Here is a 121896-nt window from a genome sequence, read left to right as displayed (position 1 = left end):
GTCATCCGTGGAGGACCTTCCCTCCCCCATCAGGGACGAGGTGGCTTCTACATACCCGGGCATCCCCCTCCACCAATGCTGGTGGCCTTGGCATCCTACTCCTTTTTTGTTTTTGTTTTGATTTGGCGGGAGCTCTTGGACCTACCCAGGCACACTTGGGCCCCTATCCCTATCCTCTTTTGGGACATATGGAAATTAGTTGGCTTTCCCTGTTACAAATCTTCTGCATTCCGTGATAAGGAGGTTATTGGCAAAGCCTGGGGCTACCCCAGGATAGCAGGATGCAGAGTAGAACAGCAGGACCACAGCCAAGGTGGAAGGAACCTCCACGCGAGGGTGAGCCAGGGTCGGAGCCAAGTGGGCATTTTCCAAGGTACACGTAGGCGGGCTTTGCCAGAAAGCGCGAAATGTAACTTTGCCCCTGCTAGAGTTGCAAGTTTCTTTCTCTCACTTCCCGAAAAGCCAACCAACTACCGTGGGAGAAATCGCCCTAATTAAACATGGCGACATTCACCGTTATTTAAACGCAAGTGAAGCCAAGTCGCAAAACCCGGATATTGTCAGGTTCGTAGTTGATGGCTCTGCCAGCTTCCATGATGGTGGATCTATTGTGCCAATAGACCAGAAGCCCACAAGGAGGCGCGCAGGAGTCACTTCCGCCCGGTTCTCCTTCCCGCAGTCCACAACAGGGTAAGATGGCGGCGCTGAGGGCCCTATGCAGCCTCCGGGGTGTCGGGACCCAGGCGCTGCGGCCCGGGGCTGGCGTCCGTCTGCCGATTCAGCCCAGCAGGTGAGACAGAGGGCAGTCCTCGATATGTTCTCCTCAAGGATAGGGTTTCTGAAAGATGAGGACATTCCATGGGTCCAGTGACCCCCCCTAGGAAAGAATGACCCAGGCCTGTGATCCCCTTGCCCGGACCTGATTTTTCAGGCTCCGAAATGTAGTGGCTCCCGCTGTGGCTGAGGAAGGGGCTTGAGTTCGTTGTGCCAGCGGTGAAAACAGTGGTGTGGGAGACAACTTGAGTGCATCTCTCCTGTCATACCTAAGCAGAGCACAGCCACGGAACCAGAATACCGCCTCACTTACCGCTTCCCCCACCCCCTTATATTACGTTGACTTTGAATAAACCCATCCAAGGGAATGTGAATGTGATGAAAATATGAAGGAGCCAGGGTCCCCAACATTGCATGCACTGGGTGGAATGAGCCCAGAAATAAGTCTTAGTAGGAGCGTAACCTCTAAAGTTCTACCTTATTTTGCCAAAGCTACACTGTCTCTGTCAGTAATTAGGGCATTGTAGAATCCAGGACACCCTACCTAGGGCCTACTTGAGAGTGAATGGGAACAGAGGAGCCAATCATGGGTCACTTTGTCTAAAATGTGTCTTTAACTTCCAGAGGTGCTCGGCAATGGCAGCCAGATGTGGAATGGGCTGAGCAGTTTGGGGGAGCTGTCATGTACCCCACCAAGGAAACAGCACACTGGAAGCCTCCACCTTGGAATGGTGAGTATCCAGAACCACTGGTTCAAGCCACACCCATCCCTGCCCCATGCTGACCTCTTAAATGCTCTTGAGCCCTCTATCTCAGACAAGTTTAGTCTCTACTTACTTGCTTCTTTCACTACCCAAATCAACAAACATATTAGTGATAATAACAGGTATTTGTCAGGTAGAGAAGAGAAAGAAAGATATTCCAGAAGAAAAGAAAGAGTAGGTCTTAGTTATTACCCAAAGGTTCCTACCAAATTTCAATATTTAGTGTCATTTCTTTCCAGGTTTAATACATTTCCATCTGGACAAGTTAGTTTCCCCACTGGCACTCAAATGTAACCTACTTGAATACAAACCATATTTTTCCCCATCGAAACTCGTTCTTTTCTTTATTTTTAAATTTCTGATCAGTGATACCCTCATTTCTCCTAGTCCTTCAGAATTGAAACTTTTTAGTCATCTTGGACTTTTCTCTCTCTTGCCTTTTACATCTTTGTCTAATAAGTCATCAAATTACATAGGTTCTTTCATAATATTTCATATCAGGTCATTTCTCTCTTTTAATTTTCATTGCTATCACTCTGTTTCATATTTATCTTGTATTAGACCTTAATTGTCTTAGGAATCTACTTATTGGGTTTCTGCCACTGATGGTGTCCTCTATCCAGTTATCCTCTAAGATTGGCCTCTAACTTGAAATTCTCCTGCCTCAGCCTCTCTAGTACCTGGGATTACAGGCATGCACCCCATACCCAGCTGTGAAGCATTTTTGTATATCTATTTCATTTAATCCTGACAACAGTCCTTTGAGAGTATTATCCCAAATGTGAGGAAACTATGGTGTAGGGAGATCAAAACCAGATCAAGGCTGGGGGCCGTGGCACACACCTGTAATCCAGAGAGTTGGGAGGCTGAGGCAGGAGGATCTCAAGTTCAAGACCAGTCTCAGCAATTTAGTGAGGCCCTAAGCAACTTAGTGAGACCCTGTCTCAAAATAAAAAATAAAAAGTGCTGAGGATGTAGTTCAGTGGTAGAATACCCTTGGGTTCAATCCCCAGTACCAGGGGGAAAAAAAGATGAAGAAGTAGAAAAGGGTTATGTAACTATTTTCTATACTTGTTAAATATGTGTTCTAGGAGACATGAGATTCATTGTTTGTTTGTTTTATATTAGGGATTTAACCCAGGGGCAGGGGCACTTTACTCTGAGCTACATCCCTTCCCTTTTTATTTTGAGATAGGGTCTTGCTAAGTTGCTTAGGGCCTCTCTAAATTGCTGAGGCTGGCCTTGAACTTGTGATCCTCCTGTCTTAGCCTCCCAAGTTGCTGGGATTACAAGCATACTCTATCATACCCAGTGTGATTCATGATCCTTCTTGTTGGAAAGTTTAGATCTCCCTTTTTCCCCTTCTAATGGTCCTTTTCCTAGTCCTGTTGGTGATTAGTAAATTAACAAGGTATGGAACAGTGTGATGGAAGATCTATAGGGAAAGAGTAAGTCCTTGTTGTCTGTTGGAGGTTCCCAAGGGAATTATCATTTGTTTCTGAACCATTTGCCACTTCTCAGATGTGGACCCTCCAAAGGACAAAATGGTGTCCAACCTGACCCTGAACTTTGGGCCACAGCACCCAGCAGCCCATGGAGTACTGCGACTAGTGATGGAACTGAGTGGCGAGATGGTGCGGAAGTGTGATCCTCATATTGGGCTCCTACATCGAGGCACTGAGAAGCTCATTGAATACAAGACCTATCTACAGGTGTGGAGGCGGGAGCAGGGGTCTGTTGATGGGATCTGGGTTCTAGCCTGGGACCTTGCAGGGTTTGCTGCCCCAAAACTTCAGAGAAGGAAGGTGTTGAGGAAGGTAATGCGTTGAGGAAGGTAATGCATTGAGGTGTTTTTTTTTTTTTTTTTTTTTTTTTTTTTTTGTGTTGCTGAGGATTGAACCCAGGGCCTTGTTGCTTGCAAGGCAAGCACTCTACCGACTGAGCTATTTCCCCAGCCCTGCATTGAGGTTTTTAGGATAGTCTTGGTTGGGAAGATGGAGGATGATGTTAGGGAATGCTTGAGTCATTTGGATTTGACTTGTCCAGCAGCAGTGCTTTGGGCCTGGAGCCACAGTCTCAATTTTTCTATAGGTAGCTTGGTTCACCCCTTGACCATTAGTACCCTAATGCCTCAGTTTCCCTGATCTTATACTAGTGCGTCAAAGCTAGTGTCCCAGAGGGCAGAGAAAGAGGAGAAAGACGTCAGCTCTCTAGGATTAACAGGTGATTCTTGTATCTTCCAGCTGTCTAAGTTTGTTTTAGAAACACTGAGTGAGTCACTGGGAGGGGATTTGTGACAGTTTGCCATTTTTAGGAGAACCGTGTGACCTAAGTGGTGAAGGTCAAATTTGAAGGAGTTGGATCTGGGAATCTGAAGTTTTTTTCTTACTGTCATGAAGAAAGGTCCTGAAAACATAAGGGTGGGGTTAGGATTTAGACTCAGCCCTGTGTTGGGATGAACAGTGACTAGAACATGATTCCTCCAGAGAATCATAGGCAGCGATGGATTCTGGTTACAGCATCCATGGGTTAACCCCTGTACCGTTATCCCACGTCACAGTGACATCAGGATAAGAACAGGCTGTCCCAACAAGAGATACTTTAGCTCCACCTCTTTCCTGGAAGCTGAAGATGGTTCAGTAGACAGTTAGGACTTAGTTTCTTGGCCTTCTGGGGGAAGGACTATTTCTAACTGGTGCTCTGTTTTTCTTAAATCTCTTGCTCCCAGATATTCCTAAAACTGATTATCTTTCTCCTTCAACATCTCAGTTTTTCTTTTTTCTTTTTTTTGTACTGGGGATTGAACTCTAGAACGCTCTACCTCTGTACTACATCCCTTGCCCATGTCTCTCTCTCTCTTTTTATTTTTTTTAATTTTATTTTGAGACAGGTCTCACTAAGTTGCCCAGGCTGGCCTGGGACTTGGAATCTTCCTGCCTCAGCTTCCCAAGTATCTGGGATTACAGGCATGTGCCACTGTGCCCAGCTCAGTTTTAAGAGACTTAAGAGAAAACAGAGAGTTAGTAGTCTAGGCCATTCTTTGGCAGAGTGTCACTTGGGCCAGAGGACTGTTGACAATGGTGCACTGGTGCCAGCTAATATTGACTAGCAAGAGAGTGATTGTTAAATTTTCAGGGAATTTTGTGAGCCAGTTATTGAACACAGACATTATTAAAAATTAAATTACATGATTTTTAAAAAAAGTTTAATCTTATGATAATTTATTAATTAAAGAGATAAATACTTAAAACTCTACACGTATGGAAATATTATATTATACCTTATTAATGTATGTGATTTTTATGTTTTTGTGTATTAGTTAAAAAATACATTAAACCAGACATGGTGGTGCACTAAAGTCCCAGGGACTCAGGAGGCTGAAGCAGGAGGATTTGAAGTTTGAGACTGATCTCATCAACTTAGACCTTCAGCAACTTAGTGAGACTCTGTCTCAAAATAAAAAAATACAACGAACTGGGAATGTAGCTCAGTGATAAAGCACCCCTAGGTTCGATCCCCAATGCCAAAAGTAAATAAATAAAATACGTTAAAAATTAAAAAGAGGGCTGAGATTGTGGCTCAGTGGAAGAGTGCTTGCCTGGCATGTGTGAGGCACTGGGTTTGATCCTCAGCACCACATACAAATAAATACAACAAAGATATTTTTTTTGGGGGTGCTGGGGATCGAACCCAGGGCCTTGTGCTTACAAGGCAAGCACTTTACCGACTGAGCTATCTCCCCAGCCCCCAAAGATATTTTTTAAAAAGTACTAATTTAAAAAAAATTAAAAAGAAAAATACTCAAAATTCATTATTTCTTTATTACTACATTTTACTGGACTGCCTTTGAAGTACTATTGGGTTTCTATATTAGAAATGCCATATACTGGTCTTCCCAATGCTGCATTCAGTTACATAATGTTGATATCTTAAAAGTGGAAGTATTTTCACTCTGGAAATTGACAAACATGGCAAATCAGGGTCCTCCCCTCACGTTGGAAAGCCATTTTGAAACATTTGCCAGCATACTACTAGCTTTTGGGTTATCTCATCCTGCCTTGCTGGGGCTCCTGTCCACTGGAAGGAAGGCTTCTGGCAGCCATACTATGGGTTCCTGGGCTTGTTAGATATGACCTAGATTACTCCCTCTGCCTAGGCCCTTCCATACTTTGACCGACTAGACTACGTGTCCATGATGTGTAACGAACAGGCCTATTCGCTAGCTGTGGAGAAGTTACTAAACATCCAGCCTCCTCCCCGGGCACAGTGGATCCGAGGTATGCTCTGCCACTTACTCTTGCTGCCCACTATGAGAAGGCACATGCCTTCTCCACCCTATCCCTTCTCTGCCTTAGGAACATTGAACCCAAGCTCCGTATTCAGTATTCAGACCCCAGGCTCTGCCCAGACTGCTTTCAGGATGAATCCTTGGCTGCTCTATCCTTCTGTTCTCCTTGTCTTTGCCTCTCCACAGTGCTGTTTGGAGAAATCACACGACTTTTGAACCACATTATGGCTGTAACCACACATGCCCTGGACATTGGGGCCATGACCCCTTTCTTCTGGATGTTTGAAGAAAGGGAGAAGGTATGAGGGAGGTGAGGACAGGAATAGGGGAGGAAGAGCAGAAAGTAGGGAGGGCATGAAGGAAACAAGATATTCAAAGGAGAAGAGAGAACATTTAGAGGGAAAAGGTATATTTACGTGAGTTATATTCTTAGGAACTCTGTATAAAAAGGCAGAAAATGGGGGTAGTAGGTGCTGGGGAATGTGACTTTGGTAGAGCATTTACCTGGCATGTGGGAGGCCCTAAATTCCATCCCCAGCACTGAAAAAAAGAAAAAAAGAAAAAAAAAAAAAAAAGAAGGTGGTGGTATAGTGGGCCATCATGTTGTTAGACTTAGGGGTCACTAATTCCCAGTGTGTCCTTTCAAGATGTTTGAATTCTATGAGCGAGTGTCTGGAGCCCGAATGCATGCTGCTTATATCCGCCCAGGAGGAGTGCACCAGGTAAGTGAGTGGGCTTCCCTGCCTCCCAGACCTCCAGTATAGGCCTCTTCCCTCTGTGACCGCTGGAGGGCAGTGCTGGTTGATGGAACCTAATCCTGGGGGAGAGTTGCTGATCTGGTTCTCCTTAATGGAGACTGTACTCTTCAGTATTGCCTTCATTTGGCTTCTAGGACCTACCCCTTGGACTTATGGATGACATTTATGAGTTTTCTAAGAATTTCTCTCTTCGGATTGATGAGGTAGAGGAGGTAAGATAGAAATCAATGGGGAAAAAATCTTTTTCCCTCTTAAAGGACATGTGGGATTTTAGTTTCCAATTGTAAAGAAAATAAGATTGTTATAAAGAGCATTAATGCATCAGTTTTCTTGATCAATAGATGCTGACCAACAATAGGATCTGGCGAAATCGAACTATTGACATTGGGGTTGTGACAGCAGAAGACGCACTTAACTATGGTTTTAGGTGGGATAATACTATTTCTTTCCTTAGGGGTGGAGATGGGAGTGGGGAGTTCAAGTATGTGGCTTGAAAGAATGTTTGGCACCCTCCTTGCCATTTTCTGAATTTGTATCCCACACCCAGAATGTGAGGGAGGGAAGGAGGAGACTAAGGAATAATGTGCCTCCTTTCTTGGTTTGTGAAGAGTAGTACTTAAGCTCTTTATTTTATAGTGGAGTGATGCTCCGGGGCTCAGGCATCCAGTGGGACCTGCGGAAGACTCAGCCCTATGATGTTTATGACCAGGTTGAGTTTGATGTTCCTATTGGTTCTCGAGGAGACTGCTATGATAGGTAAGGCCCCAATCCTTTCTCAGTTTCTTGTCCAGCTCGTTGTCCCTGCTTAACTTTTCTCTTTGCTACTTTCTTCTTTACTCTACCTCCAGTACCTGTAGGAGCTCCTCTGTCAAATTAGGTTGCTTGAGCTGGGAGTGTAATTCAGGGAGAGAGCACTTGCTCAACATTTCCAAGACCCTGGTTTCTGTCCCCAGTGCCTAAAACAAAAACAAAAAAAATCCCCAAACTAGATTACACATACATGGCACCTTATCTTACCCTTATACTTCCTGTCTTAGATAGAACTAGTTTGGGCTGCATTTTATGACTGAGACATCTAAGGCATTAAAGTTACAGATTAGCTTGGGATTATTCTGTTAGTAGTGGTTAAGACTAGAATCTGCCTGATCCCGTTCTCTTTCCACTAGATTCTAAGCTTCAAATTCCACTCCTCTTCACTGACCCTGAGTAAGATTTGCTGCTATTGTTTTTCTGTTTTGTTTGCTTGTTTTTCCATTTGATTCCCCCATTTTTTTTTTTTTTTTTTCTTTTTTTGGTAATGGGATTTGAATCCAAGGGAACTTTACCACTGAACTATATCCCCAACCCTTTTTATTTTATTTTATTTTATTTATTTATTTATTTATTTTAAAAAATATTTTTAGTTGTAGATGGATATGATACCTTTATTTATTTATATGTGGTGCTGAGGATTGAACCCAGTGCCTCACACATGCTAGGCAAGTGCTCTACCTCTGAGCTACAGCCCCAGCCCCCTTTTTATTTTTTATTTTGATACAGGGCCTACCCAGGTTGCTTAGGGCCTCGCTAAATTGTAAAAGCTGGCCTCAAACTTGCAAGGCTCTAGCCTCAAGTTGCTGGTATTATAGGCATTTGCCCTTGTGCCCATCTCCTCCATTCTTTAGTCTAAGAAAGTGTTTAAGAGGATAAAGAGGGAAACACTACAGCCTATCATCTGAGAAAATAAAGAGGATTTGGGGAAAGACTCTAGTAGAATCAAAATACTACAGGATTTATATGAATAACCACTCTAAGCAGAGATACTGTATTAGAAGAAAAGAGGGGGGACCTTTTATCTGACTATCTTGAGGTCAACCAGAGGTCATCTTTCCAGCCCCATATCTGTTCCTCAACCTGTTCCTGTCTTGTTCTGAGTCTGTCTCACTTACTTCAGGTACTTGTGTCGGGTGGAGGAGATGCGCCAGTCCCTTCGAATCATCTTACAGTGTTTGAACAAGATGCCTTCTGGGGAGATCAAGGTTGATGATGCTAAAGTGTCTCCACCTAAGCGAGCAGAGATGAAGGTTGGCTGCAGGGAAAGGGAGAGTGGGGAATCAGTGGCCTGGGAGGAATAGCCTTAGATTCAATTCTATTTTTACTTTTTCAAAGAATTCACTGTTCAAGGTTTTTTTGCTTTGTTTTAAGTACTGGGGGTCAGGGTTTGAATCCAGGAGTGCTCTACCACTGAGCTACTCCCCTGTTCTTTTTATTTTTTATTTGGAGACAAAGGCCTGACCTTGAACTTGTGTTCCTCCTGCCTCAGACTCCTGAGTTGCTAGGATTATAGACATGTACCACCAGGCCTGGCACATTGTATAAGATTCTGAGCCTCTTTTGGCTCTTTTGTTCTGTTTTCTCTGCTTCCATGTTGGTTTTTAGACTCCCTGAGGGCAGATTATTTTCTGTGCCAGGGGAAGACTCAAGAGACAGAATTTGTGTCCGATTTACTGATGGTGTGTTTTTCCTCCCTTTAGACTTCCATGGAGTCACTGATTCATCACTTCAAGTTGTATACTGAGGGCTACCAAGTTCCTCCAGGAGCCACGTATACTGCTATTGAGGCTCCCAAGGTGAGGAGAAGGGAGGGGAAAGACCAAATGTAGGGTGAGTAGCCAGAGATCAACATACAACAGAATGCTCACTCATCAGCAAGAAGATGTGAGGATGAACAAAGAAATTTTGTTGACAGGAAAGAATGTTCTTCCTATTAACAGAGGCACCCAACCTTCTTCCTTGCACAGGGTGAGTTTGGGGTATACCTGGTGTCTGATGGCAGTAGCCGCCCTTATCGGTGCAAGATCAAGGCTCCTGGTTTTGCCCACCTGGTAAGAACCAATTCCAGTGATTCTAATGTTAATAAATTAATCCGTAATTTATTGACCTTGGCTGAGATTTTATGAAATCTCCTTCCATCTCCTCCTACTCTTGCTCACACTGTTGCTCTCTCCATCTCTCCAGGCTGGTTTGGACAAGATGTCTAAGGGACACATGTTGGCAGATGTCGTTGCCATCATAGGTATGAGGCATCTTATTGTGTATTGGAGGTATCTTAGATAAGGGGTTTCAGGCTCTGGTTGGGAAACCAAACACTCCCTGTTCAGCATAGACTATGGTATGGACTTGAGGCCTCCATCTCTTAGACTTAGTAATGAGTTCTGACTGTTTGGTAACACCACTTCTCTCTATCCTCTGACCTAGGTACTCAAGATATTGTGTTTGGAGAAGTAGATCGGTGAGCGGGAAACAGCATTGATCTGCCCTGCTTATCAGCTTCCTCTGTGGAGCCTGTCCCTCATTGAAAATGGGGCTGTGTGAGTGTGTGTGTGTGTGTGTGTGTGTGTATACACACACATATATTTCTGTACAGACTTTATGCATGTACTAAAAAGGAAAAATTATAATAAATTAGCTGCCTTGCGGCCCCTATGCCCCTGGTATGTCTTTTTGGTATCTTACTGTCTTTCACTTTGTTTTTCTGTTACACTTAGGTCTTAGCAATTTTTCCTGCTCATCTCCACCCCTTTGCTGACTCTTGCCCTTTCCACTTCTCTATTCCTCATTTCCTCTTTTTCCCTCAGTTCCCTCTGCCTTAACCTCAATGTCCACACAAAATGGTAAGCCCCTTAAGTCAAGATTGGGTATAAAGTTTCAAGTGGGAAGGAAAGGGTATAGAGGGAAGCTTGAAGGACAGTTTATCATGTCAGATACAGATGTGTCTCTGAACAGGGGCGGAGTGAAAGGTGGAAGTGTAGACAGCCTTTCCTAAGCATGAGAGTGCCCTTATTCCGTGGGCTAAGAGGTTGATCATCGAAGGGCTGAGGCTTAGTCCAGATCTCCCAGCTCCCCTAGTTGGCCCTTCCGGGAGCCGCCCAGTCTAGTGCAGGAAGGGGAAGGGGCCAAAGCATGGGGGAAGGCGTGGCAGGAAGGGGGGAACTCTGTGGTCAGGGAACTGTTCGCAGAGCACAGCTGCGCAGTGCTGTCAGTGTCTGATCCCAGCTCTTGGCCCCTCAGACTCCGGCCCAAGATGATTCCAGCAGTGATCTTGCTTTTGTTCCTTTTGGTTGAACAAGCAGGTGAGAGTGTGGTGAGGGTCACTGAGCTGGGCCTCAGTATGAGAATCATGGGCATGTATGGGACCGCTAGAGTCGGGGACGGGAGGAGGGAGATCCGTGGTAGGCATGCGGACACAAGGCTGAGATACAGAGACCCTGAGGCTGGTCCTGTCCAGGTGCCATCCAGGGTACTCCTTCATTTTAGTACCTTTCCTATCTCATTCCAGACTGACTTCAGGATTGCTTTGAAACTGTCAGTTTGGTAGGAAAAGCAGGTATTTGTGTGGCTTGATGAGTTGGTCTGGGAAAAAGCTCCATTATCCCTGATCGGCATTACCTTTGTGGTGTCATTAGTTTTGTTCTCTGGGAGTTGGTTTCTAGTAGTTATAAATATACAAAGCTCCCTCTTAGAGAGCAGAGGCCTGTCCTTGAGTTTGGGAACAAGGCAAGGGGTATTCAAGATAAACAGGCATAATTGCTGTTTTGGTGGATCATCACTGCAGCACCAGCTGATAGGAAGGTGGACTGTATGAAAGGCCTGTTTATAGAGACCTGAGCATCAGCTGAGAAATACAGGCACAAATGACAAGGTTCTAGCTCTAAGGCTCTAGTTGACTGAAGAACTCTCACTTTTTGTTTACTTTGGGGTGTCTATGCTGGGAAGGTGTCTCTGTTCTGAACAGAGCTTGTGTCAGCTGGGTGTTGGGCAGGAGGGAGTTGGTTAATTTCTCCAAAGAGAGGGCCCTGAGGAGTCCCACTAGCCCTGCTGAGGTGAAGAAGAGGATGGAGTGAGCTGTTTATCTGCTGTCATGGGATGAAGAGGGATGCCAGACCCCCAGGGCATAAAGAAAAGCTTTGGAGGCAGAAAATCATAGATCTTAGTTCCAGTCTCTTGCTTAACTGTGACCCTGAATGAGTTACTTAGCTTTTCCAAAAGCCTGGGTTTCATCATAAAATGGTGATGATGTTTCCTTCACAAGGTAGTTTTGAGATTTATGCAATATTGTTACAGAATAAAAAGTACTGATGTCAGTACTGGCCCATATTAATCATATGTATGGTATCAGTTCTGATACGGGCTGGGAACAGCCTTAGAAGCCCAGACCCTATGTGATTTTTTAAACTCATACAAAACTTCCCCTCTGAGAGGCCCACAGTGAGTAACAGAACTGAGTAGCAGGAGGAGGAATTGATATTTTGCATTTAGTTTGTGATCATTCCCTTAAGCCTGTGGTCATTTCCCCAGCTCCATGTGCAGGGCCAGTGGTAGGCATAGCAAAGTGGACACTTTGTTTTTTGCATATTTAAGTGTCTTGTGGGATAGAAAGCAATGAGGCTGAGCCTGGGAGATGACCAATAATAGAGTAATTGCCTTCCCTCCCTTCCCCAGCTCACATCCTTCCTGTCCAGCTCTCAGCCACAGGTCACAGGACTTAGTGGAGACTGTGGTTTCTTAAGCTGAAATTTGCCACTGCCTCTCCCTCCCCTTCCCCCTCTGGGCTGAGGTTTTTGTCTCAGCCCAGTGAACTCAGACAGGTCCTTGAGGTAGATGAAGTGCTCAATGGTGCCCAAAGAACCACAGTGCTGAAGAGTGTTGGGGTTGAGGGGGAAATCTTCAACTCTTGGTGCATGTAAGTCCTACTGCAATAGAACACTTCATGCTTTCTATCCTATCCCTAGTCTATGGTAAGGGAAAAATAAGAGAAATAGGAGTCCAGAGAGGAACATAGATTTCTTTCCTAAAAGGGATCCCCTCTAAGTCTGTCCTACTTCCCAGAGCACTTTCCCTTCTTTCCTCTGAGCACCAGATCCTACCACCGTGTCCCTGACCCCCTGGCACCCTCTATCCCCTCAGCGGCCCTGGGAGAGCCTCAGCTCTGCTATATACTGGATGCCATCTTGTTCTTGTATGGTATTGTCCTCACCCTGCTCTATTGTCGACTCAAGGTAAGGCAAAGCGGGGTGAGGGCTAGAAGGAGAAGTGGGAGGGTGGCAGCAGTATGAATTGGAGGAAGGGGAACCCAAGGGGTTCTCCCACAAAGCTTGGAGGGAAGGGGTGGGCCTCTAATTTCCTCTTTACTGATTACTTTCCCTCCACTTCAGATCCAGGTGCGAAAGGCAGCTATAGCCAGCTACGAGGTATGGACCCTTCCACACCTGGGTGTTAAAATTTTTTCAAACTCTCCCCTTCTGGAGTTAGGGTCTGAGTCCTTTGGGAGGGCATGCATCTCCTGTACTGATCTGTATACACCTGAGTACCTTACACTACCTACCCTGCCAGTTAGCCAAGCCACAAGTAAAATATCTGACAGGTGACAGGGAAGAATCAAGCACAGGGTGATAATGAATGCGTGAGAGAGTTGTGTGTTATGTTGTGTTTGTATTCTTGTTGGCAAATGTGCATTCATGTCCCAAACCTCTAGCCTTAGGCAGCAAACCCTGACTCTGACCCTGACCCAGATATCTCCCTATGTGGGAAAGAAGATGCTGAGGGGTCCTCAAAGAGATATGAGTCTGTAATCCCTTGCCCCTTTCCTCTCTACAGAAATCAGAGGCTGTTTACACGGTGAGTGAACCTGATTTCCCCATCTCAGTATCTGCAGAATAGAGTGGGGTTTGGGGTGACCTTGGAGAGGGACCAGGTCTGTGGGGTGGGTGGGGTTCCTGGGGTGAGATCAACCCCCGACAATCCTTTGACTCTCACCTTCAGGGCCTGAGCACCCGGAACCAGGAGACATATGAGACACTGAAGCACGAGAAACCACCCCAATAGCTTTAGAAATCCTTGGTCACATTCTTCTGTGGCTTTCAGTTCATCTCCCAGCCCTCATTGTCAGCATTGCATATGCCTCCACACTCCTAATGTCAACTGACCTTTTACCCCTAAAATGATGCTAGTCCCCATGTTAATATACACCAGCGGTTCCTCCTCCCTCTTAAAGACTTATGCTCAGATGCTCTTCATTGGTGTTTATTTTTTAGTCTCACTCCCTTGCCCCACCCTTTTTCCCTTCCCCATCCCCAACTCCTGTTAAACAATGGGAAGGGAGATCCTCAATAAAGCTGCCACAGACTATACTCTATTTGTTCATTTGTTTATCTTATATTTATTCAGCCTCTACTAGGCACTAGGCAAGATACTGAAGATAACAGTTTTGAGTAAAGCAAATTCAGTTCTTGACCTTATAGAACTCACAGTTTAATGAACTTAAAATTACTTTTCTCAAACGAGGGATGAATGTTGACTGTAGGTGGGTGAGGGGTGAGACCTCTGACCCCAGATGCTCTGAGATAGAACTGGAGCAGGGAATACACTCCCTATATACCAACTCTGTGTTGGGAATGTAGGCATGTTTGGAGACATTAGAACTTAAGAAATGGCTTCTGTACACAACATGGCTTTCTGTGTCTGACAATTGACAATTGTTGGGTGCGGGGCGGGGGGTGCCTGTCTGTCTAATCTCAGATTGTCACCAATCAAGATAGTACCAATCCAGTATATGCCTATGGGAAGTAGCACATCTGAAAAGTCAGACATGCAGAAAGAATAGAATAACCAGGGTTATGTGAAGCTCCTAATAGAAGGTTTTATAGAAACTGAGTTTTGGGGGGACTCCAAGGCTAAAGGAAACTTTGAGAGTCAGATGCAGTGGTGTACTACTGTAATCCCAGTGACTCAGGAAGCTGAGGCAGGAGCATCAAAAGTTTGGGGCCAGCCTGGGTAACTTAGTAGTAAGATCAAAAGATCTGGGAATGTAGCACATACACATAACAAGGGACCTTAGAGAAAGGGCCAAATAGGGATTGGAGATGGGTTAAGGCAAAGGGAAACAAACTGGGTCCAGATGAGAGGTCATCTCCCCTAAGCACATGGGTGGGTGACTAAGGAATCCCTGTTTGTGCCTGTTCTGTTTCCAGAACTGCCTGGAAACTGCCTGGAAGTATTTAAACTTCCTGAGATGCTGCCAGTTCTACCTTTAATGCAGCAGTCATTCTTGAATGGGTCTAGGGTCTCCAAGCTTCCAGTAACCCCTTGTCCTGAGCAGTACTTTGTACTGGGTAGTAACTTATACTTCACAAACTTGCAAGTGATAGACTAAGAAATCTTTGGCCATATGAGAAAAGGTAGATATTTTGAAAAAAAAAAAAGAGTAGAGGAACCATTACAAATGATGAGAATCTTGAAGGACAGATTAAGGAGGTTAGTCAATATATAGAATAAACTGGAGCCATTTCCATTCTCCAGGGGAAAGATGACTTCAGATGGTCTATGTGAAATGAGACAGGGTAGGGAAGTAACTGTTTTAATTAATTAATTAATTTGATACTGGATATTGAACCTCGAGTACTGTACCACTGAGCTACAACCCTAGTCCTTTTTATTTTTTATTTTGAGACAGAGTCTCGCTAAGTTGGTGAGGCGGACCTCAAACTTGTGATCCTACTTCAGCCTTCTGAGTAGCTGGAAATAGAGAAAATAACTGTTTTAAAGTAGGAGGCTGAGGTTGTAGCTCAGTGATAGACTACTTGTCTAGTATGTGTGACAAGTTTGGGTTTGGTTCCTTGTACTGTAAATAAATAAAGTGGGAATACATTTTTACTGGAAAATACCTCATTTCCCCGGACCCTCCATTTTAGGATTGTATATCTCCCCCTGTCAACCTAGTCTGATATCCATTCCATTTTGATTTAATCCAGCTATCACAGTTCCTCTAGTCTACTATGTACACCAAGTTAGATAACTGTCAGGCCTTTAAATAGCTACTAACGGCTACTAGTCCAGGCTCTAAGATGGCTACTAGGGCAGTTCTTTAGTGCCTGGATAATGGTAGGGGAAGGACTTGGAATGGGTCCAGATCAGAGGTTTTGAATGGAGGGAGGAAATAGAACATTTTTGGGGAAAGGAGTGAAACTAGGTTTCTCATTTATTGTGAGATAGGGGAAACAGAATATTCCCCTAACTCATAAGGAAAGAAAGGGCCTTGGGTTACACCACTGGACTCAATTTTGGGAAGAAATTTTTCTCTTCATAGAAGAATTAAGGGGAAATTCTGAAGGGTGCTCTCATTTCCTATAAACTTCAGAAATCTAGGGATTGAGTTTATAAATACTTCTTTTCTTTCACAGTTTCATGTCTATACAGTGGCACTGTAACTCCACAATAGAACCATGACTGGGTCTGTGGGAGATTTTCTGGGTTTGGGGAAGAATCACAGGCACACCATACACCACTGCTCTGTCATTTCAATCATTTGTCTCTTCAACCCTTTCTCCATCCTTCCATTCCCAAACCCTTCTCCTTTTAGAATCAGATTTATCTTTTCCTTCCTCCTACTCCTCCCCAACTCTTTTTTTCCAGGCACCCAAATACATGAGGCTCACAATTCAACTCCTTCCACGTTTATTGTAGAAAATGGGGAATAGGTAGGGAGAGGGACACTAGGCCTGGTCCCTGGGCTGGAAGAAATGGCGGGGTCACCTCACTGCGCAGCAGGCTGTGTTTTCTTGAGGTCCATGAAATTACTCAAGAAGTTAATCAGATCAGTTCCAGCCTTCTTGACCAGTGGTGTCAGCTGCTCCTGCGTCTTTTCAAAGTAAGCCCTGGATAGGGGAGGGATTAGAGGTCAATGTGAAGAAACCTAATGACTGGCAGGGAGGGGCCTTGGTGGTGGTAGAAAGTCAGAGCAAAATGACCTAGGTCTCTATACTTAGATGCTGGTCAATCCTGGTATGGTAAAGCACCTAGGAGGAGAATCAAGCCCTCCACTGAACAGAACTATAGACCCTAGAGATTGAAATACAGGGATCACTTCCTGTTGCCCCTATCTGTCTAAGATGTACACGGGATCTATGAGCAATGGAAGAATTTTTCTCTCCAGTTTAAGCCTAATCCTTCTTACCTCCCACCCTTGAGCTCAGTCTCCTGCGAGACCTCCCACCTTCTCTTCCTTCTTTCCATGATCTCACCCTTACCCCTGATACTTACTTGGCCTGGGCTTGAAGTTCTGGGCCCTTGGCTTTCTCCACCAGGTCCTTCCCGTAGTCTGTCACAGTCTGGAGGTACTGAGAGACCAGGCTCTGCAGACTTGGCTCCTCGGCCTGTCTCCGAACCAAAGCCCCTAGATACACAGGCACACTCTTCTCAGCTGGGTCCCCAGCAATGAGTCCTGGTCTCCCACCACACCTCTGCCATTCCCCACCCCAGCTCACAGCCCCCTTTCCAAATAGGTATCTAGAGAAATCTTTGGATGGTTTTTCTGGACTTCAGAGAGAAAATAATCTTCCTTTTGAGTCCTGTGGTTGCCAGACTGTGTGACAGAAACACAGACAATGGGTAGCCAGGACCACCACCTCCTGTTCTTCTTTGCCCCCCTCCCTCCATATCATACCTTCAAGGCTACAGATGGTAAGGAGCAGCACAGTCATTGCAAGCAGCTTCATAGTGGTGACAATAGAAAGGTGGCCTAAAATATAGTGCTGGTGGTGAGGAAGGATACTGAAGCCAAATAGGCTTCATCCCCTCCCCAGGGATCTCACATCCAGATGCCCACTCCACCTGGTTCCCTCCCTTTCTATCATCAAAGCCCAGTTCTCTTCACATGCTGCCCACACCTGTTTTTCTCTCACCATACCTAGTCAACGTCTCTGTCTTTGGTGTCTGTTCCTGGCCTGCCTGGAAAGGCAGGGGCTATATACCTGTCCATCTCACCACCCCCTGTCAGGTGATAGAGACTCTGGGGAGATCTGGAGTAGGGGAGGGACCACTGGGAGTAAACAGATTGGAGAAATGGGGGAGGAGAGGACAAGCAATGAGGAATTCATGGTGATGGAATGAGAAGCAGAGGATACAGACTTTAGCAAATGTCAAAGTGTACATGTAAATCTGTTTAAGATTTACTCTTTTGGGATCGGGGCTACTAATCTTTGGATTTGTATGCATCAGGGAAGCAAGATTCCTAATCATTTCTCTGAAAAGCTCTGACATCAAGCCCTTGGTCCTTGATCTTTTTATCTCTTTTCTGAGTAGATTTCATCTTCCCAACCCTACTTGTCTTCACTGCAACTTTGAACATAAGTATTGTGGAAAAGAAAAAGCAAAAAGGAATTGAAATTAGGGGCAGCAGTGAAGGGAATGGGGGTTAGGGAAATAAGATTCAGGGTCAGAGGGCAGGCAGGATTGACTCTGTCCTTTTTTCAGTTAATGTGTAATGAGACGGGAGGAGAAAACAACCTGGAGCCCAGAATGACCTCCTGGTTGTTGATCAATGAGCATACCCTTCCCCCAATAAAAACAGATTCAGAAAACAGCCTCTGCCCTTCCCCTCTCAACTGGAGAGCTCTGGCAGGAAAAGAGGTAAGAGGCCCCTGCTAGGATAAAGGTTGAGTGGTTATTTGACAGCCTTATCAGTTCAAGGTAGTGGTCAGCCAATATTGAATCAGCAGGGGCAATAGCATACCCTTGGCCAAGGTCCTGGCCCTTGTCCCAGCCCTAATTAAGGGGCGGGGGTTACATTCCCATGCCCAAAGCATTTCAGTGGAATTAGCTAACTAGATACCCGAAGCATTTGTATCTTTTACCCTATCGCCCTCAATTTTACTCCCTATGTTTGTGGAACATTCCTGAAAGATGGGGGTTAGAGGGGTGGGAGCTAGTGAGGAAGGTAAACAAAGGCTAAAAAAATTTACTCCATTTTCAACTATTCCCCAGTAGAGCTCATAGTTTTTGAGGGTTACTCTGTTGCTTGCCCCTGGAGTCCATTTGTGGGCTAGAATCTTAATCCTAAATTTTATTTGTCTACTGTGCCTGAAAACTCCAGGAAAGAAGCGTTAACTATAGATGATACCTGTTTTAGGGAATAGCTCTGCTCAGACCCTGATCCTCTACTACAAACTATCACACACCTATTTCCTTTCCACTGAGAAGGTGAACTCTTGAGAGGTGTAGACCTCCAGAAACTGCTGTTTGTGAATAGGAGTCATTTAGAGGTGGGCTGTGGAGGGCTGTGAGGATTCTATGAGTGAGTGGGGGCACGATACGAACTAGGATTCGTAAGAAGTCTTCATAGTCATCCCTCCCATCATTCTATACAAAACAAATCCGAGTTGGGTGTGGTGGCTCACAATTGTAATCACAGTTACTTCAGAAACTAAGGCAAGGAGGTTCAGCTTCGGCAATTTATCGAGTCCTGTCTCGAAAAAAAAAAAAAAATGTTGGGGATGTAGTTCAGTGGTAGAGAGCCCCTGGGTTCAATCACCAATACCAAAAATAAAACAGCCTCCAGACTGTTTCACTTTTTTCATGGGCGGTGCAAGGAGTTTCCGTGGCCCAAGCGACAAGATACTCCCTCTAGTGGCTTGAACGTTCAGAGGTTTATCCCGACCTTGGAGAGGCAGGGCGATCTAAGGCCTTCTACAGAAGTCTAAGGAACCACCAATCAAGTCCCGCTTGCCTCTGCAGCGCCAGGGTGAAGTTCTCGGGTCGCTAGACCTGCCACTCTTTTGCTTCCTTCTTTCCCATTGGCGACTGGGAGATGGAGGTGCCTTTTTTCCTATCTATTGGGCGGGACCCAGTCAGGAGAAGGTTGGATCTTTGATAGTTTCCTTTGCCCGGTTCCAATATGGCGCTCATGGGCACGCTGCAAATGCAGCGTGAAGCCGTAATTCTGCCATTAATCAAGATGGCTGCCCCCATCAAGATGACCGGGGAGTGCCGGGGGGAAAGAAGCAGCAGGATGGTCTGAGATGGTAAGGGCTGCTGTTCTCTTGCGGACCTGGCCTCGGGGCGTGGGAATGAAGATTAGAGAGAGTAGGAATCCAGGTGAGGTCTGTCGTGGGGAATAGGATTAGAAAATGGGAGTGAGGACAGGGGTGACAGGTGGGGGTGAGGGATCAAAGATGGGGTGGGAGTGTGCCTAGGGTTCCATCTCCCATCGGTGCTCTCTCTCCCCACTCTTCCTGTTTCAGGTCTAGCATTCGATCATGTGGAAGTTTCTGAAACTGGGGAGCCTGATGATGGGGGGTGGGGCCCGTGGGGGGTAGAGGAAGCCAGAATCCTTTCCCAGGCTAACTCCGGCCCCTCCCTGCCCTCTGAACTAAAATGGGTAATACATTGGGCCTGGCACCGATGGGGACTTTGCCCCGCCGGAGCCCCCGCCGAGAGGAACCTCTGCCCAACCCCGGGAGCTTCGATGAGCTGCACCGGCTATGCAAAGGTAAGAACTCTGGCATTTGGGACTCAAGTTGAAGGGGTAAAGGAAGGGAGGGTCTTGAAAGCTGATGTCCAGTGATGGGAACAGAAAAGGGGAGATCACAGCTGGGGCATTCAGTTCAGGGAGAATCCAGTGCCCAAATGAAGTGGAGCATTTCCATGCAGGAGTTGAAAGGAGGTCAATTCCTCCAGTGCTTCAAATGGGATTGAAAGGGGAGACTAACTCTTTGGATAGGGATTTGTGCTTATTCCTTCCCTTCCCCTCCACCCGCTTCAGATGTATTCCCAGCACAGATGGAGGGAGTGAAGCTCGTTGTCAACAAGGTTCTGAGCAGCCATTTCCAGGTGCCCCAACTTCTCTGTCCCATCCTTACCATTCCCTGCCTCTCCCTGGATCCTCTTTTCCTTTGTACTCCGGCCTTAGATAGGCTATGTGGGACAAATGAGGGAGGATGTGGGGTTCTCTTTACCTCCCTTGCCAGTGGGACTTATTGCTTTAAATCTGTTAACCCACTACATATGTTGGAATATTTGGGATTCTTAAAAGGCTCCCTGGATGGGGAGAAGATGAAGGCTGGGATGAGGGACTGAAATGAAGCAAGGATGCTCTCTCCTCCATTGACTCCTCTTTCCACAGGTGGCTCACACTGTGCACATGAGTGCCCTGGGTTTACCTGGCTATCACCTCCATGCAGCCTATGCAGGGGATTGGCAGCTTAGTCCCACAGAGGTGAGGGCTCCACACACCTGGGTTTGCTCCCTAAAAGTCCACCTGGGACCTAGGTCTGGAGGAGGAGGAAACGTGTGTGTTATGGGAAAGAATTGTTAGTGACCAGATTCTGTGTCTCTTCTGAATGGCAAAGGGTAAAGAAGCCAATTGTCTATGTAAAGATGCCAGAGTTTTTCTTTTTGTCTCCACCAGGGGGCGCTGAGTAACATTAATGAAATCCCAGTGTTTGGGTTTAGGTTGAGTAGTGTTACCCACTGAGCCTCACCGTCTGCACTCCTCGCCAGGTGTTCCCCACTGTGGTAGGGGATATGGATAGCAGTGGAAGTCTCAACGCCCAGGTCCTACTTCTGTTGGCAGAGCGTCTCCGAGCTAAGGCTGTCTTCCAGGTGACCCACAGTTCCTGCCTCCATCCACCGAGGCACTTCTCTTTCTCCTCTATGGGTATCCTGCCCTGGGGAAGCCAGGGGGAGGATCAGAGGCAATAGTGATTATAAAAAGAGGGATAGAGGTTTTACTTCCCGCTCTCTCCACACAGACACAGCAGGCCAAGTTCCTGACATGGCAGTTTGATGGCGAGTATCGAGGCGATGACTACACAGCCACTCTGACCCTAGGAAATCCTGACCTGATTGGGGAATCGGGTGAGAAGTTGTGACAGGGTTCTCTTGAACCTCAAACAGGGTTCTGTTTGCTAATGTTGGACATGCCTCCTCAACTTCTGTACAGTTTGGGGTTAGAAAAGGAATTTCTTGGGCAGGTTGTAGAAGGGAACTGGGGGTGAAGGAGTAGGCCTGACTGTTGTTTCTAAGACTGATTCCATGTCTCCTCACTCCCCCACAGTGATCATGGTTGCTCACTTCCTGCAGAGCCTCACTCATCGACTGGTGCTGGGAGGAGAGCTAGTTTATCACCGGCGACCAGGCGAAGAGGGGGCCATCTTGACTCTGGCTGGGAAGTACTCCGGTATGGGGTAAAGTGGAGTGGCAATTCCAGACTTTGCTGGGGTCCCTGGCCTGTTTCTTACTATAGTAATGCTCTTTTCCTCTTGTATTTTTTTTTACAGCTGTACACTGGGTAGCTACATTGAATGTTGGATCTGGAGGGGCCCATGCAAGTTATTACCACAGGGCAAATGAACAGGTGAGACTACTGATCTCATTTCCTATGCTAGCAAGTCAGTCATAAACTTTTGCCTCTGTAGACCTCCCCAGGCTCTGCTGGCTTAGTATTCTTCCTATCCATACCAGGTATACATTTTCATGGATGCCTTCATTCTGCTGATCCCCTGTCAGGACCCCTCTGGTCTTCACTAAGTCTGATTCCCCCTCTCATCCTTGCCCTTGTCTTTTAGGTTCAGGTTGGAGTGGAGTTTGAGGCAAACACAAGGCTACAAGACACAACCTTCTCCTTTGGTTACCACCTGACTCTGCCCCAGGCCAACATGGTGTTTAGAGGTAAGTGTTATTGTGGCAGCATTCAGAAGTGCTGAAGGATCAGGGGATACAGAGGGTGGGAAGTTCTACCTTATTTCTGCCAGCTCTTTTCTCCAAGTCCTGTTCAATAACCTAGTTGATGTTCTCTTTCCCAATAGGCTTGGTGGATAGTAACTGGTGTGTAGGTGCTGTGCTGGAGAAGAAGATGCCCCCACTGCCTGTCACCCTGGCCCTTGGAGCCTTCCTTAATCACTGGCGCAACAGATTCCATTGTGGCTTCAGCATCACTGTGGGCTGAGATTGTCCTAGAGCCAGCCCCCACAGCTGGAACCTCTGAGTCAGGTGCCCTAGGGCCAGAGACTAGGCTCCTCTCCAGAGTGCACCTCGCTGGGTGCCCTCTAGATCCCAGGATCAAGTGGGGGACAGGACCATGGCCTTCTCAAAACTGGCGTTGCCACTGGGTCAGCTGATAAGGCAGTGGTTTGAGGCTTCCACTTCTACCACTAGCCCCAGTATCATCTTCCCCACACTCTTGTGGCTCTGGACTAAGGGAGGATTAAGGAATATGTCTGGTTGAACTTCCCCCTTTACTTCCATCTTTGTTTTCCTCTGGATTAAAGCCCCTGGCTCCTTCCTCTCCAGAGCAGAAAAGTCTGCATGGGATTAGCTTCCCCATCCTGTTTTCCCATTCCAGAGTCTCCCAAGGCTGAGAAAGTAGGGCTGAAGGGCTAAATTTGGGGCATCAAAAAGTAGGACCTACACTTTCCCAGAAGTTTTACCTCTTAGCCTTGAGGCTTCCTCTTCTTCATCTTCTGTGCATCCAGAGGACAACATTATCCCCGTGGTCACCCCCGAGTACCCCAATGATTGCATGAAGAGGCAGTTATTGCTTTAGTCTTTCATTACAATCACTGAGCTCCCTTTCTCCTGGTCCCAGCAATTTCCCCTTTCTAGTCCAGTGTGTCCCAAGTGGGCCGGGGAACCAGGCCAGTCTGGGCCTCAGCTGCAGATCTCCTGGAGCAGTGGCATCATAGCAGATAGTCCCTGGATGCGCTGGATTTGGTACCAGTATGCGTCATTAATGCTCCGGAGTTCAACCAACAGGCCCAGCAACTTTGCATATAGAAACCTTTGAAGGAAGTAGTGGGGTTACCAGGGAAGAGGAAGGAAATAAGACAGCTAGAAGTCTTGTCCTGAGGCCCTGACCCCCTGAATTGACCCTCAGTGAAGCCAAGTCTGAAATTTAGAGAAAATCATGCTCTGGTATGAAAATTTGTCAAAAGTTCAAAAGTCTCCAAAGGGGTGTCTATATGATACTATCTTCTTTCACAATGCTCAGTTTTTCCTGAACTCTGAGGGCCAAGTGTGAAGGAAGCACCCAGATTTGGCCAGAACTTCAACTGTGTTGAATCTGAGGGTTTGGCCTTCTAGAGCAAGTTCTAGAAGGTGGGTGTGTTCTGTGATACAAAGTGTCCCCTTTCTGGCAAACTGACTTAATAAGGAATGAGCAAGAAGAGAAGTGACACATACCTCAGAGCCCAGATAGATCATGAACTATTGAGCTAGGGACATAAAACTGTGAGTGACCATAATTTCAAGGGAAATGAAAAATTCAAGGAATTGGTTAAGTGGAGAGGAGAGAAAGGGTCAAGGAACAAGAGTGAGCAAGCCTCTTAATGGTCTGCTTTAGTCTGGAGAAGCTGGAGTGCTAAGGTGATGAATGTCATCAATCTCAGGAATGCTATTATAAGAGCCTGTGAGCTACTACTTTGCATCTCTACTGAATAAAAAAAAAAAAAATCTTGAAAAAGTGAGATTAAATATCAGTAAGAGCAATTTGGATGTTGGAACTATGTGCAACTGGAATGGCCAGAGGAAAGGACCAGCCCCACAAGGGACCAGGTTGCCAAAAGAAAAGACAGTAAAAGCATTCATCCAGAGTTGAGTGTTTTCCCTAACCCCTTCCTTCTCCAGTGCAGCCTCCAAGCTCCCAGGCTCCCACCTACCGATTTCGGGGCCTTGGCTCCTGTTCCTTGATATAACTGTCCAGAGTCAGTGCCATCTCCTCTTGCAACTGATCAATCTCTTCTCTCTGGGTAACTCCAGGTCGATCTGTAAGATTGGGAGCTGGGAAGGACAAGTGGGGGAAGGGGAAGGCCTGCACAGTGTCCCAGGGGCTGAAGATGATATAGACTCATTCCAAAGGATTGAAGGCTAGATGGCCAGGGATGGATGGATTCAAGGACCAAGTTTGGTCAGAGGTGGTAGGACCAAATTTCTGGGCTTTGGGAAATGCTCACCAGGAGAGAAGAGGGCCATGGCAGCCATGAGCACATACTCAGGCTCCTGGAGCTGTAGTCGTTTCAGTGTCCCATGGAAGCGAAATATCAACTCCAAAAATTCTTCCTGGAACCCTGCTGTAGGAGATATGAGGCTTAGTAACCACTAGGTCACCTCACCTCATCCCATACCACAAGGACACATGCCTCTACTACTCTAGCATCTTCTTACCATGGGCTACATCTTCCATTGTATAGCGAAGAGGTCCACAGAGGAAGTTTTGTGTTTGGAGACAGAAAGTGGTATTGAGTGCGATGTGAGAGATCTCCACAGCTGCTCCCTTGAGAAGGGAGATTTGGTCCTCCATGGGCAGGGATCTGGGGAACAGGAAACAAGGACAATCAGACAAGTCTGAACTTCACAGAAGGAGAGGAATTCCCAGTCTGATTGACACACTTAAAAGCAAATCTGGTTTGAGACCTGGTTTGGAAAGGCTTAAGGGGTGTAGTAATTTGTTCAGTGACTTTTTTATTTTGGGATTGAACCCAGGGGTACTGAAACACTGAGCTAATATCCCAACCCCTTTTTTTGAAACAGGGTCTCACTAAGTTGCCTAGGGTTGTGGCAGGCATCAAATTGGCAATCCTGTGTCAGCCTCTTGAGTATCTAGGATCACAGGCATGAACCACCATGCCCCCTGATCAGTGACTTTTGGGGGTGGGGTGAGATTAAGATGATATTCAATTTATGAAGCCCTTGATTCCTGAAAGATGAGGGAAGATCACTCACCGGAAAAGGGGCAGATCCTTGGTGAACTTGATAATTTGCTGCATCATGAAAGTGTTGATGTCTGCGATGTGTGTGAGCAGAGGCAGCACAGGGGTCAGGGTAGGCAAGGGCTGATGTTGAATGAACAGGTAGGCTGGAGGCTACAGAGATCAGAATGTGAGCTAGAGTCCCTGGCTCCCAGGACTTATGTTTAGGCCTCACCAGTCTTATCTTGGAAAGATTCTTTGGAGGAACTTGCCCAGGCTGGAGTTCTGGAGAAAATCTATCCTGCGTTGGTACATGGTACACAGCCCTCTCCCTTAAACCACCTCTTAGATACACTTTTGGTTACTTTTTAGCCCAAATTCTGCAAGTGCTCACCCTGAACTGCACAAACTGGTCAAACATTGTGCCAACATGTCGAGTATGGGCCCCCAGAAGGGTCTGGACCAACTTTTTCTGCTCCTGACTCAGCTGGGTAGGAGTTTGCTGTGCTCGCCGCTGTGCCTGTTTTGCTCGTCGTAATGCCAGGGCTTCTGCTGACAGTATCACTGTACCAGATGAGATATAACAAAGCTATTTAGACCAGTAGAAAGCATCTTTCAGCCAGTCCCTGATCTGGGACTCCTCAACCATCCTGTACAAGGAAGACCTAGGGAAGGGAGGAGAGTTCCTGAGGCTTTCTTGAATTAAACTAGAGTTATGTTAGCTTTTCATTGCTATGAACAAAATACTTGACCTGACTTAGAGGAGGAAAGATTTCTTTTGACTCAATTTTAATCTATGGTTGGCTGGCTCTCTTGCTTTGGGACTGAGGTGACAAAGAACATTATGGCAGTAGAAAGCAGAGAGAGAGAGAGGGAAGAAGGGTATGAGGAAGATAAACCCTTTTAGGGCATGTTCCTAGTAACCTACTTACTCCAACTAGGTCCCAGCTCCTACAGTTCCTATCACCTCCCAATAATCCATTCAGATTATTAGTTCCTATCACCTCCCAATAATCCATTCAGATTATTAGTCCATCAAATGGATTAATTCACTGATAAGGTTATATCCTTCATGATATAACCAATCATTTCCTAAAAGCCCTACCTCTAAACATTAGTGCACTGGGGACCAAGACTTCAACACATGAGACTTTGGGGGACATTCCAGATCTAAACCATGACAGCATTACAGTTTCAAAAGTTCTGAGGTTAGATTTCACTAGATGAAACAACATTGTGGTAGACAGGGTAGGTATTATTCATATTTTTCAGAAATGTAAATAGGCTTAGATTCCAGAAACAGGTCCAGGGGTCATAAATGATGCAGACTGAATTCAAACCAAAATCTTTTGGTTTCTAAACAATTTTCTTTCCATTATATTGAAAAGTACTGCAATAGTATGGAAAAAGCAAGAGTTTAGTAGACAACAGACTTGAATTTGAATACTGACTGTACAATTTTGATTGATCTTGGGTAAGTTAACTTCTGTGAGTCTCAGTTACGTCGTCTGTTGGGAGCATACCATAGTTACCTGGCACAGAGAAATCATTAATTAATTAAATACTTACTGAGCATTCACTAGGTGATAGGCACTGTACTCAAGAGGTAAAAAGAAAAAAGCAAGTCATATAAATACCAAGGGAAGGACTTTTCAGGTGGTGGGAATGGGAGTGCAAAAGTCCTGGGGATGTGTGTGCTTGATGGGTTCAAGAAGGCCACTGAAGTCAATGTGACTGGAATGGATTGAACAAGAGGGAAAGAGTTAGAAAATGAAGTCTGAAAGATGGTGTGCAGGAACCAGATCATGAGATCTTGTACTTTAAGAAAGATGGGGAGCCACTGAAAGTATTCAGTAAGAATAGTGATATAATCTGACTAGTTTTAAAAAAAAATCTTACTCTGCCAGTTAGTGGAAAATGTACAATGGGAAACAAAGATAAAGCAGAAGACAAAGTCAATGGATGATTGGGAGGGTAGGGAACCAACTCACTGTCTTTCCTCATGCCAACTTTTAGACATTTCTGCAACCTGCAGGCTGGGCAGTGGCGCCTCAGGGCCTTGCTGACCTCACAGCTTCCAGCAAAGGGGCAGGTGAGACTGGTGCTTTTACTGACTGTTCGTCTGTGAGGGACAGAGACATTTTTTTGTTGTAGTATATGGACATAATACCTTTATTTTTTTTATTTTTGTTTGGTGCTGAGGATGCAACCCAGTGCCTCACGTACTAGGCAAGTGCCCTGCCACTGAGCCACAACCCCAGTCCAATGAAGACCTTTTTTTTTTTAAATTTTTTTTTTGTGATACATGGGATCAAACAAGGGGGGCTTTACCACTGTGACACATCCCTTTTCCTTTTCCTTTTTTAATTTTGAGACGGTCTTGCTAAGTTGCCCATGCTGGCCAGGAACTTGCCATCCTCCTGTGTCAGCCTCTCTAGTAGCTGGGACTATAGATGTCCTCCACCCCCACCTAGCAAGAGACATTTTTAGAGTCTGAGATGGTAGTGAACAGAAGGAGGGTATGTGAGGGACTGAGAGGACATGGTCTAAAAGACTTGAGAATCTGGAAATGTGGGCTAATCTGAGCTATGTCCACAGGACTTCAGGAGTGAATAGGGCACAACACATCTCAGCATTTGCATGGGAACACAGGATCACTGGGGCAAGCCTAGTCAATATAATAAGTACTACAGAGAGAGAAAGAGAGAGAAAACATGGACTGTGTGCATGGGACAAACAAAACATTTGGTCCTCTTTTATCATGCCGTCAGTTTATACAGTGGTGTGCTTGGCAAGATGTAGAGTGGTAGCCACAGGGTAGTGAGACTCAAATACAGGAATAATGTAGCTGAACAAGCCTGGGCATGTGCCAGGGTTTAAAGGCTGACTGATAGGAGTTGGAAACAGGGTTGTTTCTATGGAGGAGGAGAGTCTTACCTGAAGAAACCTTTGCAGCCCTCACAAGTCAGGGCATGGAAATGATAGCCTGTGGCTCGGTCCCCACACACCACACAGTTCTTTGGCTCATCTTCCCCACTAGCCATGGTTCCAGGTGTTGGGGTGGCTGTCATGGACCCCTGAATGTGGAAAGATTTAGTAGTCAGCTCTGAGCCACAGCTGTGAGCCACTCATGACCTTCTTCTCTCCCTTCTGCAGAGCCTCTGGCCCTGAACAGATTTTGGTATTTTTTTTTTGTTTGTTTGTTTTTTTTTGTTTTGGTGCTGGGGATTCTGGGGATTAAGCCCAGGAGCCAGGAGTATTTACTAATATTTACTATTGAGCTACATCCTCAGCTCTTTTTTATTTTTCATTTTGAGGCAGAATTTTGCTAAATTGCTGAGACTGATTTCAAATTGCAATCTTCCTAACTCATCCTCCTAAACTGCTGGGTTTACAGGTGTGCACCACCACACCTGACCCCCAAAGATTTCTTACCTGCTTCTCTTAGGCAACACAGCACACACAGGCCACAGAATTTTGTGCAGGATGCCTCTTGCCAAGTTCCCACGCTGATCCTTCTTTCCTTGTGATCTCAGGAGTTAGCAGTTTTGGTACTTTTCACTACCTGGAAAACAAGGGATGTCTATAGTATGCAGTCTCTGGGTGCTCTCAGAGCCCTAGGTAGGTAGGGCACATACTCTGGACCTAGGGCAAAGGCCTGGGTGGGAGGTTTACCAACATGCCCAAGGTGCTGGTTGGTAGCACATGGGGAGGGATCCTGGTGGGCGGGGACCTCATGACTCATTAGAAGTTGCTTCTTATCAGACTAATGGAGGTTTTCTCTATTTTTGAGCTCCAGGGTAGATGTGTAGCCTCCTCCGTACACGGATCCTGGACAAGTTATGAAGAGAAAGAAAGGGAGAGACAGTGCAAACTTTCCACATGCAGTATGTCAGTAGTAAAAGAATAGATCTAACAATTATACCAGACTCAGAAAAGTAAGTTCTTTAAAGAAGACTTAAAAATTGGGTTCAAGAAAGAAAGAAAGAAGAAAGAAAGAAAGAAAGAAAGAAAGAAAGAAAGAAAGAAAGAAAGAAAGGAAGGAAGGAAGGAAGGAGGGAAGGAAGAAAGGGAAAGGAAAGAAAGAAAAGAAAGAAAGAAAAGAAAGAAAGAAAGAAAATGGAAGGATGTAATAAAAAAAAAAAATTAAGAGCCAGGCACCAGCTGGGGTTTGGCTCAGTGGTAGAGCACTTGCCTTGCACAGGTGAGGGACTGAATTCATTCCTCAGCACCACATTAAAAAAATAAATAAAGTTATTATGTTCATTTACAAAACAACAACATCAACAACAAAAGAGCCAGGCACAGTGGCACTTGCCTGTAAACCCCAGAGACTTGGGAGGCCAAGGCAGAGGGATCACAGGTTTAAGTCCAGTTTCCACGACTTAGGCCCTGTCTCAAAATAAAAGACGAAAGGGCTGTAACTATAGCTCACTGATAGCGCTTGTCTAGCTTCCTTGGGTTCAATCTCCAACCTACATTAAAAGAAAAAAAAAATGTCAAGAATGTAGTTCAATGGTAAAGTGCCTTTGGGTTCAATCTCCTGTATGGGGAAAAAAAAAAAATTAAAAGAAAAATTGAGGGTCTAATTAAGAGCCTAGAAGAGGGTCCTGTTTCCTTACTATGAATGACTGAGACTTAAATCAGAGTAAACTCTAGTCAATTAGAGGTACCTGGAATTAATTTGGGAACTCCTGTTCCAGAGCTGTATTCAGGTGTGATCCATGCAGTTGCACTAGGCCCTACATTCAGAAGAGTCTATTACTTGGATCAATGCTCTGTTCTGCAGTACTGAAATAATGATTTAAAAAAAAAAAAACAAGGGGCCCTGTGTTTTCATTTTTCAGTGGGTCTCCAAAATTATGTACATAGCATGTGTGGAGTCAAGATGAAGGAATTCTATTTAATACATTTAAGAATCAGAAGTAGGGGGACTGGGTTTGTGGCTCAGTGGTAGAGCATTTGCCTAGCATGTGTGAGAGACTGGGTTCAATTCTCAGCACGACATAATAAAAATAGATAATTTTTTTCCTTCTTCCTTTTTCTGTCATGTCTTCTGTTTCTTCAGTTAAACTGTAATTAAATGTTTCTTTAGAGATGGGTTAAAAAACCATAAACACACACACATACACACACACATGTGAAAATTGAGTTGAATAAAAAGCCTCGCTTAGGTTCCCAGAATGAGTTGGTAGAACCCTTAATCTTAAGTGGTACAATATCCATCTATGCATAACTTGGCATTTTAAAATAAGCTGAAGGCTGGAGTTGTGGCTCAGTGGTAGAGCGCTTGCCTAGCATGTGTGAAGCACTGGGTTCGATTCTCAGCACCACATATAAATAAAAATAAATAAAATATAAAGGTTCATCAACAACTAAAAAATGTTTTTTAAAAAATAAAATAAAATAAGCTGAGTTCAGAGAGCACAGTGTTTGGATCTGTTCTTTGGGCAATGGTGAGTGTATCTATGTGTATATATATTCATTGTTGACTTTGCTCAAGTGTAACTGAGATTTCATACTAATTTGTTCACTCAACAAATATTAATTGAGAATCTAGTATGTGTTAGATACTTGGGACAAAAAGATGAATAAGATGCTCTCTTGACCTCCTGGCATTTAAACACTGGTAGGGAGATAGACCTTTAAAGACGCATAAAGAAATACATTCAGACCAACAGTGGTGCTATATGCAGAGCATTATGGGACAATAAGTATCAGACTAGACAGTATGAGTATGTAAGGAAGCTTTGAAAGGGTAAGCTGGGAAATGACATGGCCAGATCTGTATTCTATGTAGTTTGCTGACTCTTTGGAAGATGGATTTGAGGAGGCAGAACTGCAATCAAAGAGACCAGTTAAAAAACTATTGCCATAATGGAGGTGAGAGACCAGGTGCTTTAAGATAGTGGTAGGGAGAGAACAAAGTTTTGAGATATGCAGGGGAAGTAAAAACACTGGAATTTAGTGACTACTAATGTCTGAGTTGAGAGAGAGGGAGAGTTAAATATGACTCCAGGTTTCTAGCAATAAGTTGTCAAGTCCCCATCTGTGGTTAGAAAACATAAGGAATAACAAAAGAGGGCATCCCTATTACAAAGAAATTTATAGTCTAACTATGGAGACAAAATAAGCAAATTGAATTACTAAATCTTAAAAGAAAATAATCCCATTCTAAATTGTGCAGTAATGAATATGTATATTAAAAGTCTTAGTGCTTTATTCATTTATTCTTGTGTGTGTTCATGTGTGTGTGTGTGTGCACGCATGTGTGTTTGGTTTAGGGGATTGAACCCAAAAACACTATACCTCTGAAGTACATCCCCAGATCCCCTTCTTTTTACAAAAAAAAAATTTGAGACTGTGTCTCACTAAGTTGCCCAGGCTGGATTTGAGCTTACAATCCTCTTGCCTCAGTCTCTGGAGTTGCTGGGATCACAGGCATGTGTTGCCATGCCCTACCACACCTAGCTACATTTATTCTTATTGATTGCCTAATACGAGCAGAGTACTATGTAAGAACCTCATCTATGTTAACCCTTTAAGGTAGGTAATATTACCATTTTATAGATGAAAAAACTGAGGCTCAGAGAACTTATTATTTTTTTCAACAACTCAGACACTTTAAATAATTTATGCGAGTGAACAGTATATCCAACAATTTACTAGATGACTTCACTTGAATGTAAGAGAGGCATTTCCCCACAGACTAACTACTCTAACTACTCGGTGACTATTCCAACTTGAGAAAATGAAAAAAAGTATGGACCTTGGAGTCAGTCATACAGACTTAGGTTCAATTGTGACTCTGGTCCTTGATAACTGAATTCATTTTTTTGTTCCTTCCTAAATCATTTGTCATGACTGACCCAGCTCCAGGGGGCCTGGGATTCAGATATCATCATGCTGGGTCAACTGGTACACTTCCTCTTCTTAGGTCAATATTAAATGCTTAGGGAGAGGCTAGGTAGAGAAAGATTTTCTGGCCCACAGTTGTCCCTTTACTGGGGGTCTGGGAATTATGGTAAGCTTTGTTCGTGGAGAAGTTCACCTTACAGTTAGTTCTTTGAGATAAGATTGCCTTGGGGACAGACCTCCCTGAGCTTGCTCTTTTATATCTAGAAATGTCTCTCAGCTTTAGGGTCTCTTCTGTGGATCAGACTGAGACTGACATCTGCTGCAGGAGGCACCTGGAATCCAAATAGACTCTCAGGGTTAACTGATGTCCCCACCCTCTTCCAACATATCTCTCCCAGGCCAGAGTCTGAAAAATACCTGTGTTGGCCATAACCTGGTGAATTGAACTCTCTCAATTTTAGATTTTTGTTTTTATTTTTTAATCTGGAAGAAAGGGTTAATAACACCCATTACCTGGGTTCATTGTGAAGGCTAAATAAAGCAATACATGTAAAATTCCTCAAATAGTGCTTGGAACATGGAATGAAATAGATACATATTCATTCTCTTCCCCTATTCCTTTCCTTCTCCTGTACTGCCACTCTCCCAGATGCCAAGCCAGAAGATGTGGGGATGGGGGTCACCTAGCCTCCTTGCTCTCTAAAAATGATCAGAAGCCATGACCTGTCATTTCTATCTTTTGACTTCTAACCACCTGCTACCTCTTAGGTGAGTTCAGGCCCTCATCATTTTTCACTTATCATTGCAGTAGCCTATTAAATTATTCTCCCTACTCCCAGCCTCATCTCCTTCCAACCCATCCTCCATGCTATTGCTATTTCTAAAATGCAAATTTGATCATGTCTCTTCCCTGCTTAAAATTCTTCTTTTGCTTTCCATCACCTTCAGGAAAAAAAAAATCCAATCTCTTTAGTATGTCACACAAAGTCCTTTGTGATCTGGTGCCTATTTATCACTCTGTCCTCATCTATTCTAACCTCACTGCCCTCCCTTGACCTAGCACAAAACACTTTGGCTCTAGATGTTCTTAAACATTTGGAATTCCCTGAACAAGCTGTGCTCGCTCACCTCTGAGCATCTTTTCTTGTTGTTCTGTCTGATTGGAATCAACTCAAACACTCCCACTTTTAACCCTCCATTCCTGGTTTTCCTGGATCCTCTTGACCTTTCTGGCCTGAATGTAGCAGATCACTTCTGAGAACCTGTGTGTTACAGAGGTTAGAACTGTACCTCTGCACGTAAATATGTCACAGCACTTAATCACATTGCTGGACAATTGTCTGTTTCTTTCTGACTCTGTCAATCACCTGAGTTGCTGAAGCCAAGGATCACATCTTTTTATTACTCCAGGTACATACAATGAAAGTTTATGGATGAGTAAATGGGCTAGAGTATGAATTAAGGTCTGATTCCAAACTCATGCTCTTTCCATGTGGCATTTTATGCTTGTTTTTGTGGCATTCATTTGTTCAATAAATATTTAAGGGGCACCTATTTTGTGCCAGATATTTTGCTAGCACTATAGTTTCCAAGGGTCATCTGAATACATTCCTATTTTCCTTTTAGTTACTTTCTTTCATAGCTGGTTATCCTTTGCTGTTCTGATTCTCTGGCAGGATTTTCATTAATGTGTATGTGTGTGTGTGTGTGAGAGAGAGTGTGCGTGGAGCTGGGGATTGAACCTAGGGCTTCCTATAAGTTAGGCAAGTACTCTATCAGATAGCTACATCCCCAGCTCTCCATTAGTCTTCCGTTCTGATTCTTAACTGGTTTGTGATTTCTTTCTTTCCTTTTTTTTGTTTCTGACTTCTGAACCACTGCTACATGCTATTCCTACCTGCTATGTTTGTAGTTGATATCGGGCCAACCTCACTCAGGTGTCCATTGAGCCAAATTTCGAATTTGGGCCTGCTCTATCCTGTTTGGCACTCCAGGTGCTAGCACAAACACTTCTTTGAACAGGAAGGATTCCTTTGAGTGGAGCCTTGTAATCTAATTTTAATCTTGTTTCGTCAAATTCATCAATGATTTTCCATGGTCTGTTGAATTTACTGGACTTTCTCTCATATTTCTCCCAAATAACAGTCAACCTCCCTACTGCTTTTTTTTTTTTTTTTTTTTTTTTGGTGGTACTGGGGATTGAACTCAGGGCCTTGTGCTTGCGAGGCAAGCACTCTACCAACTGAGCTATATCCCCAGCCGCTCCCTACTGCTTTTGAACCCCTGAAAATTATATCCTCTCTCTCTCCATCCCCAACTCTTGCACCAATATACTAATAGCTATTTTTTCTTTCTCCTCTAATGGATTCTTCTTTTTCCTAAGTCCTCATCATAACCTTGCTATCCTTCTTTTATGTTTCTCCCTAATGATTCCTCTATATAAAAGACTTCAGTAAAAAAATAAAGTAGCTTCTGGGTGCAGTGGTGCATGCCTGTAATCCCAATGGCTTGGGGAACTGAGGTAAGAGAATTGCAAATTCAAGGCCAACATCAGCAATTTAGCAAGGGCCTAAGCAACTTAGCAAGACCCTGTCTCAAAATAAAAAAATTAAAAAGGGCTAGGGATGTGACTCAGTGGTTAAGCAACCCTGAGTTCAATCCCTAGTACCAAGAAAAAGGAAAAAAAGTAAAATAACTAACATCTTATGTTTGTATGTGTGTGTGTGTGTGAGACTAGGAATTGAACCCAGGGGTGTACTCTACCATTGAGTTACACCTCAACCTTTTTGTTTTGAGTCAGGGTCTCACTTAGTTGCTAAGGCTGACCTCAAACTTATGATCTTCCTGCCTCAACCTTCTGATTAACTGGGATTACAGGCCTGTGCCACCTGTAATCCCAGCAATTTAGTAGTCACTTCTGATGCTTCCTCAAGTTATGAGTCATTCTATTGCTTTCCCTGAACTCTTACCACACTTTCTCAGGCTGCTATCACAGCATCTGCAACAATACCACACTTTTATGTTCACATAACTGTCTTCCCCCTACTAGATTGTAAGGTCTGTGTTGCATGTAGATTTTTCCATTCTGACACCCACATTGGTCCTGGCCATAATATGTGCTTAATAGTCAATGGATGATTTATAATTGTAGGCTCAATGCTCTTTTCCCTACAAGAATAATATAGAATTGCTATTTGTATGAAAGTTACATTTAAGTTCCTTATTCTAATATCCAGGACCCTTACATATCTCCTGCATCAACTTCATCATAAACCTGTCTTCTTTCATTCTTTTTCTTATTATTACTCAGATGCCGGGAAGACACATCTTTTCTTCCTTCCTCTTTCCTCCATTTGTCTATATTTTGCTCTTTCTTTAAGTTTAACCTAACTATCACTTTCCCCAGGAAACTTTTGACTCTTTTGATCTATCTGTTGTCTTTCTTCTTTGAACTATTACTATCATACAATTTAGTATTGTAGCATACTTAACATTTAATCGTGTATAGCAGGGATTGGCAATTTGTGGTCTATGAGCCAAATCTGATTTGCTGTATGTAAACTAAGAATGGCTTTACACTAAAATTTAAAAAGAAGAATATTTTGTAGCACATGCAAATTATATAAAATTCAAACTTTAGTGTCCACAAAAAAAGTTTTATTAGAACATAGCCACACCTATTTGTTTATATGTTGTTCAGGCTGCTTTCAAGCTATAATAGGAGACTTGAGTAGGCTCCACAGAACATATACTGCCTGGAAAACCTAAAATAATTATCTGATTGTTACAGAGAAAACTTGCTGATCCTTAATCTAAGATCTTGAATTCTCTTTATAATATTTTCATAACTGTTTAAGAACTTCAGGGAGGTCTGTTTCACTAAAGACAATCTTTTCAATGCTAATTAGCTGTTCATTAGTAAGATGGGGGAAGTCAGAGGAGTAGGTTGGTTAGAAATTTAGTAACTCAGGCAACGGGATTCCCATTGGAAGGTGAGAGTCAAAGGATCTAAGTGGATGAGGAAAAAGAGGTCATCTTTTTCAATCTCTTCTGTTTCCAACCTGGCAGAGGAAGTGTAAAAGCACAGAGGGTCTAACTAGAGAAAGGGCTATTTGAGGTCTGAATCTGGTCTGAAAGTGGTTGTTGACTGAGACAAATTCAGCTAATAATGACTGTTAAAATAGGCCATGAAAGACACCATCAGTTGGTTGTAGTGGCACACACTTACAATTGCAGCAACTGGGGAGGCTGAGGCAGTTGCATGTCCCAGGTCAGCCTGGGCCATTTAGCAAGACTATGTCTCAAAGTAAAAAAATAAAAAGAGCTAGGGATGTAGCTCAGTGGTAGAGCACCCCTGGGTTCCATTCCCAGAACTGCAACAAACCAACCCCCACCAAAAGGGTGTAACTGATAAAGATGAAAATATTCAATCTTGACTGACTAAAGCTGTAAGTAAAGGTTTTACGATGTCCAGAATTATCACAGGCATGAGAATTTAAAGGATTTTTAAAAAGGAGAAATGAAAGCTACATAGATAAACAGGAATAATAACCGAAGTTATTGGAAAGTTCATGGCTTTTACCTAGGTATTCTATTTCTTTTTTTCCCTAATCATCTTTTTCTTAAAAATTATACAGCATAGTAATTATTTAGTATAGTTCCATATTATTGGGAAATAATCTATATAGATTGGATTGTGGGCTTCATCTTTCATATCTGTTCCTTATACCCTGGCAGAGTCTACTCTGTTAGATTTGGTACTCAAATATCTACCATCAAATGGTGGGTTGCTACCTGAATTGCAGGAGAAACAAGTTAGCCTGTAGGAGACAGGACTTGAATGTTTTAGTGGCAACAATAGGTTCAAGGTGTGTCTTGGGTTTTTTGTTTGTTTTTTTTTAAATTTTGTTTTTGGTGCTGGGTATTGACCCCAGAGGTGCTCTACCACTAAGCTACATCCTCAGCCCTTTGTACTTTTTGTTTTTCCTCCTCCTCCTCCTCCTCCTTCTTCATTTTCTCCTTCTCCTCCTGCTCCTCCTCCTTCTTCTTTTTAAGAGGAAAAGTTTAATTGGGACTCACAGTTTCAGAGGTCTCAGTCCATTGAAAGGCCAACTCCATTCCTCAGGGCTCAAGATGAGGCACAACATCATGGCAGAAGAGTGTGGTGGAGGAAAGCAACTGGGAACATGGCACCAGGAAGCAAAGAGAGCTTATTCTTTATTTTGACACAGGGTCTCACTAAATTTTGGAAGCTGGCCTCGAATTTGAGATCCTCTTGCCTCAGCTGTCTTAGTCACTGGGATTACAGGTGTGCACCATCACCACTGGCAGTGTTTTTCTTTTGTTTGTTTGTTTTTTAAACAGCCTCGAAAAAGGCCTTCATAGCCAAATAGAGGGCACCATGTTAGATTGAGCTGAAAATAAATAAATAAACAAACAAACAAACAAATAAATAAATAAAGTGCAGTTGTAAATCAATTTTGAGGAAGAGCTCATTATCTATTCATGTGAACCTGGAAGACCAACATTCTGTTGGAGAGATTTTGCTTTGTTTGACCTCATGTGGGAGGTAGGATTTGATGAATCTAAAATGTCTTCCAACTCTTGAGATCTATGATCTTGCACATCAAATAGGTACTTTCCAATTTTCCTGTTCTTAGCCTCAGAGCATTGAGCATTGTTCATTTGCTCCAGTCTGGTTCTGGCGCTCTCTTCTTTCTCTCTCTTCAGATTGCCACCTCACTACTCAATCTTAACCTGCCACATCTTGGTTTTACCTCTTTAATTCACTGGTTCCTGCTTCCCTCATGCTGTCTTGATTTTCTCCCAGCTCTTCTTTCATTTCTTGAACTCACACACTTTTTCTTCCCTCTCCCTTCTTCCTTTCTCTCTCCTTCCTTTCATCCTACCTCTCCTTTATTGCTCTCCGTACTTCATTTTCTGTGTTTTCATCCCCCGACGGCCTCCCCCTCCTTCCCGCTCACTGTCTGTCCTACCCTAGTTTGGAAATGCAGCAAACCTCTGATTCTGCCACCATTGGATGCAAGGGGCTGTCACTCTTCCTCAGGAGGACCTCCTATTGGTCGGGCTGGAGGCGGGTACCGAAGCTGACTATAAAAAGTGGAGTCGGTGGAGGCGCGCTGAGAGGTTTTGACAGGACAGGGTCGAAGGGGGATCCCTGGCGGGAAGCTGAACGCCGAGAACAAGGGGTGCAGGCACTGAAACAACGGCTCTTCGCACTAACTCTTTCCTCCTGTTTAGCCGGAGCCTCTGCCGTAGAGCCCGGCAATTCGCGGCCGCCGTCCACACATCCCCGAGGGCCCTTCGCCTCACCTGTGCGTGCAGCGCCCCGCGCTCCTTGTCCCCCAGCCGCGATGAGCGAGGTGAGCGGCGCGGCCAGGCCCACAGCGCTCGGGGAGCGGGCTGCAGCGGGGAGGAGACTGCGGCTTGGGGTCCCAGGGAGGTGAAGGGAGAGTGTGACACCTCGGAGATTCTTTGGGGTTTCCACTGCCCCTCTGGGAAAGCCCCCACCTCTGGGCGCTGTGAAGTAATTGGATAAGCGGATACTTTAAATCTGCCCACTGTGAATGCCGCTTTTGAGGTGACTGGAATTGACTGTAGGGTGGGGGACCCTGCTCTCAGGTTATAATCCATCTCCTCCGGGTGCTACCCTCTACATCTGTGTTACTGTTCTGAGGTTATTCAGGCTCCTGCTGCGCCCTTTACTTTACCTATATCCTTCCCCCTCGGGTTGTATTACTCCTATATTCCTTAAGTAGCAACCAACTCCAGGCCCCCTGGGATGGTCACTTTCCCCTTTCACTCATTGTCAGAAATGTTGGCGGGACCATTTCTGACATTCACAAGCCTTGTAGTGGAGGCTTGTCCAGCTCCAGGGGAGATGTTCCCTTCAAGAGTGGACCTCCTTCTGCAGAGTTTGTTACATCTAAGTCTTCGGATGGGCTCCATGATGTTCATTGGAGCCAGGCCCAGTCCTTTAACTGATGTACTCTTTTTAAATAACACTGTCCATGAAGGCGGTCAAAGCAGAGATTTTGGAAAGACCTCTCCCATTGTCTGACTGTATTTGTAATCTCTTATCCAAGCAGTATCAAATCCTGAAAAAAGGATTGTCTTTTTCAAGCAAAGTTGGTCAGGATAGTGACATCACAAGCTTGCTTTCTGAAGCCCTCTTCCTAGTACACAGATCCTAGGGTTCAATCCAGCTTCTCAACTATCTACCAACCCTAGCTCTACTACTTAGCTATGTGGCCTTAGTCAAATTACAAAAATTTTCTGAGCTTTGACTTTTTGTTTGTAAAATGGGGATAATACAGGTTGTTCTACTGATCAAATGAGATTAAATGAGATCAAAATATCCAAAGTATTTTGAACATTACTTGACACAGAGTAGGCACTCAAACTGTTAGCTATTATCTGTGTGTGTGTGTGTGTGTGTGTGTGTGTGTGTGACTATTTATTTGTCTGTTTCCAGTTACAGTATTATAGAAAACTAGCACAAGAATTCCCAAGGACATCATCTTAGTGAAGGACTCTGGAACCCAGGTCCCAGTTTAGATACAAAGATGAAGATTTTCAGTAGGAGCTTTGCTGGCTCCTACTAAAATTTGTCACCTAGGGAGCCAATTAGTGCCAACAGCTATGTTGTCTTGGTTGCCATGTACACTAAGTTTATCCTGGAAAATTCAGCTGATCTGCACGGGGGGCTGCAGAAGAAACAAAGTGGTTTCTAGTCCCTTAGCTGGTTGTGACTGTGACCATGACAGTCTTTCAGAAAGAAAAGAAAAAAAAAAAAAAAATGGATCAACATCCTCTTCCCTTAATTTTTTTCAGCTTTAATATGAGGAGATTTTCTTTGCTCTATTTTCACTGAGGTCTAAGGTTCCAACCCCTTCTCCCCACCCACTGTTTCTAAATCTGAGAGTTTTAATCCAAGCCATCCCCTGGGAGTTTATCCAAAGGCTATGCCAACTTGAAGACTTGTATTTGTTTGTGCTTTGGGGAAAAGTGTATGGCCCTTCTGTAGGACATACTGTAAGGGACATACTGCATTTAGAGTGGCATTTGGTGAAGTGACAAAGCTGTTTTGTGGCAAGAAAACAATTTGGCTCTTGCTAGGGGAAAGTCTTGGGGCCTTGGCTAGCCTCAGTGAGGGGCTCCCAAAGTAATGAGAGTAGGATCCTTGAATGGGAACTAATTCAGTGTATGCAAGACTGGCTAACCTCCTAAACTGTCAGAGTAAACTGGTTCTAACTAGCAAGTTAGCCACACAAGCTTGCCTCCTAACACAGAGCTAAGCCTGGCTATAGGGATGAGTATTTATAATATCTTGAAGCAGTCACCTCGGTGTACTCAGAGACCAGTTGTCTCTGAACCAGATCCCCTAGGAGTTTCTGCTTCCCTAGAGGCCAAGACCCAGCCTGTCGTCTTCCTTTTATAAAATCTGTGATGAAAAGCGGAAGTGTTGCCCAGAGCTCGGAGCCCCAGGGAGACTCCAAACTGCTTCATTTCTATCAACCCAGTCCCATGAGTCTCCTCTTTCAGGCTGACGTGCTCAGGCCAGGAAAGTCCTATGTATCCTGAGTATTATGTAAGGTTCACCTCCCCCATCTGCTTATTTTCTTGCTTCAGGGAAACTGCATGATATGAGAGAATTTGGGATATCTTCAAGAGATTTCCAACTAAAGAACAAAAACTGGGGAGGCCAGACTTAGAGCAACTAACTGTGTAGGGGTTCTGGTGGGGTTACTGGATCTCTAGCTCTGCTTTGCCTTGGTGGCTTTTTGCTGTCACTCAGTACTGCAGCAGAGCATTTCCCTGTTAGTGTGTGTGCACTCGTGCGCAGAGGAGCTGCAGGGACTCATCTCCAGCTTGTCTGCATTCACAGCTGCACGCAGGACTTGATTGCTGTGAATCACAGTCTGTCTTTCATAGTTTAATAACTTCACCCTAGTTTCAGTGAAGGATAAGAATGGGAGATGCTTTTGGTCCTAGAGGGCTCTTTTCTATAATCCCTTTAAAAGCAGAATTGCAGGTCCCTCTGTGATCCTGTTGCATTTCTCATCTGTGAGAAGCCTCGAGAAAAGAATTTCTTGGTCCAGCAATCATTCTGCTGAAAAAGGACTCATGGATTTCTGGTGACAATCCTCTGGGTGTCTGTCCTATGTTTTGGCTGGCAGGAGCTGGAACAAGGGTCAGATCAACTATATCATTAGGAAAAGGCTTATACTTCCTCATTTATTTTCTTCTTGCTGTTTTCTTAATGGGAATGTAATGTTACACTTTGGGATCGTATTCTTTTTCCTTTGCACATCTGTCTGTATGTACAACCTCTCCCACAATGGAAGTTAGGTCAGAGTGACAATTCTGTTATATCTTCTGTGAGCCAGTTGTTAGGAAACCTGGTAGAGATTTGGACTATTGTGCAGGCCATATAGCCCATCTCATAGAGTGCCTGCCTCTCATGCTGGAGGCCCGGGTTCGAGTCCTCAGCACTCTGGGATTGTGGAGATTTGGACTAGATTCAGGTTTCTCTCTCTCATTTACTTTATTATTATTATATTTATAGTGGTATTTGACATATAACAGAAGAGCTACTTGTTATTGATATGACTTTTATCTCTGGAAATATCTGTCTTCCAAAGTAAGGAAACTGAACTTTGTTCTCAAGCTTGCTTATCTTTCTTGGCCACCCATTTAGGTTGTGCTTTAGCTGATCTAGCTGCTTGAGTAGGAGCTTCTACTTGGTAGTAGTGGATGGCTGTCATCCTGTGATCTGGAATATAGAAGAGTTTCTCTCAAGTGTCAGCTGTGATCAATTATTCTTTAGCATGTAAACATAGCCCCCACCCTTTTTTTCCTTGGTACTGGGGATTTAACTGAACTATATCCCCAGGTCTTTTTAATTTATATTTTGAGCCAGGGTCTCACTAAGTTGCTGAGGGCCTTGCTAAATTGCTGAGGCTGGCCTTAACTTGCCATCCTCCTGTTTCAGCCTCCTGAGCTGTTGGAATTACAGGTGTGTACCACTGTGCCCAGTGATGTTTCCAGCCCTGTTATTTTCAGACAGGATCTTGTTAAGTTGCTCAGTCCGGTCTTGAACTTGCAATTCTATCAATCTCCCAAGTCACTAGGATTATAGGAGTGTACCACTGTGCCTGGTGCAGAATGTCAAGTTTCTATAGGGCAGACAACCCTCAATAATATGACTGGAGTCCAAAAACACATACCTGATATATCTTTCATGTCTAAATTGATGAAAGTGATGGAGATCAGGTTACTGGTGCAGAAGAAGATAGATCAATAATTGTCTCTTCAAGGTAGTGCTTCCCTCTTTTTTTTTTTTTTTTCAACTTTTCTCTAAATGGTCTTTTATAAATCTGTTTTATTATGGAAAAAGAGAAACTGAGTTTTTAAAAAATTTAAAGATAAAACATTAAATATATCTTCCACCAAGATAACCTCAAATAAAATATCAAAAAAATTTAGTGATATAATTTAAATTTGTTAAGGAGAGATCATTTGGTCCATTCTTCTCATTTAACAGAAACTGATGTCCAAACTTATCTAAGTTTACATGGGACTAGAACCAAAACTAGGGTATAGTATGACTGATTTCTCCTCCCAAAAGAACTTTCCTTTGGACCCCTTTAACTTGTTACCCCAGTGAATATAGAATCATTTAATTTACATGAAGCTTTTAAGGAATGTGTTAAAGATGCTTTCTATAAGAAATACAAGCAATGTGGTTTAATAAACACTGAGAAAGAGGATGAAGACAGATGAGAGACCAATAAGAAATAACATTTATCAGCTGGACACATTTTGATAGAGTTCTAGACAGGGAAAGTACTGTTCATCCTTAGGATGCCTAGTCACTTTAAAAATGGATGCATTGAGGGGCTGGAGATGTAGCTTAGTGGTAGTGCTTGTCTAGCCCTGGGTTCAATTCCTAGAACTGAAAGAAAAAATAAAAGGTATTGAGTATGCTGGAGTGAAGTAGCTAAACTGGTAGGGATGAATGAAAAAGAAAACTTGGAAGCCATCTTTTCATAGCTTTTAAATTTCTTTCTTTCTCTATTTTGGGGATTGAACATAGGGATCCCTTATCACTGAGCTACATCCCCTATCCTTTTTATTTTTTATTTTCAGACAGAGTCTCACTAAGTTACTGAGAACCTCACTAAATTGCTGAAACTGACTTTGAACTTGTGATCCTCTTACCTCAGACTTGAAGCTGCTGGGAGTATGGTTGTGCGCCACCATGCCCAACCAAATGTTCTTAGTTTTTGATGTTCATTGTTGATTCATTTAATTTTAGGGCATCAAGACCCAGAAGGAGAGGTTTTCTTTTTAAAATCTAGCACATTATTATGAAAGCATTAAAAGCAGTTCTCTTAATTATGTGTTTGTTTGTTGTGCTGGGGATCAAACCCAGGGCTTCATATGTGCTAGGCAAACATTTTACCACTGAGCTATAGCCTACTTTAATTTGACTTGGAGGACCCAGTACAGAAAAGAAGGTATCTAAGTAAAATTGGTGCACCTGACAACCAAAAAGACTCTATACTCTGTGTACTTTGTTTTCCTTTATTTGGCCAACTGACTTCCAAGAAAGGGGTACAAAGTCTTCTGGAGGGAGAATGTAAGAAGAGGGGGAGGAAAGATTGTATTAGATTGCAGGTGATGTACATAATGAAAACCTATTGGGATTCCAAAATCCTAAGTGCATAACTTTCTAAATTCATACTCCAAACCTGTAGCTCAAAGTGGTTTGACTTGCCCCCAAAACATTTTAGCTGGAAGAGTAAGCTCAGTCATAAGCAGATTCAAAGTACTTTTTGCAAAAGATTTGCATCCCTTAAAGGTGCTTATATACAAGTGTTTAGAAACCTAGACCTTGTCCACTTTCTCCATACTGATCAGGCTCATTGAATCCTGATTTCTATGTTCCTTCAGGCTGACTCCTGAAGGCATGCCCACCTAGGTTTCCCAAACCCCCCTTGGGGAAAAGAGGTGCCATTCACTGTACTGTTGTCCTTGGTGCTGCCTTCCTCCCACACAACCCTCCAGCTGAATGTTTGCTTCATAGGCTGGGGCGGGGGGATTAATATGTTTATTTTAGGACATTAACACCAGGGGTGGAATGCACATTGAAGATTATAGTAATAAATGATGCTTTGGCACTACACTCTCCCCCACCTCTTGTCCCCCAGTATGGGGTAAAGGCTCAGCTCCAAGTTGTGTGCAGAGTATCACAAATAACCACTCATTAAACTGTGGCAGCCCATGCTGGGGGGAATGGGCTGGGGTTGTTGACTCATTGCATACCATTAGCTGGCATGGATAAGGAATTCTGCCTCTGACTCCAGTGGGGGTACTGCTATTCCAGGAAACAGGGGTGGGGAGGTTAAAGGAAGAGAGACAAACCAGGGGGCTTGGGAGCTAGGACTGCTTCAGTTCTATTTTCTTAGGAAGTCTCTGAGATGTAGAGCATCTGGGTTATATTCCATATATTAGGAGAGGAATGTGTATATGTGGAACCTGGAGTAAGGATTCCTAGTTCTTTTCCTGTTATTATATTGAGGGTGACCTTGAGCAAATTTTTCTGACGCTGTTTGAGGACTGCAGCTGGTTGCTGCACTGAAAGAATTGAAACAGTTCCAACAGTGCTCCAAAAACAGCAGTCTAGGGTCATCCAGGGGCACAGGGGATTCCAGAGGCCTCTATAAGTTCCTTTAGCAGTGACTTTCATTTAACATTGTAGAATAATATGTCAACAGGGATAAAAGAGTACCTCGGAGGCAGTGTTGTAGAAAACCTCGTTGTAATCACTTGGAAGTATATCCATCCACTAAATCTTGTTCTGCTTCACTTCTTGCATCTCTAGAGCAAGCAGGGAGTTTATGAAGCTTAGGATTTAAATCAATAGAAAAGGTAAGAAAAGGGCCTTTTTAAGGCTTACATTTAGAATTTTTAGGATTCAAACTCTTTTAAAGTTCTCTGCCCTGGCCTGTAGGACAGTAGGATTCTGAGTACCTGTACCTAATTGTAACTGCCAGTCTGGTCCAGGGACCTTGCCTAGATACTGGCTGACTGGATTTGGCTACCCACCAGCATAAGAAATAGGCAAAAAGTAGAAAAAGGAAAAATGCATTTTATGCAGTTTGATCAAATTGGGGAAATGCTTCAAAACTGACTTAGAATAAAAACTTATTTTCCTGTCAGTTTGACTCAGGTTATTTTTGGCACAATGAGCGTGTAGCCTAACCTCTTCCCCTGAGTGGCAACAGTACCACCCAGTAAAATATTTGTCTAAACTTCCAGTGATCATGGCAGTATTAGTAGTGTTCATCATGTGTTTTAATTTGCACAGCATCCAAACTATGTCATGCAAGTACAGGGTATATTTGATCTAGGTACAATGAAGTGAACCTTGTTCCTGTTTATTGCTGCTCTTATCAACCTGTGATCCCTCTTTAAAGAGCCCAATGACTTGAAGTGTATGGGGAAAGCTGGGTAGTTTACCCTTTCCAAGATTAATTTTAACCTATTGCTTGGAGCAGGGGTGGGGGTAACATTATCTTCCCTCTTCTGGTGACAATGGTTGCTGTGGTAACACCATTAAAGAGGAAGGCAACAAAGGAAGAAAGAAACACAGCAGGAGGAAGCAGGGTGCATCAGGTCTACAGTTATAGGGTGCCTGTTTCCCATTAGTGGCAGCAGGGAAATAGCACCTGAGATGCTACTTTGACTATCTTTAGAAGCTTTGCCATGACAATACTACCTTGTAGGGCAAGGAACAGACTTACATAATTATCTTTGTGATACTAAGGAGGACAAAAGTACTTGATCAAGGAGATATGATTTATTTGCTCCTACGCATTAATCTCTTTCTGTCTTTTATAACTGGAAAAAAAAGAGGAGAAAGAGAGGAGGAGATAAGGTGTTTATGAGCTCCCAAATGTTTAGAGCCATTCTCAGCAATTTGGGGGACCGAAAAAACACTGGGAAGATAGCAGATTGTTTGTCCAGGATTAGTTTAGAGTGAAAGATCATTTAGGAAGGTTCTATGGTTGTGGAATAAACCCCAAGGGCCCTTAGAACAATCCCAGCTATTTGGTGCCATTTAGTAAAAAGTCTACTCTGTGATCACTCTCCTTTTTTCTGTTGTTGTTTTTCCCCAGGATTGTTCCCAGATGTGTTCTACCACTGAGTTACACTTCCAGCCCTTTTTATTTATTATCTCTAACATATTAGAGGAAAAAAGGATGTTGCTGTGTCATGTCCCTTTCTATAGTCTTAAAACCTAACAGGGGGGAAAAAAAAGGCCCCTAAACCATCAGACTTCACCTCCTCCTTTCTCATGAGAAAGGCGAGTCTGTAACTTTGAACTGCAGAAGATACAAAAGCATACTCATGGAGAATTAGCAACTACTGCCAAGATGATGGAATGGAACATTGGTATACATCAGATCCCCAGGTGAGGAGGAAAGGGATACAGGAAGGTAGGCAAGGAAAGAAACTAAGGCCCTCTAGGGAAAGGCAAGTGTTGATGGGCCTCACTGTTGCTAATTAGTGTTTGGTATGTATTAAGAAGTGAGAAACATTTAGTCCTATGTGGGCAATGAGGCTGAACTGAACCAAGCTCCAAGCTCACTAGAAGCTTGTAATAATAGGTTTTGAATGTAAGCAAAGGAGTCATTTGAAATGGAAAGCAATGGGATGAACCTATATGTTGAGTTCTCAGATGCTGAAAGGCTAGGACTGTCCCCCTGGGGTCAAGCCTTGGTGTGTGTCAGGAGGCCCACAGAGCAAGCATCAGGGTTAGATCAACCAGCAGAGCAGTAATCTGTCAGTAGGCATGGTGTGGGATCAAGTTTTCACATAACACGTAAGATTGCTCCTTAATGGGAGAATAGGACTCAGTTCTTTATGTTCTCTGTGTCATGTATATGAAGAAAGTGTTGGGAACTGGGGATTGAGAGGCCAGGCCTTGGGTTCAGCTGCCTGACTGTGGGAATGGAATGAAACCATGATTCTTAAGACTCCTTTCTATCTGGGAATTGCTGTGCTGAGTGGGAGAATTTGTGTAGTCAGACCAATCTCACATGGGACATCCTCCCATTGACCCATGCTTTTCGTTGGAGAGCTACAGAAAGAACATAGCATAATGTCAAGAGCCTGGATTCTGAAGTCAAACTGCCTGGCTTCAAATCTTGCTTTTGTAACCCTCTTAGCTCTATGACCTTAGGCAAGAAAATTAACATCTCTTGATCTCAGTTTCCTAATCAGTGAAATGAGAATAATAACAATATCTATTTTATGAGACTGTTAAAATGAGTCAATGTGTTTTAAAATCGCATAGAAAATGATGAGCACCAAGTATTATATAAGTGATCATTAATAAAATAAGGTGAGCTAATATTCTAAACTCCTTGATTTCTTCCAGTTTCTCTACTTGGATTCTATAAAGAGAAGGAAGAATTTGCTAAACTATTTCACTGTTGTTATTTCTGATCAGAAAAGCCCATTATTGGAAGAAGTGGAATAGCACTGAGAAGTTTATAATTTATATCTGCCTGGAATGAGGGGCTCAGAGGATGAGAAATACTGATCTGTTACAGCTTTTATGAGTTAGCTTCACTCCTCCAGAGGTGTGAGGGGTTTTTGTTTTGTTTGTTTGTTTTTTTGTTTTGTTTTGTTTTGTTTTTTAAAGGTACTCTTATAGACAGTGTGGTTTCTGTTTCATCCAGAGTGCACTCCCTTGCCTCCTTGGTTTACCTGAAGTATGGTTAGTCTGATGGTATGTGATTGGACATATCAGAGGATCTCCATTTATCTAAAAATTGCAGAATTTCTGGAAAATGAACAGGAAGGTTGAGGCAGAGTCCAGGAACTAGTGAAGGACTGAGTACCATATAGAGGATGGGAGACAACTTGCAACCTATGTGTCTCTACCCCCAACCTCAGTAAGTCGAAAACAACTGAAACCAGAAATCTAGTATCCACAGTGACTATTTTGAGAAATGGCTAGAGAGAATGGAGGGAGGAGGGGCAGGAGGTAGAAATTCTAGCACACTGCTTTTCAACAGAAGGTGGAATTGGCATCCTGAGTATTAGGAGTTTTCTTCTTACAACACGCTTTTCTGTCCTCCCCAGTCATGACCCTTGCTCTTTCATACATTTAATCCAAATGGATCTGGGACTCCTGGAAAGCCAGATGGCAACTGAGCCACTGCTCCACTCCAGGGACAGAAATCTCGGGAGAGGCTCAGGAAGGGGGGCAGCTGGCAGAGCAGAGGGAAAGTGGCAACCTGGAGGGTTCAGTTCTGAAACATATTCTTGCTTAGAGGATTCTCAAGGTCAATCAATACAAGAAAATTTAAGGAAACAGCCACCTGAGGAGAGAGATTTAGAATGGGAATCCAGATTTTTCCTTTAAAGAGGAGGGGCTGGTAAGAGGGAGAAGAGTTGATGGATTAAGGGACCAGGCTTAGAGTCAGATAGAGGGATAATGGTTAAAGCAATGATCAGAGTGAGGGATTTTCTGACAATAGAGAAAGGAGGATTTGAAGTAGGAGATCATGAGACTATAGGACTTTTGCCTCTTGACCCTGGACCCTTTTGTCTGGACAATTGGCTGTTATCCTATTACTGCACACCCCATCTATGTCATACTTTTGCAGTGTGGACCAAACTTTTTTTTTTTTTTTTTTTAATTTTTATTCTTTGTAGTTATACATGACAGTAGAACGTGTTTTTTTTTTTTTTTTTTTTTTTGGTACCAGGGATTGAACTCAGAGGCACTCAACCACTGAGCCATATCCCCAGTCTTATTTTGTATTTTATTTGGAAACAGGTTTTATTTATTTTATTTTGAAACAGGTTTTATTTTGAAACAGTTGATTAGTACCTCCCAGTTGCTGAGGCTGGCTTTGAACTCCTGATCCTCCTGCCTTAGCCCACCAAGTTGCTGGGATTACAGGTGTGTACCATCTCACCCTGCCAGTAGAATGTATTTTGACATATTGTATGTATGTAGAGTATAAATTCCCATTTTTGTAGTTGTACATGATGTAGAGTTACACTGGTAAGCATAGGAAAGTTTTGTCCGATTCATTCTACGGTCTTTCTCATTCCCATCCTCCATCCCTTCTCCACCATCCCCAATCTGGTGAACCTCCATTCCCCCACCCCCATGCCTATTGTGAGTCAGCATTCAAATATCAGAGAGAACATTTGGCCTTTAGTTTTTTTTGGGCAAACCTCTTTTGATGACAACTATACCATAGTGGAAGGTGCTACCTCAATAACTACTGAGCCACTATATTGATCATTTGCAAAAAATAAAAAGCAACTGGCCACAGGAGATCACAGGGAGAGAAAGAATAAAAACTGGACCAGTCTTCCAAGAGTCTCAGAAGTAACCTTTCCTCCCATGGAAGTTTCTTTAGTTTTGCAGTGCTGAGGATTGAGCCCAGGACCTTGAGCATGAAAAGTGAACATTCTACCAACTGAGCTACATTCTGTCTCCAGTCCTAGAAGTTTTCTTTTGGTCTAAGGAAGACTATCAGGAATTCATCGGGTTTCAGGAATACATTTTGTTAATGTTCTTCCAGATTTTTTTTTGTTACTAGAGATTGAACTCAGAGGTGCTTTACCATTGAGCTGTATCCCAGACCTTTTTATTTTTTATCTTGAGACTGGGTCTCACTGAGTTGCTGAGGGCCACGCCAAGTTGCTGAGGCTGACCTCAAACTTGGAATCCTCCTGCCTCAACCTTTGTCCTCCTGCCTCAGCCTAAGACAAGCTCTTTTATACAGCTCTCTGTGCTCAAGAAACCCATCAACAGAACTAGCTCATTTTGCCATGAAATTTCTCTGAAGTCTGAATACCTTCTGTCACTTCTGTCACTATCATGCTCCCATCAACTTTTTGTAGCACTGCAAGACCCTCTTAATTGTTCCTTTTGATTACTCTTGTCCTTACTGCTATACTCTCAATGCCTAGAATAATGTATTAGGCCCTGACATATTTGTTGCTTGAATATTTTGTTCCTTCTATTTCCATTTGATATAAAGAAGTGTGTTGAACACAGTAAGTCCTTGATAAGCAGTTATCAAAATGGAGTAGAAACAGCATTAAGCTATAGAACATAAACTGGATTCCATCAGCTTCTTAAAGTAGAACCTGTACATGTAGCAGTCATTCAAATAAGGTTTGCATATGTCAAGCAGAGGATAGTACTATATATTCAATTGAGTTGTTCCATTTGATGAGAAACCATTGTATTCTCTGCCTTCCCTACAGTTATGCTTATGATCTGTTCTAGTTCCTGTAGAACTACCTATATTTATGCACTAGACCTTACAACCTCTCTCTTACTCCAGTAAATATCCACTTTCTCTCCTACAATTTTTCTTTCTCTACAGGGTCTTTTCCATAAAAATGCAAACATTCTATAATTTCTGTCATCTTAAGTAAAATCTGTGACCCCATGTCCTCTGAAAGCTTCATCACTTTTCTTTGAAACGTCTGTTGCTTTAATTCCCCCCGCCCCCACCTCTCTCTCTTTCAGTACTGGGGATTGAATGAAGCAAGGAGTGCTCTAACACTGAGCTATATCTACATCCCTTTATTAAAATGTTGATTTGAGACACTGAGTTGCCCATGTTGATCTTAAACTTGTGATCCTCCTGCCTCATCCTCTGGAGCAGCTGGGGTTACAGGTGTGTGCCACTGTGCTTAGCTTCCTTTTCTCTCTGAAATTTCTCTTGTCAATGTCAGTTATCTCCACATAGAAAGACTCAATGGTCAATCTCAGTCTTCATCTTATTTGGTTTACTGAGAATTTGGCATAGTTAAGCACTCTCTTCCTGAAATATTTTCTTCACATGGTTTCTACATTACTATAATCTCTCTTGGCTTCTTTCCTACTTGACTTCTTCTCAGTTCTCTTTGTTGATTTTTGTTCATTTCTGCAACTCTAATCACTGGAATGCCCCAGGATTTGATCCTTTATCTTCTCTAACTGAACTCACTCCCTTAGTGGTCTCATTCAGTCTTGTGACTTTAAATCCGTCCACATGTTGATCACTCTCAAGCTGATATCTCCAGCCCAGACCCTACACTTAAACTCATCTTGAGCGTACAATTGCTTATAAAAACATTTCCTGGGTAATTAATAGACATCTCAAACTTGTTCAAAAACAAACTGGTGATCCTCTCACCTGTTCATTCTGCTGTCTTCTCCATCTCAGGAAATGGCAACTCCATTTTTTTCAGTTCCTCAGGCCAATACTTTGGAGTTATCCCTAACTCTTCTCGATTACAATACCACTTAATCAACAATTCAGATTGGTTATAAGTTGAAAATACATTCAAGACCCAACCACTTGCTACCTCTACAGTCACCATGCTGATTCAGGCTACCATCATCTCTTGCTTGGTTTTCTGCAATAACCCCCAAATAGGCATGTCTGCTTCCTCCCTCATGCCCATTTTATGTCAATTGAAGGTCTCCAATGGCTTCCCATCTCACTGTGGTAAAAGTCAAACTCCCTAAAAAGACTCCCGATGCCCTATATCATCTGCTCCCAGCTCCAGTTAGCTCTGATTTTATCTTCATCTATTTCTCTCCTTCTCTCTTCTCCAGCTACACTGGCTCTTGCTATTTCTCAGACAGGCTAAACACACTTCCACCTCAGCACCCTTGTAAACTCCTGCCACTGATAAATACAACCTTTATTCCCTTGTTTCCTTCAGCCCTTTACTCAAATGCCATCTATCAGAGAGACTTTTCTTTCTTGATGACTCTAGGTACTGTTCTCTGTTCTCCCACAACACTCATTACGTCTCTTCCTTGCCTTTTCCCTATAAATCTTACCACAAGCTAACATCATCATCATTTGTTTATTCATTGGAGTATATCCTAGAACAAACTCCATGAGGGCAGGGTCTTTGTTGTGTCCTCTATGATTTCTGTAGCACCAGTAAATATTCATTTAATAAATTTTTTAAAAATGTATTTGTTCTAATTAGTTGTAAATGACAGCAGAATGCATTTCAACTCATTGTACACAAGTGGACATTTAATAAATTTTGATGATTTTTCTTCTGTTCTTGATCTTACAAGCTACTTTTTCCAGAGTAAGAGAATGCAGCAGAGCTTGGACATACCTAATTGGTCCAAGAGGATGGTACCTTAATACTTCCATGAATATCTGATATCCTGATTTTTTTCCAGCTTAACACCAAAACATCCCCAGCAACCAATCAGGTGTCTGGCCCAGAAGAGAAAGGTAAGTGGGGTTGGGCTAGGCAGTTTGTAGGTCAGAAGTTGTTGGGGAGGCAGGAGAAATACTTATCACTGTCTCCACTGAAAATTGAGGAAAAGTTGGGGAAAGTGAGTGCATTTTGGGTCTTGAACTGTAGGACTGAGGAATAAGTGATGATAGAAGACATTTGTCATTTGATTCAAAAACAGCAAAGCTTCCCAAAATTACTATTACTAACTCCCAGACTAGGTACCTTGACTCAAACTTCTAGGAGAATTATCAGGCATTCATAGTCCTAGAAAAGACTGGGGCCTACCCCAAAGAGAGTAGCACAAAATGGAGTTTAATCACCGTATTTGGAGCTTGGAAAAAAGGGCTAGAATAAGCAAGTTAGTTCGTTAATGTATCTCCCAACTATCCACAGGGAAAGCTGGAAGTGTCAAGAAGTCTGAGGAGGAAGAGGAGATTGACATTGATCTGACGGCACCAGAAACAGAGAAGGCTGCCCTTGCCATTCAGGGCAAGTTCCGACGATTCCAGAAGAGGAAAAAGGATCCCAGCTCCTGAATGACTAGCCTAGGCCTTCACCCTGCTACCTTCTTGCCCTTTCTCTGTAGCCCTGACTCCCATGTATCTTGTCTCTCTATACCTCTGGCCTCTCATTGAGGCAAGTTCAACTTTTAAATATTCTTTTCTCTGACCCTCTCAAGACATCACAGCAGTAGAGGTACAAGGGACACAGAGAAGATGAAGATTTCAGTTGGCAGCCTCTTGCTGGAGGGTGGATCAGTTTTTCCTTGGCCTCAGGCTCTCTCATTAGTATACACTCTTGCCCTGTGGGGTTGGAGAACAAGAGATTTTGAGGTTGCGAGGACCCCCCAACAATGTGGGAAGGAGGAGAAAGCCTTCAGAGTAAGGTGCCCAAGGGTGGAGCATAGGCACTGTTCTGCCAGTTGTAACATTCTCGTACTTAAGGTAACATTTCTTTCCCATTCAAATTCTTCTGCACCAACACTTCCACCCTCCCGTCCATGATCAAAGCCACAACAGTGACCTGAGCCACCCTTTTCCCCCAGGCGGGCCTAAATTAAACAGCTTACCCCATTAGTGCATGCTGAGTAGATTAGTTCCAAGGAAGGGAGACTGGGACTGGTAGAGACAGGGAAAGCTTTCCTTCATCTTCCAGTCTAAGACCACAAAAGGCACAGACAATAGAGGTCCCAGGAGCCATGGGCAGAGGAATGAAGAGTAGGGTAGATCAAGGGAGAAAATAAAAGTGAAGAAGGGGAAATCTCTGAAGACACAAGTTATTGCCAGTAAAAGTGTACTACATGAAGGATTCTTGGGGCTTTGCTAACCTGCCTACCTCTAACCCCCCAACTCTAGCCATTCTCAGAAGCCACAAGAGCTATGTGATCCCTATACTTCCCACCTGCCCCACTGTGGAGTCAGGGCAGAAATGAAATAGCCACTCCATGTGATTTTAGCATGTTTAATAATTGTAACAACAACAATAATAATAAAAAGGCCTCAAGTGGGGCCATTTAACTCTACTAGTGTTTTTGTCTTAGGAGGAATGTGAATATAAGCCTGAGCTGACCCCAGGGAGAATGGCAGAGCAACTCTATGGAATATATGGGAATATATGGTGGCACAGAAACAAACACTGCCTGAACAGTTTTCAAGTTGAAGCCAGTCCTACCTTCTCTTGACCTTGCCCTCACCTTGATGTGCCTCCCACATTGTGTCTGCTGCTTTTACCACCCTCAGTGTGCACCTGCAGGGAGTTCATCTTTCCTGCCAGCTAAAAGCACACTTGGTACATATGCCTCTGAAAACAAAACTAGTTTTCCTTGCTCCCTATCCCCAAATGACCTATCCTGCTTGTTCTTCCTCCTTACCAGTTCCCCTGCCTTACCAGTGTTTATCAGACTTAAGGGAAGGTAGCAATGACTCTGGTCACTAGGAAGCACCAGTGGTACACCGAAAAGTTTAAATCACAAATGACAGCCTTCAAGGAGCTTACACTACTGAGAAATTACTCTATAAATTGAAACCAGAAAGCAAATGATTTGAGATTAAGCAAAAAAAAAAAAAAAAAAAAGATAAGAGATCTATCCTTGCCTTTTCTCTCACTTTTTAAAAAAAATTTCATGGTGGTAAAATATTCATAACATAAAATTTACTCCCCCCCCCAACACTAGGAATTAAACCCCAGCCCTTTAGCCCTTTATATTTCTTGTTTTGAGACAGGGTTTTGTTAAGTTGCCCAGGCTGACCTGGAACTTGTGATCTTCCTGCCTCAGTCTTCTAAGTGGCTGACATTTACAGGCTTGCATTACTGTGCTTATTTCATCTTAACTTATTTTAGCTATCCAGTTCAGTGGTATTAAATACATTCACAATGTTGTACAGCCTTCACTACTATCTCCATAATACAATTCATCTTGTAATACTGAAATGTTATAACCTTTCAACAATAACTTCCTATTTCTTCTTTTCCTAGCCTCTAGAAAACACTGTTCCATTCTCTGTCCTTAAGTTTTCTCTTACTTCTTAGTATTTATACTTCCCTTTTTGATTCATGAATATAGAAGCCAAAACTATATACTAAGCCAGGCATAGTGGCACATGCCTGAAATGCCAGTGACTTGGGAGACTGAGGCAGGAAGATTGCAAGTTTCAGGTCAACCTGGACAACTTAGACCCTGTCTCAAAAAATAAAAAGGTCTGGGGATGTAACTCAGTGGTAGAGCACCCTGGGTTTAATCCCCAGAACTGCAGAACAACAATATATAGCAGGTATGAATAAAAAACAAAGGCACTGGAAGACAACCTTTATCCCAAAGTTTATCCATGCCTAGCAAGCCTATGGCATATTAGAAGAATTGAACAGTGATTCAAGGGAATGCCTTATGTAAAAGGAGGTACTTTCTCCCTATGTTAAGAAAAAAGAAGTTTTACTGTTATATTTGTGCTATGTTCTGAGTACCGTATAGTAATGATGGCAGCCTTTAGTCCCAGCCTCATAAGCAAATATGAGAATAACTTTATTGCTACATCTGGTGTGTGTCCAGCATATCCTAGTAAAACAGGAGTGTTTCCTGTTCCCTCATCCCATGAATGAGATGAGAATTGACTGGTGCTGTACCTTAGTCTTTCCCTATGTTCAGACTAAAGTGCTCCCTGTTCTTAGAGACATGTATGGGCTCTTGAGAGTTGGCTGGTGCTAAGGCAAGGGTGGAGTTCTTTGTCACCAGCCCCTTTCCTATAGTCTCTTCTGCTTGCAGGATCTCCACTGATTTGTTCCTTCCCACACTAATCTGCAGTATATTGCTGAAATGATTTTTTCCCTTCACCATCTCTTGCTCCAAAAATGTTGTTTGTCGTCATACATATGTTTAATAAAGTTCATAGTGATCAACACAGTTATTACTTTGGGAAAGATAGTTTTGATAAAAAGAGATTCTTGGGTATTGTTTGGATATGAGGTGTCCTCCAAAAGCTCCTGTGTTAATGCAGGAATATTCAGAGGTGAAATGATGGGGTTATGAGAGCTGTAACCTAATCAGTTCATTCTAGTTTTGAATGAACTAACTAGGTGTTAACTGTAGGCATGAGGAGCATGACTGGAGGAGGTGGGTCGCTGGGGATGTGCCCTGGAAGGGTGTATTTTCCCTTTGGCCTCTTCCCCTTCTTCTCTCACTCTCTCTCCCTGCTTCCTGGCCACCATAATATGAGTAGCACCCTTTTGCCATGATATCCTGCCTCATTTTGGACCCAGAGCAAGGGGGTAGGCCTACCATGGACTACACTTTTAAAACTGGGAACCTAAAATAAACTTTTCTTCCTCAAAGTTGTTCTTGTTTGGTATTTTGGTCAAAGAGATGAAAAACTAACTTACATCGGTATCTTTTACTGAACTAATGATAGCTCTCAATAAAGGTTCTAAAAGTTGATTTCTCTCTGCCAGGCTGCTTGTTCTTACCATTGTTATGGGGCGCAACTTAAGAACAGACCAATCACCACTGAGAAGTCCAAATTTGAGAGTCTTTATTAAGCCAGCTGGCTGACTGTCTCACACAATGCCCCCAAAAATGGATATTGGGAGAACAGCCTTGACCATAGGGTTGTAGGAATTCTTATACCAAAAATAACATCAATCATAAGTGTCTGTTGCTATGATTCAAAATTACAAACTAACATCATGAGATCATCAACAGAGGGGAAGTGGGTCAAAATGACCCTTTCCTAGGTACGAACTAAAGAATGGTTATTAACATCCACACAATCACTGTTCACATGGTACATTGTTTAGGAGCACTAGGGATCAAAAGAGAGCAATTTTTCATTACATAAGAATTGTCATTTTGTATTGTTAAACATGTCACGCTAAGTAACTGAGGATGGGTACAGAGGTGGGGTGTTCCCATGGGAGAAATTTATTTCCTACATAACATGGAGTCTTAGAGCAAAATGGAGTCTGTTTATTCATTTCCCTTATAGTCTGGCCTGTAACATTCTCATGGAGCCAGATCTGTCAGCCCATCACCCCATGGGCACTCAAATTGAGCCTCTTCTCTCTGACGTGCCTCTAACTCCTACTTGGGGCCTTAGGCCTAGGCTGGGATCTCATTCTTGGGTCTCTAGATTCCTGCTTCTCTTCCCTCTAGTACATACTGCTAAATAAATGATCCTTGGGTACTAATCACTGAGGGTTTTTTCCTTGGGTGCTTTATTTTGTGGAATAAAAATGACAAGTCTTTGGGGAATTGTTGATTACTGTTATAAGTGGCTTAGCAGATGAGATATAGGGGAAGAAAAAAACAAGGAAGAAAACTAAAAAGAAAAAAGTCTTAGAGTCTACACTTCTGACACCAAATGTGTGTTTTCCACTCATGTTAAACAATTCAACTCTCTAGACACCAGTTGCATATCCTACAATTCAATTATGACAACAACTACGTGGAGTTCATACCAATTTCAAGTCTCAGGTTGTGACCTGTATTTCCAACCAACCAGCTATAAATCAGGGGGTCACAGGACTCCTTGCCCCTATTGGATAATTTGCTAGAATGGCTCCCAGAACTCAGGGTTAGGGTTAGGGTTAGGGTGAGGGTTAGGGTTAGGGTCAGGAAAATGTATTACTATTACCGATTTATTGTAGGGGAAAAAGCTGAATGGAAGAAATACATAGATCAAAGTGTAGGGAGGTTGATACTTGAAACTTTTATGCCATCTCTGGGGACACCACTCTGTCAGCACATACGTATGTTCACCAACTTGTAAGTTATCTGAAACCTGAAGTTTATTGTTTATGATTTTTATAAAGGCTTCATTATGTAAACATGGTTGATTAAATCACTGGTCATTTGTGATTGATTGATTTAATCAATCCCCAGTCCTTCTCCCCTTCCTGGAGATGGGGGAGTGACCGAAAGTTCAATTTTCTAATTATAAGGTTTGTTTTTCTGGCAGTAAACCCTCCATCCTTCAAGCATATATGTATGCTTCTAGCATATATGTAGTGTGGTCGAAAGTGGTTTATCATGAATAACAAAGGATATTTCCCTTATAGTTATCACTCAGGAAATTCCAAGCCTTTAGGAGCTCTGTGCCAGGACCTGAGGATGAAGATTTCTATCCTAGTATCACATCCAAATAACTGATTTCTCTTTTGTTGCCTTTTCAACTGTGCAGGTATAGAAGAACTGGGATTATAGTCCTGACAAAGGCAGTGGAGGTCTGCAGGTCTAAGTAAGGGATGTATTTTTAAATATATTTCCAAAGTCCAAACTTGAAGATGAAGATCTTGGGAGGAAAATTCAGATAGTGAAAGGGACAAGGATTCTGCTTCCTAGACAACCTTTCACATGCTACTTTCAGACACTTGGTGTTGTTGCTGAGTGGGACTCTTGACCTCACCTCCATCTGGCCCCTGGCTTCTTCTACTTCTTCCCCTTCTGTCTTTTCCATTCTTCTTGCAATGAAATCCTGCCTTAATATCTTTTTTTTTGTGGGGGGGAGTTGCCAGTTGCCCTTTCTGCCCATCTTTTTGCCTCTTTACCTCTTTCTCCACTCTTCTTGCCCTTGATGAGTTTCTGAAATGTTTGCAGTTGGGAGTAGCTTCTGGCAGCGACTCTGCCCCTGTTATCCTCAGTCTCTGAGAACCAACACTGATTGGAAATTGGAATCACTCTCCAGTGAGCTGTTGTTTTCTTCTTGTTTTTTTTTTTTTTTTTTTTTTTTTTTTGGCACTGGAGATTAAACCCTGGATCTCACACATGCTAAGCAAACCCTCTGCCACTGAGTTACACACCCAACCCTGTCTTCCTGTTCTTAAATCTTCTCCCCAAAGAGGCTCCTCTGCTGTCTGCGCCTCTGAAAACTGAGGGTTTGGGGCAGGGGCAGTTAGAAAGTTTCCTTTTCTTCCCCCAGTACTGGGGATTGAACCTAGGGGTGATGTGCCACTGAGCTATAGCCTCAGCCCTTTTTAGTTTGAGAGAGGGTCTTGCTAAATTGCTGAGGCTGTCCTCAAACTTGTGATCCTCCAGCCCAATGTAAAAGAACTTTATTTGGGGATTTATTTGGAGTTACAATTAGGGAAACAGATAGCACTGAATGGGCATTCCAAAGGAGGCAAGGAAAGAGGAAACTTATATAGAGAAGTAGTACTAATTTACTGCAAAGCAGTAAAAATTCCTTTGTAGAAAATTTCTATTAAATGTTGAGAAAAAACAGGGTTTATGTGGCAGGAGCTATGAGACGAATCTTATAAAGAAAATAATGTATACATGTAGTAAAATGTCTGTAAAACATCTGATAATCTCTTGACACACATGTTGAGTCTCTAGTTACAGTGTAATTATCTGTTCATTCCAGATACCTGCAATTAAGGGGTCAAAGTGGCCAAAAGTTTGCATTCCTAGGCAACTACTTGTTAAGTGCATAGTGCCTGCTGATTCCCTTACTGGGGATTGAGCCCAAGCGCACTTAACCACTGAGCTACATCCCCAGCCCTTTTTATTTTTTATTTTGAGATAGCATCTCCCTAAATTACTTAGGGCCTTGCTAAATTGCTGAGTTTGGCTTTGAACTTGTGCTCCTCCTGCTTCAGCCTCCTGAGCTGCTGGGATTACAGGTGTATGTGACAAGGGTCTGGCTTTTTTTTTTTTTTTGGTACTGGGGATTGAACCCAGGGGTGCTGTACCACTGAGTTAGCTCTTCAGCCTTTTTTATTTTTTCTTTTGAGACAGGGTCCTGATGATAAGTTGCTAAGACTAACCTTGATTTTGTGATCCTTCTCCTGAGTAGGTGAGATGACAGGCCTGTGCCACCATGCCTGGCTTCTGACTCCATTTTTAAAAGCTTTCTCAATGTTTCTTTTATCATGATTTTTCTTTTATTTTCTCATGATGGTGTGTTCTTTATTCACCACATCACCTGGATTTTCAAGAACGAAGTGAAAAAAGTCATTTTCAGTACTTGAGCGTATTCTTACTCATATATAAGGCCCTGTCAACTTAGACTTCTTCATAGGCAGAGTCCAAGGAATGTTCGTTCTCCAAGTTTTGGTGATTCTCTAGCCTCATGTTGACAATAGTAATATCTGAAGTTTGTAAAGTGCTATGTGTGAGATCCTGTTCTAAGCACTTTACATATATTAACTCATTTAATTACAAGCCTATGACATAGATACATTACTATTTACTATTACAGCCTCATTTTACAAACGTAGATGCACAGAGATATTAAATAACCTTCCAAAAACAAATGAGTGGTTGATCTAGCCCCAGAACTCAGGCAGTCTGAGTTCTGTGCTTTTTATATTACATAAAGGGTTGGATAAATGAAAGGTAGCCAGACTGGTTATTAAGGATGTTGTCCAACTTAGAGGGCATAGAGCAAAGTTCCCCTTAGCTAAGCTCAGGTATACCTGCTTTGGTCCCTCATAACTTTGACAGGTAAAGCCTGAAACCTCTCTTATCCTTCCAGGGGAGGAACAAATGCTGGCTTTATCTGATTGGTTGAGAAGACTCCTGCCAGAATTGTATCAGTGCCTTGATCCAACTGCCTCCCCTATTACTCCAAGGAACATGTAGCCAACCTTTCTTAAAATTAAAAGTAGTTGACTGGGCACAGTGATGCACATGTCTGTAATCCCAGTGACTTGGGAGCCTGAGGCAGGGGGATTCTGAATTTGAGGCCAGCTTTAGCGACTTAGCAAGACCTTGCCTCAAAATAAAAAAAAAAAAAAAAAAAAAAAAAAAAAAGGACTGGGGATGCAGCTCAATGATAAAGTGCTCCTGGATTTGATCTCCAGTACCAAAAGAAAGAAAAGAGAAAAAGAAAGATGGCCAGCAGTAGCCTTTTATCTCTCTCTTGTCTCCAACTCTCTTCTAAAAACGGTCCCCTAAACCTTGCTGACAAGCTGAAACTCTTTGCCATGGGCTGGATACTCAAGATGGTACTACAGGATAGATTGTGTGGACTTAGCTAGGAGCTACACTTAATGCTTAGAAGTAAAAGTCTTTGCAGGACAAAAGGATAGTGCCTCAGTTGCGATGGAGTCTGAATTGTGAGGCAGACAGCGATAGACTAGACCCCTGAATGGTGAGTCAGGTCCTACTCTCTGATGTTTGTTGGGGGAGACTCCCCCACTTCCTTCAGCTGAACAGAGGGAGAAAGGGTAAGTAGAGAATGACTAGGAATTTGCATGGTTGATGCTTCTACTCTTTGCCAAACGCTCAGTGACGGTGGTTTGTATATTTTTATATATTCTCCCATTTGTTTTCTTAAATATACCATCAGATATTAACTTCACAAAATTCAAGTTTCGGTAGTCAGGTGATTTGTCCTAGTTCACACAGAGCTACAGCAGGAACTTTAACTAGGTGTGGTTTGATCTCATTTTAGGTCTGGCCAAAAACAGGTATCTAGACCATCCCTAATTTTGATTCCTTTAGAATAAGCAAAGTGATTAAGGCAAAACAGAGATTCTGTTGAATCTTTATTCTATACTTAAAGTAATATTAAATAATGTTCATGTACTACACATGCTAAAATCAACCCGTGTGTGTGCACATATGTGCACGTGTGTGAACATCTGCTCAATTCCAGACACGCTACTTCTGCTGAGGAAGCACACACATTTGATTTTGCTTATACTGGGTGAAAGTGTTGTGATACCTTTTATGTCCTGAGCATCAATAACTGGGTGTGAGGAAATCCAGTGAAAATTCTGAGTGGACCCCAGCTCAGGAATAGACACATTCTGAATATGAATTTTCCTTCCTTGCCCATAAAGCTTTTGTCAGCACCACTATTTGTGGACTTATAGAATACATTATCTGTAGTCATGGCATTACCCACATCATTGTGTTTAATCAGGAATTTATTTCACAACAAAGGAGATGCACTAATGAGCTTATGCTCATGGAATTAAATGGTCTTAACACATTTCTCATTACTTGAAAGTAGATGCCTGTATAAAACTTGGAATGGTTTACTGAAGACTCAGAAGACAATACCCTGAAAAAAATGGAGATCCATCTTAAAAGCAGTATATGCTTTGGATGAGAGAACATTATAGGGTATTGCTTCTCCCACAGCCAGAATATGTGAATTTAGGAGTTAGGGGGTAGAAGTGGGAGTGGCTCTTTCACTATCACACCTAATAAACTACTCACAGAATTTTCATTTCCCAACAACCTCAAGTTCTGTTGGTTTGAAGGACTTAGTCCCCAGGAGATTTCTTCTACTGGTGAATACAGCAATAGCTTCACTGCTTTGGAAGACGGGACTGCTGCATGGCCATTTAAGGTTTATATGCTGTGGGTTGCAGTGGCACACACCTGTAATCCCAGCAACTCAGGAGACTGGGACAGGAGGAGCACAAGTTTAAGGCCAGCCCCCAACATTTTAGTGAACCCCTAAGCAACTTTGTGAGACCCTGTCTCAAAATAAGGGGAAAAAAAAAATACAAAACAAAAGGGCTGGGAATGTAGCTAAGTGGTAAAGCACCACTGGGTTCAAGGCCACTAAGGCTGTATGTGGTTGATCCTGAATACATGGAGAAAACTGAGTTGCTGCTACCCAGTTGGGGCAGGGGATTTTCTAGAAGTACAGCTTAATAGTTCAGTGACTAATAATAAAGATTAATGGGCCAGAAGCAGTGGCATATGCCTGTAATCCCAGCAATATATGAGGTTGAGGCAAGAGCAGAGCAAGTTCAAAGCCAGTTTAGGGAGACCCCATCTCAAAATAAAAAATAAAACAGGGCTGAGGGCTGGAGTTGTGGCTCAGTGGTAGAGCGCTCAACTAGCATGTGTGAGGCCCTGGGTTTGATCCTCAGCACTTCATAAAAATAAAATAAAGGTATTATATCCACCCATGACTAAAAAAATGTATATTAAAAAAAAAACCCCAAATAAAAAACAGGCTGAAGATGTGGCTTAATTGTTAAGCACTTGTTTCAATCCCTGGTATCAATAAGTAAATAAATAAATAAAGATTAATGGGATATAGCAACCAGAAAAAGTTAGGACAACCAGGCATGGTGTCGCGTGCCTGTAATCCCAGCAGTTTGGGAGGTTGAGACAGGAGGATCGGGAGTTCAAAGTCAGCCTCAGCAACATCGAGGCACTAAGCAATTCAATGAGACCTTGTCTCTAAATAAAAAATACAGAGTAGGGCTGAGGATGAGGCTCAGTGGTGGAAAGCACCTGAGTTCAATCCCCACTCTCCGCCCCCCCGCCCGCTGCAAAAAAAAAAAAAGTGGAAAAGAAAAAGGTGGGACAATTGAGAACTCAGACCTTGAGTCAGAAATGGAAGTTCCCAGGGATCCAAGATGGCAGACTAGAGGGAGGCTGCACTCTTTGTCGATTTCAAGCAGAGGAAATGATACCACCGTTTACCAGTGAGGAGTTCTGCTCCTTCTAATGTTGAAGATTGAACACTAGAGAAGCATGCCAAGGCAAGCATATTAAGCAGGTTTTATTTAAAGGTAATGATACAGACTTCTCCCAGCAGGAAGAAGGGGGCCATGGCTGATGTTCTAAAGTCCCAAGAAGTGACACCCTACATCTTTTATAGGTTAAAGTCTCTTTTGTTCTCCAGTTCTCTCCCCCCTTATCTCTCCTTCCTGCCTACGTGACTAGGCCTGGTTTTGCATTAACTGAGAAACCATGGGCAGGGGGAGGGCCAGGGTGATTCAGGCAGGTAAGGGCCCAGGGGGCATTAATTAGCAGCTCCTTGCTTGCAGTCCTTGATAAAGGCAGGTAAATTTGGTAATCAATGGGCTCCGGAGATCCTTGACATTCCATTTTTCCAGGGGCAGTCTCCAACTTCCAGAGGCAGATGGCTTCATGGCTTCATTTCCTCGAATTGACCTGATTCCCTATTTCTACACTAACTACCTGTCCTTAATTCTGGCTTCAGAAATAACCATTTCCCTGGTAGGTAGTCATCGCTGCCCACTGATCCTCTGCTGTTTATCCCATTCGTCCAATGTGATCACCCACCATCTGCCAGCATATTGCCTGCTTTTTGAGTGCAGACTGCGGCCTATTACCTGTCATTGGCCCGTCTGTCTGTCTCCTGCCTGCCCATTACCTGATTTTCACCTATCCATTGCCCACTGCCAAATGTCCACCCACCAATTGTCTGCCATTAGCCTGCAAACCTCTGGCAGACTGCCAGCAGATTGCCTACTGCCCACCGTTGCCTGGAAGTTCATTGTCACAGTATCTGCAGGTTTGGTTACATGTGGCTGCCGCCATTTTGGAACAGCAGCAGGGACCTGTAGATTTGTTGCTGCAGTGGCTGCCATCTCAGGGCATGTCCATCTTGGTCTGGGGACTCGCCCAGGGCCTGAATATATATTGAGGCACCTGAGGTCTTTCTGCTTGGTGTGGTAGTGGCTGCCATCTGGCTACCTCTTTGCAGGGTCATTCCTTTGTGTGAGCACATGCCTGGTAGTATCTTTTAGGTCCAAGGCTTAGCATCTATGCAGCTATTTTAAATTCTTACCATAAGTTGCTTTCTACCCTAGAGGGGTACTTACAGAGAAAACAAGAGTTAAAATGTAACTTCCCCTTCCCACCTCTCTTTAACCACCCTCTGGAACATCCCCTTACTTGTCCTGTCAGCCCGTCGTAGGTTCTTATGCAAGCAGCTCATATAAGCTCATGCTACCTTATGCAAGCCGTCCAAACCACCTCATAAAATACCCCAGAGCTAAGTTTTTCCTGCATCTCTCGCTGTTCCTGAGTGATGGCTTTGTCAGACCCTGTAGGCAAATAAAACTTTCTAGGTGTGAATCTCCTCATCTGGTTCCTATGTTGCTCATTTGTGTCTCATTTACCTTTCAGTCTCTCTGCAAGTTGAAAGGGCATTGACATCTTGGGATTGCTGCAAGACAGGGTCTGGGGAAGATGAAGCCCAGGTTCATCAGATTGCAGCTGGGTTTGTGTGGGCCAGTGTGGATCTGGCAAGCCTGTGAAAAGCTGGAGACAGGGACAGTTTGGTGGTGGCTGGGGTGAGGGGGAGGCGGGGTGGAGGCGGTGGGAAGCACAGGTTGAAGAAACTGGAGAAAACTGGGCTCTCTCCAGTTCAGTGAGTCCTGAAGTGCGCAGGGATGGAAGGGACCAGCTACAACTGGTGGGAAGACTGTAAGAGGGTGTGCTATCAGCTCACGTACCCAACCAGTCTAGCACCCACTGTACTGGAGCTAACATCAAACTTCAGACAACCCCACCTTATCAGTGGAGAAGGGAAGCTGAGGAAATTTTTGAAAGCTAATGGAAGCAATCATTCAATTTTCCATTGAGACTTTACTCCTTTTTTTTTTAACCCTCTGTCTCACACCTCTACCATTTTAAAAAAAAAAATGTTTTTTTAGTTGTGGATGGACCTTTATTTTATTTAATTATTTATTTGCAGTGCTGAGTATCGAACCCAGTGCCTCACACATGCCAGGCAAGTGCTCTAATATTGAGCCAGAACCCCAACCCCTCTACCATCTTTGAATCCAAATATTTTTCAAGCATCAATTTATTGAGGAATGGGATGTCTGAAAAGTGTATGACAGTTTTGTTTTGTATTCCTGTATTCTACTTTTTAAAAAAAATCTACATTTTTTTCCCTCTCACCTACCGTTCTCCCTAGATTCTCTTTCTCACTTCTCTCATACTAACAGCCAAACTTTATTAATTCCTTCCTCACTCTTACTATACATTTTTTCCTTTATCTTCTCTCCCTCTCCCTCATAAACATCACATCTTACTGTACTTCTGTTCCCTCATTGTCCATCATTTGAAATGGTAAACCCTTTTAGCAAACTTACTGTTTATATTGTAGACAATAATTGAACACTTCATTTCTGTCTATTGTGACAAAACTGTAAATGGCTCTTAATAGAAGCCATTTGGTTTAAGGTGGCATATTGTTTTCATTGGGTGCTATTAATATTGGTCTCCCCCTTAAAAATGAGGTAATGGAAGCCTTCAGGGACACTAAAAGACTACAGGGTAGAATCTGTACTGCCTCAGCTCCATACTGCTAGATGAGAAGACACAAAAATGACACACACACACACACACACACAAAAAAAAAAAAAAAAAAAAAAACAAGGGAAAAAGTGCCTCAAACAAACCAAGATGTGCTAACAATAGAATCCACAGAAAACACAGCAGAAGAAATGTCAGAGATGGAGTTTAGAAAATACATAGTTAGATTGATTTTCAAAATAAAGGATGATATTGGAGAGAAAATACAGGAAGTGGAAGATCACTTCAATAAGGAGGTAGAGATTATAAAAAGGAATCAAGCAGAAATATTTAAAATGAAGGAAACAATAAACCAAATTAAAAATTAAATGGAAAGTTTCACCAACAGACTAGACCACTTGGAAGACAGAACCTCAGACAATGAAGACAAAATATATACTCTTGAAAATAAAGTTGACTGCATAGAGAACATGGTAAGAAACATGAACAGAACTTCCAAGAAATATGGGATAACATGAAAAAACAAATTTAAGATGTATTGGAATAGATGAAGGTGTGGAGAAACAAGCCAAAGGAATGCACAATCTTTTCAATGACATAATATCAGAAAATTTCCCAAATCTAAAGAATTAAATGGAAAATCAACTACAACAGGCTTACAGGACCTCAAATGTACAAAATTACAGCAGACCCACACCAAGGCACATTATATACATAATGGAGTTCTTTGTTTTTGTGGTGCTAGGGATTAAACCCAGGTTCTTGTGCACATAAGGCAAGCAGTCTACTAACTGAGCTATATCCCCAGCCCCACCAAGGAACGTTATGATGAGAATGACTAACATACAGAATAAGCATAGACCTTTAAAGGTTGTGAGAGAAAAAATCAAATTACATATTTGATTTAGGGGGAAACCAGTTTGGATCTCAGCTGATTTCTCAACCCAGACTCTTAACACCAGGAGTTGCTAGAATAACATATATCAAGCTCTGAAAGAAAATGAATGCCAATTGAGAATTTTACATCCAGCAAAATTAATTTGAAGATGAAATAAAAACCCTCCATGATAAACAAAAGTTAAAAGAATTCACAACTAAAAGCCTACACTACAGAACATTCTCAGCAAAATATTCCATGAGGAGGAAATGGAAAACAACAACAACAAAAACAAAGGGAGGAACTACACTAAAGGAAAGGCCAATCAAAGGAAAAACTAAGTCATGTTAAAAACCAAAAACCTCAAAATGGCTGGAAACACAAATCATATCTCAATAATAACCCTGAATGTTAATGGCCTAAACTCATCAAAAAAAGACATAGACTTGGGATGGGGGTTGTGGCTTAGTGGTGAAGTGCTTGCCTAGCACATGTGAGGCACTGGATTCAATCCTCAGCACCGCATAAAAAAATATAAAATTATTTTAAAAAGACATAGACTGGCAGATTGGATTTTAAAAAAGATGCAACAATAATATGCTGTCTTCAAGAGACTTACCTCCTAGGAAAAGACATTCACAGACTGAAGGTGAAAGGTTGGGAAAAAACATATCACTCACATGGACTGCATAAACAAGTCCTCATATCAGACAAAGTGGAATTCAAATCAAAGTCGGAAGGGATAAAAAACATTTCATACTGCTTAAGGGAATCATAGGCCAACAAGACATAATAATCATAACTATATATGCCCCAAATAATGGGGCATCTATGCATATCAAACAAATCTTTCTCAATTTCAAGAATCAAATAAACCACAACACAATAATACTGGGTGACTTTGACACACCTCTCTCATCACTGAATAGATCTTTCAAACAAAAACTAAACAAAGAAACTATACAATTAAATCAATGATTAAGACTTAACAGACATATATAGAGTATTTCATCCATCATCAAGCAAAAACACTTATCAGCATCACACGGATCCATCTCTAAATTAGACCATATGTTAGGCCACAAAGCAACTCTCAGCAAATACAGAAAAACTAGAAATACTATCCTTAATTCTATCAGATAATAATGGAATGAAACTAGAAATCAACAATAAAATAAAAAATAGAAGCTATTCCAACACTTGGAGATTAAATGGCATGCTATTGAATGGTGAATTAATAAAAGAAGAAATCAAGGAATAAATAAAAAAATACTTAGGGGTAAATAAGAACACTGATTCAACATAACAAAATCTCTGGGATGCTATGAAGGCAGTGCTAAGAGGAAAGTTCATTGCATTGAGCTCATACATTAAAAGAATAAAAAGTCAACAAATAAATGATCTAACATTACATCTCAAAGCCCTAGAAAAAAAAGAACAAATCAACACCAAAAACAGCATAAGATAGGAAACAATTAAAATCAGAGCTGAAATGAATGAAATTGAAAAAAAGAAACAATTCAAAAAAATGACAAAACAAAAAGTTGGTTCTTCGAAAAAATAAATAAAATTGATAAACCCTTAGTCACACTAACAAATAGAGAGAGAAAAATTACTAAAATTCGTGTTGAAAAAGGAAATGTAACGACAGATGCTACTGAAATACAGAAGATAATTAGAAACTATTTTGAAAATTTATACTCAAATAAAAGAGAAAAACTCGAAGACATCGACAAATTTCTAGAGACACATGATCTGCCCAAACTGAACTAGGAGGACATACACAATTTAAACAGATCAATTTCAAGCAATGAAATAGAAGATGCCATCAAAAGCCTACCAACCAAGAAAAACCCAGGACCAAACGAATTCTCAGCTAAGTTCTACAAGACCTTCAAAGAAGAATTAACATCAATACTCTTCAAATTATTCCATGAAATAGAAGAGAACCCATCCAAACTCATTCTATGAGGCTAATATCACTCTGATACCAAAACCAGACAAAGACACATTAAGGAAAAAAACTTCAGACCGATATCCCTGATGAACATAGATGCAAAAATTATCAATAAGATTCTGGAAAATCACATATAAAAACATATTACAATGATAGTGTGCCTCAATCAGGTGAGTTTCATCCCTGGGATGCAAAGTTGGTTCAACATAAGAAAATCAGTAAACATAATACATCACATCAGTAGACTTAACGACAAGAATCATATGATTATGTCAATAGATGCAGAAAAAGCATTTGACAAAATACAGCACCTCTTCATGTTGAAAACACTAGTAAAACTAGGGATAGTAGGAACATACCTCAACACTGTAAAAGCTATCTATGCTAAGCCCATGACCAATATCATTCTAAATGGAGAAAAATTGAAAGCATTCCCACTAAAAACTGGAACAAGTCAGGAATGCCCTCTTTCACCACTTCTATTCAACATTGTCCTTGAAATCCTAGCCAGAGCAATTAGACAATCCAAAGAAATTAAATGGATACAAATAGGAAAAGAAGAACTCAAACTATCACTATTTGTCAATGACATGAGTCTATATTTAAGAGTCCAAAAAATTCCACCAGGGCTGGGGTTGTGTAGAACACATGAATAGCATGTGTGAGGCACTGGGCTCAATTCTCAGCACTACATATAAATAAATAAAATAAATGTCCATTGAAAACTAAAAAAAAAAAACCTTTAAAAAATTCCACCAGAAAACTTCTAGAACTCATAAATGAATTCAGCAAAGTAGCAGTATATAAGATCAATACCCATAAATCAAATGCATTTCTATACATAAGTGATGAATCCATTGCAAGAGAAGTTAGGAAAACTACCCCATTCACAGTAGCCTCAACAAAAATAAAATACTTGGGAATCAATCTAACAAAAGAGGTGAAAGACCTCTACAATGAAAACTACAGAACCACTAAAGAAAGAAATTGAAGACCTTAGAACATGGAAAAATCTCCCATGCTATTGGATAGGCAGAATTAATATTGTCAAAATGGCCATACTACCAAAAGTTTTATACAGATTCAATGAAATTCCTATTAAAATTCCAATGACATTATTCTTACAAATAGAAAAAAAAATCATGAAATTTATTTGGAAAAATAAGAGACCCAGAATAGCCAAAGCAATCTTTAGCAAGAAGAGTGAAGCAGGAGGCATCACACTACCAGATCTTAAACTATACTACAGAGCAATAGTAACAAAAACAGCATGGCATTGCCACCAAAATAGACATGTAGACCAATGGTACAAAATAGAAGACACAGAGGCAAACCACATAAATACAGTTATCTCATATTAGACAAAGGTGCCAAAATATACATGGGAGAAAAGATAGCCTATTCAACAAATGGTGCTGGGAAAACTGGAAATCCATATATAGCAAAATGAAATTAAACCTCTATCTCTCACCCTGCACAAAAATCAACTCAAAGTAGATCAAAGACTTAGGCACTAAAACAGAGACCCTGAGCCTAATAGAAGAAAAGTGGGTCCAAATCTTCATCATGTTGGCTTAGGACCTGACTTCCTTACAAGACTCCTAAAGCACAAGAAGTAAAATTAAAAATCAATAAATGAGATGGATTCAAACTAAAAAGCTTCTTCTCAGCAAAGGAAACAATCAGTAACATAAACAGAGAGCCTACAAAATTGGAAAAAATCTTTACCACATGCACCTCAGATAGAGCACTAATTTCCAAGATATATAAAGAACTCAAAACACTTAATACCAAAAATAGAAAAAAAAAAAAAAAACCCCAACCAATAAATGGGCTAAGGAACTGAACAGACACTTCACAGAAGAGATACAATCAATCAACAAACATATGAGAAATGTTCATCATCTCTTGCAATTAGAGAAATGCAAATCAAACTGCTCTAAGAGTTCATCTCACTCCCGTCAGAATGGCAATTATCAAAAGTACAAGCAATAATAAGTGTTGGTGAGGATGTGTGGGAAAAGGTACACTCATACATTGCTGGTGGGACTGCAGATTGGTGAAATCACTTTAGAAAGCAGTATGGAGATTCCTAAGAAGACTTGGAATGAAACCACAATTTGATCCAGCTATCCCACTCCTCAATTCATATCCAAAGAACTTAAAATCAGCATACTACAGTGTCACAGCCACATTAATGTTTGTAGCAGCTCAATTTACAATAGCAAAACTATGGAACCAACCTAGATGCCCTTCAACAGATGAATGGATAAAGAAAATGTGGTATATATACAGAATGGAATATTACTCAGCCTTAAAGAAGAATGAAATTGAACAACTGTCTCTGCTAGCTGATAGTAGAGTGAAACAGACATTATTTCCTCATGTACATATATGACTCTATGACCAATGTGATACTACAATATGTATAATCAGAAAAATGAGAGATGACATTCCATTTCTGTATGATCTATCAAAATGTATAAATATATTCTACTATCATGTACAACAAATTAGAACAAATAAAATTAATTAAAAAATAAAAAAGAATGAAATTATGACATTTGCAGGTAAATGAATGGAACTGTAGACTACAATGCTAAGTGAAATAAGTCAATCCCAAAAAGACAAAGGCCAAATGTTTTCTCTGATAAGCGAATGCTGATCCATAGTTGGGGGTGGGTAGGGAAGAATGAAGGAACTTTGGATTGTACAGAGAAGAGTGAGGGGAGGGATGGGGCAAGTGGGGATGGGAAGGCTGGTAGATTGAGACAGACGTTATTACCCTATATACATGTATGAAAAAAATTTTATCACTGTAAAAAAGTTAATCAAATAAATAAATAAATAATAAAATAAAAAGAAATGGAAATTCCCTCTCTATAGGTAAAGGACCCTTTAGGTTCTGGCTGACAGCTGGGGTGGGTGGGGTTAGGAATAAAAAGGGGTGGTGTCAGAAGTCCATTGTCCAATATGGCCTCTTGACTAGTTGCAGAAATGAAAACAGTAGTAACTTGGTGTATTTTTCTTTCTTTTTTATATTTTTTGGCACTGGGAATTGAACCCAGAGGCATTTTAGCACTGAACTAAAGCACCAGTCCTTTTTATTTTGAGTCAAGGTCTTGCTATATTGCTGAAGTTAGCCTTGAACTTGTGATCCTCCTGCCTCAGCCTCCCAAGTTGGTGGGATTTACAGGGGTGGGCCGTGCGCTTTTCGTGTCCAACAATTTCTTGAACATTTTAAGGCAGTGTAGAAAATTCATATGTTGAGAGTGGTTAGGCAGATAAGAAAGTGAGAGAAGTGTGGATGCCAGCTCTATCTAAAGGAGTAAAATGATATTCAGCTCCAGATGATTGTAACCTACTGACAATTTTGGCACTAATTTGAATAAACAAGCACATTGTGTGGGACAAACAAAAGATGTCTTCTGGGTTGTTGCAACTCTGCTTTAAACAAAATTTATGCATTTCTGAAATAGGAGAAAAGTAGGATAGTGTGTTTCAAGGAAGCAAAGAGATAGTGTTACTAGAAAGAAGTGGCTAAAATTGTTGAATACTGCTGAGAGGAAGAGAAAGACTCAAAAGTGAACTTTGAGCCTGGTGTGGCAGCGGAGCCTGTAGTCCCAGAGATTTGGGGGGCTGAGGCAGGAGGATCACAAGTTCAAGGTCACCCTTGGTGACTTAGGGGGACCCTGTCTCAAAATAAAAATAAAAAGGGCTGGAGGTATAGCTCAGTGGTAGAGTGTCCCTAGGTTCAATCCCCAGTTCTGAAGGAGGAGGGGAATGACACTTGAGTTTGGTAAAAAGGACATTATTAGTACCTATTGTTATGGCTTAGATATAAGATGTCCTCCCAACGTACCTGTTAATGCAGGAATATTCAGAGGTGAAATGATTGGATTGTGAGAGCTGTAACCTAATCTGTCCATTCTGGTTTGAATGGACTGACTGGGTGTTAACTGGGTAACTGTAGGCTGGTGGGGTGTGACTGAAGAAGGTGGGTCACTGGGCGCTTGCCCTGGAAGGATGCATCCTCCCTGTGGCCCCTTCTGCCACTCCCTCTCTGCTTCCTGATACTTCCCCTCAAATCAGCCTCCCAACTCCTGGCATCATGAACTGAGTGGGGGCCCTTTCCCCACGATGTGCTGCCTTATCTTGGCCCCAGAGCCATGGAGTCAGCTGTCTATGGACTGAGACCTCTGGAACCACGAGCTCCAAATAAACTTTTCCTCTAAGTTGTTCTTGTCGGGTATTTTGGTCACAGCGATGTGAAAGCAGGCTAAATATCTTTTGACAAGAGAAGTTTTAGTGGAGTGATAGGGATAGAGGCATGATTGGACTGGGTTGAAGGGGAAATAGAAGATATTGGAGACAGTACCTTAAAGCTGTTCAAGAAGTTTTGCTATACAGGCAAGCAGAGAACTTGGGTAGTACCGTGAGGTGGTATGTGGGAGATAGTAGAATATATATGTAGGAAGATATTTCAGAATATGTTGCAACTTATCTTTTGGTTTTGTTTATAATAATTCCGCCTTAAAAGAGGTTAAAGATTTTTACTATTTCCTTTGTAATTTCTAGATTTCTGGTTGTTCTTTCTACATTTATTTCTATTTTTTGCTGTACTGGGCATTAAACCCAGGGTTGCTCTACCATTCCCAGCTCTTTTTATTTTTAATTTTGAGACAGAGTTCTGCAAAATTTCCCATTCTGACCTTGAACATGTGAGCCTCTTCCTTCAGCCTCTAGAGAGATTGGGATTACAGGCATGGTACTGTGTCCAGCTGATTTCCTATCTTTCTTAAAGGCCTTCCCCAGTTGGAAATTAAATAAATATTCTTATTTCTTTTAAATGTTAGTAATTTTTTAAAAAACATTTAGGTTTTATTTTTGTATAGAATGTGAGATAAAAATCTTACTTTGTTTTCTTCCAGACATATAAATCAATTTTGTTGGTATCTTTTATTAAATAATCCATTTGAGCTCAGTGTGGTGTCTTGCCCTTATAGTCTTGGCTGCTTGGGGGGTTGAAGCAAGAGAAATTGCTTGAGTGCAGGAATTCAAGAATAATCTCACTGAACTCTAATGATATTTTTATAATATGCTCCACATTTATTTGTCTGTTTCTAGATGCTGTATTCTGTTTGTATCAGGGTAGATTTATGGCACTTTTTAACATGTGTTAGGGCATGCTTCTCATAATTTTTCTTGTTCAGAATGTTCCCAGAAATTCTTGCATATTTATTAATTCATATGGAATCTAAAGCACTTAGTTACATTTCTAAAATTATTTTATTGGGATTCCCAGTGAAATATTCTATATTATTGGTGGAAGACAGTTTTATTCTATTAAGTCTTCCTTAGTAGAATGAAACATTTTTTAGTTTATTCAGATCCCAAGTCCTTTTATAAATGTTATAATTTTCTTCATACAAGTTATATACCTTGCAAGTTTTTGTATTTGTTCTTTTTACTGTTAATAATGGGCTTCCCCCTCATTTCTGTCTCTATCCAGATTTCTCATTATAGATTGCAATAAATTTATCTTATAATTACATTACCAAATTGACTTATTAGTTCAATAACTTTCTAGTTGTCTTCTGGATTTCCTAGGAATACAATTATATTATCTGCAAAGAAAGATAGTTTCTTCTTTCTTCTAATACATAGAGAGCTTTCTTATTCTTGATTTATTACATCAACTAAATTCTTCAAAAATGGTCTTGAGTACTTTTAGAGATAATGAATAAACTGTCTTGTTTTTTATTTTAATGACAATGGCTACAGTGTTTCATATGATATTTTCTTTTTTCTTTCTTTCTTTTCAGTGCTGGGAATTGAACCCAGGAACATTCTATCACTGAGCTACATCACCGGGTCTTTTCATTCTATTTTTTTTATTTTGAGACAGGGTCCCACCAAGTTGCCCAGGCTGGACTTGAACTTGCAATTCTCCCGCCTCAGTCTCCTGAATAGCTGGCATTACAGGCATGTACCACTGCACCTGGCCCACATATTGTCTTATGCAGTTTTTATTTTTAAGTGCTGGGGATCAGACTCAGCCTGTGAATACTAAGCAAGCACTCTACCACTGAACTTTACCCTGCCATCTTATACAGACACATTCTTTCATTCCCAGAATTAATTCTTCATGGTCATAACTTAGGATTCTATTTGTTAATGTTTTATTAAAATGTTTTTATGTATATTCATAAATTGGGTTATAATTTTTGTTTTTATTTTGAGTTTATATTAAAAAGGCTTTAAATTATTCTCAAAAGGCTCAAATATCTGGTCAAAATTTATGTTATTATTATTATTGATTTATTTTATTTGGTACTGGGGGTTGAACCCAGGGCACTTCACCACTGAGTTACATCTTCAGTCCTTTTTATTTTTTATTTTGGGACAGGTCCTTGCTAAGGTGCTGAGACTGGGATCCTCCTATCATTGCCTCCAGAGTTACTAGGATTTCAGGTGTGTACCATCAGGCCTAGCTAAATTTTATTATTTAAAAAGGAGGATTATGAATGATTTAAAGTAGCATTTTGATGGAATTCAAAGTATCCCATATGATATTGCTATATTCCTTTGTGCGACTCATTATTCTAGGCTCTATTTAATGCTTTATTGCAGAAGAGAGAGAGATGTGGTTTACATTGGTGAGACTGTGGAAAATGAGAATAATCCTGCATAAACCCATAGAAGTGTGGAATGGTTGTGAAAATACATAGTGGAAAGTTTGCAAAATACTGTTCCAGGGTACCAGAAATCCTGATGGAATCAGAAATTGGGTAAACCGAGCTGGTAAAATGCAGGTGTTGACAATTTTTAGAACAAAAGGATAATGAAATAAGATACTTTGGGCTATGGTATATCTCAGAACTGACATAAAGTCTCATTTGACTTATAACAGCCCAGGAAGTTTAAACAGGGTACTCAGCTGCAACTATCTGATGAATAATGAGCACTTCAACATCTTCACTAATAAAGAATCTTTAATTTAGATATTCCCAACTTTAATGAGTTGTGACTAAGTTTCCTCTCCCTCCCCCCAAAAGTTCTACAGAATCCATTAACTTTTATATTAAAATTAATTCAGATAAATGCTTCTTTTAAAAGCAGTGAAAAGGCTGGGTGCAGAGGCCAGTAATCCCAGCTGTTTGGGAGGCTGAGGCAGGAAGATGCTGAGTTCAAAGCCTCAGCAATTTAATGAGGCCCTGAACAACTTAGTGAGACCCTGTCTCAATATAAAATTAAGACTGACTGGGGATGTGGCTCAGTGGTCAAGCAACTCTGGGTTCAATTCCCAATATAAAAAAAAAATTAAATTAAAAATAAAATAAAAGTAGTGAAAGATTCCTCTGAAAAAACAGTAGCACTCTGGGTTTTGGCAAAGCTGGTATTAATCACATCTTTTGCATCTTTAACAAGGAGAATAAATGACTTGTGTGGAGCCCTGGTTTTTGACCCCAGGCAAAGATGATACATTATGTTTTTCACAATTGTTTAAAGATTCAAGGATATTAATGATGCACCTAAATTGACATACCAACAAACTAGCTAACGAGATATTAATAGCATAGCTAAAATAGTTTACTAACAAAACAAAGTCACATGTGGGTGTTTATAGAGAGGTGAATGAAATTTGTGCTAGTTTATGAAATGTACTTCTTTAAGCAAGAGCTAGAAACATCTTTAAGGGATTCACCCTTAATATCTTAGTTGTATATCAACTTATAATTTACTAAGACTTCCATATTCAGGATGGATTCCCACAACATCCTTGAGCATTAAGCAGGGTAGATATCCTGGTTGTTGACAAGTGCATAAACAAGCTTACCAGAGTTAGGCAACAATCCTGGATCACACAGCGAGAGTGGTTGGAATGTTCTAGAATTCAGATCTTGTGTAAGTGTGTTTTCACTCATGTAAAAACAAAGCCTGACACAGCTTAGCACATAGTACAAGTTTGTTGGGCATTTGTTCAATGTCCCAACATGTCTTGTGAACTTTTTCAGAATTCTTCCCACTATATATATAAATAAGCCCATACCACATGACCAAACTCAGCAACTAACCGGTTGACGAGAAGGAATCACAGAATGTTGGGGAGGAGAGAAGGGGCAGGGATTATTCTCCGGAGAACTAGGAAATGCAAGATGGAGCCAGAAACTTCTGGAAATGTCAGTGTTTATTAAACATTTAAGGACATTTGGCACTTTGAAAAGCAATATACAGAACGTAGAAAATTCCTAAGAATTCCCTATGGTTGGGAGAGCAGCCTCTTCCTTTTCCACCTACTTCCCATTTGTTTTTTCCTGCTTTCTGTTTGATTGTTTAAAGCCATTTCTTAAGGCTTATTTGCCCCCTCCTCTACCCCTGACCTTCAAGGATCCATTCTCCCTCCCCTCACCCCCCTCTCTCTTTCTTACTCCAAGTTTTTGAGTCCCAGAACAGTGCTCCAAAGTGATCAGGGAGTATCAATCCTGCAGTTGAGGTCTGAGGATCAGGGGCCCCTCTCTTTAATGGGGTTGGGGACCTGCAAAAGCCACATGACGTCATTGGTCCTCAGTCATGGGGGTAAGGGCAGAGCATGGGCACAGGTAAACAAACAAACAAAGAAAGGATTAAAAAATACAAAATAATCAACAACCTAAATAAACCCTGAAGAAGAGTCTGATCTGGGTGATCTGAGTGTTAACAGGAGGACAGATAATGGAGCTGGGTCACTTGATGGAGGGGGAGGGGAGGCAGGAAAGGAAAGAGCCAGGAGGGTCAGGCTAGAGTACAAGGGATAGAAGAACAGGTGACCTGGAGTTGAGGCAGGGGCTGTCAAGGTCCATTTCTTCTCGGTGCCTGAGGGACAGGCACCAAACACACAGCCCTTGGGGCAGGTGAGGGGTAGGATTAACCCCTGGGCTCCCAGAAAGTGAGGGGGTGCGAATGGGGGAAAATACAAGTGTTCGGGAATGAATTTTAGAATGAAACTTACATCTCAAAGATAGGTGAGGGCAGGGCAGGGCTGGGGAGCAAGGGAGGAAAGCACCTAGACATGGGGTAAGAGGAGCCTAGGTCCCCCTGCTCTGGCAGGGTCTGGGGGTTGTGTTCACTTGTCCGAGTCCAGGCCCATCATATTCTTGAGGGCGTTCTTGAGGCTGGTTCTGCTGGGGGACTTGACAGCAGGTCGGAGCTCCGAGCTCTGCTCATCCTTTCGTAGCTCCATCTCGATGACCACCACCTGAGAACCTTTAGAGGACTCGGCCCCTGACCCCCGATCCCCCGCCCGGCCCGCTAACCGCTATTTCTTATCCTTGCGAGACTCCCCCAGCCCTTTAGACTTCTTTTCACTGGCAGCTTTGGTGCTTCGGCTGTGGTCCAGCATGGCATACAGCACTGGCGTCTGGGAGGAGGGATGCACACATCAGTCACAAGTCCCGTGGGACTTGACTGTTCCCATCCCACCCCTCACTGCTGCCCTCCCACTCCCAGGTTTCTCCTCCCCGGCTTGTCCAGGTTCCAAGTCCCGCTAACCTGCCGCCCGCGCTTGGACGAGTCCTTGGAAGGCTTGTGCAATTTCCCCTTCTCCATGGCACTGCAGGAAAAGGGCTTGCTGTGGATTTGGCCACGCCAAAAACCTTTGCAGAGCGGGTCGCAGCTTCCTCTTTCCTTTGGCACTCCTACCCACTGAAGTGGTCTCCCCCCAGATGGGGAATCGTGGGTTAAGGGTGGGGAGTCGGGTTCCGCCCCTTACCTGAGCCTCCTCTGCAGGGCCGCCTGTCTGCGTAGCCAACAGTACCGAACCAGGTAGAAAAGCAGCAGCAGCAACAGCACCACCCCGAGGACGCCACCAATCACCGCTCCTAGCACTACTCCGTATCTAGTCGGCACTAGGAAGAGACGGGAGAAGTTGGGAAATTAAACGCGACTTCTATCTCGGGTTCCTCGCCCCACATTTATTCCCAGCCGTTAGGAATATAGGACTCCTAACCAAGGCTGCCTCCTGCCCTCCCTCCCAGAGCCTAAACATCATCGGGCAGGGCTTTTTGTCTCTTTCCCCAGTCTACCAATCCTCCCCATGCCCTCCAGAACTGCCTCTCATACTCCCTCGCACCTTTTTCAAAGACATAGAGTGTGACCTGAGAAGTCTTGCCCACTATGTCCGGTGGGTTTTTGACATCACAAGTGAAAGTGCCGTTGTCACTGTAGTCAAGATTGTGTATGACAATGGAGCCATCCTTCCAGCGAGGGTCCCCTACCCACTGGATGCGCTCTTTGAAGGTCCCCACTTCATCGATGTAGGGTTGTCCCTTGGCATAGTGGAAGATCTATGAGGAATGAGGGGAAGCATGTAAGAGGACCCTAATGAGAACAAAGCTCTCAAAGCTTGGCTCCAGCGGTAGGGTGAAGGATCCTGGCCTGGAAAGGGTAGTGCTGTGGGAGGAAAGACAATGCAGACAGGTCCTAGTCAGGGTGACAAAAATGCCACTTACTGGCCAAAGTTGGAGTTATGGCTAAAAAAGGATTTCCCCTTCCTTAGCCCAAGTTCTCTTTTCTGTTGATTTTTTGAGGCACCCTTTCTATTATCTAACCCCTAGGACCCCGCCCCCCAGGCACTCACCGAAATGGCATCTCGGCCCCCTTCAGGCTGGTAGCGCCAAGTGAAAGAGATGTCATCTGAGACCCACTCACTGGACCAGAAGGAGCAGTGCAGGGTCACCCGGGAACCCACAGCACCATAGACCTCCCTGTCCGTGTAAACCACAATGGCCTGGACAGGGGACAGCACTGCAAGCAAGAGGAGAAATCAGAAACACATGTGACACATTAAAAGATATGGAGGATGTGAGATCAATGTGCAATCAAGGAATGAATCAAAGAAACAAAAAAATTTTGAGGCCTGAATCTCTCTGAACTAACTGAATTGATGAGTGTAAATATTATGTCTGTTCAAGTTCTTAGTATGTCTGTAGAGGAAATGAAATCAGCAGTAACAATCTTCTTGAGGACTTCCAGAAGATGGGTTGTTTCCAAGTCTCATTTTCCCTTTGAGACAGTCTTTCTCTCTTTCTCTCTTTCTCTCTCCCCCTCTCTGTACTGACCTAGGGATGCTTTAACACCTAGCTACATCCTGGTTTTTTTAATTAATTAATTTTTTGAGACAAGATCTCACTAAGTTGCTGGGGCTGACCTGGAACTTGCAATCCTCACACCTCATCCTCCTGAGTCGCTGGAATTACAGGAGTGCACCACTATGCCTGGTAGTAGCCAACTCTTTTTTTTTTTTTTTTCTTTTTTTTTGCGGTGCTGGGGATTGAACCCAGGGCCTTGTGCTTGCAAGGCAAGCACTTTACCAACTGAGCTATATCCCCAGCCCTATAGCCAACTCTTAAGCTATCCCAGATGCAAAGTTTTAAAGTTTTTATAAATTATACAGGTAATACATATTGCATTCTTCTTATAAACTATCGAAGCAATAAAGTTAGTTTCTTTTGACACCCACACCAATTCTTGTAGTCCCCTCTCAGAACAACTGTTATCAATTTAATGTGAATGCTTTTCTTATGTATCAAACTCAATAAACTCAAGATATATGTGTACTTATAAGAAATGGATAATTTTCTTGGTGGAGGTTTTTTATATACATTGTATAACAGTCTCTCTCTTCTCTCTTTTTTCTCTCTCTTCTCTCTCTCTCTCTCTCTTTCTCTCTCTCTCTTTCTGTCTTTGTGGTACTTGGAATTGAACCCTAGGGTGCTCTACCACTGAGCTACATCCCTAGCCCTTTTTATTTTTTACTTTGAAAAAGGATTTTGCTAGGTTGACCAGGCTGGCCTCTAACTTGCAGTTCTCCTGCCTCAGCCTCCCAAGTTGCTGGGATTGCAGACATGCACCACCACACTCATCTTGATATCAATCTTATTTTTAATAGCTGCATGGTATTTCACACTCAGATTTATTGACTCCCTCCCCACAATGAAGACAACTAGAGAATATAGGTCTTTCGCAGCACAGCAGTCCTCATACTGAATCCCTGGTTGCCATACAAGTTACTTTTGATAGGGGAGTCAGGGAGGGAAGGACTCATACTCTTCTCAGGGGAAGTTGGATACAGAGCAAGATCCCAAGTTCAGAGTTCAAAATGACATTGCATGTGAACCTCTGTGGTTCAATCATCCTCACTCCTCTTTGGCGGCTTGGCCTAGTGCCACCGCAAGCCTCACCCACACAAGAAAGGCCATTCCAGGGAGACTATGTGTGGGGGCTGGCCCTAGATGGGGGCAACTGTAGAACCTTTTGTTCTATGGAAGGAGGAGGAGGTAACCAAACAAAGACCCATTGTCTGGCCAATATTGGGGATTCTACCACCCTACTCCCACCCCATTATCCTGAATTTCCCACCTCAGCATCAATATTATTTACTCACCTCCTGGGACTTCCTTTTGACAGCCTTCTTGGGAATCCCAAGGTAACAAGGGAGGTTATTCTTTGGATCTAACTTCTATTCCTTCTGTTATAATGTCAACCATTGCCCTTCTCAGTTCAGCTCAATGGTTCTATGAGTGGGACAGATGTTGGAACTGAACTTTTTCTCCCTTGTATACTCTCTTCCCATTTCCCTCACCATTTCCTTCTCTAACTCCTTATCCTTAACATTTTCTCAGGATTCCCAGAATAGTACAATATAGCCCCAAAGAGTCTAGGTTCTGGGTTTAGGATTCAAGGACCGGACAGCAGAGAATCTTGGACTTTCTGACCTATTTTCCTCCCCTGCTACTTCTCCCTCATCCTCATCCCAGTTTACCTACTGCTCACCCGTGGCACTAGGATTCAGGGCAGTTTGGAGAAGGGAAGGATCCATTCAGTTCACTCTGTTTTGACTTTCTCTTGCTTATCCAACATTTGTCAGAGGGCAAGGAATGGATGGACCAACTAATGAAGGAAGACAGATTTAGAGGGACAAGATCCTGGGATCTCATAGAACCTTCCTTCTATTCCATCCATTCATGTAATAGATGAGGAGCCACAGAGAGAAAGTGAGGCACCAAGAAATAAAGAATCTAAGGAGCTAAGGCCACAAATCTTGGGCTTCCTTCTTAGTTTACACTCCCTAACTTTTTTCTTCTGGAAAACTAAGGTTGGGTACCTCTTGCCCTACTAGGGGATGAATGGGGACCAGAATACAGTGTTTGATCCTGCTCCTTCCCACACTCTAACAATTCCTACCAGGTTCACAGCATGGCTCTGGGGGCATGTTACTGGTTTCCAACCTGGGTCCACTCTCCAAACTTTCATTTACCATCTTCCTTCACAGAATATCTTTTCTTCCTCCCTCCAAATGATATATATTTTTTTCTCTGAATACAATACCACCTTCCTGCTTTTGCTCACTGGTTCTTGGCAGTAAGGACTACAACAAAGGCATTGGGGGGATGCTGAGACCACCTGAGTCACAAGGCACCCAGACTGGGGTGGTTCCACTTACCCAAAGAAGAGAAGAGCAGCACAGCCAGGATAGGGCTGGGACTAGATGAGGGAGCCCCAGGAGCCATAGCTGGGGCAGGGGCTAGAGCCCGGAGCATCTGTGGGACAGAGAGAGTGGGGGACAAGGAACTGAGCGGGGGGTTCCTGGAACCCTCTTAAAATCCCCTGGGGCCCCAGCATGAGGGGGCTGTCCTGAGTCAGTAACCAATTACAGCCTGGCATGTGCAGTTGAGAGGTGGTGGTGGTGGGGGCCAGGGTGCAGGGAGCAGAAGGGGCATTGTATACTCTGGGTGGAGGGATGGGAGGGACACATACCACCCCATACACAGAGCGCTTTGTGTCTCCTGGCCTTCCCCTTCACCAGGCTGGAATTTTTTTTTGGGGGGGGGAGTGTGAAGGAGAGGGACAGAAAAAGGGATACAGACACACTTCTCTGAGGGACAGTTAGGCACAGAAACCTAAATCCAAAGACCATAAAAAGTGATTTCTCCTCCCTTGCCTGACAGTAGGCCCCTGAGAGTCCTAGAAGCTAGAAGAAAGTTTTCCCCAGAGAACTCTGAAAACGGGATATCTCTTGTTATCTTGATTACTATGGGTTGCATTATAGATTTCTTGAGATGACCAGGTCCTTTAGGAATCTCCCCCCGACTCCACAAGTTCCCTGCATCCTGGAGATTCTTCCCAGACAGAAACTTGACTGAGAAATTTCAAGGGAGGAAATCCTAGACCTTTCCCTCTTTTTAAAGAAGTCCTTCAGTGACTTATACGGCAGTTTAGGTTCATTTCAATTTAGAGCAAGACAACAAAATTGTACTGCATGCTATATGTAAAGTATGGAAATGCAATAGAAAGAGGAATAAAAATTAAGTCCCTCATGCAAAGTTTAAAATTGAGTCTGGAGGAAGAGGGAGGAGGATCAGAAGATAAACCCATCAACAACTAATTACAACAAACCATGATGATTGCTTTAGTAAAAAACAAAGAGCTGGGAATACAACAGAGTGCATACACAGTTATAACATTAAGAAGGTTAAGTTATGTGAGAGATTAAATACAAAAATGAACTGCATTTAATAAATGAAGTTCAGAGGAAGAGGCACTCAGGTCTAAGATTCAATCTTAGATATGGACCAACCTTGAAGGAAAATTTTGAAAATAAGGAAAGAGCAGAGAAAGTGACCAGATAGATAGAACAACAAAATTAAGAACAAAAAGGTGAGAAAATGTGTTTGTGTGCATGTATGTACGTGTGTGTGCTGGGTAGGTTTGTGAAGTACTAGGAATACTTAGGGAAGATCTGTGTCATTCACTTTGATTTGATTTTGGGGAACATGAAGGGAAAACAAGTCTGAACAGAAAAGTTGAAGCCTTTTTGTAGACAGTCTTAAATGACAGCCTGAAGAGGGTGGATTTAGTCTGGTACATCATAGGTATCTCCTTAAGATTTTGGGGTGGAGTTAGGAATAGGAATGGGAATGTTACAGAACCAGAACAGAGATTTAAGAAAACTCTGACCAAAAAACATCTGAGAGAGAAATCTGATTTCTGTCTCCTTTGTTCTTTCTTTAGGATCATCTAAAGTGGTGTTGCTTGTTTACTGAAACTGCTATACTCTTACCTGGATTGTTTCCCTTTCTTTTCTCTCATTTCAGGCATTAACTAGATCCTGCTTTGGTTTTGTTTCGTTTTTTTTTTGTACTGGGATTGAAACCGGGTGTGCTTTACCACTGAACTACATCCCCAGCCCTTTTTATTTTTTATTCTGAGACAGGGTCTCACTAAGTTACCTAGAGCCTCACTAATTTGCTGAGGTTGACTTCAAACTGGCAATCTTCCTGCCTCAGCCTCCCCAGTTGCTCAGATTACAGGCATGCTCCATGTCCACCTGTCTTTTCCTGCTTACTTTTAAGATAAGCTCTTCAAGATAAGGGGCTTGACTGAATGTTTGGCCTGAATTTCAGTGTGATTCATTTCCATTAGTTGTCAGTTCTAGAGGTTGAGAGAGGAGGCAGTTTTCCCTGCTTATGAGACTACCCCAGGTTCATCCCTGTAAAGTTCCAATCTTCTGGTACTTTCTTGGGCATCTCAGTTCACAGTTCTGATGGCTTTGTGATTAGTACAGTTGGGGTTATGGGACTGTAAATATGGAGCTTGACTGTAATCTTGGTGACTCAGGAGGCAGAGGCTGGAGGATTGCTAGTCTGAGGCCAGCCTCAGCAACTTAGGGGGATCCTGTCTCACAATTAGGAATAAAAAGAACTGGGGATGTAGCTCAGTAGTAAAGCACCCCTGGGTTCAATCCCCAATTCCTACATAAATAATAAATAAATAAAAGACCTTTAAAAATATTTTTACTTGTTGATGGACATAGTACCTTTATTTACTTATTTTTATGTGGTACTGAGGAATGAACCCAGTGCCTCACATGTGCTAGGCAAGTACTCTAACACTGAGGTACAACCCCGGCCTTAAATAAAAGACTTGATTATAAACTTCACAGGTAAAATCATCATCAACACACATTACAGGATGTTGCAATTCTTACCACTCCCAGCTGTAAACAATCACTTTCTCCTTATCCACCCACTACTCTTAGGTATACCCCTTTTGTTGACTTTGCTACTTTCATTGTTGTACTTCTTTATGGATCCTGCTAAGGTTACAAATTTCTTGAGAACAGTATATGTCTGTGTCTTTGAATCCCTTATAGTAGTTTTCATAGACTGTGGCAGAAAGTGAACAGCACATATATATTAAATGAAAGTTATTTAAAAAGCTAAGTGAAGTTTGCCTTGTGGCACAAGCCTGTAATCCCAGCAACTTGGAAGGCTGAGGCAGGAGGGTTGAAGGTTCAAAACCAGCCTCAGCAACTTAGTGAGGACCTAAGAATTTATCGAGACCCTGTTTCAAAATAAAAAATAAAAAGGGTTGGGGATGTGGCTCAATGGTTAAATACTCCTGGGTTCAACCCCCCATACCAAAAATAAACAAGAAACAAATAAAAAAACCCCAAACCTGCCAAGTGCAAGAATAATTCATTTTATTGGCTAATGTGATGCTCCAGAAGGTCAAAGGAGGATCAATGACTGGAAGTTCAATAGCAGAACACTGTATTTTATTAGAACAACTTTCTATTGATTAAGTAGTTTGCTACCACAAAAGAAGGTGGAGCAGTTCTGAAGATTAGGTTCAAGGGATGCCTCAGAAATGATTTTAGCACTTGATAGAAGGTTGGATTAGAGACTTTAGGGTCCCTTCCAATCCTAAAAAATCTATGCTAATTTTTTTGTGTACCATTATAGAAATGCAAAGTAGCATATTTTTGATTCATGAATCAATAAATTTTCTATGTAAATTCTGAGAAAAATTTGGGAGTGCTAAATATGAGATCTGAATATTAATGTAAATGAACACGTTTTATTGTAGAACAGGAGTTCCTTTGGGCTGTGACCTCTACTCCGCCTTGTCCCCCTCTCCCTGCAAAAGGTCCAAGAACTTTTGCATTGTTTTATACCTTTCTCACTTGCTTTTTTTCTCTCTTCACTCGTGAGTTCTCTGCAATTGATCACTGTGCTTGGATTCCTCAAAATTGTTTATATACAGTATATATAAATCAAAGCAGTTTCTCTCCCATATCCCAGGTTCTTTGGATTGTGGGTGTCGCCCACACAGCGCTGAAACAAGGAACAAGGGACCGTTGTCTTCAGCTAATGGGCGCCTAGCTCTGGCAGCAGCTCAAGCCTAGGAATCTTGAGGGCTAATCTAGGTGGTTAGAGGCTCCCCATTCTTGGGAAAGGTGGTCTGCAAGGTCCTCTCCTGGACCCCTAAGTGGGTCTCATACTCCCCTAAGTGGGTCTCAACCTGTGTATCTATCTGACCAAAACATTATATTAGAATGAGAAGAAGCCCAAAGTATCTTTTTTCCCTCAGCCAGCCAACTCTAATATTTTTAGGCTGACCTGGAAGGGAGGTGGAGTCAAACTGAGACTGGGAAGTCCTCAGTGAAGAATGTGGGCAATTCTTGCTGATTGGTAGGGAGATAGAATATGAACACGTACGAGAGTGGCATTTCTAGCTCAGTGGAATTTCTGCTGCATAGAATATGAACACGCACGAAGGTGGCATTTTCTAGCCCAGTGGCGTTTCTGCTGCAATTCTGGCAAAGACCATTAGAAAACAGCAAAGGGAAGTGGGAGAGGGGAGCAAAGTATTAACGAAGGTCTGCAACCAAAAGGGTAAAGCCGAGAGCAAAGGCTCAGAACCTTTTAAAGAGCTCGGGGTCGTCACGTGACGACTCCTCCCGGCTTTGCCACCCATCTCAGAGGCCCCGCCGCCTGCGTCACTTCCGTCCAGACCGGAACCCAAGATGGCTACGCTCTTGTTGAGGTGACTTTAGCGTGGGGCTGGGAGTCGGTGTCCGCGACCCTTGGGAGACCAGAACTGACCCCTAACGTTTGACTGACGGAGGTTTGCCCTGTGCCTGGGCTGGGAAATAGCCCGTGGGTGTGGTCCCATCGCTCTGGAATCCTAGAGACCCCCCTCCCCCAGCCGCTTGGGTGCAGCTCGGTAGTGCTTTGAGGTCATTTAACTCCGTACCGAGGAGTGGCGTGGCTGTCATCCTTTCTACTTTCCCCACCTTTAATACTTCTCTCCCAGATTACTCTCGTGACCGCACCCAGAGCCGAGACCCCCGATATTGCTCTAACTTGGAGGTCATCATCTGACCATGAGTTCTACAATTTCGAGATCTTATTTAGGTATTGGGCTTCGGGCGCGGGGAGAGATCTTGGTGTACTTTACTTTTTCTTTTAAATTCTGCAAACACCAGCAGTTGCTGGCAATGGACAACTCTGTCCAGGTTCCTGACAGCCCCTAGCAGAGTATGCAAGAATCCTGGACCGCTACCTGGCCGGCGATTAGCAATAACTAGAGAAGTCCTCCGCAGCAACCCAGGGAGTTCATTTTTAGTTTATCTTTTTACTTGGGGTTAAAGGGCAATGATCCCAGCTTTTCTCACTGTCCTGAGAAATAACCTAGATTTTCTTCCATTTTGAACTCTCCATTGTCTAGGTCTCATTTTCTACTCCCAAGCCTTTCTAGTCCTTAGCCACTAGCGCCTGTAGATATTCCTGGTACAAATCCCAGCATAATTTTGTGCCAGGCCTATTTTTGGAAACTGTTTGTTATGGAAAGTTAGCTTAAATGCTGTTGAGATTTCAGTTCCTGATTTCCCCAAATGTCTTCTCATTTCTCTTTCCACTTCAGTCAGGCAAAATAAAAATAGAGGGACTTTGTTTAGTTTTTCTCTGTGACAAAATTATTCCTCTTGGGAGTTGAGATCAGTTACCTTAATCCTTCATATTCTCGTTGCCTTTTCTCTTCATATGTCTTTTTTCTCATAACATATTTTGGTAGATGTTAGGAGCTTTTGGAGGAATTAACATTTAGTTTGAAATGCTCATATTTTTCCAAACAGTTCATTTGAGGAGCTTTGGGATTAGTGAATAGAAACTGAGGATCATTACACAGTCACTCCTTATTATCCTTGGGTTCTGTATCCATGGGTTCAACCAACCTCGGATAAAAAGTACTTGAGAAATGGACTGGGGTTGTAGCTCAGTGGTGGAGAACTTGCCTAGAATGTGTGAGGCACTGGGTTCGATCCTCAGCACCACATAAAAATAAATTAATTAATTAAAGATATTTTGTCCACCTACAACTAAAAAGAATATTTAAAAAAATACTTGAAAAACAAATTCCAGAAACTTACAAGAATTTACTTGGATTTGCTGCCTGCCAAGCATTATGCTGAGGCCACATAAATGAAGTGGTGTGTTGGCGTACCACTTGTAGCCTCCTACCATTTCATAGATCCTCAGTCTCTCCAGCACTTACTGTTTCAGAGTTAATTGCTTTACTTTCTGTTTACCTACTGTGTAGTCTTCAATTATGATTGTTGTATCTGGACTGCACATATAGATTTTTTCTTTGTCATTTCTTAAACAATACAATATAACAACTTCACACAGCATTCACATTATATTGGCCATTCTGAGTAGTCTAGAGATGATTAAAGTATATAGAGGTAGCTGGGTATGTTAGCTTATGCCTGTAATCCCAGGAACTCAGGAGGCTGAGGCAGAAGGATCACAAGTTCCAGGCCAACCTCAGCAACTTAGTGAAACCTTGTCTCACAAAGTGGGGCATTGCTGGGGATGTAACTCAGTGATAAAGCACCCCTGGGTTCAATCCCCAGTACCAAAGGATTAAAAAAAAAAAATGTTTGGGTGAATGTACATAAGATATATGCAAACACTGCATTACAGGAGGAATTTAGGCATCCATGTATTTTGGTATCTGCTGGGGGTCCTGAAGGCAATTCCCTGTAACCATACTCATTTAAGTGAATCCAGACAGTGTCATTTACATTGTGTAGTGCTGTCTTGTCTGCACTAGGATTCAATGCCAAGAAATACACTTCTTTTTCATTAGTGGTAACCTTAAGCTCTCATGGGAAGAGAGCTTCTATTTCTCACAAGGGCTTTTTTTTTTGGCTGGAGAAATAGAGAATTAAAACCTTTTTTCCCTCTGATACCATTTTACTAGAGGGATTTGATACTCTTCATAATATGCTAATTTTAACCTCAAAGGAAGATACCTCTAAGAAATTCTAGGAACTCTTTCTACCACTGCTGATGTCACTAATTTCACTTATTTTTCAGGATCATTAGTTCTTTGATTGTAGCTTCTTCATATGTAAGTTGAAAATACTAATAACTTGAGCCCACTTTAGGAGAAATGCTAAATTTTGAAAAATGTGTATTTTCACTTGGTAAATAAACATTGTGTTTATTTATGGTGTACAATTTGATGTTCTGAAATATGCGTACATTATTTGCGCTAAATGTAGCTAGTGCTAATCAACATATGCATTACCCATGTACTATTGTGTGTGTGTGTGTATGTGTTCGGAATACTTGAAATCTAAGCAATTTTTTTGGTGGGGTGGGGGTAACCAGGGATTGAACCCAGAGGTGCTTACACTGAGCCACATCTCCAGCCCTTTTAAAAATTTTATTTAGAGACAGGTCTCACTGAGTTTCTTAGGGCCTCGCTAAGATGCTGAAGCTTGCTTTGACTCACGATCATCCTGCCTCAGCCTCCCGAGCTCCTGGGATTACAGGCGTGTGCCACCATACCCGGCTCTAAGCAACTCTTTTTCTTTTCTGTTTTTGGTACCAGGGATTGAACTCGGAGGCACTCTACCACTAAGGTACATCCCCAGCCCTTTTTAAATTTTTTGTTTGGAAACAGGGCCTCAGTAACTTGCTGAAGCTGGTCTTGAATTTGTGATCCTCTTGCTTCAGACTCTGAAGTAGCTGGGATTACAGGCATGTGCCTCCACGCCCAGCTGCAATTTTCAAGTGTATGATACATTGTTATTAACTGTAAATCGCCACTTTAAACAGTGAACAATGTAGACATGTATGAAGGTATTCCTTAGTACTCCATTAATATGTACAATTTTTTATCAATTAAAGTTTATACATTTTTATTTTATTTTATTTTTAAAAAATTTGTAGATGTTTACAGACCTTTATTTTATTCATTTATTTTTATGTGGTACTGAGAATCAAACCCAGTGCCTCACACATGCTAGGCAAGCACTCAGCCACTGAGCCACAAGTTTATACATTTTTAAAATTTAAATTGAAAATCAGCATGCTTACAGGAGAGCTCTAGAACTTATTTGTATGTAACTTATTTCTATCCTTTGACCACCATCTCTCTAAACTCTCCCCTTCTCCCTCTTAAATAATTTTCTTTCTTTTTACTGAGAATTGAACCAGGATACTGTACTACTGAGCTACATCCCCAGTCTTTTTTATTTTCACTTTTTTATTTTTTGGTACCAGAGATTGAACTCAGGGTCGCTTCACCACTGAGCCATATCCTCAGTCCTCTTTTTATGTTTTATTTTGAGACAGAATCTCTACTCCTTAGGGGCCTTGCTAAGACCTTAGGGCTTCACTAAGTTGCTGAGTTTGATCTTGAACTTGGGTTCCTCTTGCCTCAGCTTCCTGAATCGCTGGAATTACACTGTGCCTGGTTCTGTCCTTTTTTTTTATTTTGAGATCCTCCTGCCTCACTCAACCTTCCAAGTTGTTTGGATTATATGAGTGTGCTCCCACACCTAGCTCCAGTTAAAAAATGTTGATGATTGGCTAATGAAAAATGACTAGTTATTCAGAATATTGTTTTTCATAGCTTTCAAATGGTGCTTTATAGTTTGTATATTCCCTAAATAGTTCAGGGACTAGCCAGGGCTGATCACAGCTGAGTGACACAAATTCCATTAACAATTCAGTCAAGGAATGACTTACCAAAGCCAAGAAGGAGATAGATAGCTAAAGACAACTGGACTTCTGTCTACTAATGTTTATGCCACTTAAGCACAGTCACTGTGAGTCAAATGTCTGGCCAATAAATGTAGCACAGTGCTTGCCTTGCATGTGCAAGGTCCTGGGTTTGATCCCCAAGGGAAAAAAGAAAAAATGAGGTTTTATTCTCAGTTATTATAGGTGCTATAGGTGTCAAGAATTCCAGTCTTGTCCTTGTGGAGCTCATAGTCTAGAAGGAGAGATAAGTGAATGAATTATTAAACAACATAGTAAATGATAATAAAAATGTGAATATGTGGTATGAGAGCGTGGCAGATAAAGCAAGGCTGAAGAAGTGACTTGATCTTGCCATCTAGGGGTTGGGTTTTAAAGGATGACTTTAAGAGGCTGTAAGGGGTTCCAATTAGAAGAGCATGGCTAAGACATGTAGTCATAAGAGAGCTTGTTCTGTCTGGGCATAATGTAATGTTCAGTGTGGCAGAAGTATAGGGGTATTTGTGAGAGTGTAGATCTGGAGAGTTGGATTGAATCTTGTTTGCCCACACTTTGACTCATATAGTAATGCAAACAGTGGGCATAATAATAATGAGATCAACTTTATTTTTCAGTATGTTCATGCTGGTGATATTGAATGATAGGGAAGAGACTGTTGTTAGAGAGGTCTGTTACAGTTTTAGTGAGAAAGAGGATATGGACTAAAATAATGAACTGGAATGAAATTTCCTAAATAGTAATGGTAGGATTGGATGGTGCCATGCATATATATAGGTGGTGACAGAAAAGGAGAAGGCAAAGATGACATATTATGGCTTAGGAGTTTGTCAGCTGATAGTAATCACTAGCCACAACTTTTGTTTATAGACATTGGCTCACAAGGGCACTGTGATGCAACCTGTGATCCCAGCGATTCTCGAAGCTGGGCTAAGGCAGGAGGGTTGCAAGTGGCAGGCCAGCCTGAGCTACTTAGCAAGACCCTGTCTCAACGTAAAAACAGGACTGGGGGTATAGCTTGTGGTAAAAATGCCCCAGGTTCAATCACTGGTACCAAAAAAATAAATTGCTCGTATTATTCAAGATTATATGTGTCTTTTTTATTGTTGCAAATACCCAGACATTTATAAAACCTTTTTAATGCCCCCAGATCAAGTTTAGAGGTCATATAAAAGAAACTCATTATATTGCACTTGTTTCTTGTTTTGAACTAAAAATGATCTTCAGTTTGATCACGTAGACTTGACTTTGAATAACCTTTCTTTTTTTTCCCAAAGTCAAAACCATTTTCAGCAAGTGAATATTTTTATCATCAGTGAAGGTTATGAGATTTCTTATAAGAGAATGTTATAAGATTTCTAAAGACCTTGGGGAGACCAGTGAACTAGTCTCTTACATATAAGTCATGTATTGTAATCCAGAGAATGCTTTCCTGTATGTTTTCTTCTTTATCTTTCTTTTTTGGTGTTGGGGATTGAATCCATGGGCGCTTAAACACTGAGCCAGTCCTTTTTTATTTTCTCCTCTGAGGAGTTGGGGATTCGAACCGCAGCTCTTGTGCATGCTAGGCGAGCACTCTCCAACAGGAGCTATTCCTTCAGCTCCTATTTTTATTTTGAAGACAGGGTCTTGCTAAGTTGCTGAGGCTGGCTTTGAACTTGCGATCCTCCTGCCTCAGTCTCCCAAGCTGTTGGGATTACAGGCATGCACCACTGCACCTGGCTTTTTTACATTTTCTTATGTAATCCCCCTAACATTCAATAAGGTAGATATTATCAGTCCCATTTTATAAATTAAAAGGCTGAAGTTTAGTGACTCCCTTAAGTTACACAACTCAAGTTACAGATCTAAGACTGGTGTTTTTACTTTGCAACGTTCTTTCTCTAGTACTGTGTCTACCCCAATCCAGAGAAGAGTTTCAAAAATGTTTTGATGCCTTTAATCCCAGTGACTGGGGAAGCTGAGGCAGGAGGATTGAAAATTCAAGACCAATCTCAGCAATTTAGTGAGACCCTCAGCAACTTAGCAAGACCCTATCTCAAAATGAAAAATAAAAGGACTGGGAATTAGGTCAATGGAAAAGCTGTTCAATCCCCAGTATCAAAATTAAAGATAAGATGAAGTATTGTTACTTTCTAGCTCTAATATATTAAGCATCATTCTTGTGTGGAAAAAGAAAGTCTTTTCTCAAAGTTCCTGGTTTCACATGAACCACAAGGATAGATATCTACTTTTATCATATTTTAAATAAGGTTATAGAGTTTGTACAACTCAATTCTATAAGGGCCTTGTGGAAATCTTACATTGGTATTTGTCTGGGAAACAATAGCACTGGACAGAGCACGCCATAGATTCCAACCCACATCTGCAAACTCTTACTGGGCAGCTGGCTGACTGGGCCTAGCCTGGTGTGAGGAATGCGTGCCCTGCAACTTCAGAGACAATTCAGTTGATTTTATTAAAGAGATTTGTTCCCACTTCTTTCTGGGAGCCTTGGGTACACAATGTCTGTATTCACCTCTTGCCTCCAAAGCTGGGAAGAGGGAAGATCCAAAGAAGGAAGTGTTGGTTGGATTTTTCCCTTCAAGTAGTGGGCCCTTCATGTGTACTGTTATAAAGCATAGACCTTGAAATGTTTGTGGATCTAGTGTCAGTGGCATGAGGGACATCATGAACTCTATTACACAGTTGGATCTTAATGAGATTTGTATCCCCATAGTACCTTGCATGTAATAGATGCACAATAAACTTCTTTCCCTTTTTGGGGGGAGGGAGGAGTACCGGGAATTGAACTAGGGGTACTTAACCATTGAACTACATACCCAGCCTCTGCTTTTAAAATTTTTTTTAAAAATTTGAGACGGGGTCTTGCTAATTTGCTTATGGCCTCACTGAGTTGCTGAACCTGACCTCGAACTTGGAATCTTCCTGCCTTAGCGTCCCAGATTGCTGAGATTACAAGCTTGTGCCACCAAACCCCGCACACAATAAACTTTTGAAGAACAACATATTTTAAATTTTTTCTTCCAGAACTTCATTCATTGTAATCACTTTCTTAAGTGCTTTTTACAGATTTGACGTAATGATCTGACGTGACTAAAGGGTATAATATAATGGTTTTGTGTTTTTTATAATGCTTTGTAAACTTTGGGTCATTTAGATTCTCCTTAGATAAAATGTCTGGTCACATGTTAGTTTTTGACTTAAAAAGCAGTTGGCACTAAAATACACATTTCAAAAATAGCAGCTTTTAGGTAGGGAATTTGCATGTCCTTTTTAAAAGTGGGAGTTGTAAAATTTTACTTTTTCATGGTAGTGATAAAATTTTATTTTTGTGTTCCCATATTTTTTGCACTATTATATGAGATTTTTTTTTTAATGACTTTTTGACTTGAAATTCATCCAGGTTGTCTGGAACTTTGTAGTAATTCCTGAAATGACCTACCTTACTATGAGGACCCTCACTCTACAAATCTCTTCTTCAAATTTTAATTCATCCATTTGCTGCAGATCTCTGCTATAGCTAAACTGTGTGTTTGCTGTTGCCCATGGCTGACTGTTTTGTTTTGTACTGTCCTTTATGTTTTCAAACCCTTTCTTTTTTAAGTGTTGCCTCCTGTGAGACTGAGCCTTAAAAAAATCACTTTTTATATTTCTGTTGAATATTACCAACTCTGTTGTTACTTTTTGCATTATTGGGAATTAAACCCAGAGGCACTCTATCACTGAACCACATCCCTGGCCTTTTTTATTTTTTATTTTGAGACAGTTCCAATAAGCTGCTGAGGCTGCCCTGGAACTGGGGATCCTCCTATCTCAGCCTCTTAAGTCACTGGGATTACAGGTGTGCACCAACATGCCTGGTCCAACTCTGATTATTCTTTTACCTTATATGTTGTTTCAGTTAAATTTTATTTTGCATTTGTAGGTAATATTTATGATCGTTCGCAAGTTACTTAGAATTTGTAGTTTTTCATCTAGAAAAAAGGGACACTGATAATGTCCTGTGCATGCTAAATGTGCTGTACTGCTGAGCTACATCCTCAGACTTCATCTTATTTTTAATCTAGCCCTCTGCCCCCAAGTCTAATATAGTATAAAAATAGAGATGTTAATATACTAAAGTTGACCTTTAAATATGTATTGATTCTTGATTCTCTTATCTTGCAGACATGTTGGCCGTCATTGCCTCCGAGCTCACCTTAGTCCTCAGCTCTACATCAGAAAGTAAGTTTCTAAGTCTGTGGCGATCATCATCATCATTATTATTATTATTATTATTATTATTATTATTATTATTTTCTTTCTTGTGATACTTTTTTAATTTTGAGACAGGCTCTTCCTAAGTTGATGAGGGTGGACTCAATTGTGATCCTCCTGTCTCAGTCTCCTGAGTGCTGGGATTAAAAGCCTATGCCACTGTACCCCGCTGACATTATAACTTTTTAACTATTTTCTCTAAGGGGAAAGCAGTTGGTGATTTAGATTTGGGCGATATGTACAAAAGCAGGCAGTTGTAGATAGTTGCCTGAAAATTTAGTGATTGTTACCATGTTCCTGATTTCTTATTTCAATACTAGGAATCTAGAGCTTGCTAGGCAAGCCATCTACCACTGAGCTACATCCCTAGTCTTCACTATTTTTCTATCTGGGAAGGATATTTCTTTGATCTGTTCTTAATTTTTCTCACTTTTAGCTTTATTGTCTCTTTTTTTTTTTTGGTACTGGGGATTGAACCAGAGATACTTTACCACTGAGCCACATCCCCAACCCTTTTTCTTTTTAAATTTGTTTTAATTAGTTATATATGACAGTAGAATGCACTTTGATACATCATATATAATGGACTATAATTTCTCATTCTATTGGTTACACATGATGTAGAGTCTCACCACTTGTATAGTTATATATGTATATAGGGTAATAACGTTTGATTCATTCTACTGTTCTTCCTACGCCCATATCCCCTTCCCTCCCTTTACTCACCTCTACCTAATCTAAAGTAACTCTGTTCTTCCCTAGGTTCCCCCATTGTAAATTAGTATCTACATATCAGAGAAAACATTTGGCTTTTGTTTTTTTGGGATTGGCTTATTTTGCTTATCATGATATTTTCCAGCTCCATCCATTTACCAGCAAATGCCATAATTTCATTCTTTAAGGCTGAGTAATATTCTATTGTATTTATGTATGTATATATGTCACATTTTTTTAGTCCATTCATCTATTAAAGAGCATCTAGTTTAGCTATTGTGAATTGAGCTGCTATAAACATTGATGTGACTGCATCACTGTAATAATGCTGATTTTAAGTCCTTCGGGTATAAACCGAGAAGTGGGATAGCTTGGATCAAATGGAGGTTCCATTCCAAGTTTTCTGAGGAATCTCATACCGCTTTCCATAATGGTTGCACGAATTTGTGTTCCCACTAGCAGCGTATGAGTGTACCTTTTTCCCCACGTCCTTGCCAATATTTATTGTTGCTTGTATTCTTGATAATTGCCATTCTGACTGGGGTGAGATGAAATCTTAGAGTAGCATTTCTCTAATTGCTAAAGATGTTGAACATTTTTTCATGTTTATTGATTGATTGTATTTCTTTTTCTGTGAAGTGTCTATTCAGTTCCTTAGCCCATTTATTGGTTGGGTTATTTGTTTTTTTGGTGTTAAATTTTTTGAGTTCTTTGTATATTCTGGAGATGAATGCTCTAGCTGAGGTGCATGTGGTAGAGATTTTATTTTGAGACAGGATGTCACTAAGTTGCTGAGGTGCTGAGACTGACCTCAAACTTGGAATCCTCCTGCCTCACCCTCCTGAATCACTTGGATTACAGGAGAGCACCACCAAGTGTGGCCAGCCTTATTGCTGTTTTGTTTTGTACTGGGGATTGAACCCAGGGGCACTAAAACACTGAGCCACATCCCCAGCCCCCTTGTTTTTATATTTATTTTGCAACGGGGTCTGGATAAGTTACTTAGGGTCTTGCTAAGTTGCTGAGGCTGGCTTTGAACCTTCAATCCTCCTGCCTCAGTCTTCCAAGCTACTGGGATTACAGGCATGTGCCACCATGTCTAGTTATATAATATATATATATATATATATATATATAATAGCTATATAATATATATAGCTATTATATATAATATGTTTAATATTTTAAAATCTTGAACTGTGTCTTAGTCTTTATCTTTTATGGCTGACATTTTTGAAGACTAGAGTACAGTTCAGTACAGTTATTTTGTAGTGTTAGTCGAGTTTTTGTGATTTTTTTTTAACAAATATCAGTACATCATATCAGTGGTCATATGATGCCATTTGTCCCATTATATTAATATATTATATATAATATATATATATATATAATAGCTTTATTGCTATTTTTAACTTCACTGCTTAGCTCCAACTTCTTGATCCTTTCTTGATATTTAATTCTCTTTTTTCTACTTTGTATTTTTTCCTTAATAATATTATTATTTCTTATAATTTTTAATTTTAGGCAATCTCACATCTTAATTAGTTATAAAATATTTTTTTCCCTGCTAAATAGTCATTCATAGTCTCTTGGTGTTAATTGCCTGTTTTTTTTTTTTGTTTTTGTTTTTTTTCCTTCTTTTTTTGTCTTTGTATTTTGAGAAACATTTTATACTTTCAGAAGTTATAAGAATAGTATGAGGGCTGGGGAGATAACTCAGTCGGTTCAATCCCCAGCACCGTGAAAAAAAAAAAAAAAAAAAGAGAGAATAGTATGATAAAGTTCAATAAAACTTTTATCCAGATTTATCAATTGTTAACATTTTGCTGTTTGCTTGTTGTTGATTTTCAGATTGTCTTTTTTTTTCCCAAATAATGTACTTTATAGAAATCCACTCATTTTCTGCCCAAGATCTAACTAGACTCATATGTATACTTAGACTCATATGTTTAATATTTTAAAATTTTGAACTGTGTCTTAGTCTTTATCTTTTATGGCTGACATTTTTGAAGACTAGAGTACAGTTCAGTACAGTTATTTTGTAGTGTTAGTCGAGTTTTTGTGATTTTTTTTTTCCTAACAAGAAATATCAGTGCATCGTATCAGTGGTCAAATGATGCCATTTGTCCCATTATCAGTGGTTTTTAACTTCGATCATTTGAGTAAGGAAGTGTCAGCTAGGTTTTTTCCAACTATGAAGTTATTTCCTGAGTAATCTATGAGGAGATATTCCACACCTCCCTTCTCTCTCTTTCTCTTTTTTGGTACTGGTTATTGATCCCAGGGCTTTGTACATGCAAAGCATGTGGTGTACCACTGAGCTGTACCTACAATCCTTAAGACATTTTCTTGAGGGGGATAGAATCATGTTTTTAATTAGTTCTTTGTTTCTATGTTTGTTTTTGTGGTATTTGGGATTGAATCCAGGGTCTTACACATGCTAGGGTAGTACTCTGCCACTTAGCAATACCTCCAGCCCCAATTAAGGTTATTAACTGAAGCAAACTTGGCATAAAAATAATACCATTGGAGGAACATGTTTTCTTAAGTCATCGGGTTTGTCTTTGTCCAGCTCACCTTACCTTTTTTTTTTTTTTTTTAACTTGTAGTTATATAAAATATGAAACTGCCAGCACCAGGTGACTCAGGAGCTTTGAGGCAGGAGGATTGCAAGTTCAGGGTCAGCCTGGGCAACTTAGACCCTGTCTCAAAGTAAAAGTGCTAGGGATGTAGCTCAGTGGTAGCACATCCTAGGGTTTAGTCCCCAGTGTCACCAAAAAATAAACAAAATTAAACCAAGCTTACTTTTAATTCATTTTTAACCTTCTGATTTTATTTTTAGCGCTGTTCCATTGGGAACCACAGCCAAAGAAGAGATGGAGCGGTTCTGGAATAAGAACACAAGTTCAAACCGTCCTGTGTCTCCCCATATTACCATCTACAGGTAAAGTCTCTGGAGCCAGAGAATCTAGAGATGACGGGTAAAAGTCTTGGAGGTTGGTCCTTACCCTCCTGATTTTCTCTTCAATTGGAGGGAACTATTTGTCCGGATGGAATATAGCTACGGAGATAAGGTACCCTTCAGAGTAGAGGGAAATAAGGGTCTTCTCAGGCCTTTTTTGTATGGTGATTATTAAAGTCTTTCTTCTAGCCTTAATCTACTTTACAGTACTACTATTTAGGAAATTCTGATGCATCCTAGTGTAATTCCCACTAATTAAAAAATTTTGAGCCTGTTGAGATGGTGCTTGCTTGTAATCCTATTTACTCTGGAGGCTGAGGCAGGAAGCTTTGAAGTTTGAGGCCAGTCTGGGCTACTTAGGGAGACCCTATCTGAAAATTAAAATATAAAAAGGTTTGGGGATTTAGCTCTGTGATAGAGTGCCTGTCTAGCCTCTGGGAGGTCTCTGGGTTCAATCCCTAGTACAAAACTTTAAAAGTTGAGATAATTTCAAATATACATAAAAGTTGCAGAAATAATATACAGAGTTCCCATATACCTTTATGCAGATTTCCAGATTGTTGACATGTCTGAGTGAGTTGAGAATAGGTTTTTCTTTTCTTTTCTCTTTCTCTCTCTCTCTCTCTCTCTCTCTCTCTCTCTCTCTTTCACTTTCATCATACTGGGTTCCTTTCACATGATAGGTAAGTGCTCTACATTTGAGCTACCTCCCCAGCCCTTGTAACAAGTTTGTTACAAACCTGGTGGCTAAAAATAACAGAATTTCATAGTCTTATCAGTTCTGTGGTTTAGAAGCATGATGCTGGTCTCAAATGAAGGTGTTAGCAGGGGCTGCATTCTTTTCCATTGACTCTAGGTAAAAATCCATTAACTTGTCAGTTCTAGCTCCTGGATGCTACCCACATTTCTTGGCTTGTGGCCTCATCCTTCTACCTTCAAAGCAAGCAACAGCAGATTCCTTCTCACTTTATACCACTCTAATCTATTTTGCCTCCCCCTTCTACTTTCAAGGACTCTTATAAAATTACATTCGAACCTCGCTGCCTATCCCAGTTTCCCAGAGATTGTCCTATTTGCAAAATACTTTCACTCCACCCCATTGACCCCAATGGGTAAATTTTAACCCATTACAGCATCAATTCCAAGTTTTAAAATCTCACCTAAATAACACCATCTAAATCAGATATGGATGAGACTCGGAGTATAATCCCTCCTGAGGCGCAGTTAATCTTCTGTAAAACTCAGGATACAAGCTACCTAGGATAGGGTCTACCTCAGTGGTACAGCATGTGCCTAGCATGAGCAAAGCCCTGGGTTTAATTCTCAGAACTGCAAAAGAAAAAAAAGTATATTTGTACTGAACATGTACATCATATTTTTTCTTGTCATTATTCCTTATATTAACAACTATTTATACATAGCATTTATGTTATAAATACTGTTGTTCTTTAGCATATAGTTTTATAGGCCAGAACACCAACACAGGTCTTCATGTGCTAAAATCAAGATGCTATAAAGTCTGTTTTTCCTTCTGGAGGCTGTAGGGAAGTATCCATTTCCTTGCCTTTTCTGTGACTTCCTTCCTCCATTTTTGGTGCCAACAGTTGGGGATCGAGTTCTTCCATCTTATTGTGTTGACCTGTCTTCCATCATTTCAGTTATTTTTCTTTCTTTTGCCAGTCTCTTCCATTTTTGAAGACCCTTGTGATTACATTGGGTTTATTTGTCTAATCCAAATAGTCTCCTTATATTAAGGTTATCTTATTAGGAATCTTAATGTCATCAGCAACCCTAATTCCCTTTTCCCATATTAGATAACATTCACAGCTTCTAGTGACTAGAGCATGGATATCTTCAATGAGGTCATTATTCTGCTTACCAGCACTCCTTAATATTGTGTATGTTTCCTCAAAGACACTCTCCACAGTATCACAATCAGAAAATTCACACTAATCCAGCACTGCCATCTAAACTTTAGGTCTCATTCACATTTTACCAGTTGTCTCAGTAATGTCCGTTGTAGGTCCAAGATAGAACACAGAATTTTATGTTGTATTTAGTTGTCATGTCTCTTTAATCTCTTTCAGTATGGAATGTTTTTTTTCATCTTTCCTTATTTTGAATGACCTTGGCATTTTTTAGAATGTTCCTCCATTTGGCTTTGTCTTATGTTCTTATGATTTATGTATTTTTGGCAGGATCCTGAATTGATGCTGTGTTCTTCTTAGTGCATTATATCAGGAGGTACATCATGATGATTTGATCTGTTATTGGTGATGTGAGCTTTTATCACTGATTAAGATATGTTTGCTGGATTTTTCCACTGTAATGTTGGTATATTTAATAATTAATACATATTTTGTGGGAAGATACTTTGAAACTCTAAATATTCTGTTTTTCATCAGACATTTACCCATCAGCATCTATTGATAATATTTTCCTAAATCAGGTATTACTTTGATGGTTGCCAAATTATGAATTTTCTAATTCCATGTCCCATCTAGATTGATTTATTCTACAAGGTAAAGTTTACCTTCTTTATCAGTATGAACTCATGGATTCTTATTTTGTCCAGAGAATTATACTCTGTTACTCTCACTATTTATTTTGGTGTTCAGCTGGTCCCACACCTGATCAATGGACCATTTTTTTTTTTTTTTTTTTTTTTGTACTGGGGATAGAACTCAGGAATGCTTTACCTCTATGCTATATGCCCAGTCCTTTTTTTTAATTATTATTTTGAGATAGTGCCTCCCTAAGTCACTGAGTCTGGCCTTTAATTTGTAATCCTTTGGCCTTAAGCCTCTCAAGTTGTTGGAACTACAGGCTTATGCCAACCACAACTGGCTTAGTGGGTATTGAACTTAAAGATGACTTCTGTGAAATGAGTATTTGAGTGTTAGATGTACTTGTTGCTACCAGCATATCATTGTTTCTAGGCCCTCTCAGTGGACAGAGGTAAAATAATATGGGTACAATTATACCCCACTGTGTATGTAACTATATATACAGTGTATATAGCTGGTGCCTTTGAAGATAAGTCACTGTCCATCTGCCTTTTTTTTTTTTTTTAAGCTAACCCAGCAGCACCTTGAGCTCTGCTCCTCTCTACTTGGTTTCTTGCCAGTGAGGCTAGTCATTTTTAACCACCTCCACAAATACCACAACCCTTCAGTTTTTTCCCAGCCCAGATTCCAGGAATAATTCTGATGGCAGGAATTAGACATTCTACTAAAATAAAAGTAGGCTAATAAGTTATCTTAGTTCTTTCTTGAGGGCATAGGGACATTGAGGATTGAACCCTAGGCTACATCCCCAAACCTTTTTTTTTTTAATTTTATTTTTATTTTTATTTTATTTTGAGACAGAGTCTCACTAAGTTGCTAAGCACCTCACTGAATTGCTGAGACTGGCCTCAAACCCATGATCTTCCTGTTTCAGCCTCCCAAGCTATTGGGATTATAGTCATGTGCCACCATGCCTGGCTAGTGATCTCAATTCTTTATATCTTATGGTGAAACTTCTTATTATTTATTTATTTATTTATTTGTTGTAAATGGACATAATACTTTTATCTACTGATTTTTATGTGGTGCTGAGGATCAAATCCAGTGCCTCACATGTGCTAGGCAAGCTCTCTACCACTGAGTTATAAACTCAGCCCCTGGTGAAACTTTTTTTAAAAGTGATAAATGTTGGGTTTTTTGGTTTTTGTTTTTGTTTTTCTCAGTGCTGGGGATTGAACTCTTGTGCTTCCAAGGTAAGCACTCTACCAACTGAGCTATATCCCTAGCCCATAAATGTTGTTTTTGTGGGGGGATTATAATGATGGAGAACTTCCCAAATTATTCTCAATTTATATTAAAAACTTGGATCTTTTTTCACAAGTCATGTAAAAAATGGTAGTAGGCTGCTGAGGTGAGCCTATCACTATCTTGTTTGCTCTTCCAGTATGGAACTTCAGACATACTTATGGGATAAAGGGAACAGCCAAGAACATTGGCCTGTTTGAAGGGTGACATGTCAGGGAAGCGTATATTTGATATCTGAAATATCTATGAGTATGATTTTGAAAGAGATATAAAAGTAAATTATTAATATTGTTGAGCATCTTTTCATGTATATCTTTGGAGAAATGCTTTTTCTTTACTTTCTTTTTTTTTTTTTTTTTTTTTTTTTTGGTACCAGGGGTGCTTAACCACAGCCACATCCCCACCCCTTTTTAAAATTTTTAATTTGGAGACAGAGTCTCCCTAAGTTGCTGATGGCTTTGATTTTGTGATCTTCCAGCCCCAGCCTTCTGAGTTGCTGGGATTATAAGCATGTGCCACCATGCCTGACTCTCATTTTTTTTTTGTGTAGTACTGGCAGTTAAACTCAGGGGTACTTAAACCACTGAGCTGTATCTCCTTCCCTTTTATTTATTTATTTTTTAAATTTTGAGACAGTGCCTTTCTAAGCTGCCCAGGCTGGCCTGGAACTTGTGATTCTCTTGCCTCAGTTTCTAGAGCCACTGGGATTGTTGTTGTGTGTCACCATGCCCAGCTTTACTTTCTTGATGGCATTATTTGTAGCACAGTTGTTAGATCATTTGCTGAAGTTCATATACTAATGTTTCTAGTCTCCTAACATTGTATTAATAAAGTCAAAAAATGGAAAAGTTAAAACAAATTATAGCAGCAAATTTTTTTGATGGTTCCTAGTATATTTGATAACTCTTTAGGAGATGGAAATGCAAAGATAAATAAGATATAGACTTTGTTCAAAAAGATCTCAGGTGGGTATTTATAACCCTAGCTACTTGGGAGACTGAGGCAAGAGGATGGTAAATTAAAGGCCACCGTGGGCAACTTAGTGAGCCCCTGTCTCAAAAGAAAGTAATAATAATAAGGGCTGGGAATGTAGTTTAGTGGTAGAGTACAAGGGTTCAATTCCCTGTACTGTGGGGGAGGGGGTGAAGGAAAGAAAGAAAAGAAAAAGAAAAGCCTCTGTATTTCCTGAAAAAAAATTTTTTTCTAAGTGAAATCATACTGGTTTCTACCTTTTTTGTAAGTAATTTAAACAGTCTTGATTTTCTATACTAGACTCTTAATGATTAAACAGAGAGCAGTGGAGATGACTTATCTCTGTTCTGTGATGTCTAGAGCCTCAGCTGGAAAATACAGTCTAAGGGTTAAATTAATCTGAAAATCTATTTGCTTACATGTCTTGGGTAGATCCTGGCTATTGGGAGTGGTCCTATTTTCTCCACATGGGCCTTTTCCCATAAACTCTTTTTTTCCCCCCAATTCTTTATTTGTTCTTTTTAGATATACCCATAAACTCTTCGCAGAGACTATTTTGGGCTTCCTCATGGCATGAGGAAGGAAAATTTGGAAGTCATGCATGCTCACTTCTGCTATGTTCTGTTTCTTGAAGCAATCCGTCATGAAGTTCAACCTGGGTTTAAAGGAAGAGACTAAATACTTGGTTGGCAAAAAATGACATGGTTCAGGAAGATCACATGGTAGTAGAAGTAATGTTGTGGCTAATTTTATCTGCGTGGTACTGGCAATTAAACTCGGGGATCCTTAACCACTGAGCTGTATCTCCTACCCTTTTATTTATTTATTTTTTAAAATTTTGAGACAGTGCCTTTCTAAGCTGCCCAGGCTAGTCTGGAACTTGTTATTTTCCTGGCTCAGCTTCTAAAGCTGAGGAGTAAAATATCCTTTATCTACTCAGTACTAGGCTAACTGGTCTATTGTGGTTTAATAACTTTTTATTTTATGTTTTGAGGGGATCCGGGTTTGAACTCAGGGGCACTCAGTCACTGAGCCTCATCCTTAGCCCTGTTTTATATTTTATTTAGAGACAGGGTCTCACTGAGTTGCTTAGTGCCTCACTTTTGCTGTGACTGGCTTTGAACTCAGAATTCTGCCTCAGGTTTCTGAGCCACTGGGATTATAGGTGTGTGCCACTGTGACTGGCTGGTTTAATAACATTTTAAAATTAGGGTAGCCAGGTGTGGTGTTGCATTCCCATAATCCTAGCAATTTGGGAGGATGAGGCAGGAGGATTGCAAGTTCAAGGCCAGCCTCAGCAAGTTGGCAAGACTTTGTCTCAAAAAATTTTTTACAAAGGGCTGGGGATGTGACTCAGTGGTCAAGCGCCCCTGGGTTCAATTCCTGATTTTATGACAAAGTGTTTCAGAACTACCATGGTGAGAAATATGTACTAAGCTGGGCATGTGGTATATGCCTCTGATTCCAGGGACTTGGAAGGTTGAGGTGGGAGGATCACAAGTTGGAGGCCAGCCTCAGCAATTTAGGGAGACCCTGTCTAATAATATTAGTAAAAAAAAAAGGAATGGGGATGCAATCTAGTGGTAAATATAGGGGAGGGAAAGGAAGAGAAGGGAACAGGACTAAATCAAGCAAAATTAGATATAAAAATATGCAAGTTAATTTATTAGGGAATAAATGGTATGTTCAATATGAATATTTGGGGGGATATAAGAAGGGAGAATTGAAGAATGACCATATATTTTGTGAAACTGGATAAGTACAACTCACTTAGATTTTCTACTATAGTGTTAAGACTGGAGAAACAGAAGGACCCAGGTGGGTATGTTCCAATGATTACTCTCTCTAATTGTGCCAACTTATATTGGTGTCAACATAGTGATCCCTGTTTCTTCTTGTGAAAGGAGTTTGAGTTTTAATTGTTTCCTCTTCTCAGCTCCAACAGTAATGCAGTCTGATAAAAGGAAGGACACGTCTCCTTAAGTAAATCCATTTTCTTATTTTATTTTACAAGTTTGCAGTATTGGGCATTGAACCCAGGGTTTCATGCATGCTAGGAAGGCATCCTAACACTGAGCTACATCCCAACCTTGTTTTCTTGTTTTCGAAATAAAAAGTGAAAGTAAGGAATTTGAAAACTGTTTTTGTTTTTTAAAAATTGTCCCTATTTCAGAATTAGTCTATGTTTTCATTGCCAAGATGGACACTCTGCTGTGGAGTCAATTTTTCCATTTTTAAATTGTCTTTATGTGTTTCTTTGTAGCTGGTCTCTTCCTATGGCAATGTCCATTTGCCACCGTGGCACCGGTATGGCCTTAAGTGGAGGTATGTATGTGCATTTTTATACAAATATTACACACGCACTTCTTTGAAGAACTGCTGTTTCTATGATTCTTGTCACTCACTGCCTTCTGCAACTCAGAGATTTGATTTAGAGATTGATGAGTTCTTTTTTTTTTTTTGGTACCAGGGATTGAACCCAGGGGCACTTTACCATACCCCAACCCTTTTTGTTTTTTATTTTGAGATAGGGTCTCTCTAAGTTGCTTAGGGCTTTGCTAATTTGCTGAAGCTGACTTTGAACTTGGTGATCCTCTTGCCTCAGCCTCCTGAGTCATGGGATTAGAGACCCAGCTATAACAAGACCCATTAAGTTCATTTATTCATTCATTTGCTTTTATGTTTTGGTACTGGGGATTAAACCCAGGAGTACTTTACCACTGAGCTATATCCCCAGCCCTTTTTAATTAGTTATTTTATTTTGTATTAATGCATTATAGTTGACATATTCATACATACATGTTACATAATTTGCTTCATTTCAGTCCAATACTTCCCTTTTCTCTTTCTGCATCCCCTCGTTACCTTCCTCTGCTTTACTCTTTCATTGTTGTTTTGAGGTGCTAAGGGTTCAACCCAGGGCCTTCTGCATACAGGCAAGCACTGTGCACCTAAGCTATACCCACCAATCTAACTCTACCCTTTTTAATTTTTTACTTTTTTTTTAATGTAAATTCATTTACTTTTTTAAAAAGTTTTAGTTGTCAATGGAGCTTTACTTTATTTATTTATTTATATACTGAGAATTGAATCCAGTGCCTCACACATGGTAGGCAAGTGCTCTTCCAGCCCTATTTTTATTTTGTGACAGGTATTCACCAAGTTGTGCAGGCTGCCTCAAACTTGTCATTCTCTTGCATCAGCCTCCTGAATAACTGGGATTATGGGTGTGTGCCAATGCATCTAGCAAAAATGTGCATTACTTTTCTGCATTTTTTTTTTTTTTTTAATTAGGAATTGAACCCAGGGCCTTGTATATGCTAGGCAAGTAATCTATCACTGAGCTATATTCCCAGCCCCCATTCATTCTTGGGTGTTTTTCTTTCCTTTGTGGTACTAGGGATAGAACCCAGGGGTGTTCTACCATGGAACCACATCCCCAGCCCTTTTAATTTTCAGTTTTTTAAATTTTTGAAATTTATATGTTTATTCGATACTGGGGATTGAATCCAGGGGTGCATTGCCTTCCCTAGCCCTTTATATTTTTTATTTTGAGATGGTCTCACTATTTTGTTAAGGCTGGCCTCAAACTTGGAATCCTCCTCATCAGCCTTCCAAGTTGCTAAGGGATTATATGTGTGTGCCACCACACCCAACTTTATTTTATTTATTTATTTTTGTTTGTTTGAGACAGGTCTAACTAAATTGCTTAGGCTGATCTGGAATTTATGATCCTCCTGGGTAGGCCTCCCAGTTGCCAGGATTATGGCATATGCCACCATGCCCAGCTCCTCATTTTTTGTGGGGGAGTTTGTCTAATCCCAGGGGTGTTTAACCACTGAGCCACATGCCCACCCTTTTTGTATATTTTATTTACAGACTGGGTCTCACTGAGTTGCTTAGGGCCTCACTAAGTTGCTGAGGCTGCCTTTGAACTTGCAATCCTCCTGCCTCAGCCTCCCAAGCCGCTAGGATTATAGGTGTGTGCCACCACACCAGCTTCCTCATTTATTATTATTTTTATCAATTAATTATGAGTGCCTGTTATTCCGAGGTTCTTTTCTTAGCAGATTTTTAACTAATTTCCTAACACTTACTGATATTTTTTAAAATTACAGAGAGCAGAGATTGAAATGTAAGCATTAGGTGTGGTGGGACACATCTGTAATGACTTAGAAGGCTGAGGCAGGAAGATTGCAGGTTTGAGTTTAGCTTTTGCAAGTACGTTTTGACCCTTTCTCAAAATAAAAAATAAAAAAGGGCCTTTGGTTGTGGCTCAGTGGTAGAGCTCTTGCCTAGCACGTGAGGCCCTGGGTTTAATCCTCAGCACCACATAAAAAACATCAGTAAATCATATAAAGGTATTGTGTCCATCTATAACAAAAAATATTTAATAAAATAAAATAAAAAATAAAAAGGACTGGGGATGTAGCTTAGAGGTAGCATACCCCTGGGTTCAATCTCTAGTACTCCCTGCCCCGAGAAAAGATTAAAGATCAGTCATCAGCTTTATTCTAGAAACTCTGTTTTATCATTATCAGGCTCCAAAAGACTAATTCACTAACCAGTTTCATAACACCTTGATTTATAGACCTTTGTTCATTTTTATAATACAAAAATAACTGCAGAATGAATTGTATACTGGTCTTTGTACCTCAGGTAGGAAAGCTTATTACAGGGACTGCAGGCTATAATCAGGTTCTGGGATCTGCTGTATCTCTTTACAATAGGAATATACTGTATAAGAGAACAGATTATTTTCTCTGGCTAGTGCTGGAGACAGATGTATTTTGCTTGCTTGCTTTATTTTGGTGGGGGGTACCAGTTATCGAACTCAGGGGCACTTGACCACTGAGCCACATCCCTAGCCCTATTTTGTATTTTATTTAGAGACAGGGTCTCACTGAGTTGCTTAGCACCTTGCTTTTGCTGAGGCTGGCTTAAACTTGAGATCTTCCTGTCTCAGTATCCCGAGCTGCTGAGATTACAGGTGTGTGTCACCATGCCTGGCCTGTATTTTGCTTTCTTAGTTTTCCATTTTTTAGTTTATAGTATGTGTTACTACCTCACCCTCACCAAAAACAGTTTCCTAAATACACACTCAAAGCATTGTTTTTCTTTCATAATAGTCATCATAGTTATAATTTATTTGTCCCTTGTTTGTTGTCATTCTTTCTTACTGAATTGTATGTTCCATGGGAGTTCAGACTGCATCTGTCTGTGTTCTTATCACCTGGCATCATACCTAGAATGCAGTAGATATTCAGTACAAAACTAGTTAATTAACTGTTTTACATAAATATTTTCAAATGAATAGTTCTATCTTTTCCTGATAGCATGTTTTCAAAATTTCTTTCTCTCTCTGTCACCTTATTTATTTATTCGCAGGGCTGGAGATTGAAACCAGGGCCTCACATGTTTGGCAAGCACATTACCCCTGAGCTACACCTCCAGACCCGTTTTCTAAGTTTCTGTGCAATGTGTAATCATATTTTTAGGCTCTGGAGGTATCTTATTTTCTCTCCTCTGTACTGACTATAATGCATACTTAGCTAGTTTCTGGATTGGTGAACACATCCATGTGATAGGAGGGTGGTGCTGCCCCAGCTCTATGAGACAGAATTTCTGGATTTGGAATCCTTCTGGACCTTGCCCTGTTTATCTCTTTATCTGCCTATTCATCTCTATCCTTTATAATATTCTTCATAATAAGCCAGTTAACACAAAGAATAGCTACATAAATAGTATTAAACTTCATCACTTGTATTTCTGTATTATGTGATTACTATTTTGAAAGCTATTTAAGAGGGAGCACAAAGAGTTACCAAGCATTAGAGTCCTGAATAGGTAAATCTGAGTTTATTTTTCCTCAGTCTCTTTGAGACATCTGAGAAATTTGTGCTCTCTTCTAACAAAGGGAATCTAGCTCTTATATATCTATAAGGGGAACAAATGCAAACTAGGAGTGGTGGAATTCTTTGTAAAAGAAATACTAGAATGAGGTGTTAAGCACATGTTCCACAAGCCTTCTGTTTTAAGTTTGCTAGTTCTAAGTCCTTTACTGGCAAAGGAAAATGGGATCATGATTTTGAACAGCATATAAATCCATGTCATGTATACAAACTCTTTTCTCCTGTGGATAGTTCTCTGCTATGTTATTAACCATATCCTAGAGGTAAGAGCATATCTTGCCTAGAATCTGTATGAAGTCATGTACCTGAGAGAGAAGCCCCATTGTTTTATATTATGAAAAACTCCAAGTCCCTTTGTCTCTTTTCTTCTGCTACTTTAGCCTGGGAGCAAAGTCTGAATTTTATTTACATATCAGGCATCATTGTCTACTTGCCAGGAAATGGCCCAGTATGCAGAGTCTTCAGGTCCTAGCATGTAGTATGCTCTTGATCCAGAAATTTGATAACAGAAACAGCTGTCAGGATAGGAAAGAGATTTCTTTTGATTTGCTTGGTAAAGTGGTGGTAATATTGGAAAAGTACTCTTCCATCTGGTTTTCATACTGTCATCAGGGTCCCCCCTAGACTTCTGTAGACTTTTTTTTTTTTTAATTTAAAGAATTTATCAGCCTAGTGGCTTTAGTGTAGGGATCTTGCATTTAGGGAGCTATTGCTGAGGTATTGGCAGGAATTATCTGAAGCTAAATCTCTGCTATTTGTAATCTCATTCGTGTACACACACATGCATGCAAACACAGGTTGGTGGTGGTGATAATCATGTAAGGATAGAAACTCCTATCTAAGATTTGATGGTGTCATTCTTATGCTATCATTTCTTTGGATGGTAAAGAGATAATAGAATGCAGGTATAGGGATGATTGATATTGCCTAGGAATCTGTGTGTAGTTCCTGGTTTTAAACCTGCTTGCATTGAAAAACAGTAAATTTTAAGATTAGATTTATAATTACTTGTTTTGATAAGTACTTTTCTTGTGCTTAGAGTAAGGAATTTTTAGATTGATACTTTCTGCTTATTGGTATTAATGAGCAGTTTAATCCTAAAACTTCTTGGGGAAACAAGAGCAGTTTATTAGGCTATAGTTTTCCTTATTAGTATATTTGTTACCACTGAATGAAGAAAAGGAGCCAGGCGTGATGGCACACACCTATAATCCCACTAACTTTGGAGGACACGGGAGGATTGCAAGTTTGAGGACAGCCTCAGAAACTTAGTGATATCCTGTCTCTAAATAAAAATTACAAAGGACTGGCAATGTAGCTTAATGGTAAAAGCACCCCTGGGTTCAATCCCCAGAATCAAAAAAAAAAGAAAGAAAAAAAGAATGTTGACTTTTTAATAGACTGTTGGGTGTGATGTGAGCCAGACATGATGACACACACCTGTAATCCCAGCTACCTGGGTGACTGAGGCATGCAAGTTCAAGGACAGCCTTGGCAACTTAGCAAAGCCCCTTCTCAAAATAAAAAATTTAAAGGGCTGGGGTGTAGTTCATGATAAAGCACCCTTGGATTCAATCCCTAGTATAAAAATAAAAAAATGGAGGGAGAGAGAGAAAAATAAAAATTTTGGGTTGAGTTCCTCAATTCATAGGCAAACCTGCTGCTTAACCATTCAACTTTTTTTTGTAGAAAAGCCAAAGGATTTGTGGATTTATAAAGTAACTAATGATCTCTGAACTGGATCATTTAATTATTCTGGGCTTTTCTTGAGATGAGGCATTTGTTATGATTCTCAAATGTTATCTGTAGTATCTTAGGAATTCTGATTATTCCAGACTGAGGTAGTGTACAGAAGATGAAAACCTTTGGAATGAGATAAATCTGAGTTCATTTGCAACTCTATCACCAAGTAGCTGTCAGATATTGGACAAGTTATTTGGCCGCTTGAGCCTTTGATTTTATTTTTTAATTTTAATTTTAATTTTTTTGCAGTACTGGGGTTTGAACCCAGTGCTTCACACATACAACGCAAATACTCTACCACTGGCCTGAGTCCCTAGCACTAGCCTGATATTTTGTCTACAAATGTAGATAATACTTTTTGCTGTACATGGGGGCAATAATTAGAATTTAAAGATCATAAAACTAATATAAATTCTTATAAATTTGTTGTATGATATGTTGTCTGTTGGAATAAACGAAGTTTATGGATATATTGTAGTACAGATCAGAACCTCAAGGGAAGTTCCAAATGCATCGAAATGTATACACTTTGTACAGTGTGTATGATGTATACAGTGTATAATTATGTACAGTTTTTTCTATGTATCAATTTTACCTCTATAAAATTAACTAAATAAACCAAGGTAACCAAAGCATGTTAGAGACATGGGACCCGAATGTGACTGAATTAAGGAAGGCAGAAATCCAGTTGGTAGTATTTCATTCTATTTTAGGGTACAAACTGGCAGCCTGTGGGCCATATTTGGCCAACAGATGTGTTTTGCTTGGTCATAATGTAATGAAAAAAAAATAGAACTTGAGTCCTTTACCCATTTTTCAAAATCAGATTGTTTTCTTGTTATTGACTTGAGTTCCTTGTATATTCTGGACATGACTCCTGCCTTTTTCTCTATTCTACCTGTTGTTTCTTTGCTCTGTTGATAGTTTCCTTTGCTGTTGCAGAAATTTTTTTGTTTGATATAATCCCGTTTGTCTCTTTGTGCTTTTATTCCCTGTGCTTTTGAGGTCTTATCCAAAAAATTCTTGCCTAGACTAATGACATTAGATGATTCCCAAGTATGTTTTCTTCCCATAATTTCAGTTTTGGGTTAGGATAACAATAGTTAACAGTAATGTATTGTACATTTCAAAATAGGTAAAAAGGATTTTGAATGTTTTCATATGAAGAAACGATAAATGTTTAAAATGCCCATTGCCCTGATTTGTTCATTGTACAACATGTATGTGTATTAAAACATTCCATTGTACCCCATAAGAATGTATAATTATTGTGCACTCATTAAAAATGACGTGTGTTCTTTTGTTCTACTTGACTCACACATTTGTGTGACTCTTGTAGGAATTTGGATTTAACTTGCCCATTGGGAGAGGTAGAGGATCTGGGAGGTGACAGAGAGGAATAGGTAGGAAGGAGCAAAGAAAACACAAAAAGTGAATGCCAGGGACTGGGTGATGCCCAGAGAACACCAATTTTCCAGTCAATGGAGAAGTATTCTTGTGACACATGGGTGAATGATTCTGATTTATCAGGCCTCACCTAGGTGTGGATGACATTTGTCTCAAAATTATTTGCTCTGATTTGCTGTATTTTTTTCTTTCTTATTTTTTGATCTGTTTAATTTTAATTTGGCATTCTTGGCCTTGGATTTTGGTTATAGAAAGACATACCCCACAGTATAAACTAACTTATTGCAGTCTGCTTTAAGTACTGTAGTCTTAATATAGAAAATTAAAGATCAGGTAGAACTTGGACTATAGAAAATACATGAAGAGTTCTTGTCACCTTTGAGATTCCTGGAGAGAAGTTGAGAAGGCTAGGTTGCTGTTCAATCTACTAGATCATCATTTTCTTTTCTACATAAAATAATACCTCATTATCATTGTGAGAATTTAAATATGTTATATAAAGTTCCTAATACAGGCCTCATTGTGTTTATTAATTATATTAATAATTGATTTTTCTTTTTTTGGGCACCAGGGGTTGAACCTAGGGGTGCTTTACAACTGAGCTATATCCCCAGTCCTCTTTTCTTTGTTTTTCTTTGAGATTAAGTTGCCCAGGCTGGCCTCAAACTTGTGATCTTCCTGCTTTAGCCTTCTGAGTCATTGGTATTATAGGAGTACACCACCACACCTGACTACATTAATAATTGAAATAGTTAATCCTGTACATCTCAGAAAATGTCTGATCATTTGTAGTTAAAAATATCATTTTCAGCCCTTTGCACATTATGACTATTTTGTTGTAGTTCATGCATTACCAAAATGGGATGACTTGAAAAACTGATTGTCACCAGAGAAGAATTTGCTTCTCAGAAATGCTTTACTTTTCTTCAGTGCATGAATACTCCTGACCCAAGAGAGACTGCAAGGAAGTGGAGGGCAGAATACATCATGGTGAGATTAGTATGACAACACTTTAGATAAAAGAGCAATCAGGGTCTCAGCCCGAGTTTTAATCATCACTTGGACAGCTTCTCCAAGGCTCTTGTAGATGTTTTCATTTTCATTTGCAGTGACATCTTCAGAGGCTTGCTAGGAAGAAGTGTCTGAAAGAGCTTTTGGTGGCTTCTGGAAGTGGCAATAAGACTAACTGACAATTTGCACAGTTCTGTATATAGCATTTTACTGTGGTGGAGCCAGCAGGTGCTGGTCTTGGCAGCTAAGCAAGAGCACCATTTAATTTTCTTAGTAATTATATGGGACAGCGCTTCATTGGCTTTGTTTTTCTCAGTTAAAATTGTTTCACTGTTAGAGGAATCTCTATTTTAGCACTCATGTTCTAGGAATATGGTCTCTTTCTTGATTCCTAGTATACTGAATGTTGTATATACTGGGGGAAGATCTATGAAATCCTGCATTTAACTTCATCTCATATGTTTTTCACATGTGATGAAGGGAAAATTGGCTAAGGAAATTTGATTGAATTAACTGATAGATGCACCTGTTTGAAGAGGTTAGCCTCTTTGCAGGGGAAATAATAGGCATCCAACCAACCTGATCTCTCCTCTATTTATGTCTGGGTTGGCATTTGTATAATGATCCCAGATCTCCTTGACCTACCAGACAATATTTTTAAAACTTTTTCTTTCCTGCTTACAAAAACATACTGCAAGGAATTAAAATATAACAGAAATATATGGTTCAGAGAATTTCCCCACATTCTCACCACTCAGGGATAATCTCTATTCTGAGAATAGTCAGTGACTTGGCTATATGTATATGTGTGTGTATTTGTGTGTTTAAGGAATCAACCCATCAGAAAATACCAGCTATTTGAAATGTATTTGTTGCCATAACTATTTAATAGCTAAAGAAACAAGCTTGAAAACAGGCATAGCCAAGTTTACTCAGTATTTAAGTGTCTGCTGGGACTTGAAACCTAAATTCAAATTCTTTCCACCAACACTACATTTTTTTTCCCCGGGTTGGAGATTGAGTCCAGGGATCCTCTACCATTGAGGTACATCTCCAGGCCAATTTATGTTTTTATTTTGAGACAAGGTCTCTATTAGATGGCCTAGGCTGACTTTGAACCTATGATCTAAGACTTAGCTTCTCTAGTTGCTGGGATTACAGGAGTATGCCACTCTGCTTAAATTCCCTGATTTTTTAATTGTTATTTCAGACTTGGTAGTATTTTTATCTTTTAAAAAAAATTCTGATCATGGGGCCAGGTTGTAGCTCAGTGGTAGAACACATGCTTAGTGTGCAGGAAGCCCTGAATTCAATCCCCAGCATCAAAAAGAAAGGAAAAAACTGATCTTGAAAACGTGTGGAGCTGTGTAGAATAGTTTTACGAAAAATTGATTTATTTGGAGAGACAGTCTTTTCCTTTTAAATTGATAAAACTAATCAGAATAATTTGATACCATTCATGGGAAAAGCAAAAGCTAAAGACACTGTTATTCCCATCTCAGGATTTCCACTGGGATTGGCTCTGACAGGTTATATGAGAGAAGGTGGTGTTTCCTAGGATGAGGCAGCCATATCACAGCCTGGTCTTTTAAGGGTATTGCTCAGAGGGTCATTCCTGGGACTTGGCTCTTAGCCTCTGTTCCATTTAGTACATAGGTCAGGATTGAGTTTGCCCTGATGTCTGAGGAATGCATGTGGCATTTGAAGTTTCTAAACTTTGTATTGTTACTGAAAATCAAAGAATAGTGGAGTTGCTCCTTCAATCTTCTAGCTTCCTATTTATGCAGACTATCAAAGACCAAACTCTGTTGGGTCATAATATTATCCTAAACCTTCTCAAATTATCTCACGTCATGGTACCCTGGTGTCTTCAGTAATTTTTTTCATAGTGTTCCTAAGTTAAAAAAAAAAAAAAAAAAAAGCCAGTTTTGTTTACTAAGTGGTTATATCTAAACACCTGGTCCTACCAATTTATAATCCTTCGAAAAATATACACATAGCCAGAAGTGGTGGCACATGCCCATAATCCTAGCCATTTCACAGTCTCAGGCAGGAGGATCACAAGTTCAAGACCAGGATGAGCAAGTTAGTGAGCCCTTGTCTCAGAATAAAATAAAAAGGCCTGGGGATGTAGCTCACCATTAGAGCACTTGTCTAGCATATGTGAAGACCTGGGTTTGATCCACAGCATTAGGGGGGAAAAAATCCACATAAATGGAAATATGTATTTTTTCCACATAAATGGAAAATATATTTTATATATATTCACAAATATCTATTATTACTTACTAAAGTAATATAGCCCTGTCAGACTTTATAATTTCCATCCTTTTTTTTTTTTTTTCCACATAGGGAGCTAATCTTCTAAAGTTCATAAAATTACAGTCCTGAAACCATAACCTGCATATTTGCAGTTATGGAAAAGTGAGTGTTCTCTTACAGAGGTTAGACTGGGAGTAACAAGCACAATTGGTATTAGTGCACTGGTGTCTGTTGCTTAGAATTTAATCAAGATTTCATCCTGAAATTGAACTCCTTGATCAAGAGAAGCCTTTGAAGCTTTTGAATGGTTTAAATGTTGATCTCAGGCTTCTGGAAGAACTAGATTAAGGATAGAGATATGGTTGGTAGAATTGGAGTAGGAAATAGAAGAGAAAATAATAGTATCTTATGGGGGCTGGGTTTGTGGCTCAGTGGTAGAGTGCTTGACTAGCATGTGTGAGGCACTGGGTTCAAGTCTCAGCATCACATAAAAGTAATAAATAAAATAAAGGTCCATTAATCGCTAAAAACATTTTTTAAAAATTGTATCTTATAGAGTGAACCTTTTTACTTTTACTGACACTTTCATTTCACTTCCAAAAAATTATTACAATAGAAAGGATTTCCATTTTATAAATGAAAATTTCAATTTTGAAAAGTTAAATGAGCTTAAACATAGGTAGTAATGGAGGCAGAATTCTTTCTCAGAGTCTCCCTAACCCTGCCAAGATTAGTAGGATCTGGTTGTGGTTGGGGACAGGAGCAAAATATGTGATAAGGTTAGGTTATTGTATCTGAGACAAAACTAAAGCAAAATAAAACTCTTAGGACTGATATTTCTGGGGTTTGTTTTTGTTAGAAAAATGCAAAAGCATAACTTTTGAAAGCTCAAAATCTATAAAGGCTAGGCAGGTAACAAATGAGTAAAGTAATCAAGTGAAATGCATAGTTTTCCACTTTTCATAGAGACATAACCATTAGAAAAATTATACCTTTTTCCTTTACTAAAGCAAAAAAGTCCAACAACAGATACAATTGACATCTAGTCCAACGTCGGGGAGACATTAATGAATATTGAGGATCCTGGCAGGGTTCCTCATATATATATATAAATCTTCAGCTGATTGTTGTCATGCAGAAATTCAGACCTTATATTACTGATATTCCAGTCAAGAGTACAAAAATGAAATATTCTGATATGTTAATGAGGGAAGATTATTCAGATGTTTAAATAAATGAAAACAAAAAAACAATTGTGAGTCAAACTACATTGTGGCCAAGCATGTTTTAGGTTGAGGATCACCAGTTTGTGACTCCTAGTTTTTTGTTTGTTTTGTTTTTATTTTTGGTACTGGGGATTGAAACCAGGGGCACTTTACCACTGAGCTACATTCCCAGCCCTTTCTCTTTTTTATTTTGAGACAGAGTATCACTAAGTTGCTGAGGCTAGCCTTGAACTTGCAATCCTCCTGCCGCAGCCTCCCGAGCTACTAGGATTATGGGTATGCACCACTGCACCTGCCTGTAATTCCTAGTTTAAGGCAGGGAAGACTGAAGTAGAAAGACTGATGTCTTTCTTAACAGTGGTTATTATCTTTTTTAAAAGGCACTCTTTTGGATAGCACAGCAGTCTTTGATTTAATGTGTGCTTCCTATTTCCTATGTTCTTTGCCTCTTAATCAATTTCACTTCATATCTTTCTTCATACACATGAAGGTTAGCTGACTGCCCTTTGCTTTGATCCTTTGCTATGTAGGCTAAGAAGTTTGACTTTGTTAGTGTAGCCAGTGTTTATTCAACTCTATGGGCTATTTTGGATATTCTAACCAGAATGTCATTTTATTTACAGTGAAAGGGGGCTCTGGAGATGGAGCTTAGTGGCGGAGCATATGTTTTGCCTATGTAAGGCCTTGAGTTCAGTCCCCAGCACCACAAGCTAACAAACAAAAAATGTATAATGATACAGGTAGTTAAACTCCCCAGTACTGTTTCCTGGTGTATGCATTCAGTTATAATTCAAAGGTTGTCTGGTAGTAGAAAATCAAAGCAAGAAGATTAGTTGTTTGATCTTAATAGCTAGTGTCATTGATTGTACGAATCCATTTCCACTCTACATTCCTGCTATACATACTTGATATTGTTGTAACTAATACATTTTTTTTTTCTTAGAACAATGCTGGCGTATTCTGCCTAAGTTTTCTTAGTAAACATGCTTTTTATAGGTGCTATATAGTTCAGCCCCTTCATGTTAACATATGTCTCCTTGTTTTAAGAGCAAAAGAAAAACTGGGCATGGTGGAACATGCCTGCAATTCCAGAGATTCAGGAGACTGAGGCAGGAGGATGGCAAGTTCAAATCCAGCTTCAGCAACTTAGCGAGGCCCTGAGCAATTCAGCAAGACCTGTCTCAGGGAAAAAAAAAAAAAGGGCTGAGGATGTAGCTTAGTGATGAAGTGCCTTGAGTTTAATCCCTGATACCAAAAGAAGGAAAAAAAAAAAATTTACAATTCCAAGTATATCACCTGGAGTTCACCTAAATTTCCTTGATAAGATTTTGGTTTTTTGTTTTTTTTTTTTAAACTTAAAGAAATGAAAGTTGACAGTTTATAATTGTGTATTTTCATGAGGTACAAAGTGATGTTATGATTTATGAATACAATGGAATTAATAAATCAAGTTAATGAATATATCCATCATCTCCAATACTTACCATTTTGGTGGTAAGAAAATTGGAAATTTACTTTCTTAATAATTTTGAAATGTACACTATATTATTATTAACTATTTTGATCACATTTGCAATAGATCACCAAAAAAAAAAGAAAAATTATTCCCTCTGAGATTTTTGTATCCTTTGATCATCAAGCCCCCACTCCCCTTACAATCCAGTCTCTATAACCACCATTTTACTATCTGCTTCTTGAGTTTGATTATTTTACACGTGTCAGTGAGAACACATGCCATTTGACTTTCTAGGCCTGGCTTATTTCACTTAGTATAATATTCTCTATTTCCATTCATGTTGCAAATTACAGAATTTTCTTTTTGAAGGCTGAGGAGTATTCCATTGTGTGTGGGGTGGTGGTATGTTTTCTTTAATCATTCATCTTTAACCATTTATCTGTTGATGGACACTTAGTTTGATTTCATTACTTGGCTATTATAAATAGTGATGCAGTAAACAATGGAGTGCAAACACTTCTTTGACAAACTGATTTAAAATATTTGAGGTAAATACCCAGAAGTGGGATTGCTAGGTCATATGAAATTTTTATTTTTAGTTTTTTGAACAACTGCCATGCAGTTTTGCATAATGGCTATGCTAATTTGCATTCCCTCCAACAGCATACAAGGGTTCCCTTTTCTCCACATCCTTAAAACTTTTTTTTCCCTCTTTTTGCCAAAAGCTGTTCTGACAAATGTGAATGATATCGCACTGTAATTTTAGTTTGCATTTCCTTAATGATTAGCGGTTTGGTGCAGTTTTTCATGTATCTGTTAGCAATTTGTGTGTCATCTTTTGAAAAATATCTATTCAGGATTCATGGCCATTTTTTAAATTGGGTTTTGCTATTAAGTTGTTTGAATTCCTTATATATTTTGGATATTAATCTTTCGTATCAAATGTATGGCTTGTATTTTCTCTCAATCCCCATAGGTTGTCTTTTCATACTGTTACCTTTGCTGTGCAGAAGCTTTTTAGCTTGGGGTAATTGTTTATTTTTGCTTTTGTTGCCTGTGCTTTTGAGGGTCCAATAAAAAAAATTGCTTGAGGTTCAGTGGTAGAGTGTTTGCCTCATGCACAGCCCTTGAGTTTGATCCCTAGCACTGGGTGGCAGTGGAGTGGGGAGAGTCATTGCCCAGATCCATGTCATCACAGTTTTCCTCTAGTAGTTTTATAGTTTTTGCTCTTAAAGTCTTTAATCCATTATTAGTTATTTTTGTATATGGTGTTATATATAAGGGTCAATTTTATTCTTCTACACATAGATATCCAGTTTTCTCAGCAAGAGGAAACTGTTCTAGCCAGGTGTGGTGGCACACCCTTGTAATCCCAGTGACTTGCTAGATTGAGGCAGGAGGACCACAAATTCAAGGCCTGCCTCAGCAATTCAGTAAGACCCTGTCTTGAAAAAAAAGGCTGGGACTGTAACTTAGTGGTAAAGCATCCTGGGTTCAATCCCTGTTACCACTTCCGTCTGACTAGAGACTATTCTTTTCCTATAGTGTATTCTTGGCATCTTTGTCAAAAATCATAGTTGACCTCAGGCATTCATGGATTCATTTATGGACTCTGCTCTGTTGCATTGGTTGCTGTGTTTTGTTTTGCCAGTGCCATATTGTTTTTGTTGTTGTTATTGTTTGGTTTTTGTTTGTTTTTTGTGGAAGCGGAAATTCAGCCTAGGGATGCTGTACCACTGAGCAATACCTCCAGCTTAAAAAATTTTTTTAAAAAAAATTTTGACAGGGTTGCTGCAACTTGCATGGCCAAGCCTTAGAAACTGGTGAGCAGCAATGGGGGATTAAGAAAGATACACACAGAGAGAAGGCTGGGACTAGGTGGGACACTGATCTCTGATGGAGGAACAGTGACGCAGAGCTAGCTCAGCATGTTTATTATATAGGTTCTCACAATCAGGAAGTTAGAACTATAGGGGCATTGTTCTTTGTGCACTAAAAAGTTACAGAACTGGAAACATTTTTGTAGTGTACTGTTGCAATGCTAGGAAAGTCCTGTTATTTTCCTGCTGCATCCAGGAAGCCCATTGTCCAGAGTTTCTGCAAAGCGGGCAGGCTTGATGGTTGCAGCGCTTGCAGGATATTGTGGTTTTCTTGTTAAGGTCAGAATTCTCTATCCTGGACAGCTGGTGTCTGAGCTCAAGGTCAAGACTATTATTCCCTACACAGAACTTCCTCAGTCAGGGCTTTACCATAGCTCCGAGACAATCTTATCCTGCACCTTTACATAGAAAGTTCCCAGAGCAAAGCACAGCCACAGTTCCAAGGCAAAGACCATGATCCAAGTCACTGCTTTCCACACAGGATCTCACTAAGTTGCTAAGGCTGGCCTCAAACTTGGGATTCTCTTGCCTTGGCCTCCTGAGTCTCTGGGATTATGGGTGTGTGTCATCATGCCTGGCTGCCTATTTTTAACTCTACTCTCCCTGAAATTACCCCGTCCACACTTTAAAACTTCATTTACCACTTACATACAAATGATCCCCAAATTCATATTTTCAAATCAAAACTCATCTAGCTTTAGACGTTTAGCTGCTCATTGAACATCTTCACTTTGATGTTTCTTAAGTACCTCATATATAAACATACCCTAAATTAAACCTATCTTCCCCTGCCTCCCCACATCAATATCAAGCCCCAAGCAAATCAACACTACTGAGGTGAACTCAACTGAAAAACAACCTGCTGGACTGGGGTTGTGACTCAGTGGTAGAGCGCTTGCTTAGCACATGTGAGGCCCTGGGTTCAATCCTCAGCACCACATAAAAATAAATAAATAAATAAATAAATAAATAAATAAATGATATAAAGGTATTGTATCCATATATAGCAAAAAAATTTTAAAACAAACAAAAGAAACAACCTGCACTTTCTTTGTTCCATGTATGGAAAAAGGGCATTTTCTAGTAGCTCTTGCAAATCACCGTCCTTGACTTATCTTGTTCACTCCCTACTCAGAATTTTATATTTTTTTTAGTTGCCCTTTTTGTCTTTTTTAGTTGTTTCTTTTCCATTCAAACTATTTAGGCTTTCTCAGTAAGACTTAGAACTAACATGATTTCCTATTCAAAATTCCTGCCTTCCTTCAGATTCTCCTTGACTTATCCCCCATTGATGCCAGGTTTATCTTTTTAAAGGACATCTCTGACCATATCATTCTCCAGTTTAAACTCTTTAATGACTCTTCAATTCCATTAGTTATAAAAATACTTGGCCCAAGTAATTCTCCCCTCCTATTGAGGCCACAGCAGATTCATTAATTAATAGACATTTGGATTGTTTTCTTATTTATTTAGGCACTGGGAATTGAACCCAGGAGTGCTTTATCACTGGGCTACATCCCAGCCCCTTTTTATTATTTTATTTTGAGTGAAGGTCTTGCTAAGTTGCTGAGGCTGGCTTTGACCTTGTGATACTCCTGCCTCAGGATTTTGTGTGGGTATGTAGCTCAGTGGTAGAGTGCCTGCCTTACATTTGTGAAGACCTGGGTTCAATCCCCAGCATTGGGGAAAAAAAAAAAGCTTGGGTTTCCAAACCTGGCAAATTGGTGCACATCTGTAATGCCAGCAACTCAGGAGGCTGACTCAGGAGTGCAAGTTCAAGGCCAGCCTCAAAAACTTAGTGAGGCCCTAAACAAATTAGTGAG

The 121896-nt window shown here is 41.0% G+C and overlaps 8 protein-coding genes across 17 annotated transcripts in view; 5 read left to right on the top strand and 3 right to left on the bottom strand.

Annotated features, from left to right (window-relative positions):
* The first annotated feature begins 643 nt into the window (after positions 1–643).
* Positions 644–10051, top strand: Ndufs2 (NADH:ubiquinone oxidoreductase core subunit S2). Its single transcript, XM_047567016.1, has 14 exons — positions 644–790; positions 1399–1505; positions 3060–3250; positions 5695–5815; positions 6013–6125; positions 6474–6548; positions 6719–6796; positions 6926–7011; positions 7221–7340; positions 8518–8647; positions 9098–9193; positions 9365–9448; positions 9582–9639; positions 9822–10051. Exons 1-14 carry the CDS (start codon positions 696–698, stop codon positions 9857–9859), a joined length of 1392 nt encoding a protein of 463 aa, XP_047422972.1. The 5' UTR covers positions 644–695; the 3' UTR covers positions 9860–10051.
* A 500-nt stretch (positions 10052–10551) lies between these two features.
* Fcer1g (Fc epsilon receptor Ig) lies at positions 10552–13753 on the top strand. The gene is made up of 5 exons (XM_047565719.1): positions 10552–10696; positions 12531–12622; positions 12779–12814; positions 13221–13241; positions 13386–13753. Exons 1-5 carry the CDS (start codon positions 10648–10650, stop codon positions 13446–13448), a joined length of 261 nt encoding a protein of 86 aa, XP_047421675.1. The 5' UTR covers positions 10552–10647; the 3' UTR covers positions 13449–13753.
* Positions 13754–16059: 2306 nt separating this feature from the next.
* On the bottom strand, positions 16060–17398 carry Apoa2 (apolipoprotein A2). Its single transcript, XM_047553474.1, has 4 exons — positions 17308–17398; positions 17065–17139; positions 16662–16794; positions 16060–16276 (listed from the first exon to the last, which is right to left on the bottom strand). Exons 2-4 carry the CDS (start codon positions 17114–17116, stop codon positions 16156–16158), a joined length of 306 nt encoding a protein of 101 aa, XP_047409430.1. The 5' UTR covers positions 17117–17139; positions 17308–17398; the 3' UTR covers positions 16060–16155.
* Positions 17399–17504: 106 nt separating this feature from the next.
* Nr1i3 (nuclear receptor subfamily 1 group I member 3) lies at positions 17505–28720 on the bottom strand. Of its 7 annotated transcripts, none has more exons than XR_007108794.1 (11): positions 28517–28717; positions 28019–28158; positions 27073–27203; positions 25476–25645; positions 25116–25255; positions 24558–24703; positions 24347–24463; positions 24053–24173; positions 22826–23175; positions 20879–21064; positions 17505–18861 (listed from the first exon to the last, which is right to left on the bottom strand). XR_007108794.1 is itself a non-coding variant. In XM_047553438.1 (9 exons), exons 2-9 carry the CDS (start codon positions 28150–28152, stop codon positions 23046–23048), a joined length of 1089 nt encoding a protein of 362 aa, XP_047409394.1. In that variant the 5' UTR covers positions 28153–28158; positions 28517–28717; the 3' UTR covers positions 21094–23045. The 7 variants fall into 7 exon arrangements, 2 of the variants coding, with proteins under 2 accessions (XP_047409394.1, XP_047409412.1); XR_007108797.1 differs by lacking the exon at positions 17505–18861 and adding an exon at positions 20206–20668 and having other exon boundaries at positions 24347–24460; positions 28517–28720; XR_007108793.1 differs by lacking the exon at positions 17505–18861 and adding an exon at positions 20211–20668.
* Positions 19235–23921, top strand: Tomm40l (translocase of outer mitochondrial membrane 40 like). The gene is made up of 10 exons (XM_047553462.1): positions 19235–19420; positions 19640–19887; positions 20161–20228; positions 20521–20613; positions 20898–20999; positions 21149–21254; positions 21454–21576; positions 21677–21753; positions 21965–22067; positions 22205–23921. The coding sequence occupies exons 2-10, from the start codon at positions 19773–19775 to the stop codon at positions 22342–22344; spliced, it is 927 nt and encodes a 308-aa protein (XP_047409418.1). The 5' UTR covers positions 19235–19420; positions 19640–19772; the 3' UTR covers positions 22345–23921.
* Positions 28721–38094: 9374 nt separating the features above from the next.
* Positions 38095–53788, top strand: Pcp4l1 (Purkinje cell protein 4 like 1). Its single transcript, XM_047560283.1, has 3 exons — positions 38095–38322; positions 52209–52263; positions 52664–53788. The coding sequence occupies exons 1-3, from the start codon at positions 38314–38316 to the stop codon at positions 52804–52806; spliced, it is 207 nt and encodes a 68-aa protein (XP_047416239.1). The 5' UTR covers positions 38095–38313; the 3' UTR covers positions 52807–53788.
* Positions 53789–76763: 22975 nt separating this feature from the next.
* On the bottom strand, positions 76764–82178 carry Mpz (myelin protein zero). Its single transcript, XM_047519965.1, has 6 exons — positions 82065–82178; positions 79200–79366; positions 78693–78906; positions 78333–78468; positions 78113–78173; positions 76764–77981 (listed from the first exon to the last, which is right to left on the bottom strand). Exons 1-6 carry the CDS (start codon positions 82159–82161, stop codon positions 77880–77882), a joined length of 777 nt encoding a protein of 258 aa, XP_047375921.1. The 5' UTR covers positions 82162–82178; the 3' UTR covers positions 76764–77879.
* Positions 82179–86357: 4179 nt separating this feature from the next.
* Sdhc (succinate dehydrogenase complex subunit C) overlaps positions 86358–121896 on the top strand; it is a 41416-nt gene continuing 5877 nt past the window's right edge. Inside the window, exons 1-6 of one of the 4 annotated variants that reach the window (XM_047519968.1) lie at positions 86775–86820; positions 89306–89336; positions 94627–94683; positions 98273–98374; positions 104965–104994; positions 105440–105501. In XM_047519968.1, coding sequence (XP_047375924.1) covers positions 86790–86820; positions 89306–89336; positions 94627–94683; positions 98273–98374; positions 104965–104994; positions 105440–105501 — 313 coding nt within the window. In that variant the 5' untranslated portion in view covers positions 86775–86789. Of the gene's footprint in view, positions 86450–86774; positions 86821–89305; positions 89337–94626; positions 94684–98272; positions 98375–104964; positions 104995–105439; positions 105502–121896 lie in introns of those variants that run through there. The other 3 variants (XM_047519978.1, XM_047519972.1, XM_047519983.1) reach the window with 3 other exon arrangements.

Source organism: Sciurus carolinensis, chromosome 1, assembly GCF_902686445.1.
Source record: "Sciurus carolinensis chromosome 1, mSciCar1.2, whole genome shotgun sequence".
In the NCBI taxonomy this organism is placed as follows: Eukaryota; Metazoa; Chordata; class Mammalia; order Rodentia; family Sciuridae; genus Sciurus; species Sciurus carolinensis.
Note: the sequence above shows the minus strand (reverse complement) of the source record. Positions and strands in the feature narration are given on the sequence as shown.

Excerpts from the sequence above, each read along its gene's own strand:
- Ndufs2 (XM_047567016.1), top strand. The coding sequence starts at position 696 with ATGGCGGCGCTGAGGGCCCTATGCAGCCTCCGGGGTGTCGGGACCCAG. Across the intron at positions 3,251-5,694 it reads AATACAAGACCTATCTACAG|GCCCTTCCATACTTTGACCG; the intron begins GTGTGGAGGCGG and ends CCCTCTGCCTAG. Across the intron at positions 9,640-9,821 it reads AGATGTCGTTGCCATCATAG|GTACTCAAGATATTGTGTTT; the intron begins GTATGAGGCATC and ends CCTCTGACCTAG.
- Fcer1g (XM_047565719.1), top strand. The coding sequence starts at position 10,648 with ATGATTCCAGCAGTGATCTTGCTTTTGTTCCTTTTGGTTGAACAAGCA. Across the intron at positions 10,697-12,530 it reads CCTTTTGGTTGAACAAGCAG|CGGCCCTGGGAGAGCCTCAG; the intron begins GTGAGAGTGTGG and ends CTATCCCCTCAG. Across the intron at positions 13,242-13,385 it reads AATCAGAGGCTGTTTACACG|GGCCTGAGCACCCGGAACCA; the intron begins GTGAGTGAACCT and ends TCTCACCTTCAG.
- Apoa2 (XM_047553474.1), bottom strand. The coding sequence starts at position 17,116 with ATGAAGCTGCTTGCAATGACTGTGCTGCTCCTTACCATCTGTAGCCTT. Across the intron at positions 16,795-17,064 it reads TACCATCTGTAGCCTTGAAG|GGGCTTTGGTTCGGAGACAG; the intron begins GTATGATATGGA and ends CTGTGTATCTAG. Across the intron at positions 16,277-16,661 it reads GAACTTCAAGCCCAGGCCAA|GGCTTACTTTGAAAAGACGC; the intron begins GTAAGTATCAGG and ends TCCCCTATCCAG.
- Tomm40l (XM_047553462.1), top strand. The coding sequence starts at position 19,773 with ATGGGTAATACATTGGGCCTGGCACCGATGGGGACTTTGCCCCGCCGG. Across the intron at positions 19,888-20,160 it reads GCTGCACCGGCTATGCAAAG|ATGTATTCCCAGCACAGATG; the intron begins GTAAGAACTCTG and ends CACCCGCTTCAG. Across the intron at positions 20,229-20,520 it reads TTCTGAGCAGCCATTTCCAG|GTGGCTCACACTGTGCACAT; the intron begins GTGCCCCAACTT and ends CTCTTTCCACAG.
- Nr1i3 (XM_047553438.1), bottom strand. The coding sequence starts at position 28,152 with ATGACAGCCACCCCAACACCTGGAACCATGGCTAGTGGGGAAGATGAG. Across the intron at positions 24,704-25,115 it reads AAGGATCTGCCCCTTTTCCG|ATCCCTGCCCATGGAGGACC; the intron begins GTGAGTGATCTT and ends CCTGTTCCCCAG. Across the intron at positions 23,176-24,052 it reads GAGCCAAGGCCCCGAAATCG|GTTTCTATATGCAAAGTTGC; the intron begins GTAGGTGGGAGC and ends CTTCCTTCAAAG.
- Pcp4l1 (XM_047560283.1), top strand. Across the intron at positions 52,264-52,663 it reads GTCTGGCCCAGAAGAGAAAG|GGAAAGCTGGAAGTGTCAAG; the intron begins GTAAGTGGGGTT and ends AACTATCCACAG.
- Mpz (XM_047519965.1), bottom strand. The coding sequence starts at position 82,161 with ATGCTCCGGGCTCTAGCCCCTGCCCCAGCTATGGCTCCTGGGGCTCCC. Across the intron at positions 79,367-82,064 it reads GCTGCTCTTCTCTTCTTTGG|TGCTGTCCCCTGTCCAGGCC; the intron begins GTAAGTGGAACC and ends TCTTGCTTGCAG. Across the intron at positions 78,174-78,332 it reads GCCCTGCAGAGGAGGCTCAG|TGCCATGGAGAAGGGGAAAT; the intron begins GTAAGGGGCGGA and ends CTTTTCCTGCAG.